The sequence below is a fragment of the Falco cherrug genome, chromosome 15, assembly GCF_023634085.1.
Source record: "Falco cherrug isolate bFalChe1 chromosome 15, bFalChe1.pri, whole genome shotgun sequence".
Lineage (NCBI taxonomy): Eukaryota > Metazoa > Chordata > Aves > Falconiformes > Falconidae > Falco > Falco cherrug.
Window position 1 is genome coordinate 4,060,273 of NC_073711.1, and position 131,020 is coordinate 4,191,292.

Sequence of the window (131,020 nt, forward strand, 5' to 3'; positions counted from 1 at the left end):
TTGGCCTTTTGAAATCAAACATATATATCTTTGATAATTGTCACCCTCTCCAGGAAGTTAAGAATTGCAGCTGGGACTTGAGTCAAATTATGACATTTTGAGTTACTGGCAAAGAATTTTCTTTTGGCTTCTGTAAATTTTGTAATCTGAAGTTTGAGGTTGTGTTCTTCTACAAACACTTCTCAGATTAGAAGGTTACATGCAGTACCCCAGTGACTATATGTATTCTTAACTGTGCCTGGAGTGACGAGTGAAAAACATTCTAAGAAGAATTTTTCTCTGCATCTTTTAAGTACATATTCTCCAGTGTGAATCATGAACAACTGCAGCCTTGCATTTTTATCGCATATTGTATTAGTGCTCTCCCTTTCACTCATCTTGGGCAGTGAAACTAGATTACTCATCTCCTATTTTATTAGCTGTCAGTTTCTCATTTTTGTGTTGTGCTGCAACTCTGCAAGTTTTGGAAAGCACTTATTCCAGGGGAGTGATATATCTTATATAACTTATGAGCTGAATATAAACTTCCTGAGATCATGGGGCTGTTGCTAAAGGGAATTTATGCAGCCATATACAGCAGAAGGTCATTACAGTTTTATACTTTTAAAATACTTCTGAGGTGGTATGTTTATTCAGTAGTGGCTTTTTTTGCATTTAAAAGCATCAGGAAAAATTTCTCCTTTTAACCAAAAAGGTGGTGAGTGTGATGCAGAGACATCGTGAGAAGCAGTGAGACTTAGGGTTACAATCTGGTTCCCACTGAACTCCATGGAAGAGGAATTTTCTGGAACAAGAGAGTATCTTTGCAGAAGAAAAGGATTTGCAGGATGTTACAAAATCGGTTTTATTTTCTCAAACTATGGGAGGTATAAGCTCAGTCAGGCATTGTTAGTAAATAAGATCTAGAGCACTTAGAAGAAGGATCCAATCACAAATTCAATTGGTCCATTAACTACATGTAATATTATTTACCTAAGTGGCCCTTCTGGACTATTTCGTAACTCAAGTTTATAATCTTTTTAAAAAAGATCAATATAACTGAGCACACAGCCTTTGAGCATGATGGAAGAGACAGGCCATTTTAGTAGTATGGTCCATGATTGCCAGACCTGAAGTCCAGATTAGAAATGCAAAATGAGGAAAATACTCTCCCTAAAATACTAAAAAGAAAAAATAGCATTGGAGAGAAGGATGGAGGGAAGCAGTGAAGTAAGATGTGTTGCAAGATATCAGTTCTTTTATTGGGCTGATACAACTAGAAAATACAGGCAGGCTTTCCAGTACATAAACCCTTCTGCAGATCTGAGAGAGAAGATGTAGTGACATTTAAAGCCACACACACGGTTTTGCCAACATGTGTCAGAGTGAATCTCCAGGAGGAGGGAACAACCAACCACTCTATTTGCAGCTTGGCAGATGGGGTGTTTTGTTGTCTGCTCTAATGTGTGATATGAGTTGGCTGCTCGTACTGAGTCCCATCAAGTGGGAAAGGTAGCTCTTGTCTGTTGATCTTGTGTTCAAGATCCAGTATTTGATTTGTTCCCCAGGTAGTCAGATGCTGTCTGTCATCAGCTGGGAGCGATGAGCTCTGGTATCTAAATTCAGTACCCCTACAAGTCTCCACTGCTTCCATTAAACAGGGAACTCAGCAATCAGGAGCAATGGTGCCTTTCCACCTCTTAATCAGCATCATGAAAAGTCAAATGATGATAAAAGCAAATAAAAGCCAGGAAGGTCCTATTTTATAATGGGCCTGGTGACTACATGGATGTAAACTGGCACTGGCTCCCACTCTTTCAGTTATACTCATCATACAGGTCATTCTGATACCCATGAGACAGTGGCATGTGGGAGTGTGTTGTGTGTGTGAAGTGGGAAATGAGGGATTGTTCAACTGCTAACAGATCCTAAAGAAATTTGTAGTGAAAACTCATGAAATTTTTAGTGGTAAAAGGCAGTGCTGTGCTGCTGAGTGACCTTTGCCTGCCTGTCTTAATTAACCACATCTCTAACTAATAGCTACAGATCAGTGCTGCTCCCCTGCCATTCTTTCTCCTTGCTCTCTCCTCACTGCTTCTTACATATCCCTTGGGCTGACCCCTTGCTTTTTCCCGTACTACCACACATTGCTCTAAACTTTGTGCAATTTTCGTGACATTTTCTCTCTACATTTTCTCTCTGACAAGAAACATTAGAAAGGAAAGCTGATTTTCATTCTTCCTGTTGTCTCTTCCCCCTTAGTGCGGAAGCAATCTCTGGTTCACATGGGCATCAGTGATGAACTGATCATTCCAGGGTGGGAACACACAAGGGCATTGTGGACAGCACAGTGTCTGTAGAGAGTGCCGACTGTAGATTTCATACAGATGGTGACATGTATAAAGCCACTTCTTAGTTTTCAGCAAAAGCCATTGTTTTCAGCCCTTGACTGAAGTAGTACCATTGTGACTGGACATGTCCATCCCAAGAGTCCAGTCCAAAAGCAGGCAGCAGGAGATCCCCACAAGCCCACCTGTGGCAGCTGTGATGCCATTTCACTCTTTAGATTGAAAAAAATAGCCTTGTTGATGTAGGAAATAGATACATCTGAACTGAGTGTTGGAAGATGCAGAGAAATTTTGGCAGGGATAGAAAAACCATTTTGTGTTATTGGACAAAGTAATGTGGCTGGAAACCTTCCTTTCCCAAGCCAGACAAGCTGTTTCTGCCAGGTACGGCTGCTTTTCAGGGGCCAAAGCTCTCATTTCTGTGCCAGGCAACATAGAAGTGGTGTCAGGCTGAAATGGCTTGAAGATTCGGACTAATAGTTCAGGGAGAAAACTGGCACCACTGGAGAGAGGTGACAGAGTCCAAGTGGAGTGGCAAGTTTCTTTGCCTTATATGGTGTAGTTTTTTATGTGATTCTCTTAATTTTTCTACACCTGTTTGTGCTGGAGGTATCACCGTGGCATTAATCACTCATTGGATATTGTCTGGAGCATCTGCAACCAGGCATAGACTGGAAAAAAATTTCCTTGCCCCAAATATTAACTCAAGTAGCAGAAAAATGCCTCTCTCTGAAAAGAATTCATATGGAAAATGCGCATTTTCAGGCTCTGCAAAGATTCCAAAATTTTAGTGGGACTGTGTTTCTATTTTCGCTACTTTCAAGTATGTCATCGTTTCTAGGCACCTATGAACTGCCTACCCCTTTTCTTACCTGGATTTCGTGAATATTTTTGTCATTTTTTAACTGTTAAGCAAGAGACATACTACTCTGGGACAAACACGTGGTCTAGGGTCTACCAACATTGTTTCTTTAACCAAAAGGTGCTGCCTCCAGGAGACTGGTGGTATTGGGAGACAACAGCTAGAGAGCAGTGATCCTTGGGCTCATTTGTTCCATCCACGTTTGACTGATGCTCTGTTAGGCAGTTTTGGAAGAGTAGGACATCAGGTTTGGAAGGTCCATCTGTAATTGTGCTGGATCTTTGGCTGAGGGGAGGCTCAACAGCTAAAGGTTTTGCTGAAATCCTCCGTGTAATCTGGGCAGACATATTTTTTTTATTTTTATAATGCAGGCTATCATTTCCAAATCCAGTTAGCAGTGTGCGTTTGTTAGGCTATGCAGATGATGGTGTGAGAAGAATTCAGGGCAAATTATTCTTTTTGTGAGTTTTTCCTGTTTAGTTTTATCACAGCTTCTTATGTTCCTGAAGTATTAACAAAATACTTTCTTGGACTGGGCTTGTACTGGGAGATGAGATCTCACTAAGAAGTTAAGATAGCTGAAGCTTTCTTTTCTTTCTACAAAATTGTTGGAAAGGGATCCAATTCTGGCATGATGTTTCATAACGTGGCATTTGTTATAACTCATTGCAAATGTTACTCACCATCTACAAAACATTCAATTAAACTGAAGAGCAGTGAAAAATATCCAGTTCCACTTCAGCAGCTGCCCTTGTCACCGTAATCCCTTGGGTTTTTTGGAGCCAACAGATTCCCCCTCAGAGACCTCCCCACAGTGGCTACTGTTCTCTGCCACCAGTCCCACCACTGGTGTTCCCTGCTCCTGTGAGCTGGACTGTCACATGATGACAAAATTTCCCTTCCTATTTGGGCTTATCCTTACTTCCCCAAAGATCTCTTTGGTCCTTACTTGCTGTCAGACCTGTTCTGCATCCTTTTCTGTCTTGTCAGTATTTCAGTGGGAATTGGCTGGACCCTGCAGGGATAACATTTTCAAAAACAAGATTCGAAAAATGACCTGTGATATTTAGTCCTAGTAGTTGGTTATACGTGTAGTCTACTAAAACTTCAAGCTCCTAAGAGATTGTTCCCTAGTTCTAAAAGCTTTAGTGTCCTAACATTTCAGTAGAAAATAAGCCAATGTATTTACAATGGCTTCTTTTTGGATCGTTTTGCCTCTTAACACCTTTGTGTGTGTCTTCAGGTTGAAGGATATGTGCAGAGAGCTGTAACTCTGGGAATGTAACAAACAAAAACTTCTCGTACTTGTAGGAAATCGGGATACTAAGAGAGCACATTTTTTGAGATGCCAAACTCGTTACAGATCTCTGGCTCCCCAGGAAACACGCAGATGTAACTTTGCTATATGCTACAACCACCCACCGTTTTGCAGTGTCAGCTGGGCTGGAGCTCAGATCCACCCACTCCTACCGCACCAGGCCCGTTACACTGGAGCTGAAGGCAAAATGCAAATCGGCTCTGCTGAACACAGTTGCCTTATGGTGTGCAGTGGGATGGTAAGAACAGAACCCATGGTGTCTCCCGGTTCGGCACCTGAACGATAAGATCCTCCTTCTCATTATCTCTTTCATCAAAACCTCATCTTTCCCCTGGATAGGGCACTAAAAGGGAACAAAACTCTGGCTAATTTGCTGCAGGAAACCATTAAGCTTTAGGCAAGGAGATGAAATGTCATCTAATTAGTTACAGCTGCTGGTGTCCCCTGGTTCTGATTTGGTGTGGTTTAGCGATGCTAAACGGAGGTAGATAAGCATAGCTCCTTTTTCCTTACGTGTGAATACCTGTCCAGCCCATGTTTCCTACGACTTCAGTCACCTGCTAGGTCCTCTGAGCCGTGGGAAGGAACAGTAATTCATTCAGTTTTCTACATTTGGTCCAGGGCAGGATTTACTTTGCATTTTTCTAGGCCATAAGCAACATCACTGTCTCTGGAGAGCAAGGGTGGTGGCTTTCTACATCAGCCGGTCTTTAGGTCCTATTTGTAAATGAGGTGAGTGAGAAAATATGATTAAAAACACGCAAGCTTTAAAAATAAAATTGTGACTTAGTCAAAGAGTAAACATCAGGGAAAAATAAAAACCTGCTTTAAGAGATGGAAGCAGAGAATAAGCAACAAAAACAATCAAAATAAATCTTATTATTGTAAATAGGAGGGTGTAAATCAGCAGCTCACATCGCTGACAGTTCAGAGATGCTGAGGACCTGGCTCAGCAGTGAAAAAGGAGGGAAGTTAAAAAAAAACATTGTGCGGGAAATAAAGCAAAGATGATAAATCCGCCTATTTGCACATATGATAGATTATCCATAAACAAGAAAATCATGCTTCTGACCAGATAAAAGAAATCAACGGCATAGTGTTTAAACCAGATTTTTAAATATAGTGAGTGTATGTCCTTCTGCATACCTCTCTGAGCAGTGGTGTAACCTTTATTTTTTCAGGTAGCCTTTTAATTTGGGGCTGCTCAGGATGTGTTACAGTCACGGTGTTGAGAGCAAAACAGTTTAAAAAGGGATCAGAAGCTTTTACCGTGATGGACCTTTGGAAATTTGTCCCCTGTGAGGAACAGATAGGGGTTGCTCATCTGTTTTGTCACTTACACGTGCTTCTTGTTCCCCCGTAGGTTGCCCGGTCACTATGAACAATGGCCCAGCTATACTACAAAAAGGTAAACTATTCACCGTACAGAGATCGGATCCCATTACAGATCGTGCGAGCGGAGGCAGAGCTCTCGGCAGAGGAGAAGGCCTACCTCAGCGCTGTGGAGAAGGGGGACTATGCCAGTGTGAAACATGCCTTGCAAGAGGCAGAGATCTACTACAACATCAACATTAACTGTATGGATCCTCTTGGTCGCAGTGCCCTTTTAATAGCCATAGAGAATGAAAATCTGGAGATCATGGAGTTGCTTTTGAACCACAGCGTGTATGTGGGAGATGCTCTGCTGTATGCAATACGGAAAGAAGTGGTGGGAGCTGTGGAGCTGCTGCTGAATTACAGGAAGCCAAGTGGTGAAAAACAGGTTAGTTGAGTGTTCCAGTTCAATTTTAAGCTATTATATTGCATTAGGAAAGTGGTACTGCACAGAGAGGTGCTGTGCAGGTGTCATAAAGTCCTTAATGTAGGTCCATTGCTATAAATGCCCAGAGTAGGTGTGGGCAGTTCTGTTTGGATGATAACTTTCCAGTCTGAGCAAACTTGTTCTGCCTGACTTAAATACTCAGCATTTTCAATTTCACTCTGTGTTCTTTTCAGTCTTGCAGTGTTTGTGAATATAGTGATTTATAGGTTGATTTATAGACACGCACTTTGCAATGGAATTTGGGGCTGTCTGAAATTATCCTACAGTCTGTAAATATGAACTATTGCTATGGTGTTGTACTGATATTAAGTGGAATAGCTTTTCATAAGTAAATCCTGAAAGCACACAAGCTTGTAAATAACTGTAAGCAAGCAAACAGTTTGCTAGGTTTCAGTACTTAGCCATAGTACAGACATATCACCTTGGTCTCTATCTCTAGAGAGCTCTAGTTCAGAAATGCTGAGACAGTACATAACGTTACAGCATGAGCTGAGCTGGTATATAGCTGAGCAGAGAAGAACTATGACTTGTAGGAAGGATCCTTAGCTACAAAGCCATCAGTAAGTTAAATTAAGAATCTTTGTGAAAAATCATGAAGTCTGAATTCTGTCACTTGGAAGTGTCAGATATCACACCACCTCTAATTTTTCCTTTTTTTGTTTTTTGTTTGTTTGGTTTTGCTTCTTTTCATCTGGAAGTACTACTGCCAATAACTAGAATAGTTTATATACATAACTGACCACTGACAATTTTTGCATGCTCACTGCTTAGAGGGGAACATTCAAGACTTGGGTAACCCTTATATATCAAGCCTTGTTTTGAAGTCTATTTGAACCCATCCTTCTGTGTGTGAAAGTAGAAAATTATTAATTCCAGTCAATCATAGAAGAAAATGTTTTCAATGGATAGGCTCCTTAGTACATAGTTTTTCCATAGTAATTGTATGTAGCCAGAGTAAACAATAAGGATCAACTCTGACAACATTCGAGAGTGCTCAGTTTAATACTTCGAAATGGCAGCATTCTGCATGCTGTAGCAATGTGATTCTAATGTGTGGTTTAAGCATTAGAAAGCTGAAGAATCTTTTGTCAGACCTAAACATTGAATTCTTATTATATAGGTTTTAGTCTGACAAAATGTAAGTAGCCAAATACATACCGTACATGGAGAATGAGTAATTTTTTTCTTGGTCTTCTAGAAAATTTGACCATCCTATAGACCAACAGGACAGAAAGTAGAATAGAAGAAAAGTTATTTTCAGTAGCATGGGGAACTGCCAGTAATTGTTGCAGGTTAATGACAAGTTTCTCCTTAAATGTCAGGGAAAACAAGAGATGGATTCATGTGGATTTCTCTAAGATCTCTTGAATACCAAGACTTCTGTCCACTTAAATTCACAGCCTAGCTGGCTTAACTGGACAGAGAGAGAGGTCCATGAAATAAGGTTGATTATTGCAGCTGAAATTCAGCTATAACATCTCCAGTTCAGTGATACATTTTATAGTAGGTCTGTTTCATTTTTCTTTAACTCTATGCCAGTGTGCAGCTATCCTTCTGTAGCTGGGTTTGTATCTGCTGCAAGGTTTACAACTTGAAGGAGAACATGTGTATGGGAGAAGACATGCAGTGCCAGTTTCAGCATTGTTTACAAGGTTTGTTACAAGACCAGATTTCATCAGTACGTTTTAGACTAGTACAGGCTTGATGCAAGAGACTGTACAAATCAGGATTAACTTCCCTGGCTGTGGTTCAGGCTCTTCTGTAGACTGCAGGAAGGGCAGTCGGTACAGGACTGCAGGACTGGACTTCCGTTTCAGCAGTTTCACTGATTGTTCGTGCAGTGATGGTAATTAACATTTATTTCATGTATAGTATCGTGATATAACAAACGGAAAGAAGTGCTCAGTTAAGCAAAACTGGGACAAAGTTGGTTAGCTTGTCAAATTACAAAGCTAATACAGGAAAGGTTTCTGAACACAAGTTCCTGATGCTAATTCCACAGCAGTATCACTATACATTCAGTAATGATCTTTGCTGGACCCTTGCTCAGAAAGTCCTTTGGGAATCCCATGCCTAATTACTTTCACAAAAGCAACTGATAAATCAGTTTAGCATAGCTTTGTCCTAATCAGCTACTTACGTGTTCTAAAACATGTAGAAAACTTGCTTTTTTGGTTGAGTAGTAAGAAAAATTCACACTTCATGGAACAGTTTCTGTCTGGCTGAGAAGCTGGTAAGATAGTGTCACAGCACATCTTATATAAAAGGTTTAGTATAATCTATTCATTAAATGTACACAAGGTTCAGTTTGCCCGAACAAACCTGTGTGAAGGCAGCTCCTTGACTTGTGTAGCAGCCTGTTTCCAATGAGGGGCTGTCTGTCTTTGCTGCAAAGGTGCAGAAGCATCATCTTCTGATTGTGCTCTCTTAAACGTTCAGTACATTGCCTTCTTTCATCTGGGTCTGGGGTCTGTGAAAACCTGTTGGTTGCCGTTTTCCTGCTGCCTGCCTCTGAGAGATTATTATTTGAGTCTATACCAAAGTCTTGTTTCTCTAACTGCCAGGCATGAAGAGCTGTTCCTATTTGCGTCTGTTCACGTCAGCTCAGTTAATTGTTGTGTTTGCATCTCAAAAGCAGCTGAGTAGCATCATTCAGCATAATCCATTTTATGGGCATGTATCTTCACTCATTCCCACAACCTTATCATCACACTACAATCCTGACCAAAAAAATTACAGTTAGGGGTTACTGTTAGCAAAAGATACAGCCAAAATAAAGTAGAAACCAATGGCCCCTTACAGACTTGACCTGCAAAGCAGTTTCACTCACCAGCCCACAGGGTCTCTAAAAGGTGATGTGGCCTGGGTCCTCCTTACCTGTCTCTGGAGAGCTGCCTAAGCGGGGGAGCTCTGCTTTTCCTCTGTATGATGACCTTTCCAGGGAATAGAAATAAAAAAAACTTTCAAATATAGGAAGTGACCTTTGTTGTATTCCTCATGTAAGAGAATCAAGGTCTCATTCATGATGTAAGAGACTCAGAGAAATGGATGAAGAGATGGGGCAGCAGAGACACTTGTGTCCTGTTATTAAGTGAACGTCGGCAGTCATTATTCTAAAAACTTTTGCTAGACTGCTGTTTAAGTGCCATTTATGGAAAATACCATGGCAATGGCAGGGGTAAGTCGTAGCCAGTAACTATTAACTATTAAGAACATGCTTCTCCTGCACTGCAGCCATGCGTGTAAGGGGTGTCTCGGGAGAGAAAGAAATTACTCTGTTTACGTGTGGAGTGTGTGAGATCCAGGAGTATGAACCACCTCTTTCTAAAGGCTGCTGCAAAGCACGTGATAGATGAGTGTGCTGAACAGTGATGTCTTCGAGTAGATGTATTTCCTTTTAGGTTTACCTCCAAGTGAGGTTCACAGGCTATTTTAAGAACTTAACATTTCTCCTGAAATCTGTTCTGCCTGGTCCTGACAACTTACAGCCACGGTTTTGTGTACTGCTCTGTGAGCCTCTTGATAAAGCTGGGGAGAAGACTTCACCAGTTACACCCAGAAAAAGTCGGTGGCTGGTAAAGTTACAGCTTTACTTGAAAGATGCTGTCACTTATGGGAGGTTTTGGGTTCAGTGAGAGAGTTGTCATGATGTGAGTGTCTTGTCTTTTCCACCATGGGAAGACCATAGAGATGTGCTGGTGTGCTTCACTCCCAGCAAAGAGTAAAGCCCAGGCTTTAAAGGAACCATTCTCTTCTTCAGATCAGAGTTAACCTCTCCTCAAATATGTCACACCGTGCTCTGAGGTATGTTCTCACGTTTCTTTTTACTGTCAGTGTGCAAGGGTGGTCCAGAGTGCAATGGAAGATGCCTGTGTGCAGAGCATGTGGTGCTGCAGGCGGTGACAGCCCTGCCTACCCACTGCAGCATAGTTAGGGGCTTTGCTGATCTCAGCAGGACATGGTTTGGACCTGGCACAGCATTAAGAGCGGAATTCTCAGGGAAATAAAGGAAAATTCAATTAAGTATCAAAAGAGCTTTTCTAGTTCTTCGATTTTTACAAGTTCACTTGTTATTTCCAAATGTTACATAAATTACATCAATTAATTCTACGAGCTTTTTTTTTTTAAAACCATAGTTTGCTTTGGCCAGTCACTTTCTATTGCTGATTGGTCACTTAAATCGTAGGATAGTTTCCCCAAATAGATGACAGATACTTGGAAAGCAAGCAGTCTGTCTATTCATGAATATTGGGAGGAACAACAAAAGAAACTAATATTTATGGAACCTGGAGGTTATGAAATGTTGGTTGCATAAGTAGTCAGTGATTGTGTATTCTCCAGGAAATAAAAGGGAGCCTAATCTGGTACTTCGATAGTTATTGTTTGGTTTTCAGGACAGTGGAGAGGCTGATCTTGTACTGCATAGTGGCCGAAGAGTAGTGTATGTGTACTGCAGACTGCTTGGCCTGGCAATCCATGCTCAGGTCTTCCACAAAATGAGTGTCATGTTCTTTAAATAAGATGACAAACCACTGAATAATCTTCAGAAAGGGTGGAGCTAGGTTAGAAATAGTAAAAATCAGCACACACAGATGCAGCGTTGACTTTGGCCCAGGTTTATTGAATTGGGTGGCTCTTTTTGGGGGTAGGAATGTTAAACTGCAAAGTTGTCTGTGCACAGGACATATGCAATACATACAATGGGACAACAAGACTTTTTGTACTATTCTATAGGTACATGTCAAAAATAGAGATCTGGGTGGTGTCCTGTGGGGCTGGAATTAACAGGGAACTTGTTACTTCTTTGATTTTTTTGATTCAGTACTAATGTAGGAGAAAGGGAATGTATATATGAAGCCTGTTAAACAAATTCTCTTTTCCAGAAAATCTTCTGTCTCCCAACCTATTTGAACTTTGAGTTTTGGTGCCTTTTTCCTGAAAGTTGTATCAGAAATTTTTTTACTACACAAATATCAATACAGTGGGTTATGTTTTCAGCCAGACTAGAGTCTGCACTTAAACTGCATCAGCAAAGAGCAGGAAACATATGTCTGAAAGTTCACATTTTCCTACATATTTGATTCGCTTTCAATTTATCATTAGTAGTAGTTGTATTTGCAGACATTCTGAAGCCCACTGAAATCAGTACTAATTTTCTCTTTGACTCCAGATGAGGTCTGCAGGGGTATTTTCTTAATAGACGCTTGTATGAATTCCGTGAAGTGGTCCCGGTTCTCCACTAAACATGCATCACAGCTCCCAGGGTAGTGCTCTCAGTTTGCACAGATCTTGCATCCTTTTTTGCCTTGCTGCAGTGGATGTGTTCGCAGTGCACCAGACACGGCCTGTGCTGACTGCTGAGCCCTCCTTCCATTCTTGAAGAAGGTATAATCAATCATCTGAATTACCACACGTTCGTGGTGTGGCCATAAGCACCTTTACGGGTAGCCGTTCTCCTCACAACAATCAGACCTGACATCAAATGTTTACATAAGGATGATACTAGCATGTCTCTGGTATCTGCCAAAATTAGCAATTTGCTCATGGCAGATGGCTCCAAATTAATCTGGTTCACAGATGGGACTACAAATGCAATTCTTCAATAATGAGAATATAAAGAAAAGGGATCTTAGTATTTATGACTGTGGTTCAGTTTGTTTCAATGGTCCAGAGGCCTTCTGAATCAATGAGATCTCAACAGATATCTATCCATATGCCTTCCAAAAGAAGGAACTTTACAGAAATAAACTCTAGAAAAATATGGTAGAAGAGGAAACTATAGAGAATAAAAGGCAAGTTTTCAGTCTTAGTTGCTAATTCTCAGATACCTGCTGGTGGAAAGTTGCTGTACTTGATAGTATTAGTGAACTTTAAATTTGACCTAAAAAATCCTCTTTCAGGTGAGCTGATGAGTGAAAATCTGCCTTAACTTGTGTAAGTGTCATAGATCAACAACCTAGAGACAATCTTTTGTGAACCAGAAATTTTATGTTGCATTAAACCATTTTATCCTTGCCCCAAACCAGTAATTTTCTTGATACAATGTGGTTTAGCTTAGCTTCTCTACTCACATAGGGTTCTTTGTCCTGTTGGCAGAGTCCAGTGCAAAGTTCAGTTCTCCCCACCAATAGCCCTTCCTTTCTGCAGACAGGCTGATACTTGCTGTACAAGCTCACTGCTAGCATCGTCAGCCCTGTGCTATCACTGACAGGACTTTTTAAGTCAAATGAAGCAGATCAGTTGTCAGATATCCCATGACATAAAAGCTAGATTCTTCAGGCAATTAGAGAAGAATTTTAGAAGCAGCTGATGTTCCTCATACCCTGGCTGAAGTGGTTACTGTGGATCTGTCTCACCTGCAGGCAAAGTGCACAGAGGTACCCTGCAGCAGGACCAGAGGATCTGGCATTTGTAGCTGTGAGGAATGTTATCCTATCTCCTTCAGTAAAAGGTTTATGTTTCCTTCAGAGGCGAAGGAGAGACTTGTGAACTTCCTGGCTAAAATTGCTAAGCGTTGCAGCACTAACCCCTAACCTATAAGCTGAGGATGGATGTGGGGAGATTGCTTACATACAGGCTGAACAAAGGAATCTTGCTTATGTCATGGTAATAGATAATTTGGGTGCATACATTGGTTTTTTCGGGAGCATCACAGACAAGGCCAGTACCAGCAAGCATGAAGCATTACAAAGGTATGAAGTACAACAAAGTGATCAAAGCCCAAAGTGCAAGCTGATTTGTGTAGCCCTTCAGCAGCGTTAACCATTGCATATCAGGAGTATTTGCATTCTTCCTTCAGTTTACAAAGTTCAGCTAATTCAGGAAGGTGTTGCTGAAACCTGGGCATCTGTATCAAGGAAGTCTGTAGGCATGGCCTGTTCTCACTGAGTTCTTACAGTGCTTTTAAGCACAGTAATGGAGAGAGTAGCAGGCTGATTGGTATGATTCAGTACAGATACTGTGCCCTTTGGTATGACTCAAACCAGCCATTTCCATGTTAATATGAGAAGTACACAGTGAAAAGGGAAGGCTGAACCTGGTTAGATACGCTGTGAGCAAGAGCAGATTCTGAAGAATAGAAGCAGTTGAGAAAAACTGGCCACAAGTTCTCAGCATGAAAATATTTGAAAGGCACAATAAGGAAGAAAGATTGTGTCTGAAAACAGAAAACTAGCTGTTACTGCTCCAAAGCCTAATGGCTCTGCTAGCATCCAAGCTTTTCATTATTTTTATTGATGCAGTAATAATTCACAGCTATAGTTAACATGCCTTTGACATTGGCGGCTGCCTTCGAAATGAATTCTATCTAATTAAACTAAACAACAGAGAAATCAAAGACCACTTCACTTAATGATTACATTTAACTCAGAATTTCTTGCTTTCCTCCCCACTGCCTTCCTCCCCAAATAATCTTATATCTATGAGAAGGAGGTATGAGGCAAAACAAAGAACCTGGGTGAGATATCGCGTAGACCTATTGAGTAGCACTGGGGCTGGGGCTTGCAGGCTGCGGTGCCAGCTACCCCACAGCTGACAGTGGCAAATAAGTCACTGGCTCCTTCTCCTGGGTCAACGTAAAATCTGTTACTAGTGCCTAGCAGAGCTAGTGGGGTCAGGCCAAGCACTGCATCACAGCGTTTAGAAACATTGTGCTTGTAATTTAACGTATAGACAGGTGGAGAAGTTGGCAATGCACTGTTATATGAAATGCTTCCCAGGGAATTATCTTTATTAATTTGTAGGAGTGATCTTAGCACTTGCCTGTGTTTGGCACAGTGTACAGTCTGTTTTCAGTCAGGAGTGATGGGTGCATGGGATTCAGCTGAGTGGACTGCCTGTAACAAACCTATTTGTAGGGGAAGAAAATCCTGTTTGTGTTCCTATGCAATTAAATTTTGGTCTCTTTGTAGATCTGTTGATTAAGGTGTTAAGAGTTGCAAAAACCCCGTATTTCATTACCTACCTGGCTTCCATGCATATGCCTGGTTTACTCGCCACCCTTTGCTCATAAGCCCCAATTACAGCACTAGCTGCTGCCTTACATCAGCCCCCTGACATCACACAACATGTTCTTGCCTCTGGTCTCTATGACCTCTGAAACTCATAAGGGGCTTTTTGACACAGCTGTCGAGATGCACTGATACAATTATGCAGGAAAGTCAGCCTAGTGCAACGGTTGCAACATTATTTTCCAAGGGAAGCTTCTTTGTGTGGGGACATGCACCATCCGTGCAGCATTCAAGGCCAGGCTGGATGGGGCTTTGGGCAGCCTGGTCCAGGGGAAGGTGTCCTGGCCCGTGGCAGGGGGGATGGAACTAGATGATCTTTAAGGTTCCTTCAAACCCAAACCATTCTTATGATTCTGTGATACCAAATGCAACAAATTACAGGCTCCTCTGAAACAAAGCTCTGGGATCTATAAAGAACTGCAGGGTGGTTTAGCAGGAGTCCCCTAGTCCTTTTCTGACTGTTGAATGAGAGCTGTGCTTGGGTTTGCAAAGTAGAATGGCACCTTTATGCCTTGTTTATCCCTGCGATGGGCAGTCTTGTGGTGACAAGGGGGGTGGATCAAAAAGGCATTGACTGAGAACAACATTCTCCCCACCTGTCTCCACATTGTTACAGCAAGGGAACACTGTAATCCAAGGTCTGTGCTCTATCATTGCCTTGGGAGAACAGGTTGGAAAACCTCTTCAAGCCCGCAAGAAGCTCAGGGTCACATGCAGCATTGGTACTTAATTCATGACAGTGAGAGAGGGCTCGTGTGCTCCACTTAAATACTCTTCAGGCAGACAGATGATGAGTTAGAACTGGTCTCTGAAGCATGAGGGGCATATCATTAGCTAGATGTTCTGAACTACCAAGCATTAGAAATAACAAAGGAAGTCAGTGCCTAAGTGGTAATAAAAATAACAACCACACAGATTCTACACTGATGTGAGACCATGCCACCTGTCTAGATTGTCATTTCTCTGCTTTCACAAACTGGGGTCTTTTTGGAAGCCACAGTGTCTTCTTGGTTAGTATAATAGCAATGTGAAAAGCACAGCTTAACAGTCAAAATGGGGAAAAAATGCAGCCTCCTGGTTTGTGAGCCTCAAGATTTGTTTTGTGCAACATCAGACAGTGCTGAACTAGCACCAGATGCAGTTACTTACTCCTCTCTTTGATGTTGTCTTATGTCCTAATCTCATTTTTTTTAAAAAAAAAAAGGAATGTGATTGAATAGGAACACAACCCCACCTCTCTCAAGCAAAAAGCCCTCCCTTTTCAAGCACTGTTAGCAACATATTACCTCATCGAAACTTAATGAAACATCTCTCATCCACGCACAGCAATATATTAGAGAAAAGAAAATAGGGACATTTTATGTACAAAGATGACATAAAAGGCTATAGATAGCATGATTATTAGCCTATATTAGCACATCTTGTCCTTGTTACCACTAAGAACAGAAAATACAGAGCTGAGAGAAAATGAATTAAAAAGCTGACCAACTCTTCCCTCCCTGAATAAATCCTGGACAATATTAGAAAAAGAGTAGCTATAATAAAACGAAGATTACCTTGAAGACAGAGCTTGTAAATTTCCACCTAACCATGGGCTGTCTTTGTTTCAGTATACTTGGGGTCAGGGGAAAGCTTATCCATAAAATGAAAAAATATTTAAGGTGCAGCAACATTCCAATGCCTTTATTGTAGTTAAGAAATGTACAGGGCTGGATTAAGTAAGCTTTTTAACAAAATTCATTGTGAAACTTAAAAACAACATTAGAAATTGGTAGGGTTTAGTCTTTATTCAAAACAGCTGCTCGTATCACAGAGTAACTCTTAAAATAGTAATGAAAGGTGAAAAAAATGAACAAAGAGCATTTTATGTTTCCAAATGGGGGAAAAATCCAGGTTCAGGCATACCAGAACTAGTCTAGTCTGCCTGTCCAGACTTTAGGAGACAATTTAATTTACTCTCATGTCAGCAATAGTAGGCTTACACCTGAGTTGGTATAAGATGATCTCAGGAAACAGATCTAGCAAGCAGCCAGGGGACCTCTGCATTTTAACAAGTCTTTGGGAGATCCATAACATGCCAAGCGCCAGGTTCGGATGTTATTTATACCACTTTTTTCTCTAGCAGCTTCGTTAACGTCTGGCTTTGGAAAGTCCCAAACTTTTGTCCCTTGTTTGTTTTAACTGGACAGGTGTCATTATTCAGCTAGCCCCAGGCAAACCTGAGTGTATGATAAAACCAAGATTCATTTGATCATTGGTCATATCATAGAGATAACGTGACATAACGTGTAAGTTGTGAGTACAATGAACTTCTCAACCATTCTTACACAGACGAGAAGTCATAACCAGGAGAGGGTGCAATTGCTTATGGCACAACACTGCTCTTACTGCTCTACACAACGGTAGGCACTCGCTAGCCGCTTGCTCCTCCTGCTGCGTTCAGTAGTTCTTAGCTCGAGCAAGACACAGGAATTCAGGACAAAGCAGACCTCAAGACTGCACTTCATTTAAATACAAGAGGTTCAAACACAAGCTAACTCTTTAATAGCGTTCCTCTGTGACTTGGAGAATGAAGTCCACACTGACTGCACTCACATCATCAAGTGCCTCATCTTATTTCTTTCACCCGCATCAGAAAGGGAGAGTGGCTTAGAGGAGAGAGTGCTGTATCTGGAATAAGTTGCCATAGGCCATTTAAATGCATATTTGCAAAATCCTTTCCTTCTGAAGGCTTCTCTCTGGATTCGTCTTTTTTAATCCCCAACAAAAGCGAAGTTATTATGTGGTATCAACCACAAATGGTGACATCTTTTGACAATCTTTCTGGCTGTGCCGCATTTCCTAAACACATGGCTGAACAGAACAAGCTCTGATGCAGTTCTGCCACTGTCAAATGCACTGGGTTTCAGTTCAGCTCTGAAAACTAATCCCTTGTGTCTACCTTCATTTTTTAAACACGTGGATAAAAAGTCAAATTGAAACTTGAAGAATCTTGAGCAGATACCTGTATTTTGCTTTTGTTTATTGGTTATAGAGAAAGAAGTTTGGTTATACGGGTATCACAAATTTTCCCCACACACACATTATTTCAGTAGTAATGCATTCTAGCAGCATTTGGCTTGCTACAAGGCACTAAAAAATACTAATTTTCTCTGTTTTGCAGTATCAGTCTGAGGGGCAGAGATTTTATTTGGCTTTACTGGCATGTAGGACACAGAGCAGATTTTAGACTAGAAGGAGCCTTTTCTTCTGGATATTCTGGGACAGCTGTATTGATTGAAATCACTGGCAGAGCTTACCCAAAAGTACATCTACAGCCACGTGTGCTTTATACCAGTTATGAACTTGTTCCTAACCAGTACAGAAGCCCTTAAAGTACGTTATTTTTTGTTACCAGTTTGTGTTGTTCATTATATTTCATTAACCAAATTATATCATTTCAGCCAGTGAATTGGTCTTTACAGAAGAACCCTCCTCCCTATTAATACAGATACTGTCATCACACTGATACGAGATGTCTCTTAAGGCATCTCTGATTAAGATATTCAGTTATTGAAGCCTGTACCACTGCATCACCTAAAATGAATGCTTGAATTTATAGAAGCTCGTAATGTTTTTCCAGAGTCTTAACGTAAGGAAACAAATGCTTATGGGGTTCTGTCAGTGAGGGAATTTGTTTGTGGGTTTAGGCAAGGGGCGGGATTCAATTGGTCATGCCAGTCACAATATGTGGGCTTTTTTCAAGACCCTTTTGCTGGTAACATGGCTGACCTGCAGTCTTAGCAACACTAACTCCGTCTCTCACGCTCTATTTATAGAGCTGCAGCTAGAAGTATCACAGGACTGTGATTCTGAACAAGATCACAGTCACTGCTAAAGCTCCTTCTGACCACTGAGCCTTGTGCTAAATTGATGTAGTACAAAATCTTCTCTTTAGAATGATAGAAATTGGCTGTGCCTGTTACCACACTTGTGGATGGCATGTGCACTTCCCCCATAGAGCTGCGCGCATATAAAGAAACTAGAAATAAGAAATACTTGCTCAGTAAGCTATCCAAGCTTCCATTTCTATGTGTTAGATTTTAAGTTTTTCAGGGAGGTTGCGCAAGGTTGTTTTGTTTAGTAAATCATTGTTTTGGCAATCAGAAAATCATTTATAACATACAATTGTATCAAAAAGTTATGCAAGCTGAAAATAATGCAGATTAATATATTTATGCCTGTCATGGTTATAGTTACAGTTTATTACCCTAGTACAGGTGAGATGCTAGTTTATGGAACGGAGATGCCTTGAAAATAGGGCAATTCCAGCTGTAACAGGTGAAAGTATTATTGGTTATTTTCAAGCAAAAGGAGTGGCATTCTCAATGCCAGACAGGATGTATATTTAGACTGCCTCCGACTCAAGCATCTTACAGTTAAGAGATTAACAAAACTAAGAAAGTAAAGAATTTTGTGGTTAGGCTTTTCTTTACTTTCTAGATATTCTCTTTTCAGTTCAGGTTTGAAGCACTATAGGGTTATCTGGGGAGACTGCAGCTCTGAGCACCAGGAAGAAGGAGACACCTGAACATGAAGGCAGACTAGTGTCTGGTAGGGTTGGCAGACCATAATCAGGAGGACTCTCAGTATAGAGGGGCAGAAAAGCATAAGACACAGAAACAGAAAACCACCCCCAAACAGAGCCAGACTTTTTCCTCAGAGTTCAAGATTTTGCACTTGATTGGCAAGTTCCTTTGCTGCAAAACAGCTTTTTTTTTTTTGTTTCAACCTAGTTGTCCTTTTTTTATATGCATAGATAGATGACAGATGCTATGGAAACACTATAGCTTGCTTAGAAATCTTCCAGTGTTTCAACCTGGATATTATTTTAACATGGTTTGTAAAAGGCAAAAGACGCATTCATATTGGTCTTTTTGTTTGGCTGAGGAATGTTCTTTTGAGCTGTATCTCCCATTTTTACTGCACTTTGATTCACATTGCTGAGCAGTCCCAGAGCGCTTGAGCTGGATGGCTTTCACCTGACACTAAACCACAGGACGTTCTCCAGGGGCACTCGGGTACCAGACTAGATTAAGGCAAATGTAAAACTCCTAAAAGAACTACAAGACTATCCGGTCTTTGGTGCCAGTTTTGGGGGTTTTTTTGCTCTGTTGTTCTGCTCCTCTTAGACTGTACTGCTCTTCCTATCCAGAGCTTCTTTCCAGCAGTGCACTATTTACTGGAAAATTTGTTTCTCCATTCAGAGGAGAGCTTAGCTTTACTGAACAGTGCTTTTATGTGAGCTAATCCTCCATTTTCTTCTCTAATGAATTAAGCTTGTTTCTCCCTCGACCCCCCCCTTTTTAAATAAAGGAGATTTTTCGCTCACTGCAGTATCGTTCAGAGAAGCAGCGGTACAGCAGTAAGCAGCCTAGCTTTATGAAGATTAAGTCTAGAAAGATGGTAATAAGCATTCAGTCACTTTTGTTAATGGTAGCGTTAATTTCTTAAGCGAGCATTACCAAGATGAAATACAGACAAGGCACATGCTTCTGTGCAAGTAGTGACACTAAGGTTCTGAAGGACTCAGCTTAACAGTTTGTGTCAGGTGATGAGGTTAATGGAAAAGAATTTGTTATTCAGGTCACTTAATGAAAATAACCTTGGAAGAGCTTAGCAGAGCCCTTGGGGTAGAATAATTTATTCCTCTTCTGCTTCCATCACTGTAAGTTAACCCAAGACATACAAGAAGCTGATCTAAACATGAGCTCAACCTGTCAGAGTAGTGCAGGAGGAACATCAGCAATTACAATGCATTGGTGTAATCTCTGCTGCCCCTCTAGTGATGACAGGTAGAACACAGCCTTCAGAGCAAAGGCTTGCTTTGCATAGCCCCATCTTTGAAACAAGACAGTTTATTAAGATGCAGGTTATCAAAACACTGTGCAAGACAAAAATATTTACCACAAGGCATAATTGTTAGCCAGTGCACGGTCTTTGGGTCAAGCAGGCATAGAAAACAGAGGGGCTGCATCAGCCATCATTCACACTATTCCTGCGCTGTGTTTTGGTGGTTTGGTTTGCTGCTCAGCTATAATCAGAAATAAGCTTCAGCTCCTGTGATTTGAGGCGTTACAGTGATCTGCTCCCAGACCCCAGGGAGCCTCTCTGTCTCTGCATCACCGTTGCCCTTCTTATCCCTTAATTAGAAGTGCTGCAAGCTGCCCAGGAAAAACATGCCTTCCACACAGCAGCTGCTCGAGTCCTAACAAAGTAGTGCTCCATTTTTGGAGTGAGGGCTTGTGATATGAGCTGGAAAAAAGGTTGAAAGATCACTTGACAGATAACCCCTGATTTGATCCCAAACCTTGGGACAACTGTTTTAAGAGCCCTAGATCCAGATTTAGAAAGCCTCAGGAGCAGAGAGGAGCATACATGAGTAGCGCTATCCCCACCTGTAACATAACTACCTTCTCGGCAAGTGCCCATTTCATATTCTGAGCAACATGAATACCTCATCCGTGTAAAACTGAAAATCCTTTTCACAGCCCTGGGTACAGTAACTTCCATGTAGAACAACAAGATTAAACTTGACAGTAATAGGAGTGATAGAGGAGGAAAGTGTTCTTCCTTTGAGGCAGAGGCTTTGAATACAGCAGCCAGTTACTGACTGAAAAAGAAGGGGAAGAAACATAAATGCAGTTATTCAAGCATCAGGGCTTAAAAAACAATGTTTCTGAGAGAGGGGAAAAAAAAAAAAAAGGAAAACTCGCACCTTTCTCTTGACATTTAACAAACTACTTGAACAAGCTAAGCAAAGGAAAAGAAAAAAGTCAAAGACCTTAAAAAGGGAGCTGCTTTCAGCTGTTTGTTACTAGAGGTCTGAAAATACATTTATCCAACCTCACTAAGAGACACCAAGCTCTCCACAACCCACAAGGAATCCTCATGGCCATTCCCTCTTCTTCCCCATGAGCATATTTATAGGCTCCCTCCTGGCTGCCTCTGTAGGGACCAGCCTTGTTAGCAAAGCCTCCTTGCACCTGTGTGTCTGTAGGCTGCCAGAGATTTAATTCCTCACGTGCTGCATCCAGGGTAACAGACTTGGATTATTCCTAAAAGTACCTCTAGCCACTCAGTGAGCTCAGCTCCAGTGAGTGACCCTGCATCTCAGTGAGGTGCTGACCTTTGGGGGAGTGTTGTGCATTGTGAGCAGGCTCTGTCCTGCTGCTGTGTTGTATAGAGGTTCATCAATCAACTACAGCCCAGGAGTCTTTAACTCTTCAGTGCTGTAGAGGCATTTAACTCCCCGGGGAACTCAGATTCAGTGGTTACAGGTTCACCTGTAACCAACCTTAGGTATATCCTGCAGAAGGATTTCTAACCAGTTACTTAGTGCTACTTTATCGCTGCTTTACTTTTGGATTTTTACAGACTGAGTAATGTTTCCTGTCATTAAGACTCTTTGACAATGGTTTCTCTGAAACGCCTTTGACATTTGCAAGGGGAAACAGGCCTACTGTTCACCAAAACCAGCAATCACCCCTTGAGCAGCAGGATGCCAACTGCCAGGGCAAGAGTGGTGGGCACATGAAGTACAGTATGCTTGAGTAATGATTAACACGCAACAAAGAGAGCTGCCTGTGCTGCAAATGGAAACACACTGCGTGCTTGGGAAGTAAGAGCATTTTGGTCTAATTTTGCACTCTGCATATAGTAATAAGACACAACAGGGTGTGCATTAAGCTCATCTTTTGAGAAGTGCAACAGTAGCTGAATAATGCACACCCCGTAGTGTCTTATTTGTAGTGGACTATGGCTCATTAATTTTACATTTAAATTTTTTCAAATCCATTTGAAAAAAAGCCACCACAAATCTATTCTGAGGGCAGTTATGTAATGTATCCTTCCACAAAAAAGTATTTTCAAATAAAAACAGTAGGGAAAAGGTGAGGAAGAGCTTTGCTCAGCTGCAGACCAGTGTTTGGTTTGGTTTGTGTAGGGCCTGCTACAAGCAGGTTCTTGGCCTGCTAATGCACGTATATAATACAAATAATGCTAGTTATGGAAATCTATTCAGTGCTTACTCTTTTCTAGACTTTCCTTTTTTTTTGTGTAATTACCTGGGCTTTTTGTCTTCCTTTTTTCCTACAAAAGTCCACATTTTGGTATATGAACCAATACCCATACCAGAACAGGTTCACATATAAAGCAATCAGATGGGAATGTGACTGACTTTTACACCAAACCAGGAACTGAATGGTCACAGGTTCCTGCTTGGGAGGCAGACAGGCATGATTTGGGGGAAGGTGGTTTTGCCAGAATAGCAGTGTGTGTGCCTGTGCGTGTATGCAATAGAATTTAAAAAACAGATGGTGTTAAAATACTTCTGTTTTGTTATGACATCACTTCAAAAGTATGGAGGAGGGACATCCGATTTCTGCTGTTCCACATGAAATATGACGGTGGTTTATCCTTTTATATAGGTTCCAACCTTGATGATGGACACTCAGTTTTCAGAATTCACTCCAGATATCACCCCAATAATGCTGGCGGCTCACACCAACAACTATGAAATCATCAAACTGCTTGTCCAAAGACGGGTAACAATTCCACGCCCACACCAGATCAGATGCAACTGTGTGGAATGTGTCTCCAGTTCAGAGGTGGACAGCCTGAGGCATTCCAGGTCAAGGCTGAACATCTATAAAGCCTTAGCCAGCCCTTCATTGATTGCCTTATCAAGTGAGGACCCCATCTTGACGGCCTTCCGACTGGGCTGGGAGCTGAAGGAGCTCAGCAAAGTGGAAAATGAGTTCAAGGCTGAATATGAAGAGCTTTCACAGCAGTGCAAACGTTTTGCTAAGGACCTTTTGGATCAAGCACGGAGTTCCCGAGAATTGGAGATCATTCTCAATCACAGAGATGATCAAAGTGAAGAGCTGGATCCCCAAAAATGTCATGATCTGGCAAAGCTAAAGGTAGCAATAAAGTATCACCAGAAAGAGGTAAGAATTATCTACATGTGAAAGTGTGTGAAGGCTTCATGTACTGGGTAAAATGATTCATTTCTCTAGTCTCCATGGGTTTATTCAGGGTTGCAAGCTGAGAGCCATTAGGGGTGAGTTTGGGTTGAGTGAAGAACCATGTACAAATATGTTAGTCACAAACCAGGAGATTCAGTGCATCTTGGTGACAGTGTGAATCCGATGACAATTGAGGGCAACAGGGCCAGGACTTGCAGCAGTGGGTTATGGCTTCTACAGCACTGACACTTCCTGTTTCAAAGATACTTAAATTCCATTTCATTGTAACCCATCCCCCTGCAAAGAACAACCTTCAGAGATTTCCAGGTTTGTTATCTCCAAAAGCTTTTGGCAGTAGCTGCTTTTATACAGCAACGAAAAGCTAGAAGGGGTTGCCTGGCTCATGAAGGTCTTGACTGCAGGAAATAATATAGACAATTCACTTCCTCCAGCCACCAAACACTTCCTAGCACCCATTCAACACTAGCTTATAAGGGCCAGAGAAACGACAGCAGCAAAAAAGAGCAGGAGAGATCAAGGGCACTCTCACTGTCCCAGGCCTCCATGTTACCAGCAATTTTGTTAGGTGAAAATGCTCTTGTGATGCAAGGAAGTGGATCATGTCATGCAAATACTTCTTCACACCTGAGACACCTCAGATTGATTCTTGTTCCTTGATTCAGCCATGTTTTAGGAACTCAGCAATTCCCAGAAGTTCAGACTCCTGCCCACAGCACCAGAAAGGAATGACATACTCCAGCTAAAGGGCACAGAGCCTTTCAGAAGCCCTGCAAATCCAGAGATTTATAAGTTGATTCAATAAAGGCCATGAACCCAAAGAGAATGCTGACAACAGTTTCATTAGTTGGCTCTGGATTTTCTTTCTCTTTCCAAATCTGGACAGAATTTATTAGATGATACATTACTGTTAGCCAGTGATGTTCCAGGTTATTTGAAGGAGGAATTTAGCTTGCGTGGTTGGGGAACTGAATTGTAATGTCTATTACATTCTTTTGTGTCCAGAGGGGACAGGAGTGGTGGAAAAGCCTGCCACATGACTCTTCACTGTCTTCCCCACATTTGATGCTTTGTTTTTTGCATTGACCCAGATGAGAACAGCCTGATATGATACATTCTGCCTCCCTTAGTGGCTGCTCATGTCATCCGAGGTACAATAGTCAAGAAGTGAAAGAGGCAGATTTTCCTTTCTTCCCGTTGATCTGTTACACCTCCTGAGTAGCAGCCCATTGATGCAACAAGCTGGAGCCGAAGCCTCAAGCTTTCTGGGTTCTAGCACGTGGTCACTTACTGCTATTGCTGGCCTGATAGCCACAGATGCTGCACCCACATACATCCTTCAGCAGCCAGGATACCACTGGCCCTGCTGTGTGTAGGTCACTGCTGACTTTGATGTCACAGTTCAGGCTCACTCTTCACATCCAAGCATAAATCTGTGGCTACCCTTATCTTGTGTTCACATTCAGAAACTGCAAGTCTGAAGGAGTTCACTATAGTTGAAATGCAGTGCTGAACAGTCCTGAAGCTGTTTTTATTTTAAAGTAACAAATTTTTAATCTTCGCTTGCTTGCCTGGCAGTTTTTTTCTCTTTTTTTTTTTTTTTTAGGCATATTTGACTTAATTCCAAGCATATGGATGAATTCCATGTTTTGTGACATACTCATGACAGTTCCAGCATAGAAGTGATAGCAAATATGGTCTGTGTTGCCAGCTGAAGTCAGAGCTGTTTCCAGGTAGAATACTGGTGGGCAGGGACAGAATGAATGAGTTTGGGAAACGCGCACTAGTGAACCTGCTCATCCTACCTGGTTATTCACAAATACCTGATGCATCCTGCAGGATGGTGTTTGTATGCCACAAATATTGCAGGGGTTTTCTTACCATGATAATTAGTCCAATACAAAACACCAAGCAAGATACAAATGTCATTGCTGGCGTCTGAAAAAAACGAGTAGGAACATTTGTCAGGGAAGCATAGAGAAATGCCTTTTAATCGTGATTGAAGAGTATCAGACTGAGAGAATTTTTGTGGGGACAGGAAGGGAATAGGAACAAGTTTGATTTCATGAAAGACAGTTCTGCAGAGAGAAACAGCAGACTTCTTAAAAGTAGATCATCTCACTCTGCTGAAGCTTTTTATGTCTTAACATTAAATAGGATTGGATTGGATGGAGAAGCTTTTTTTTAATCTTAATCTTAGACAAAGTTACAAGTCAAAACGCTGGTAGTCTAAGACAAAAATGCAAAGTGGACCTCAGTTATTTTCTGGGGCTGTAAATTATTGCCACAGTTGTTAGTTTTTTATATTCAGCATAAAGAATGCATAGTCTCACATTGATTTTTGACAAATTGCTAGAAAAATTGCTTGCAGCTTTTTTCTTTTTGAGTGAAATACACCTCAGAATTTCCCCCCAAATATGAAGTGATTCCATTTCAGCTTAATCTGGCAGATAGGTTCAACTTCAAGATTCTTTCCAGCAAAGTTATGAAGAGGGAATTGGTAGAGATCATTGCCTTTGGATGGAGGGGCAGTACTGTGTGTTTTGCGTAGGGAGTAGATCTTAAAGTTACTTTTTCTTTGCACCAGTGTAAGTGATCTGGGAATCCAAGAATACTCTTCACCAGACACGTTATTCAGTGTTCTTCTCTTGAAAGCATTTCAGATTAACCCACTGTGCCTTTTTTCTTTCCCCCATTGCACTCCTATACTGAAGAGTAGGTGCTGGTTTGTTCCAGGTACAGAAAGTAACAGCATTATTCAAATTCTTAGTGCGGGTTGGTGATCTCTGGCAGTGAACATACAGGACTGAAAAAAATCCTGATGGTAAAAGCTAGACATCTATGGGCAGTTTTCACTCCCAACTGGGCCCTTGGAGGAAAGCTTTTTAAAGCTAGTTAGGCTACTAAATATGCAGGTAAATAGGCAGTAAGTCTTTAAACAGAGTATAATCTGGTTAAGTGCCTAAATCCTGTCGGAGATTAGACACTTATCTTCCTGAGGCATTTTGAAATTCCACTGCTGAATTAGCAGCATCTTTTGGCACTTAGCTACTGGAGAAAAATCTGGTCTTGTACTTTAAGTTTTAACAAACAGTTATCAATCAGCCCTGCCACGGACACAAATCCTGTCCTCTGCACTGAATCCGGTAAACATAATCGTGATATACACAACTTCATCTTCTGATCTGGCCTGAGTGCCTCAGTCTTCACAGTGAGTAACTTGGACGAGGGCTGGATTTGCAAGGGGAGCCACTTCGGTTCAGTCCTACCTCCATAGGAATACCCGCCTCATCACACAGGCTCCACCTCGGTCTCTATCCCCAGGTCAATCCCACTGCCAGTGCATTTCTGCCTCATGATGCAGGTATGGGTTTTGTCTTTACAATGGTAGAAAAAAACTCACAATCTTTTTTTTTTTCCCCCAACAAAAAAGCCTGGGAGGTACAAGTTTTGATTACTCCAAATATTACATGTGTTAAGTATTTTATAAACTGACAAATGTATTGCTCATGAGGAAGAAGACCTTTGTCCTTTGGAGTAGGGCCAAAACAGTGGAGAAGAAATGTCATGCTTTTTGTGTTTGTTTTTAATAAACCCATATATCCTAGAAGGTAAATTACTGTTTACACAGAAGAAAAAATATCAGTTATACAGGAAAGATGAAAATGTGCTCTAAGGTAGCTTAGTAGTGTATTTTATGGTAGTAAATGTTAAAACCATGCTGTACAAATTGACAAGCTCCCTCTCCATCTCATCTTAAGTCTAGAATGGTTGTGTCTTCAGTTTCAAATTACAGAAGGGCACTGATCATTTCTTCAGAAGATAGGAAGGACTTAATAGTTGTGATCGCTGTTTGCATGGCAGTCACAAAATATTAGAAAAAAATGAGGACAGCTCTAATGCACTGTGAAACATGACAAATTTGATCCAGCAGACACGTCAGTTTTCTCAGTCCACATTTGAAAGAAATTATTTTTGTAGGATCACAGCAATTGGTGGTCTAAGAGACAAGTAGCCTTTTCATAAATGTTCTGTAGTATATGGCATTTGCCTTCGTATTATTACTTTTCAAAGTATGTTATTCATGATGAATTCTGGAAGGAGAAAGGTGCTGAAGACTTAATATTTTCATATTAATGAAATTTTTTCAGGCATGGCTCAGCTGTTGAAGATCAATCTTCACTATGCTGTTCTGGCACCAAATTAGCTCTGCATTTGTTAATTTGTTTGCATTTCTAAGAAAAGACGGGAAAAAGTCATCTCTTAGGATCTTGCCAGTCACATAAAGTACAGTTGTATGTACAGTGTACCATTGGTGTATTAGAGGATCAGAGCATAGGCAGAATGCAAATATAATCTTTATGTCCTTTAAGTTTTTTTTACGTTGTCAAAATAATGTAAAGCAACCATCGTGTGGCAGTGAGCCAGGTCTAAAAGGGCAGATTTCTGCTTGTATATACCATTCTGCTGAGCCACAAGAATAGCAGTATACAATCAGCCTGTCACTGCTTCCCTGCTCTCCATCACAGGTCATTCACAACTTCAAAACGAAGTGAAACATCACAGTAGTGGGTTTTTAGTGCTTTGCATTTTTCTGGTACTGGTAGCAAATGGCTGTGCAGGTTTAGTTTATATGTCTGTAAGAAACACACACAATGCAGGGCGCTCAGAAAAAAATGTATTTTACCTCTGACCATATTGCTTAGCGCTTTCACTGAATTAGATCAAAGGAGCGCATAAAATTGCCTCTCAGAAACCTTAACCTTTGACTCTCTTACTCACTGTACTCATAATCAATGACAGGAAAGGAGAGAAGTAGAATTGCTTGCTTTTCTAATTTAAAAACTGTGCTCTATGCTGTTTTCTCTTCAGGACGAAGCTTCAAAAGTTTTAGTTCTTTTTTTCCAAGACATTTACATTGACAAGTACCTCCTGAGGTACAGTACTGGAGTGAATGAATAATCATTCCTGCCATGCCACATATTTTTCAGCTGTGTCTTGACTCTTGTCAACTGTGTGGCTGCAGTTAGAAGTACAGCATCATTCTCCAGGGAGTATGCATAAACTTGGCAAATTTCTAAGGGCACCTCAGTAAGTGTATAAAAAGAGCTTTAAAAAATATCAGAGATGCATGAAAAATGAAGTGTAAGGTCTTCAAAAATCAAAGCTCATCTACTGAACCTTGTTTACCTGTTTTGAAAGCCATTCAGGTATCTTGATGGATAGCCACAGAGCTTTCTTTGCTTGCAGGCAGTGCTCAGTTATTCTCCCATGGTTTTGTCTGGTTTCTTGCCATACTGCCTGGAGGTATAATGATACAGGGCTGAATATTTGTGTTGTGCTCTTTAAAGGCACAATAAAAAGCTAGCTTCTGGGTGAGCCTGCACACCTCAGAAGATTAATAAACAGGCTTTTACTTTCAGGTTTCTAGAATGAAATCATACCATGTCATGAAAAGATCTTTGTTAGGACTAGATGGGGGAAGCAGAGCTGCTCTTTGTAGAAGCTTTTTTCCTTTCTAGTGATGTGGAACATCCATATTAGATGGTGAGGATGGTGTGGTTACACTATGTCCAGATCTGTTCTACACCACACACATGAATGTAAGTTTAGGGATTTCAAAAGCGCTGAATGCCCAGATACCATCTTTCATTTTCCAACAGCATTCATTCATTCATTGTATACAGCAAAGTTACCATATGATGTGTTGAACAGTGACCTATGCTAAATGAGGCTGTTTTTTTCTCAGACTCAATCCCAGCAGGCAGGTGACCATGTTACAAAATCTTCCATGCATGTAGTACTGAGTTGTTATCAACAGTCTCAGCAGCAGGACTCTGGGGTGGCAGCTGGGGAGACTTATCTGCATTTGCACCCTTAAAACAGTCTTTCCAGCTGATCACTGGTGGGGCAGCAGGGTGAGTGGTGCGTATCTTGGAGCCCCTACTCTTATGACTTTGTGCAGTTGCCAGATCTAGTTGTTCAGTTCTGGAAATTAGCATGGAAATTTAACCGCTACAGCTGCATTGTGTTACAAAAGTTAGGACAAGCAGCATTGAAGTGTAACCTCTCCAAACTTGGAAGAAGAAGAAATATTCAGAGAACTGATGGTTCATTGGCTTGACAAAGTGGACTTGAATGTTTATTTGAGGAGACAGTATTATTTGGCATGTTATTCACGTAACACCAAAATGTTCTAACTTGATGTAGGTTAGCCACATATTGCAGCTGTCACAGAACAGAACTGCAGAAGACTAGCTTTTGACAGCAAAATCATCTCTGACTAATCTTGCCATGCACAAATTTGAAGAAACAACATAAGATCGGTATGTCAGTCAAGGACAAGGAATCTGTTTGTGTTAGTGTAATGTATAGCAGGCAGTAAATGCCTGGATCATTTGTTAGGTCATTTTTGGTGCCTCATGCCTCTGACTTGAATGATCTCTTGGACAAAGACTGGAAATATGTTGAAAGTTAAAGGGATTGTCACTGTTTTAAGAACATTCAAGAATGATTTAGTGAGTTTGTCAGTTCCCTTAACTTTATGTATCCCATCAGTCTTCTTGCCAGTAAGAAAAGAGGCTTGGGAAGCCAAAGTTGAAGTGCAGGACATGACTGATTGACTTTCTACAGACAACAGAAACCGGAAAGGTGAAGTGACACCTTTTATATTGTATAAGCCCAGTGTTCAGTCTTACCCCATCTGAAGGACTTGAATGCCTTTCGGAGTCAGCATTACGTCAATAGTGAAGAGTGTATCATGTTATTTCATACTTCACTTGGAATGATACCCTAAAGTAATAAACTCTGTGGAACAAACAGTGACTGCTATGGATTCTCCCTTTTGGATACAGAAGTGGTCATTGTTATTTACCTGATTTCTGTGAATTTCAGCTTTACTTCTGTGGCTTAGTGAAGTGTTAGGATATTCTACAGAGAAAAGAACTGAGGCTGCACTCCCCTTATACCTCTCATGTATACATCAGATCCATCATCATCCAGATGAGCCATTTAGATGTCTCATGACTGAGAACACAGTTACCTCATAGTTCTTCCACTCCAAGAAAAGTGAGGTGGATGGATGGATTAATCATAACCCCCATACTGAGATCTTGTGCAGAATGGCATTTAAAAGCTGTGACTGCAGTTTTTCTGTTCTTATTCTTTCTCTACAAACCCCAGCTGGCTGAGTAAACATCCTTCAGCAAAGCATATATCCTCCTCACCCTACACAGGTGATGTTACTCAGAAGCAGAGGTAGCCTTTAGGGAGAAGTGTTTATAGTATGTGTGTCTGTTCTTTCCTGGATATTGGAGTAAATTTACTCATTCAAGAAAAGGTAAGGTAGAAAGAAAAAAGAAACCAAAATTAAATAGATTCAGCATAGATATTTCTCAGGTCAGAAAGGAAGCAAATGAAAAATATTTTTAGAACTTTTTATTAACACTAACAGGGTAAAGTAGGTATGTATTCAAAAATATCTGTGAATTACTTTTAAAATGCTCATATTTGCTTTACTTATCACTTATTTAATGTAAATGTTAGAAATCCACTAGGGAGAATAAACCCAGCCTTTCACTTAAAAGTCAATACCTTCTCCACTTAAGCTAAAGTCTGTGAGAGCTCCTCTTATTCATTTGCAAGATCTGTAACTCTTGAAGTGCTGCCTGCAAGAGGACTTGGGAAACTCTGCAAGATTTGTCTCTAAACAGTTTTTAGCCTGAGTGTTTTTTCAGTGCTTCTGTAGGGTGTGTCCAATAACCCCTGGTCAGCTCTTGGAAACAGTTAGTGTGTTGTTAATCAGCTGACTTTCTCAGGTATGTTGGTCATACTCAGCACTTGCTTGTACTGCAGCACTCTGCCTTTGGAAACCCAGTCTTATACCTACTTAATCTTTGTAACTGAACTGTATCCTGGAGTGTCTGCTGAAATACATCCCACAGGAATTTTTGTATCAACTGTAGTCTGCTGTCTGCTAAAATAAATGCTGAAAAGTTTTGCTTATGTCTGGACTCTTGCTCAGGGCCTGACCCAGGCGAACTGTGCTCTGGTGGGGTGTTTGCTCGCAGAGGATGGCCTCCAGAAGCACCGTTCAGCAGCTTGCCTTTATTCAGTGCAGAATTTATGCCAGCACTTAAATCCTGCTGACACAGGCCATAAATACAAACCTATAGCCAAACACATGTTTAAGCCCTCTGAGTAGGATTTAATTTCAAGCTTAAATACTTTCTTAATTGCTTCCTTCATGGGTAGGTACCCAGGATTTGCAAGCCCTCTACCTTTGCCCTAGAATATGTGGGACCTCTTTTATTTAAATATTTAAGCCAATCCAGCATGAATTTGTGAAAACTATGAATTTTGATGGAATTGTAGCATGCTTTTAGGCATTACTCAGGCTTTCCTTTTGCTAGCGTTCATATCACTGGTGAATTTCCAATTGCTACTGCTGACGCTGAGTTCATGTCTGCTACTATCAAGGGATGTCTTACGGATAGGAGACCTTTAGTTAAGACTCATATGCCATCATCACTTAAAATATTTTAAGAACAGATAAGACAAAATTCTGTGTGATTTGAAGCCATATATTCATCTGTAGAGGATCAGGAGTTTGTTTTATTCACCAGCAGAGGGACTGAGCGATTTGGATAGCACCTGGTTTCCTCGAAGGACTTTTCCAGCTCAGCTAGTGATCTTTTTGAATCAGGAATGACCGCAGTTGGGTTTTGCATCAGTGCTTCGCTGTTCGTAGTAATCGGCACGTGAGTAGCAGCTGTGGTTTTGATAGGATATTCATCCTGTATTTTCCTGAGAAAAAACTATTATCTTTTGGGAGTGCCTGATGAGGGATGTTGAGTTGTAAGTCCTTTCTCACTGAGTTATGCGGCCTTCCAGAAGGCCTTATTTCTTCCTTTTTTTCCTGTTGCAGAAAGTACTTAATTAACAGGATGAACAACCATTAGGTGTTTACCCTCTGCAGCTCACACTTCAGCAGCAGAATGTAAATAACTTCGCAGTCATTAACAAGGTTGAACTTTAAAAAGAAGTATGCTACAAAAGAGGATTTTCTTATTCATCTCACTGTTTGCAACACTGCAAACTTGAGGAGGCTGGTATTCTTATGTAGCATATCTGGTCTCGTAGGGCTTACTGGCTCTCCGCAGCAGACATCAAATTAGGCCACAGATAGTTTCTCTCTTCAGTCATAGGCTCATTTAGAAATGTAGCTCTTTGAGTATTGCCCACTGGAATTTCCTTTAAGAGCAATCAAACCGATACAACAACCGCATTTCCGTTCCTCCTCAGAAGATCCTGTCCTTGGTACCAAATGGAGGGAGAGTGGTTTGTCTGTGTCACTGGGAGTGTGTTGGGCTACTTGGTTCTTAGCAGGAGCATCTGCAGGAAGAAAATGGATTTTAAAAGTTCATTTCTTTGCGTGCCATTTCATGTTCCTGAAGCCAAAGTTAAGAGAAAAGAGGATCACTTCATTGCAGAGTGTGACCCATGTGCCTGTTGACGTTGTGCCAAGTGTTAAAGTATGTTTGGACCATTGGACGGTGTATATTAAGCTTTGTGAGTTAAGACATTAAGATTTGGCATTGATTGATAAACGCTAGCCTGTGGTAGGACTGACACTGTAGGAGTTTCCTGCATCTTCATAGAAGGAAAGAAATTCTAGCCAATTCATTCTGAAAATTCAAGTGTGGGAGACTGCTCTCCCCAGTCCATCTGCAGTTGTGTTGATGTGGGGGGGTGGGTACTTCTGTGCCTGGGTAGGTCACCCCTGCTATCGCTCCTGGATGAAGAGGGGAGTAGACCTGCTGCTCCCAGTCCTGCCTGGCCACACTGTACTTGCCAGAACTGGGGGGAGACGTGTGTCTTCAGAGATATCTCCCTTCAGCCTGCCAGAGAGAGGGTGCAAAGCAGTACCTCCACAGGATGGGACCGGGCTTTCTTCTGAGTGGAGAATGGCATTTATCCTTTTTGTGATAGAATTGGATTCATGGGAAATCTACATTCTTTACAGATGTAGCTGAAATATATACTTACGCTACTATATCAGACACTGCAGTTGTCCGATTGTCACACAGACTGCAAAATCTAGCTCGGGTCACGTGAAAATCTTCCTTCCCAAAGCCAAAATATCTTTAATTGTAGAGGGCAGCAGTATATAATAATACCCCCAAACACAGTAGCCTTGCAGGTATTCAGCTGCGATGTTTTAGATGCAGTGGGGTACAGTGCTGCTGGTGAGATCTAACCTATTGAAATGAGTGTCAGGCTGGGGAACTAAAGTTAATTTCATGGCTCCCGTGCCACGTTTGGCTCTCAGTGGTAACCTCCTTGGGAGCTGATGTAGCTGACTGATAGAAGAACTCAGTCCTGCTTATTAACACAGGGCTCTGCAGTTACAAATTAGTGTTTATTCATCTATGAAGAGCGTTCACTATCACTATCCACAGCAAGAGTACAGAAAAGAACTCCAACAAACTCCAAACAGAAGAGCCTGTTGGCAGCCATCACAATAATCAGAATAAATGCCGAGAGATACTGTGCTCAGCCCCTGTGATGTCTATCAGGGAGCTATTTCAGTTGCTCCCTGAGGCATTCACATCTCAGCCCATCTGTGTCTGATCCTAAATTACTTATGACTGTGAGAGATAAGGGATTTCCCCATAGATAAGGGGAGGTGGGGTGGAACATAATTTCTGTGTTTGATATTTATATTAATGGCACAGCATGCAGAAAGCATTTAATTCCTGAGAAGTAGAATTTAAGTGACATAAAAGTATCAGTAAAGATTAGATATTAAGAAAAAGACACTCCATCCAGCAGCTGCTTTTTTCCCTTAAAAATTTTCCCCTTGGTAGAGGAGCAGGTGACAATGAGTATGATGAACACTGAAAATGAAATTCTCTAATAGCACAATCCAGCTGCAAGCCAAATGTTACACAAAGACCCTGGCAAGACTGAAAGAAGAAAGAAAGAACATAAAAGACTTTGTATTGCAGTAGTCTCTACCCTCAGAGTGCTTCCCAACCATGACTGAAGTTGCTAATCTCACTTCTTGGAAAGGCAAAGATGCAAAGATACTTATCCCCATTTTCAGAAGCCAAGAGACTGAGCATCTTGTCTACTGGTAGGTAACACAGTGGCATTATCCTCACCAGAAGGTACTCTGAGTTGCATCTTATCTCCTAGTCATTATGTGAACTGTATCCTCAGCTAGGGACAGGTTCTGCTCAACAGGTGATGGAGAAGGAGCTTGCTCTTTGGATTACCTCCCCCAGAAACGCATCTACAAGCTTTGCATACAGGAAGGGGCAATCCTGGACAATGTTATGCTAGCACTACCACAGGCTTCATAGCACTGAATGTTTAGTTCAAGCATTAGCTGAATTGAGTATAAATGACACTTTTTGGAAGCATTTCTTCTCATTAATGCAGCTGTCAGAACATTCTCCATTATGTCTGTGGGATGATGTCTTGTGCTGTCAATTGTAATAGAGATTGGAGGCTCCTATAGTGTCGCAGTCCTCAAAAAAAAGCTCAATACTATGCTTGTTATGTATTGGAGAAATACATTGTTTGCAAGTCATATGCTCATCTTAACCACATAGAGAGCTTCTGGTACCGTATGTCTGCCTCTGATTCTAGATCATCTACAAAAGTGGGACAATACGCAGTTTTTTAAATTATCGCAATCTGTCCTTTTTATTGTGCAGAAACTTTTAACTGATCCAAATCCTGTCACATACAGTGTGTTCATATGACATGGTAAAAGATTATGATATATACATGCGCTATTTCTGTCCATGGCAAATGAAAGGCTTTGCAAAAGGTGAAAAAAACATAGTTGAGACTCTACTGTCCTTTGGGACCCTACTGTCATGGTTTCAGCTGGGATAGAGTTAATTTTCTTCTCAGTAGTTGGTGCCGTGCTGTGTTTTGGATTCGGTGTGAGAATAATGTCGATAGCACACGGATGTTTTTAGTTGTTGTTAGGTAATTTTATACCAAGTCAAGGGCTTTTCAGTTTCTCAGACCCCGCCAGCCAGAAGGCTGGAGGGGCACAAGAAATTGGGAAGGGGACACGGCCAGGGACAGCTGGCCCGACGTAGCCAAAGGGATATTCCATACTATGGGATGTCATGTTGAGTGTGTAAACTGGGGGAGCTGGCCAGGGCCGGGCGATCGCTGCTCAGGGACTGGCTAGGCATCGGTCAGCAGGTGGTGAGCAATTGTATCGTGCATCACTTGTTTGTTTTTTTCCTTTTGGATTTTATTCCTCTCTCTCCCTCTCATTCCTTTTTATTACAGTTGTTATCGTATTTTACTTCAATTATTAAATGGTTCTTCTTAACTCACGAGTTTTACCTTTTCTCAGTTCTCCTCCCCATCCCACTGGGGGGAAGGGGAGTGAGCGTGCAGCTGCCTGGTACGTGATTGCCAGGTGGGGTTAAATCGCAACATCTACCTGGGTGGAAATTGAGCTTGTGCTCAGGAAGGGCCTTGGCATAAGCAGTGTTGGAGAAGCCGACTTGCTTTTCCAGATCTCAGTTCTGTCTATTTGCAAAGTAGAAATAAGATCATTTCCTTAACCTTCTGAAGAAATTTGAAATTATGGATGATAACAAAAGTGCCACGGTATTATTACAGTTTCAGGCTACTTTGCACCTAAAAGGGCTGAGCTTTTTCATGTTTTTTGTGTTTTATGTGCATTGATTTAGCAGTATGTATCCTAGACAATCTTCAATGAGTTGAGCATTCAATGGCTTAGTCTCATCAATTAATTTGATGGTTTAGTTTAGGTAACAACACCTAGAAGCAAAGCTGAGGCCAGCATTCACAGGACTACTTAGGGAAATAGCTGATTTCTGATTCTTTCAAGTTAACACAAAGTTACTGAAAAGCAATTGGTTCTTTAGGCAGCACATCAAGGGCTTATTAGTTGACTTCTTCAGTATAATTCAAAATTGCAGTGTTTCGGCACACTGGAAATCTTGTTTTTCAGCCAGCTGTAGTCCTTGCACTACTTGAGATCTAAACTGCAGTATTTACTGATTTTAAATCTGTGATTAGTAAGTTGGACTACTACAAGTCAGTAAAAGCCTACATTCTAAAGCGCTTAGCCTTACCTTTAACAAAGACAGCATTTGATGTTTGTGACATTAGGGAGTTTCTTTCTGTGGTATGCTTAAATTTCCCTTAGGCCATTTTCAGTGAGGTTGGGATGGGCTTGATTGGAAAATTTAATGGCTTTTTCCCATTTCCATTCCCTTTTGCCAAGCTTGTCTTTAAAGTTGCTCTTTCATGATGTGTGAATTTCTCTCCATTTGAAGAACTAACATCAGATACAACACAGAAAGCAGATTTTAGAAATGAGCTATTAGGCAGAGAAGAGGCACTTTTAAGATGCTTGCAAGTTGCACAGCAACCAGCGGAACATACAGTCATTTGATTTCTCAAATGACTCTGACTTTGACTCAAGGGGAAAATGGTTTTATTCTCCCCGTAGAGGTTTCTATCATGTATGATAAAGAGAAAATGTGTTTATATATTTTCCCCCTTAAAAAAAAAAAAGTTGCACCTCATCTCAGAGAAAAAGCAGCATCTATTACCATGTAAATTACCACAGAACACATCTAGTCACAGCTCCCGTTTGTGATCTTAAGTGAGAAAATATAGAGGGTAACCTTCTGTTTCTTCTAGCTTTCAGACATAACATGCTGACCCTTCTGAAATCATAGATTAAAACCCAACCAACCAAAGGACAATCGAGGCTTGATGTTTCTTCAGTTTCTGTAGAATTTTTTCTTTCATCACTGTCCCCAGACATAATTTTACAATAACGTTTTCTGATCATTACAGGCAACAGGTCTTTCCTTTTTCTGGAGATAATCACTGTATCAACTACTGTCCAGTTTCTGCTGCATGCATGTGTAGGTTGATTCCAAATCACATGTGTTTCTGATCTTCTTTTCAGATGCCCTCTGGAGCACAGCGTCACTTGTATGCTAGATGCAGTAGTCGTGTTTATTATAGTAATAACACATAAACATCCAGGTTTGTAAATGCCAGATATCTCCTCTTCGACATCCTATTTTCTATACCAGTTTTGTTCAGTCCATATATTTGAACTACCCAATTCAAAAAATGGTCTGATTCTGATATTAACAGCTTGTTATAGCATATAAAATATCACAATATCTAAAAATACCTACAGAAATTGCTTCATCAGTCTGAGCAACTAATTTCTCTTTTTGCTTGACCTTGATTTAGTAATTTTGAACAGGGCAGCGATAGAGCTCTGCTTGCGTAGAGCGCTCTGAGAACTGCACATAAAAAGTCCTCCCAATACTGGGCAGTTTTGGCAGGGAACAAATATTTAAAGTTATGGGGGTGTGCTAAAGCTGTTATTAATAAATTGTCTCTTTCACACCTAATCTGATCTCCTGGTGACTAAGACCTGCAGGAAGTCCTAGGTATCTTTAGATGTGATGAGGAGAGCCTTGTAACAGTCTCATAAATGCACATGTGAGGGCTGATTTAGTATTAGCTTAGGCCACGTCTACACTGAGTGCAGTTGTCTGCATAGGGGCTTCTGCCAGGGTTGAAAAATCATACCAATTTGGGGTGGCAAAACAGAAGCTGGTCCCTTTGCTATCATGGTGTAGTCTTTCCAAGAGCTGGTTTAAATTACAGTGGTGAAAGAGTGCTTTGCCTGATCACATCTTCCCTAAGGGGGAGGAAGACTGTGGTCGCACTACATCCCTCCCAGAGATCCCTTTTAAATATAGATGAGCCCGGTGTAATAAACAGTAGTCATCTTCAAGTTACTCACCACTTTGAGTCACCTTTATAAGAGGTCTCTTCTTGATAAATGCTGCTAGTACTACTGTGTCCATTGGAAGTGTGATTCTTTCTGATATGCTCTGTCCTATCATAGACCTAGTTATATTGCTACGGGAGTATGTTTATCAGCAACGGTATCCATGCTAAGACAGTTTTTCTGGTTTAATTACAGAGAACTAAGTGTAATAAGCATCCTCAGAACAGTGGTTGAGATTTTCTTTTGAACTTACAGAGCCCAGTGAGAAATCTGAATTTAGTAGAAGTACAACTTCATTAAGATGGATAACAAATCAAATACATAAAGAAAAACACAGTTGTCTTGGTCTTGCAGATATCTCTAATTAGCTATGGGTCTGAAAAGTTTTGAAAACCATGGGGCTGAAATAGCATGGCCTGAGTTTGGAATTCCAAAGGCTGTTAGGTATTAGAACAGTCTGAAGTATTTGCAACCTGAGCATGTCTGGTGTGGAGTCACTGAGGTGCAATAGATCACCAACATAATGCTTTTTTTTACAGAGTGTAAATAAACTTTCAAGTGTCACTTTTGGTACTATGATCAAAGATTTCGCCTCTGCTTAATCTCTTATATTTTCCAACTGCTTTCTTCCTTAATAGTGAGGCATGTTTACAAATGTGCTGTCCTGCTTCCCAACAGATGTCACCTGGCTGAACTTTACATTACTGCGTGCTGTCTCATGCCCAGCCCAGCCCACACGCACATATGCTGGCCTCCTTGCACAAAACCACGTGCAGCACCCCACACACTTCTAGAGACATTCTCTCTCCCTTTCCCTCTCTCTCACACACTCTCTCTCAGAGCTTTACACCTTTTCCCTCCTGTCTCATCTTCCAGTCACTTCTTAAAGATGCTGACAGTGATTTGTTTGAGGTGGTTGAAACCTGAAACGTTCTGAAAAGAAACATGCCGAAAGAGAAACACATGGGAAGAGAAAAAGCTTGTAGTAATTTTCGTTGTATCACTTTTGCACAAGGCTTCATGTGTGGTGAGTGACTGATCTACATAAGGGTGCTTCAGATAAATAAATCCTCACTGAAGATATCTTAAATCCTATGTAGAAAAATAAGAGTGAAATATTCCTCCTTTCTTCCCTCCGTCTTCAAAATGTGAGGGTCCATGTGGACTCTTAACACATATGTGAGGGGGAGTGCACATGAAGTACCAGTCAGTAATAATCTTTTTTTTTTTCCCTCCTCAGTTTGTTGCTCAGCCAAACTGCCAGCAGCTACTAGCAACACTTTGGTATGACGGTTTTCCAGGATGGAGGCGGAAACACTGGGCAGTAAAACTCTTGACCTGTGTCACCATCGGACTGCTATTTCCTGTGCTATCCGTGGCATATCTGATTGCACCGAAGAGCAGGCTGGGACTGTTCATTAAAAAGCCATTTATAAAGTTTATCTGCCACACCGGCTCTTACCTAACCTTCCTCTTCATGCTCCTGCTGGCGTCACAGCACATCGTCAGGACTGACCTTCACATGCAGGGACCACCTCCCACCATCGTGGAGTGGATGATCCTGCCCTGGGTTCTAGGTAAATCGAAAACACAAAAATGCCTGAGCCACAGTCACCTGACTCGCACCCATGGCAACTGTGTGGAGACTCAGTCCTGATCTCAGCATCAGCAGCATGTAAAGAGATTTGGCAGCCAGCTTCAGTAACTGCACGAAACAGCTGGGCTCCTTCTGGAACAACAGATCTGTTGGCCTAGGGTTCTTCTGCTGTTCACATTGCCATCTGACATGCCTTTAGACATGACCCTGAGTAAACCGCAGCAGGCACAGCTCTCTCCCTGCTTCCCCCATGCAAGGAACGGGTTAGGAATTAGCTTCTGGGTCACGCTAGTAACAAATAGTGTCACTTCTCCTGCTGGCTTAGTTCTGCTGGCTGGTACGTGGCAGAAGGCAGCACTGAGAGCCTGTCTCTGCTTTTGCCTTCACACTGATCTGCTCCCAGAGCCAGCAGGCAGGTACCAAACCTGTATATTCCTGGCTCCCAGACTCCCAAATAGCCTACAGGAAGGCAAGAAAGAGAAGATAAGTCTTACCCTGCCATATGCCCCTGTTCTGATAAACACTGACCAAACCAGTATCGAGCAATCTTATATAAGCAGCAGGAGAAGAGAGTATTTATCATCAGAAGCTTAAACATGAGGCTCTTGTTCCCGTCTGGCTTGGGCAACCACAACTGTGAAGAAAAGGAGGTGTCCGTGTTCCTGAGGGCAGGGTGTATCGGTGAGCTGGTAAGATGGGATGGGAGAAAGCGGGTAGAGCCGCTGAGGGAGAAGAGCAGAGAAGCATAGCTGGATTTAGTTTTGTTGGCAGAGGAGTATTTACCCTTTCAAACGGCTCCAACACAACAGCAAGTGAAAACGTGGGGACTCCATTAGAAACACGATCTCTCCTCTAATTAAGCTGCCACCTCCCTTGCTGTGCCATTAACATGTAGCACTGCTGTGAGCGGTGGTTTCCACACCTTTATAGCTCCTGTCCACCTCTCTCCGCACAGCCCAGGGCAGTTCAGTGCAAAACCCAGGAGGTCAGGTAACAGTGAATGCGACTGTCCAGTACACATCAGTGGCCTGGAAAGCCACGCTGATGCTTTCTGAGGACACCTCTCACAAACTTCCATCTCTGGAGCTCTCCATACAGCTCCCCAACCCTCCTCATGGGTCCACCTCCACTTTCCTGTGTCTGCTGGCTCTTCTCTCCTCGTAACACTGGGCGCCAGCTCCTCGTTTCTGTGGTGGCTCTGGGATCAGGCTGGTTCTGTGCTAAGCAAAACTAGCTGTTCCCTGTGCCAAACCTAAAACTGCTGATGGAAAACAAGGAAAGAAAGTAAGAGTTGCATACATGTTCACAAACCACTTTTGATCATGACCCAGGGCACTTTGCTCCTTGTGTAGCTCTACCACAACTTACAAATGGTAACTGAACCCTCATTTTCTTATTGAACTGATTTATGGCATTGAATTGCATATGTTGGTAGAAGCTTCAGAATAAGCTGAGAAGGTTAAATGTCTTTTCTGAGCTTAGGTGATCTCTTCACTTTATCCTTAACTTCATGGTTAAAATTGAGGGAAATGGTAGGCAAATCAGCAAAATTGATTTGCAGATGAAAGAAGAATAATCCATTAAAAAAACCCTTTCAAAATCACCTCTTACAGCTGTCTGCTCTTCTTTTTGAGTTCCTTTGTTTCAGATAAATAGGAATATTGTGGGACTGTTTATTAAATGGAGAAATTAGAACAGTTTCATGAGATTAAAGGTTATTATTTAAGAAATATTTTCCACTATAAAAGGAGAGAGAGAACAGGCACACACAGCATTGCTGTAACTATAGTAACCAGCAATGATAACTCACTATAAATACAGCGTACGAGTTCTTCAGCAGGCTCCTCTCCATTGATTTATTTTATTTTATTTTTTTGTGTGCATGCAAAGATTTGGAGACAGCTGTAATAAAATTACCTTTTTGGCCTTGACATAGTGCTTGCCTGACCATTGACCTGCTGCTGGCAGCTGAAGGGCTAAGATTGATATTTGGATGTTTGCAGCAGTTCATTTCAAACATTATCTGCTCTTCAGATTGAACTTTCACATCCTACGACTTGAGTTGCAAGTGGCATTTCAGTGACCACTGCAGTGTCCTGTGGTTAGGGATGGCTAGCCATTTGGGTAACTGTGTTGGTAGTGCACCTGGAGGGGTATTTTGTTGGGGTTTTCTCTTTTCACACATTTCAGGTCTTCATTAAAGGATAATGTTGTAAACTGGGTAATTCAAACTATGTGGGGGCTCAGAAGCATGTAGGTGACGAAGGAGCCCAGCTGCCACTTTTTAATGGGACTTAGCCTCTCAAAAATGCTTCAGCAATTGTACAGTAAAGGACATATAAGTTACTTAAAATTAGAGTTGTATGCCAGGTGAGTTTTGCAGTCTGGTAATGAACTTCAGAAGCTGCCCCTCACCTCTCTGGCTGCAAGGAGGTATAGTGAAGTTTAGCAAGTGCCAAAAATTATTACCAGAAGGCATTTCAGAGTTGAGATGATGGGCTCTGGCCGTAGCCTCAGGAACAAATATTCACCTCACAAAACCCATAGCCGTATTTGATGGTAGGTGAGTCATTGCAGAGATGCGATGCCAGGCCGCAGTGCCCTTTTTCGTGCTGAGTCTTACCTTTTTTTCACAGATAGTCCCTATGGGCTTTTTGTGCAGTAAGATGCATAAATACAGTGACTGAGCATGGAGAATGAATTAACTTCTTCCTTCTTTGGCGTGATATTTCCAGGTCAGGGAGGAAATGTGCTGGCATGCAGAAGCTGGTACTGGTGTTGCATGTTCTGCAGAGAAAGTCAGGAAAAATCAGTATTTTCCAACTGAGCAATTAATTACTTCTAGTTTCTATGAGAGCAGAAAATCTATTCGAAACTATACCAAATACAGTTGCTTAAATAATTAATTCATGTATAACAAATTTCATCTGAGCCAGTCCACTCATACTAGTAATAATTAACATATGTTTCAAGCAGTCTCCTTGTGTGTGTATCTGAAGCCCTGGATAGGAAACCAAGGTCTTTTTCATCTCTCTCTAGACTATATTCCCCACAGAATTGTAAAATTTCTCATAATCAGCAGTATTATACTTGTAGAAGACAGGAGGGATGAGACTTTTTTCTAAACTGTTAATTTAAAAATGTCTTTTATTACATCAGATATACACAGTGCTTTAATGGCAAGTTATACTTCATCATGACAACAAACTCTCTTTCCACAGGTTTTATCTGGGGAGAAATCAAGGAAATGTGGGATGGTGGATTCAATGAGTATGTACATGACTGGTGGAATCTGATGGATTTTGCAATGAACTCCCTCTATCTTGCAACCATCTCCCTTAAAATTGTTGCCTACGTCAAGGTACAGTAACTTGGGAGTGAGAATTTGTAACTTGCTTGTGAGAACTGTAGTACGCAGGGTAGAAATTGTCAAAATCAAAATAACAGATGGAAAAGAGTAGCTGCTTTTTAAGCAGTCCAGGTTTTAATATCACCTGGAAAGCTTATTAATTTGTTTGGAGGATGATCATCCTTCTGATCCTGACTCTTTAATGAAGTAGATTGTTTGGGCACTGGGTAGAAGTTTCCTCACTTGTCCATTTTGTAGCTACTCAGTGGCTAAAGATACATTTTGTTTTCCACACTGACACTGGACCTCTTTCAACAATGCTAGACATAGTGAAAACACAATTTTAAAATGAAATTGTAAAGAAAAAACAAGAATAGGTTATCTGAAAACATCTACAGCCAAGATCTATGGTCTGTAGTCCTACAGATATGCAGATTACTAATCAGAAGTTTGTGAAAAACCTAAGAAAAGCAAGCCTGCTGGAGGAGGCTTCCATCTGATACAAAGGAGTCAATGTATTCTTTTTAATACATAGTTTTAAACCACAGGGAAGGAAATGACAAAGGAGTATAAAGGAGCATGCTGGAGCTTTAACACCGTGTAGGTTCTTCACTGTCATGTTCCATTTGTGGCGAGAATGAACATCAGAGCTCATCCTCAAAAGCACCTTCCACATTTATAGACTTCCGATGCTCCAAGTCAGCTTATGCATATGTTTTGAAGCCAGAGGATAGCCTGAAGCACTTTCCTTCTGTCTCTTTTTCAAAGACTCAGACAAGACACAAGTGGCCTCCTGCAAACCTCCTTATGCAATGGCTCTCTGACTTCACTTGGAGCCGTGTGCTTGGCCTGATTCTTTTCTTGGTATGAATCAGCAGTAGCTTCACTGCAGTTAGTGTAATTACACAAGTGTAAATCAAGTAACTGGAGTCTGCTCCTCGGCCGCTTACGCGCTTTCTAGTTTTGCTGTGCTACTGTCTTGGTCTTGCCCTGCTAAAAGAGTACTAGTTCTTTTAACCCAGCCTCTAATAACCAGGACAAGTGCTTCCCCAAAGCAACCTGGTTTTGTCCTGCCCAAGCATGTATGCAGGCAGAGAGGAAAAGAGGAGAAAATTTCACAAAGCTCATTGACTCCAAAATGGCAAGGCTTTTATAAATAACTCCTTAGCAAGCAGTCCTGCTATGGGGCCTTTTTAAAATCCAGAAGGCTGCATAGTGGTGACTTAGTTTTTCAAACGGAAAAGCTTTGAGATAGTTGCTGCTCCCTGAAGAGGTAGCTCTGTAACAGCATCAAAGCAGGAAAAGATTACATCTTTTTTCTCCCAGCATTCAGAACCAGTGAATTCAGAAACCAGAAGCAATTCATTACAGACTTGAAAGGTTGGTCTTTAAATGAGAGCAATACAGAAAAAGGCTGGAACTTGTAAGATTCATGAACAACTCTTAAAATGTTAACAATCTCGCTCTTTCTCTTTCTCACACACAAATGACTAGAAGAGCTGTGCATCCACAGAAATTTACTGTCACATACTGGGCTTTAAACTCAGCCAAACCACGCATATGAAGGAAGTACAGCTTTGTTTATATACTCTGTAAGAACTACAGAAATGTACAGGCTAACTACAAAGACCTATATGCCAGCACACGAAAGAATGCTTACAGGAATATGTCTCTTTGAGTACAGATCAGACAGACTTGGATTAAACGTGGCTGATCTAAGGTCTGCTCCTGACGGGGACCAATGTCAGACAATTCTGAAAGGTGCATAAAATCTTATATAGGAGTAGTTCTGAATCAGCATGCTCACAGAAGTTCCCTTCTGACCTGTGTCACTCAGAGGTTGCAGTGTGCTCTGAAACTTGAGGATTTGTAATGTTGATAATGGCTTCAAAACCTTTTGCAACATGACTTGTAAAGGTTTTTTTTTTTATTTATAGAACAGCCTCGAGCTGGAATAGGCTGGGATATATGCCAATATACCATATTCTAACACTTCTTAGAACTTCAAAGGATTACATGGACATTTAGCTTTCTGCCAAATATCAAAAAAATAAATTGCATACTGACACTAATGTTTTCCATCCTTGTTTTTACGTGGAGGCTTTTTTTTTTCTTGATTTGACTGGTTCTAAGACCTGGCCCTAATATTGTCCAATACCAGTGAAATCTTCAGGGTAATTGTAGGGTAAAAATACTTTCTTAATCAGTTTTAATTTGCTGCATTGAATTACCACATAATGAGGAAGGCTAAATGTGACTGCCTGCGATAACTTAGTTGTACTGTTCTGTATACATCTCTGCTGTGTTTCATCTTCTGATGCCTAACCCAAACAACTCCAACCTTCCCCGATACCCAGCTTCATCAGATACCTCTGAACTCTTCTGTTTCTCTATTGCCTATGATGCTAGGCTGCTCCACAGACACTAGTTTTCCAAGCAAGGACATACCATCCATTTATAAAGGGCCAAAATATGCCCCTAACAAGTTGTTTTACAAGTAGATGTGAGATGAAGACTTTTTCATGTACGTTCACATGCGGTCTGTGCTAAACCCTAGCAGAACACCCCTGGGCTGCTGTGTCCAGTCAGCGTGCAGATGTGAATTGCGAGCAACCGTGAGGCTTTCTGATCGCAACCGTCCGCCCCCACTGCTGGATACTGGCAAAAAGTTAACGTCTGCTTGTTTGTAAACATTTTAAGACCTATCTTCAAATCAAGTTAACAGGCTCTGGCCATGATGTTCATGTAATAAAGAACAGTTTGGAAATGTCAGAAGCAATCAGAGGTCATGCTGAAATGCCTTTGTATCATGTCTCAACTCCTTCATACAGAGGAACAGTTTGAAATATCAACTTGCTTTTAGCTGTGTCCTTGAAAAAATTGTGAGCTCGTGTATTGGGCCTTCAGATTTAAATAGAAAGTCCCTGCAAACTCATCCGTCAGTATGATACTGATACTGTTTCCTTTTAAAAGGTATAAAAATTATTTTAGGAGTTCTAAACACGCTGGCTACGCTATTAGCTGTATTATTCTAAGTACATTTTTGCCTTTTTATACACGTTAAATGAGCAGAGACAAATGTTAAAAGGACAATTATTCCTTGATGTTAAAATGTCTTTGGCTCCGTTGTACTGTGCCTGTGTAGTTAAGCCAGAGTAGTTACATTTATGCGACCAGCTCTTTTGTGCTACCTATTTGCATCTGGCTGCATGTTGCTCAGAAAATGTTTCTGCTTTTACAGTTACATTGTGAACCAAGTTAAGGTTATAATTGATGCACTCAAATGTATCCAGTGTTTCAGCTGTGATTATGACCTCTGCTTTAGCAACTCTCCTAAAATTGCCGTGACAAATTAGCTAATAAGAAAATTAATATGAAGAAAGCATTTTGGTTCTGGGCTGTTGACACTTTGAGATTACTAGGGAAAGAAAGCATCCACTTCTTATGCTTAATAGTTCATTGCTTTCCTTCTTCCCTCCCTCACATTCTTCCTGGAATGTGCAGTGTTTTGAATGCGCAGTTGATATTTAGGAGGAATAAGAAAAAAAGAAGTAATCGGAAATTTCCAACCTGAACCTGCTTAAAAGGGTTCGTTCAGGCAGTCTGAGCCCCTTTAAATATTGAAAGAGAAGGAGATTGTGAAGCCACGGACCTGAAGAACCCACCGACAGTGAACTCAAAAATCAAAAGGCCTGTTTTCTAAATATAGGCTAAGAAGAGCCAAAATATCAGAAGCCTCTAAAGAAAAGCTAGTCCCACAGCTATCCATATCGGGGGTCATGATTTAGTAGGGAGAGTTCATGAGAAGGCATTATTAAACCTGAGTCTCTACCCTGATCAAGTCAGCTTAAATCCTGAATCCCGAATGTTAGTCTGACAGTAGCTGAGATTTAGAAGTACTTCTTGTGTCGCCAGCACCTGGTTAGTATTTACATGTGAAGCATTAGTATTAGTAGGTGTGACTTTTTGAGTAATCTCAGAGTAATTACAACATAATTTACTTTTATACCCTTGTCATTTCTTTCAGTACAACGGTTCTCGTCCGAGGGAGGAATGGGAAATGTGGCACCCGACTCTCATTGCAGAAGCCCTCTTTGCAATATCCAACATTTTAAGTTCCCTGCGTCTCATATCCCTGTTTACAGCAAATTCACACCTGGGACCCTTGCAGATTTCTCTGGGACGCATGCTGCTAGACATCCTTAAATTCCTTTTTATCTACTGTCTGGTGCTTCTGGCTTTTGCCAATGGACTGAACCAGCTTTATTTTTATTATGAGACCAGTGCCTCGGAGGAACCCAACAACTGCAAGGGGATCCGATGTGAGAAACAGAACAATGCCTTCTCCACGTAAGACATCCTTTCCTTTCTGTTTTTAAGGTTGACTTCCACTGTCCCCTGTCTTACCTGCCTTTGCAAGTTTTCTGTCACTGCACTGAAAGCGCCTTTATTTATTCATTTGCAAATATCAGGTGAGCTCGTTGACTATGCAGGAAATGTGTGAGTTAACTGGGGCAGACATTCTGCTGAGCTTTGCTGTCAGAAAGACTTTTAGTTAGGTCTGGCAGCGGGAGACAATTGTTTTAGTTCTGGACCAAGGAGGCTCCCTACATGATCCTGCAACTTAAATTTTATTATGGCTACATGCAATTACAGTACATTTGAGAAAGCAAATATCCTTTTGCCGTAATTGTTTTGTCTGATTCTGGAGAGAGGAGGGGAAGCCAAACAAAATGTAGGAAACTGGATAAACCTATGAAAAAAAGGTATTAATAAATAATGTGATACAGCAACAACAACAATCTCATGTAGGACATTTTTATGCATACATGATGTTGCAGACTTCTCTGATTTTTTTTCATCCGGGTGAAGCTAAAATCCCAGCAAAACACTTTTTGGTGGAAATGCTGTTACTTTACTGAGATGTTGGCATGGCAATTGCTGTGATGACAGCTGGCAGGGCTGAAAGAGATAGCACATGCTGAAAAATAACATGAATTGTCTTTCTGATGTATTTGTTTTAATTACTAATAGTGGAAATAATTATAATAATCAGCCCCCCCCGATTGTTCTTGCTGCTTGCACAGTACTTAAAACACAATGGGAAGAGAAATAAATAAAGCACGGTCTAGAAAAAGGCCTACGCCCTGCAAACAAGCAAAACAAAACTGTTGTCCACCACTTTATGCTAAATTAAATAAAACTTGTCATAATGCCCAATAATTCCCCACCCTTCCTCAGCTGAAGGCTTGAGGTTAAGAAGGGATCTGTGACGTATTTGCAGCGTTATCAAAAGCAGATGATGGCTGAGGCCACATGACTGGGTTGGAAGAGTCTCTAGCATTGTCCTTTGGGCTTCCTCCCTAAAAGAAGTGGCCAGCCTTAGCAGAGCAGCATGACCTGTTAGACCAGACGAGCTGCTGTTTTCCAGGACGGGGCAGGAACACCATAGGTTTGATTAATTTTCTCATGAAACCTGTCTGTATCTGGAGGAAGTGAATGGAACTGCACTGTGCTAATAAAAAACAGAATTATAGACTTCAGTCTTTTTTCTATTTTTAATTGTTTCGCCTGCCCCAGAAACGTGTTGTGCTGCCCTTGCAAAGGAATTAAATAACAAACACTATTTCTTGATCTATGTCCATATTGATGCAGCAGCCAGAGGGAGAAATGTCTGGCAAGCACAATGTTTCTTAAGTGGCAGCTTCTAGCTCACAAAACGGCCAAACCCACGAAGTTCGGGACTAGAGCCTGCCTTTCCCTGGAGCTAGGTGAACAGATGTGTTCAGTTCTGCATGCTGGTTTGGACCTGTCTCCATTGTAAACCAGTTGTTTTATGGATTTCACTGTCGGCAGGTTAGTGGAAAAAACAACAGCAGGATTTGACTAAAGAAAAAGAGTGTTGGGTCAGGAGGAAGAAAAAAAAAGATCCTCAGGTCTGTAAGAACATGTAATATCTTGGGAACTAGAAATGATACCACTTAAGAAACGCCACTTAACAGAAAGTGTGCAGAACCGCTTAAATACAGACCACAATTTCTCCCACCCTAACATTCAGTTTAAACCCCCTGCCAAGGAGAATGTAGCACAGAAAGGAAATTGAGGGGGCTCAGCCTTTATGGCAGAGGTTTGTTTAAAACAAAATCGCAGTGGGAGGGTATCCATTAGGACTGAGGTCTCCTGGCAGGGGATGGAATGCTCTGCAGTTACTTTTTGTTTGAGACTTGCTTAAGAAATTTATTTAACATGTTCTTAAAAGTTTAAATAGTCGTTATTAACACCCCCAGTACAAGCTGACATTTGGCCCTCGAGCAGATGCACAGCATGGGTGACTGGCTAAGTGCGAGCAACCTGCAAAACAGAAAATTATGTTGTTGGGCTAAGGAGAGCAAACATGGCTGGAGTGAATTCAAGTCAGAGCTGGTGTAACCTCCAAGTTTGCTCATAGTTCATCCCTAATGAAAGAATAAATGTAAAAAGCTTTCAGTCAATACCCTCTGATTTCTACCAGCATTTCTAGGCAGTCACACAATAGGATCTAATTTTATAAGGGAAGGAAAAGCAGGATGCCACTTGTGTTTGTACAGCTTGTTTAAAATGTGACACCTATTTACTGGTGCATTGTTTCCTATTACTCCCAAAGGATGGGTTTAATATTTTCTTGGTGAGGAAATTTTCTGCTTCGCAAACACAGATCATGGAAAAGTAATATTCTGTTGTGACAGCAAGGAGGTGAAGTCATGAATAATTTAAGGTTTTATGCTTTGGCCTCACCATCCCTTAGAAAGCAAAGTGTCTACTGCTCAGGCAGACAATTTGGAAATATGTTTATTGCTGTGATTCTGACAACCGAAGAAGAGGGAGAGGAAGAGGAGGAAGGGGTTGAGGAAGTCACACCTGACTGCCTGCTGTGTCATCCTCGCTGGAGGGTCATGCTGGTTGCTGGGGCCATTTCTCCAGGGACTGCAGGAGGTCGGGAGGGTTCCTGTGGCAGAAGGCAGCACCTGCTGTCTCTAAGTCCCTGGAGAGTGGTGGAGCTTTGAGATGATTCTCCTATTTGCTTAAGATCCAAAATATACTCGGCAGGAGGGGATAGTCGATAGTCTCTCACTCACAATTTCCAAATTTTTTTTTTTCTAAAGCTGCTTCTCTGAAGCAGTGTGAGACTCACCTGAAACACACTGAGAAGAGACTGTGGTTCTGATCTGTCATTAAACACCAAGAAAAGAGTAACCAAGCCTTAGGTCTGTGCAAAGTTGCAGAACCCAGTTGCTGTCTTTTTCAAGAGGAACTACGTGTCCATGTGTGGATATGTTTGCCTTAGTATGGGCCCAAATTACATTCCTGGTGAATACTGTGAATTCAGAGCATGCACTGATTGCTGCTAAGACTGATTTCAGTTTTGTGACAGGAACCTCTGTCTCCCTGAGCCTACAGCCTAATCAGTACTTCTGCTGCTAATAGTTAAAGTAAGTTAAAAGATAGCTAGCACCCCATCATTTTTGATAGATAAATTTTTAGCATTCTTTGGTTAATCCTTACTTTACCACCTCACTTATTTAATAAATCTAACAAAGAGCTTGAGTTCTGGGAGAAAGGATTTTTGCTTTGAAAAGTCTTTATAATTTTGGCCAATGAAAAACTTAAGATATGTCCAGAAAATATAAAGAAACTAAATCCCCATATAAAGCACGAGGGTGCAAGTGGAACACATGCCCAGAGAAGCTGGGAGAACAGATTCCTGGTATGTCAAATAAAGTATCTGAATTATTTGTGTTGATTTTTCTAGTAGTAGTATTTGAAAATACCTACTAACCTCAGGCCAAAATGGAAACTCTTAAACAGGCATATAAATGTCATTTTTTGATGATATAAATGCCATATTTTGGAAAGCCAAACTAAAGATGCCCAAATAGAGCAATTATTTAGATTGCTGATTATGTATTTGACGTGATTGCGAAAGGTCAGTTGTCTGTGGCTGAAGCAAATAGAGACCTGGGATGATCTCATCAGCTGTAAAGCACAGTGAGGTCAGGTCTAGTTCATCTATGGAAGGAAGATTTCAAAAGAAGAAAACCTCTTGAGCTGGATTAATGTGATGACTCTCTTCCATCTGAGTCATTACTGATCAATTGTTGCAGCATGCTACCGAGGGCACTGCGCTGTGGTGCGTGGGAGCTGCTGCACAAGCAAGCCGGAGCGACCAGCATTTTGGGCCACATGCAGGGCCTGGTGCGCTTGCAGCTGAAGTAATTGCAAGCTCTCAGCCTGCTTTAGAGCAAAAAGGTGCAAGTGGGCATGCTTACTCACATTTCCTACCTTGTGGTGCCTTGTTGTGCACTGTGCGCTGGTTAACTGCCATGGTCATGCTGTACTTGTTCCCTCAACATTTACTCTGCAGACATGTTAACGATGCAGTCACTGATTAGACAGGTGAGTTTGTATCTATAGGTAAGAACAATATCCCAGCACGGCAATTTAATTAGAGAGAATATATTGTGGCTGTTCTTTGCATGTGTGTAGAGCCAACTTTGGGTTCCTTCAGGGCAGTTGGGCTCATTGCATCTCACAAGGATGTAGACAGGGCTCTCAGGTGGGTAGCAAATGTTGATGTGACACAGCTGTCACATGCATTGGCCCATGGGTCACTGTGGTTGGAGTGCAGACTGCCTCCCAGGGAGGATAAATGGCTGCACTGAGCAGCCGCTCTGTGGTGTCCCAGGCTCCCTTGTGTCTAGCTGTTCCCCACCTGCATTGTTTTCCATTCCCCAGAGTCAAGTAGCCAAGTAAATATCTGGTTTTATTTGCAGACTTTTCGAGACCCTCCAGTCACTCTTCTGGTCTGTGTTCGGTCTGCTGAATCTCTACGTCACCAACGTGAAAGCCAGACATGAATTCACGGAATTTGTTGGGGCCACTATGTTTGGGACCTACAATGTCATCTCCCTTGTTGTGCTGCTGAACATGCTCATAGCCATGATGAACAACTCCTACCAGCTCATTGCTGTAAGTTACCTCATTCTCTCTCTTTTTGCTTTTGTTGTTCTCCGTGTGCCTCATCTGTTTGGCTTCTAGCAAGTGTGTATCTTCTGGGATGCTTGGAGACGGCTGCCCCCAGTTTTTGACAGCATATAGTTGGGATTTCTGCTCGGTAGCCTGAATCATGCTAGCGGAGGAGGTTTTGCTCTGTTTGTAATGCTTCTTAGCTGGAAAAGGCTTCTCTGCTGTGATCTGCCCTTGTCTTCTCCTGTAGAGTAACCTCACTGATCACCTTATCCTTAGCAGCTGATACACTTTGTAGCAGAGAGGGTATATAAAGGGAAACCCTCCCACTGCTTCCTGATGTTTGGTTTTAACTTGGGGTGGTGGGTGGTGTATTTTTTTTCTTTCTCTCTTCTGTTACTGTTTTTCTGTTGTTGTTTGAAAACTTGGTGTCAGGAGCCCGGTCCTGTAATTTCTTATTCCAGTCTTCCCACTGAAAATTAATCATTTCCATCTATAGCACCAGCCAGTCCCATGGCAGCTGACTCTGTAGACCCATAGTCTCATATTCCTGGGTAACCTCAGTGAGTGCAGCACGGATCTGAGCTGAGGCAGCGCAGGGCTGCCACTTGGCTCTAGAGACAGTTTCAAGCTTAACTTTATCTTCCTCTGAATGTTCAGAACTGGTGTCTCCGCTGTAATCTCATTCTGTGTACCTAAAAGCCAATGTGTACACTGAGGATTAAATTTGTCAATAGATTGAAAACTAAAGCAGCATTTTAAGGCTCTTCAGGTAAGCTACACAGAAACGGTATGGAAGGAAGATAAATAGTGTGTGCACAGTGCTTAAGGTAAACCAGTGGGCACTTACTTTCCACACCTGACACCTACACATGATAGGTTCAGAGATAGTGAGGTGATGGAGTGTTACCTCATCCGTGAACAGTTACAGGAGTTAGGAAAGTCATTAGTGTCCTCAGCTGGTCACTCAGAAGTACAGGCAGAGTAGAGACATCTCTGCTTTGGGTGACTCTTGCATTTACTTTAGAAGACAGAAGACAAAACAAGAGGGAGAAGAAGAATGAGCACCAGCTCTCCTACTATTTCCATTCACAACTTCCTGGACAAATCTCTGGGGAAGTACATGGGTGAGATCCTTTCCTGGCTAAAGCACACAGAGGAGGATAGCATCGGGTTTTCTGCTTGAACAGGTTCCACAACTGCTGTTGATCATCTGCTGATTCAAGTGGCTCCTGAATTTAGTTATCTAGTCAAACTGAGCACAGACCCAGTCAAATCGGTGATGCTTTTGGACACCTGATCTTTATCATGTTAAAAAGTATGAGAAAAACTGGACCATTGACCTTCCAAATGAGCTGAAAAGCAGCTTGTCACAAAGGCATCACTGCTTTATCAGTCTGTTTCAATGCTTTAAGTGCTTTCTCTTTGTTCGGTGCTACTCCTCACATTCCAGGGAGACTGGAATGAGGGACAGAAAACAAAGATACTCTCCTTGGCCATTTTCTCCCATTCCCCTTCCTTTATTGTCATCACACAGGCTTGTCACTGACACAAAGCCCAAACCTAAGATTGGCGTAAGAATAGCAGTATTTGCTATTCACTGGGATGCAAACCACTCATCATTCTTTTCCCTGAATAATTTGAGTGATGCAATGACACATTACAAACAATCTCACATGACTTAGAGAGACCCATCATAACAATTAACTGAAGTGAATGGTCCAGAGCGGACTGTTACATCAATGTTTTTGTGTATGGAGCCGTTGGGAACAGTGAATTGCTCCATCAGGAAGTGGGCTTGGGAGAGACCCGAGGGTGAAGGACTGAACTCACCAGATAACCGAGGCATAACATGCAGTTCAGCGTGAGCCCCCTACTCAGAATGACAGTGAAAATGCTACAGGACACTTCTTTGTCACTTAAGCTGTCATATTGCAATTGCTGCTGAGAGCAGTGACATTTCTTGGGAAGGCAAGAGGCAGTCACTTCCAGCCTCTTCTTGAGCAGTGCATGCAGCTTGGTTTTGGAAGCCAGTATTTCTGCATGCTCACAGCATTCTCCCGGGGACAAGTTTTCTTCATGTGTCTTCTAAGGGCAAACATAAATTAATCTCTTCCCTGAAGAAAACAATTAATTAATAAGTGTTGAGCTTTACATCTGTGGGTCATTTGTTAACCTCCTGTAATCAGGTCTACCCCTTTCTGAATCACAGTAGACTGATTGCTAGACTGGGCATTTCTTCCTCCTGGTATTTATATCACATCGAATACCCATGGAATGACAGCATTCCAGGGAGGGAGGAGGGGAAAGCAGCCCTTGGAGCTGGGTGGAGGTCTTCCTTCTTAAATACATCAGTAGAAAATCTTGTGCCGTGTGCAGGACTCTGCAGAGAAATAAAATGAGCTAGATAGCAGGGATGAGAGTGCATCTCTGCTAGTTGATTTCCCTGCAGTAGAATGGTTAGGACATCTTAATTAATTCCACTTGTTAATGAGCCAGTGGCACTGCAGCATTGTAAACAGTCTCTCTCCCCTACTTTCTTCCAGGGACAAATATGTTAATACTTTTGTAGCAGTTACTCTTCAGGTTAGCTTTTCCCCCGTTGTCTCATACATACATGAATTTCTGCTGAGAGGTTAGAGAAAGGAGAATCTTAGCTGCTCCTTCGTTGCTCTTCGTTGTGCCTCCCCAGTATGGGGGTTAGGGCTGGGAAAGTTAATTAAGCGCTGTCTGCACACAGCATGAAACCGCAGGGTGTCTGTGGAAGACAGAGCAAGGCAAGCAAAGAGTAAAACCTCCACAAGGCTTTGAGTGATTTCTGATTCAGAAGGAAGAATTTTTCTGCCATAATGTTGTTGGGGTTTTTACTAAGCTATTTCAGACTTGAATGAATATATTTTTCTAGGGGTACCCTGAAGCAGTTTCAATATTGGGCTTTTTCATACAGCCCATTTTTCTCTTTTGCCAAACCATTGTCAAGAGCTGGTTGGTTTCACTGACAAAGCAAACAAAATCCAAATGCACACCAGAATTTCCATACACTTTGCGCTGTTTCAATATGTGAAGATCAGAATGTTCTATACAAGCAGCACAGAATGCAACTGGATGTTACGCGCTGCCAGGTCTCTCATTTCAATACCTTCCCAGACGTGACAGAAATGCCATCACCTGATGAATAGAAGAGGAATACGTCATGATGACAAGAGGAAGGACAATGCAACTTATCTGAGAGTAGCCAGGTGGCTCCATCATTCGTAAAATGACAGAAAGTAACGGAGTGGGTAATGAGGACACTTTATGTGATAGGCTATTTCTCATAGGATTGCCACTTGGCTGCATCTGAAGTTACACAATCCTTCTGCTAGTTTGTAATTTTTTTCAAAACAATGTAATAGTGGATGTTACAGGGGGTCCTGGGGTGCAGGTGCGTTTTGGCCTTTCTGGTGCCCTAGGTGCAGGTTTATTTTGCAGGGAATTAGCCATCTATGCATATTTTCTGAAAGCATGTTCCTTATGGACACATCCATGATATTCTGGGAAGCCATGCAGGAATTAGTCACTGGAACTGTACCAACAGTTCTGACTCCGCAGCCGAAGGAACAATGGGAATCAAGATCGATGGAAGAACGGCAACTAAGACCCATCTTCAGGAGCAAAACCATAGGGCTGTGAACTCGTAATCGGAGTTCCAGGTGAGTTAGAGCAATAAGTGGTGCACAACAGCACTGCAGCACTAGGCATCCCACTGACAGGTTAAGGAGAGAGCTTTCAGATGTTTTAGGAAAGTACAATGATGCTTAATATACCTTAGGGACAGCGTCACACCAAAGTAGGTCTGAGAAAAATCACCTCTTAACTGCTGTGCATGAAAGGGATGGTGTTACAGCTTCAAGTGTGTAATATGTGGTGTAGGTGTGATGCTGGAATAATGACTTCATCCTAGCGGTATGTATTAAGTTATGAAGTTGTTTTGTATATTGTATTTTGTATCCTGCTGTTGGTTTGTGTGTGTCTGTTATTTCAAGCTGATTCATCTGGACAGCTGTTACTGCAGAGGACAGCTGCATGCTTAATTTTGTTAAGCCTATGTCTGGAGCAGAGCATATGACCGAATCGAAACGTAGTTGTCAGTGTTCAGATTGGGAAATATGGGCACTGGACACCAAACTAGGGGTGCAGTTTGAAATGATGGAATGAAATAGCGTGGATTAGCATGTGTTCTGGAGGACAGGAGTGAAAATGATAAATATTTTGCATAGCAAAACAAAAGCTGTACAGTAAATAGAAACGGTGTGTGCAGCTAAGAAGAAGTGATCACTTTCAGGAAATCTTGATTCGAAGTGTAGGGATGTTGTACATGGAACTTGCTCAATTTTTGCAGAGTAAAGAGCTTAAAAATTAAAGCACAGGGGAATGTAAAGATTTTTCAGCTCCCTATTACATTGTTTCCAAGATAACTTTGGATTTCCCCAGGAAGTCATGTCAAAATTTTCTTGGTCTACAAAACACAAGAATTCTTCTAGTTTTCTGCGCCAATTGAACTCCCGCAGCACCGTGACAGTAATTGTTACCCAGTTTAATTCACAACAGCAGTAGAAATTCTCTTCCCCACTCTGATCTATGATCCTCAGGACTGTCAAAAAAATGTGCCTCCTCTGCTTTCATGACCTGCATAGTTCTTGGTGGTTTTGCTAAGGAAGAATTTTATGAATCAATAAACTTAGTTCAAGATACAGAGCTGGACAGTCCCCACCTGTGGCAGGTTTTGGGGTAGGAGATTGTCCCCCATATAACCCAGATAGAGTTAAGGCCAGCTCCAAAGCCTGGACTGAAATCGAAGCTGTTGTAAAGCATCAGGAAACATTTATGTCACAAACCCCATTTCAGAACCATTAATTCGAATTTCTTAGGAGTAATTAAGATATGTTTGTTTTTTAACTCCGTCATACTGCAGGAAATGAAATTATGCTCTTGCTGTACTCTTGTTGCCAATATGAGCTGGAATTAATGTCTCTTGAAGCTTTTTATGGTGTAACAAAACAACTAGGCTCTAGAAAGGGGCTTAAATGCCTCTTTTTTTTTTGTTTGCTGGCTGTTTGGCCCGTGGTTTTATGGCCCTCAGGGGCTCCAGCTGACCAACACACACATCCTGCTGGTCACTGTCCATGTGCAGACCCTGTGTTCTAGGTGCAAGTAATACCCTCAAGTCTTTTTTTTTTTTGTTCTACAGTGCAACTGTAATTCCCCAGATTTCAATTACTGCACTCCCAAAACTCATCTGTGTCATCAGTAACATTTAATTGAAATGGCAAATTCTCCTGAACTTACTTGGTGCCTTTTGTGACATTTGGGCAGGCAGATTGCTGTTCCATTTCCCCACAGAGTGCAATACGTGTGAAGAAATGCTGGACCCCTGCTCTCTAGTTCCCTCCTGAGTAGTGTAGCACATCTCTGGAGGAGTGGGATTGATTCCCAAGGCTGGGCGCTCTCCCTGAAGCTTGTGGCTGGATGTGGGGGCCTCCCAGCAGATTTTTATTTGAAAGTGAAGGGAAATACGTTGCAGCAGTTGCGTGCTGTGATGCTAGCATACAGCGAGAGGCCTGCGAAATTAGCCCTGGAGCCTCACTCTAGACTGGCAGGCAGCTTAATTGCTTTTTGTTAGCAAGCTGAAGTATTCATTTGAAGGTGTAGAACTGTTTGTCTTTTTGCTGGCTTTGGCCTAATTACATATAACCCATGGACTTGAATCAAGTTGTTAATATTCATCTGGTGTTCGCAGAGCCTCTAAATGGAAGCACTGGATGTGCTCTGACTTCACATGCTGCATCTTTCTTCTGTTGTTAGACAAAGCTAATTCTCCATCCTAGGGCCCAATCCTGCAAATCCTCTTCATATGAGCATTATCAGCAGGATCAGAAGGTTAATCCCTTCTGTTGTTTTTGATCTTTGAAAACCCAGATATTTATCTGACCCTGTGTACCACCATGGCAAAAGCACTCCGGGGCTTATTTAGAGGAGCAGAAACATTACATTTAAGTAAAAAAGAAGATGAGCTTGCAATCTGTAGATGACCCCTGGCTGATTTGAGATGTTACAGGGAATTTGCTGGCACTGATACGGGTGGGTTGTGTTTTCTTTGGTGTAGTTAACACACCAGTGCCCCACATGACAGGTCAATAATTCTCTGCCCATTACGTGCGAAGCAGCACAGCAAGTTTTGCTCTTGCTACATGATAGAAGTTGAAGTATCCAGATGGAACCACATAGGTTGCAGCCCCCTGCATTATCCCATCTTTTATTTAGGCCTGACAAACTCAGTCAGCATTATCTTGTGCTTTTGGATCAAGGGGACTTTTGTTAAAAAGACAGAAGAGGAAAAGTGAAAGATAAAGGGAAAATGTCACTGGGGAAAAAGCAGTGGAAAACTGAAAGGGATGTATCTGGGAAGAGCTTTCACCTGGTACTGAGCAATGGAAACAGCTATATTAAGCATCCTCTGAAATGTGACTTTTTAGATGCCAGTTCTTCACAGACTTCCTTTTCAACACGCTGCAATCTAGCAAATAAGTGGATGCTGATTATATAGGTGAAATAGGATACGTACATCTCCATCCAATTAAACAGGAAGATCTCTAATAAGCTGGATGCTGTGGCTCCTTGTCTGCATTTCTGTGCTCTGGTCCAGTCCCCCGCAGCTCCCCAGCTGCAGACCCTGCTTTCAGAATCTGGGGAGGAAAGAGGGGCTTCACCTCCTGAACCAGTGCTGTCTGCACGCTCGGGATTCACTTAGAGGCTGGAGTGATCTCATCCATTTATAAGGGTTCCCTTTCTTTTGGCTCAAGGATATATTTAAATGATTGGGATGTTTAGCTAGGATTTTTCATTTTTGAGCAATTTTTGGCAGCTAAGCTCATGCACTGCACTTAAGTGACTGCGCAACTTCCAGGGGTGTCGGGCACCTGCTTCTCCCACTGGTGCCGTGACCTTTACAGGCTCAATAAAAGACATAGTCCATCTCCACTCCTTTGCTGAGAAAAGGCAGTTTATGACTGGTCATAAAAGAGCAAAATACTAAAGCATTTGGTACCTGAATATACATACATGGTTTCATTACTTAACTATGGAAGTTTGGGAATAATAATTTTATTCTTTTGTTTACTTCAGGAAGGGATATAAAGGCTGTGTATATATGAGCATTAAAAGGTTGTAAAGCATAAGGAGGTACAGTGAGGCTTAGAGCTCTGATTCAGGGAAAATCCAGCAACACATGAAGCCAGCTCCCAGCATCAGACCAGTCATGAATCCACTGTGTTACTATCTTTCTGGTCAGCTCCATGTGAGCAGATATTCTGGTAAACATTTTTGTAGCAGAAGAGTCAGTGGCAAAGACCGTCAAATGTGCCTTGTGACATTCCTAATCAGGGCTCAGATCTAAAAGTTACAAATGGCCCTAAATAACACGCTAACTAAACTGTTAGAACTTTAAATACCTTTGTTGCAGCTGACATCAGATTTCCTAGCTGAAATCACATCCTTATAATGTACAGACTGGACCCTGGGATCTGAAATTCACATGTGGATCCAAACTGGGATTGTTTTCTTCTTGGGGCTAATTTCTTTTGGCGGGGGGGGGGGGGGGGGGGGGGGGGGGGGAACCAAAACAAAACCAAGAAATAAAGAAAGAGGGGTATAGAGAAGTACTGGATTCTCCCTCATGTCTGATTCCCACCAGTCCAGCAATAAATTTCAAGACATTTCTTCTTCCTTGGAAGAGTCAAATCCCAGGCTGACTGGCTATGCAGAAAAAGATCAGAGATAATATTCTGGAAATCGTGCAAGCAGAAATGAGGCAAAGTTCTTTTTTTTTTTTTTTTGCCGCGGTACTAATAGAGTCATCAACATTCAAGCACTTTGAGCTAGACATACCTTTTCAGCCCACCATTCTGCTACAGGCATGTGTGAATTACTTGATTTTGACCTGGCTGGAGGTAGTTAACATTATCAGCATAGATGCACCTTATCTCTCTGACTTTCAGCATGAAAAGAGGCTCTTATCAGGCAGTGATAAAGGGGAGAGAATGGATGGCAGGAAGAACAAAGCCTTAGTGATATCTTTCTTATTGTTTCTTCCTGCTGAGACTTTTTTAGAGAACTATTTGTCTGCCTGACCTTCCTACTGCTCTGATTTATTTGACTATTAAAATAAAAACTGAACTTTGCTGGGAATATGACTGTAGGAAAAAAAAAGGTGTCAGTTCAAATAATTTAACTGCACTAAAACCAGCACAATCCACAGTTTGCTGTGTTTTCTCAAATATAATATTCCCTGGCCTTCTCATTAGCTATCGTTGTTTCCATCCAGTATGCTGGTGGGAGATGGAAGGTAATTGATACATACATACAACCTAAATACGTTGTGGAACGTAGTGCATTGCAAGCTGTAATAAAAATTTTAATTATGAATATATTCTGCACATGCGAGATATAAATAGCAGCGATGGCAGAGATGCTAAAGCATGCATTTTCCAAGTACAAACTGATTCCCCAGAGCTGGGAAAATCAGCCAGCTCACGGTGTGCAGGTCCACTCTGGGGAAGCAATGGCCAGTGGAACAGCTCATGCAATGGGCCTGTTGCGGTGTCACTCGGGCGGGAGAGCTCTGCTCTTCACCTGACCTTCTGTATTCACAAGCCAGTGGTTTTCTTTGCCATTACAACCAGTGACCTACCCCATTTCCATAATTCCCAAGCCTCTTTGCCTATGCTTACAGGAGGGAGTCCTTTATTCATCTTATAAATGCAGTCGCTGTGCTGTGTGTTGTTGACACTGAACTGGCCATTCCCTTGATGTGTTTGAAGTGATGGACCTCGGGCACGGCAAAATTAAGGAAGCTTTTCCTGACTTCCTCTGTTACAGTGAGTCCTTTTATGGGCTCTACCATGACTGGGATCTTCATCCAGCTTTCAAGTTTTTAAGGCTCACAATCCCATTGATGGCTTATCTGAAGTGTCTGCTATGTAAAAATTCATATTTTGAGTTTTTTCTCCCTTGTGCTGTTCAATTTCCTCACTTCAGGGCCTCGCTGCCTTCTGCCTTTTACCAGATAAGGATAGCTCTTTTCCAAAATCAAGTCTTTACCTGTATCCTGGCCCAAGAATTTAATTTTCTTGTATCCCAGTGCTGGTATTAATTTATGGGTATTTCTTCAGGACCTGCCTACGCTTCACGAATGCCCTTCTCCTTTTGGGTGCCAGAGCCAGAACGCCCTGCGCCCCCGGCTGAGCTGCTGCCCGGGGAGCCGCGCTCCCTTCCCGTGCCGCGTGCCCTGCCCTTGCCCGTTCTCCTGCAACGTGCTCGTGCACGGGGTTTGCTTTGCGGCTCTCCAGGCATGTTTTCCCTCACTCTGGGTGCTCCTGCACTTCGTATGTGGTGGTTTGCATCTGCCGTGGGCTTGGTGTCCCCAGAGCGTTGCCACATGCTCCTCTTCAAAGCTGTGTGTTGCCGTGGGGCCACCCCAGCTTCCCTGGCGTGAACGTCTGGTCAGGACTCGGTCTGCTCTGCCCACTGCAGCGTGGGATTCTGCTCCAGCCAGTACTTTCATCTCTTCTCTGGCTGTCTCATTCCCTAACTGTTCTAATTGCTTTTTCTAATGCTAGATTGTCCTCCTTTAGTAATTTTTCTTGTATTATTTTTGAAATTGATCCTATTAAGTTCTTATCCTTCAGTATGTCATCCCCAGCTTTGAAAGCAAAGTCATTTGTTGTCAGCTGCAGCTGAATTACCTATGCATTAATTGCCTTTGTAGGTCCCTGATTTTTCTCATAGACTTTTTTTTTTTTCTTTCTATGACATATTTTTCTTTGAAAAATATCAATCATCATTTACCTCAAATAGCCTGCTTGGATTTTTGCTGCTTGCTTCTCTGAGCTTGTCATTAAACCCCCAAGCTCTGCTGATGTTATTACCAGTTTGCCCAACACCTATTACAAAATCAACAGCTTTGGAAGTGCGCAAGAGTTGTCTGTGTCAGGTTCTGTAAAGATTAACTTTCTCCCAGCCCTCCTTCTACAATGCTTTCTGTTCAGGACACACAAGGGTATGTATTTTGTTATGCTAGCCTGCTTGAAAGCCATCACCGATATATTTTCTGTGCTGTTTCCTGCTCTGGGTTTAGCAAAGAGCAAGAAAGAGGCACGTGAGAGAGAAATATACTAAATAGAGTTTAATGATTTCTCCTACAGTTTGCAGCGCAGCTAATTACACAGCAAAAAAGCACTTTTGAAGTTCCTGTGCCTCTTAAGGCAACGAGCCTCCCTTACTCGATATGCTGCAAACAAGGGATGTCAGCAAGCACCTTTTAAAGGTGAATACTGCATCTCCTGCTTCCGTCCTAGAGGAAGGTACTACAGCTTGGGCACTTCCTAATCTTGGGGGGCTGCTGCTGGCACCTCCTGGGACAGCAGCAGAAAGCAGTCCCACTACTGATGCAGAAATCACGCTGGCTTCTGCCAGCCTTCTTGGCACAACTGGAAAGCTTCTGGTGACTCCTTCGGAGGCACTCAGCCACAGCCAGCCAGCCTGGTCCTGAGGGCATTGTCACAGCCATCTGTATCTGCGGCTGACAGGCAGCAGCCTGATTTCCAGCTTAGCCCACTGACTGTTGTATAATAAAGCACAAGAAAGGCACACGCAGCCCTTCCTGTGCCGGCTGGAAAGATGCGAGGTGTCGTGACACACCATCCTTCCCAAGGGGGCGCGGGGAGGATTTGCATCCCAGGAACGGACTGAGGGGAAGGGGCAGAAGCCCTTGTGCACCTACCTCTGTGTAGCGGAGAGGAGCTTAAGTAACTGATTATCTTGTGATTGTTTACCAGTGGAAAGGTGGAGATGCCAGAGTGCCTGGCTGCCCAGTTACGTCATCTCAGCGTTAGGTTTCAGCTGCGTGTTAGTGCCACGGCTGTACACCTGCCTAATCCAGAGCCAACCGAAGAGTGCGGGGAGCTGCCGTGCTCCATTCCAGCTGAGCTAAAGGAAACTCAGGACTATCCCAGTGCTTTCAGGGATGCTAATTCAAGAGTCCACGAGATGGTGGCCAATTTGCCACAGGCTTCCCACAGGGCAGCCCTGTACTTCACCTCCTGGGTGCCAAGTTAAAAGGAACAGTGTTTTCCTCCCTCAGCTTTTCAGCCGCAAGGGAGCTGAAATACTAAACCCATGAAGAGGCTGAGGAATCCAGTGGCTGCGGCAGTGGTGGCCACCTCGCGCAGAGAACTGGAACAGTCCTCCCTTGCTGGGTCTGTGCTGGCTGGGTCAGCACCAGCTGAGAAGCTGGCGGTTACTTGGCAAAGTAGGATCGAAACCATATGGCTCAGCAAGGAGATGGTGATGGAAATCTTTATAGAAAACATTTCACAAAATATAAACAACAGATTTTCTACACAGAGATGAAGATGGAGATTAATGCTTGAATTATCCTGGATAATTAGTGTAGCAGGTAATTATTTAAAATCTGGCACATCTGTGAATACATCACTTTGACTGAATTAGAAAATCCTCACACTGCTACAGTAAGATGGCTTCAGCAATCCCACGGGGAAATCTTTATGGGAGATTAATTCTCACTTCAAATGGCAGAGATTTGCAAGAGGATTATGTGGCCGGTATGACACATTCGCATTGTGATAGTGATACAGGTTTTTTTTCTCACAGAGAAGCCGAGCGCTTGTTTCTTTGAGTTCATGTGTTCTTTGAGCTTGAGGACTCAGCCCTCTTAAGAAGTAGTGTTTTATAGCTGAAATGAGGAGCAGCGCTTGAAAGAAAATGGTGACAGGAACAAGGGCAAGAGCAAAAGAAGCTCAGAGAGAGGACAGTGAAATCCAACCTTGGATTTAAATTCCTAAAACAACGATGTCACACTTGCCAAGCTAGTGGGTATGTTTCTTTAGCTTATTATAAATGTTACCAAAAACACGTCATTTAAGAACATTGCATGAGACAGCACGGGTCTGTGAGCATCCTGTCCTCGCTGCGCAGTGCGTCTGCCCAAAGCCCCTCGCCACGGCGGAGCGCCGCACGGCACATCTTGCACCGCTGAGCTCCCCTTGGTGCATGCGTGCCCTCTGCCAGCGCTCCCCGTGCAGGGGCAGAGCACCTGCGCTTCCTTCTGGCCTCTCCCTTCCGAAACCCACCTCCCCTGAAGCCTGCCAGGGTTACGTCCTTGCTGGCCGTCCCTGGGAGCGGGCTCCCACACACCGTCTGCGTGCGGACTCTGGCTGTACTGCTGCTCAGGAGCTTGCTCTGAGGGTTCACCTAGGTGCAGTCTTTGCAACAGCTTTGATGCAAAGCAGGCTCAGACTCGGGCAGTTCTCAAAAATGTGGATCTTGCCCGGTTGCCTGCAGTTACTGGGGAGAGGCACAAAAAGCCTGGAGCACGTCTGGTGGTCCACTGGGCTGCGCTCACAGCCCACGCACTGACTGATGCGCTGGCTGTAGCTCCGGAGGGCCTCAGGTTTGAATTGGGTATCGAACGATGGCCGAAGCATGGTCCTCTTGGTACTCGACAGAGGGTGGAGAGCTACGGAAGCTGTTGTTTTGTGTGGAGATTTCACTGCTTACAGCACTAAAGAGAGCTCTAACCAAGAAAACGGTGGTTTCCTGGCACGCAAAGACATCCTCAGTAAAATTGAAATGTCTCTCTGCTATATATTTCCAACACAAAACTGCTGCCAGGAGCTCTCATCTGATTTACTCAGGTTCTCAAAACATCAAGGTGAGTAACTGAGACAGCCTGAGTTTGTAAACCCTGGGGGATTCACAGCAGCAGCAAAGGGGGAGAAGGAGCAAGAGGGGATACTTTGAGCTTTGTGCAGAGGGTCTGTCTTTTAAGAGAGGTTATATTGCACTTGTTGACTGAGACTGCACAGGAAGAAATACAGGTGGGGGCTGAGGCCAGCATCCACCAGCCTCAGCCACAGGCACATTCAGATCAACAGGGATTTGTTCAGACCAGCCACAACACTTCCCAATGGGAAGCTCCCACTAAGTTTCACAGCGCTGCCCAGCATCTGCATTCAAGTCCTGGCCAAGCCCATGCGGTCCCCTCAGGCTACGTTAAATGAAAGAACAGAAAGAAAACACTCTGTGAAGAAAAACTCTTTTAGCCCTTTTCTTCCTTCCTTCCTTTCCCAGAAACTAATTTGCAATCCCCAAACTACAGTTTTGCCTTATCCTCTACAAACAGCATCCACCATCACTGCTCAACGGCCTCTGCCCAGGACATGCCCTTTCTATAACGTGCTGAAGGGAACGGCTGCCGAGTCGCTGCACCTGATCCCACCCCGCCACCAGCCCTGGACCTTTCTAGAAGGGAAGGGTGGATTTATAACTTTCTCCTTTCTGACTTCTCAATAGGACATTTACACCTACTTCTGTGTTAACAAAGAACATAAAATATGTCTATGTCTATCCAAAGGGACAGTCTTTGCACTCTCCTTCAGCTACTTACCTACCTACCTACCTACTTGCCCTAAACTCTCCAGCTGCCCCAGATAGTGCTATCAGTGTTGCCAGGTGTCCGTAGTTCCTGCACACCCTGAGAAAGGCTTACTCACAGCAGGGCTGAGTAGCTCGGTGCTGGTGTCAGGCAGCTATTCCCCTGCAGAATGCTTTAGGTGCTTGAACCAGCGCTGCCCCTCCTGTCCGCAGCCTTTCAAGATGCTGCCACCGCTGGGTTTTCCCTGGTAGCGGGTGCATCCAGGTGGAGCGCAGAAAGCTGCCGCTCGGGCCCCTTCTCTGCAAGCCAGGTTTGATCTCCTGCCTCCCCTGCAGGCAGGGTGCCCTCCCCAGAGACACTGTGGCTGTTAAAAATTCAACCCCTTGGCTCGCCTGGCGTGTGGTGCTGGGCATCCTTCTGCTGACGACTGTTCCAGCTGAAGTTGCCCGGACCAGGAAACTTCCAGGTAGAATGATGGGCATGAGCAAGCCATTGGGACTGAGCAGGGAGCAGCCAGCCCTGCTTCTGGAAGAGGCTGGGACAGCTCTGCCTTTAACTCTGGGCAGTCATTAGGCAGGAGTCGTCCTGTGGGCTGGTTGTGGAGCTCGGAGCACTAACCCCGGGTCTGGGAAGGAGGAACAGCTTGCCCTGCTCCCCTCGAGCTCTGCTGAGCGTGCTGCAGCCTGCAGGTAGACAAATGAAGAAAAACTGAGCAGGACTTTTTTTTTTTCCTCTTTTTTTTTTCCTCTTTATTTTTATTATTTTTTTTTTGGTGGCAATTATTCCTACTGCTGCAAACTACGTTTTTACTACCTAGAACTTCATTTCCACCAGCATCGGATTCTAATACTTCACAGTGGTGCTGCAATTTTCCGGCTTACAGGGTCTGATAATGTATGAGGTAAAAAGAAGGCATGGCAGGCTGCTTCTCTGGTCTACCCATGGCGTGAAACCAGCCCTTTCGGTAAGATGGCAGGGGATAATAGTATTCTGGGCTGATTCAGACCATCTGCAGAGACTAATGTGCTCCTGGGCCGCTGAGGGAGTCATTTTAAATTGAGAGCTGTGCATAATTTGAATACGCTACTAAAATGGAGTTCAGCTGCCCCTCACGGTCAAAATGCAAGCATATTTTACCCATGTCAGAGTACTGGAGCGTAGCCAGAAGCCAGTGTAGTAATTTTTTGGGCATGATGTTCAGCCATATTTTATTAAATTCCCTGTCCTACACTTTACTGCTTGTTTCTGAGAGCTGCTGCCCTGCAGCCCAGCATCCCTCACTCAAGAGGGCTGCTAGTTCCAACCTGGCTGAGATCTCCTCAGAAACTTAAAGGCCCGCGTTGTCCTTTTCTCCTGCCTGGTGCTGTTACTTAGCCTAGATCATCACGGCTTTGGCTTAATCTCATGTCAGATACTGTTAACGTAAATGCTGAACAGCCAAAATGTCATGCACCATACTCTGCAGTGATAACAATACACAGATTTACCACTTAAATTCAGTGTACTGTTGTAAGCTGTGTTCAGCACTGCTTGGCTTGAAGGCTTCAAACTATTTCTTCTCTGTCTAATGTCAGAATTTCTGCAGAACATGCAAAACAGCGGCATCTTTTAACTTAAAACTAGTGCAAACCAGCATGACATCCATTTTGAAAGCTGCAGTCTGTCGCTGAACGGAGGCTGTAGGTAGATCTCTCTGCCCTGATGCTGAAGGGAATATGCAGTCTGTTACTGGGCAGATCAGCCTGTTGGCTCCACAGATTACACTGCAAATAACTTGATTTGGAGATCACCGTTTTGCAGTCTGTAAGATCAGTGTCTTGCATAGACTCAGTATTCATGTCCTGATGACTGGAGGGACTGTATGCTTATCTGTGCAGCTGTAAAATGATGCTACTGATTTTCTACCTTTACGTTGTTGGGATGAAAAACACTAGAGCACAGCAAGCTAGCATGGTGATAATATAAATGAAACAAAACCAAAACCACCACAAAACCTGTGCAGTAAGATGTCTTCTGTTTTGTGTAAGGATAATGCAGAGGCAAGATTTAAAATGTGTCACTTTCATCAAGAGCTGACTTAATGGATGCTATAAAAACGAAACAAATCAAAAAAAATTACAGAAGATCTTATTCCAGGGAGGAATGTGAGAATTCGTTGGATTTGGACATGAGAAACAACAGTTTGTGATAATAAAAGTGCTAGAAAAAGCAAAATAAGAAATGTGTTTTCTTGCTTATTGTATTGGCAATTAACAAGCACAACCTCTAAAGGACAAAGTTGGGCTTTAGCTTGTGAAATTCATTTTGCTGAATGTTGCTGTCATCTCATTTCTCAGTGGTTGGTATTTTTGCACTCTAGCCACGTTTCACATTGATTTTTTTAAGTACACCCCCAGCGAGGGAGATGGAAGAAGCGATACTGCTTTGCCTGCAGCTGGAGAAATCCTTTATTGCTCACGTGTCACCTCCTCAGCTGTGGACATTTGCTCCAGGAAAGCTTGCCTGAAGCTACTGATAGTCTCTTTCCTTCTGTCACAGGACCATGCGGATATTGAGTGGAAGTTTGCACGGACGAAGCTCTGGATGAGTTACTTTGATGAAGGCGCCACCCTGCCCCCTCCTTTTAACATCGTCCCGAGTCCCAAGTCAGTCTGGTACCTTTGCAAGTGGATTCACAATCAGCTGTGCCCAGGCAACGACTCCGACAATGAACAGAAGAGGCATGAGAACCTCAAAACATTCACAGTAAGGAGCTGCGTGATTTTATACTTCATTTTTCGAGGGTGCTCATGCATGTTCAGGATTGCATGGGCCACCACGCTGCTGGTGTGGAGGAAGGTTGCTGGATCGTAATGTGCTAAGAGCCTTCGGAAGCTCTAAAGACAGGACTGAACAGGTAACATATCTGTGCCTTTCTCTTTCCAGGAACGGCACGCTGACAACCTGATTCAGAATCAACATTACCAGGTACGCTTTTGAGCACATAAAGTTATTACTTGCTGGTTTTTCTTCCTGCTCATTTTCTAATACTTCCATTCTTGCTTGCTTCTAGAATGTATTTTGATAAGTATAGGTCCGCTAAGAAGATTTTGCTTATCGTGAATTAAAACATTTCCTAAATAATTACTGAACCGTTTCCCAATGGCTCAGTAAATCACTCCTAGCCTTTCACCCCCTCTGAAGTAGTGGAAAACTTGCCAGGTATCAGTCTGGCTGCTGAAGTCAAAGTGACATCCCCAGTGCCATCGGGGGACCAGGCTGACACACTGTCCCGATTAGAACTGTTCCTGCAGCATTTGTACGCGCTCCCGAGTTGTTCCTCTCCTGCTCTTTTTGTAAGGCATCCCTAACTCAGACTGGTTGGGATTTTCCTTTGGGCAGCTCAGGAAGGAGGAATGGTCCCTTTGTGAATCTCGCTGGTTTTGTTTGTTCTCCGCCTGCCTGACATCAAGTGCTCATTAAAGCCAACCTACAAAAGGATGAAACGGTATTAAAACCAGCAGCTTCAGTACTTGAATTCAGTGTGATGTATTATGCCAGCGTGCTGGAAGGAAAAAAAACTTTCCAGAATGTTAGGTGGTACGTCAGGCTATGCTGTCAAAAGCCATTAGTAATTTGTCTTACTTAAGACACCTCCTGCTTTTTGAAGAGTATTTTTATCTGAAGTTGATGTTTAACATAATTAATCGCCTTTGACAACAGACATTCGGTACTACCTGACTTCACAGCACGGCTTACGGGCACCAACAGTGGGATCTCTTAAAAAACCTCCCAGGAAAACCTTGGTGCGGAGCCCATCTTCATGCTTGGTGCTGCTCAGGCTCGTTATCCCTTCTTATGAGAAGGGGGGGAATGAAGGGAAGGTTTGGAGTATTTTCTGTATGTGGAGCTCAACCTCCGTGTATGTTGGCTGGCACAGATAAACGGACAAGCTCAAAGTACCAGTTTGCATCTGTAAAGCCAGCACGGAGGTGCACGAACACAGAGGACGGATCTCATCCTGCCCCAAAGCTGTACCGTAACAACAGCCCAGGTACCGCAGAGGAACGAGAGCCCTCGGAGGAGGCCCTGGGGGTGTGACTTGGTCCTTCCAGCGCTGTCCACAGACACGGCAGCAGCCTTGAAGGAGTTTCTAACCTGCCGTTAGGGAACACCCAGGCAGCTGGCAGATGTGGTTTAACATGAATGTGTGTTGCCCCGTGGGGTCCTGGCTGTTCTTCAGGTTATTTGTTGTCAGCGTACCCTCCCTGGCTTTCACATACCTGATAAACAACTTTCAAATGGCGAGTTTAGCCTGTCAGGATACACAGCATATACACATGAGAACGGTAACCTGAAAAACTCTCAGCAGCTGAGGTTAAATGGCTTGAGGACAGTTAAGAACATCAAGAAATTTTTCTCAGCGACTTTTACATATACAAAACGAGTACAAAATACCTGCTCACTGTAGTTAACAACTGAGCATTCGAGAAGGAAGGTGTATTACCCTTTCCAAAGGTCTGTTCTGTTTAAAAGAAAGTGTTTTGGTCTGAATGGTAAGTGATTTTCTTTTTAGACAGCAGCGTCGGGACAGCCACTGTCGGTCAGAACTCGGTGAAATGCCGTTAAGAACAGAGTCTGCTCTGAGGCAGCAGCTGAGTCACTCGTATTATTTCCTATTCCAGGAAGTGATAAGAAATCTTGTAAAAAGATATGTCGCGGCAATGATAAGAACTTCCAAAACCAATGAAGGTTTAACAGAAGAAAATTTCAAGGTAATTTATTATTCCTTAATAATAATTTATTATATTAATACAAGAAGTCATTTGCAGACTTCACACTGACTGTGAAGATGATTTGTAACCTGCTGTGGAAATCGGGCTATTACTGGAGCTGAGAATATATAGGATGTGCGCGGGGTGGGGGGGGCGTTGAGCAGAGAATATTATTGTCTTCTCATATGATTGCCTCCCAGCTTTTAATATACAACATGTTACATAGACAGAAGCACTGGAAAACGGTAGGAATGAAGTATCTGATTTGAGTCAACGTCACATTCCTACTCCTAACCCAGAGAGAGACAAGGAACGAGTCTGGGTTAGTGCACACAGGGAACACTTGCCAATGAAGTTAAAGTTGGGGCTATCAGCTAAACAGGGTTCCTGCCCTATTTCTACATTTCAGCAGTGTTGCCCCTCTTCTCTAACTGCCTTATTTGACTTTTTTGGGGGGGAGGGTGGGCAGAGGGGGTTGGCCAAAAGGGCTGGTTGTGAAGCCTTTGGAGAGAAAGATCTCGCGAGGTCTCCCATTCCCAGGATTACCAATATGTGTTGTGTGTGTGTGTCACTGAATAATGAAGGTGGGGTATTCCTGTAAGTGCGACTTCGTGTCACAGGTAAAGCCGCTGAGCATAACTCGTTTCTCCTCTTGCCCTAGGAATTAAAACAGGACATCTCAAGTTTTCGCTATGAAGTTCTTGACCTCTTAGGAAACAGGAAGCCCCAGAGGAGAAGTTACTCTACCAGCAGCACAGAGGTGTCCCAAAAGGATGAAACAAATGAGGATGGTGCTGGGGAAAAATCCAAAGCCAAGAGCGTGTCTTTCAGTGTAGCCAACAAAAAAAAGGACTTCAACGTATCTGCTCTAATTAAAACTATGTCTGGGATCGATATGGTGGAAGAGAAGCCCAAAAGCAATGGGATCAGTAAGCGCTCCTTTGTCCGAAACGGGAACAGAGTTCAGAGACTTTCCAGCTCCAAGAAGGAGTCCTTCAAGAGACTGGGCCTGCTTTTCTCCAAGATGAACGGACACGTACCAGAACCAAACTCAGAACCCATGTACACTATTTCAGACGGAATTATTCAGCCACACTACATGTGGAAAGACATTAAATATTCTCAGATTGATAAAGAGAAAGAAGAGAATTGTTCCAAAAGTGAAATTAACCTCAGTGAGGTGGACTACAGTGGGAACACAAGACTTACAGGACAGAGCAAGGAGTGCCCTGTGGTTTGTACCAGCTCCCTTCACTGTGCTTCCAGTATTTGTTCCTCTAATTCCAAACTTATAGACTCATCAGAGGATGTGTTTGATTCATGGGGACAGGCCTGTGACTTGTTTATAAACCAGTGGAAAGACGGGCAGGATGATCACGTTACAACTCGGCTATAAGTAAAGCTATCTTAACACTCGCTGGAAAACTTAGCCAATTATTTGTAATTGTTTGCTGTCATCCAATCCAGCATTACTATTTCCTTTCTGTCCACAGCTGAAAAAAAAGTGTAAAACTACTCATGTTAGCCTATTTTATAGCCTTCCACACCTTTTTTAATTTACTTTTTTTTTTTTTTTTTACACTCACAAATACTAAAGGTTTCACCATTTATAAGGTCACTGTACCCCACAGCAGTCCCTTCAGATGCAGTCTTAGTCTTCGCCCCACACAGACTTCAGACGCACTGGTGGCCCAGTAAAGGATTTCTCCAGCGCTGTCAGCATCGTCCCACCACTGCTGGGTCATCGCTGCTGCTGTCCAACATGATCGGCTCCGCGTCCTGCTCGATTTTCCTCGCCAACACAACCAGCTGGTGAGCAGTGGCTTAGCAGAAGGCCGAGAATCATATTTAAAATGGTTTTAGAAATGGTTTCAAAACAAAACTGGCTTTTTGTTTTCTTTAAGCAATATGACCTCTGATTCTTTCAGTTGTGTGTGTTTTTTCAGGTGGTTTATTATATGAATATTGTAAATCGTTACTGAATAAGAGACCCATTTGATCATCCAGCTAGAACATGTTAGATTTGCTTATTTAACTAATTCCCATAAGAAATTCCCTCTGTAGTGAGCAGCTTGACCTTCCAGTTAGGCTGATGGTGGAACCCAGCACCCAGCCTTGCTCCCAACTTCTGCACAGACGAATTGACCCCAGACAAGCTGTGGCTGCTTCGAACACAAACCTCAGTCTGGTTTTCACATTTCTAATGAGCTGAACCAACCCCCGGCCCTCAAGCTGTATCTGGATTTTTTGTAAAAATTCCTATCTTAATTCCACTGCTGCATTTGCTTTTTGCTGCCTCTCTGATGGCTGTCAGGCTTTCGGAAGCAAACCATCCTCCTGGTGTATGGCAAGTGCTAAGAGACAGCATCTTCCCTGCGCCGGTGAGCAGCATTTCTGAAAAGAAACCGAAGCAAGAGCAGCTCGGGCTGCACCTGGCAGCCTGGAAGGTCTCTGCAGTTCCTTTTCTAAGGTGCAACAAAAAGCAGTGGGGCAGTAAATATTCTCTTTGATTTCCCCGGCTGTGGTAGTGTCTGGACAGGGCCTAGCACTGTCACTGCTTTTGTCCGGAGAAGACAACCCCATCAAGGGCAAAATGGTTGAATTTTTTAATAGTGATTTTTTGGGGTTTGTTGGGGTTTTTTGTGTTTTTTTTTTTTTAAACAATGTGATACTTGAACTTTCTTCTGCAGTGTTGCTAAGAAACACAGATGATTGGCACGTACTTACCACCACTTCAGAGCTGTTATTAGTCAGCCGCTTTCTTGGAAGAAGCAAGTCCTGATCGGGAGCTCAGGAACGGCCTTGCGGTACGACAGAGCCTCGTTACTGCTTGTGCGGTCACCCTCACGGCCCTGCTCCCCAGGGAGGTGACGTGAGCGCGTATCCCAAGGGTGGGTGCCAAAAATCACCTCTTCTGTGAACTGCATTTGTAAAAGCATGATGCTGGAAAACCTACACCTACCGTTGGCACTGGTCAGATGTTACCAGCCAGGGGTGCGAGCGGTGCGCAGGGTCGGGAGAGGGATTTCTCCCTGCAGCAGTCCCCCGCAGAAGAGATGCTGGGATGCCTGCCGCTGGATACTCTGCCTGCGTTTTAAACCTGGCTCCCTCCTCTTGGTTAAGAACCTTGTTAGGTTCTCCCTTGGGCACCTACACAGCATTACCTGAAAGTCTGCAGCAGGGAGAGGAACGTGAAGGATGCCCCCAGCTCCTGGAGCGGAGCTGCAGGTACCAAGCCCGGCCTCCCGGCGAGGGCTCAGTACCGACCTCGAGGCGGAGACTGTGGCTCCAGGCCAGCTCTGGTGTCAAAAGAAAGCAGCAGCAGGAGCAGAGACTCAAAAATGTTTCTGTGCTCCTTGCTTACAAACACCACCAGTCTTGTTACCGGCACGCAGTATAAAGCCTCAAAGATTTAAGCGTCGAGGTGTGTTAGTTAAGGCGGAGTGAAAAGCATTTTTGTATCAACAGATTTTAGGCTTTCATGCTAATTGCAGGGTTAGAGTTGTCTTTGACAACTGCATCTCCTCTTGCTTTACAAAAGGCTGAGCTGACTGACATTGGTGTTACACAAGGAGACTTGCAAAACACGAGGGTCAGCAGCAGCGCGCCGGTCACTCATGAAGAAATCCAGCACCCCGGTCTTTTAGGAGGCAAATCCGTCAGTACGTGAGAGCTGCAGTCAGAACCAGCTGAAAGCAATTCTCAAAGCGGCTCAACAATAAAAGCCCTACAGTTTAATAAACTAAACTGAGCACATTTCTGGAAAAAGAAACATTAGCAAGAGCTACTACAGGGGGGAAGAAGGAAAGGGGAGAAGGAAAGGGTTTGAGTAATTTTCTGCCTCACCTAACCACACCGCAGCTTACAAACTCTACTTGACATGGGGCCAGCAGACCTTTATGGTATTTCCTGCGTAACAAGAATTAAAACAATGCCGGTATGGTTATGCAGATTACATCAACCGCGGCTGGGGCTGGGACAGAAGCAGGGTTTGTATCCCTGGCCAGCAGAAAGGCTTTTAGGCAAGCACACTGCTGCTGGTGATGATTATATCGTGTCCTCCAAACGCAGCACTGCATTAACGGGTACAAATAACAAAAAGGAACGCAATTAACTCTGCAGTGGTGCCTCCCAAAAATGTAAAAGTGACACCGGGCAGCGCAAATCTATTCTGTGCAAACGGCGTGAGTCACGTTCCCCTGCTGCGTCCTGAAAGGGCAGGGGTAGGAGCTGCCACACTTGAATGGCATGAGGGATAATGCAGCCTGCAAAAAAAATCTCTCACTAACGTGATGTTAAAGGCAAGAGGTACGTCACAGGGCTGCTTGGCTGGGGCTCCCCTGGGGTTTGTTTCATGACTCAGATACCTCCTAGCTCCCAGCTAGGAGCCAGTCTGAGCTGACTTTGGAATTTAACACAAATATTTGATTTGGCTGCGATTAATACATGTGTCCAGGAGTTTACAAAACTGTCAAATTCGTCCCCCAAAAGGCAAAGTTCTGTTTGGTGGCATCTATGCATCCCCTTTGGTGTAGCAATAGACTTTACAGCAGCTGGTGAATTATAATTACTCTAAAACAGAAGCTTCAGGGGAGGGAAATTAAAATACCTTGTGAAAAACACATTTGCTAAGCAAACCCTGGGGTGTTTTTTTAATTCACTTGTAGTCCCAGTATTTGGGATTTCACTAGCATTTTTCCATTTTCAACTGCTTCAAAAGGAAATGTGTTTTAGTGAAAGTTACTCTTTCCTTCAGAGGACTCGGTGCGCTACCCCTGTGCTGTCTGTGCAGGCGATCAGGGCCGGAGCTGGTGGGGCACTTGGAGCTTCTCCTGTCAGGAGTTAAACTTTTCTTTGGCCTCAGTTCAAGATGCACAGCTGTGCTCTAACTGGTATAGCCTGGCCTTTATCCTGTGGACTTCAATAATAAACCTTATGCATATGCAAGGAATTTGGAATTAGGAACAACAGAGATCTCAACCATTTGCCCTTTCTTTAGGTTTGTAGCTCTTGAAGTTGCTTCATTTCCCACCTCCCATCCCCGGTGTCATTTTCACCTGGCTTTTTTAAGCAGCACACCTACAAATGATCACCAATTAAAAAGTTAATAACATCCAGGGCTAAGAATCTCAAGTAGAGCTAGGAGGTGTTTGTACTCAGGTCAGAGATTAAATCAATTGTTTCAGAAACAAGAAATTAACTGACATATCTCTGCAGATTATTTGGATAACTGTACATTATTCACTTGCTGGTATATATGTAAATACTCAAGTATTTGTACATGTGGTCCCTCCCGAGGAAGCATGCACAGCGGGCAGAGCACAGGGTTAGAGGCCAGGACTCCCGAGGTCCAGTCCCAGCTCTGCCCCTGCCTCACCTGTGACCTTGGGCAAGTCACTCAGCCTCTCTAATGCCCCAGTTTCCCCATCTGTAAAATAGGGATAATAATATTTACCTACCTCGCAGGGGGGGTTAGTTCATTATTTATAAGCACTTTCAGATCTTCAAATTAAAGGCGCTATATACATAAGTAGTTAATATTCGTAGCAGTAGTATGTACTTTTATTTTCTTACAACTAATTCAGGTTAGGATTTAACTGTATGTCCGTTACGATAGTTTTCCACATAGAAAACTAGCATGGTTTCCCATGACGGGAATTTAGGGGCCTTCTGCAGTAGACAGAGAGCAGGAGCAGCATACCCTGGAAGCCTAAACTCTTCAACACCCTTGCTTTCGTGATTTATGTTTCACCCTTAATGTCACCTTTACTGTATTTGTGTTTCATCCTTTTTTCTGATGGTACATGTAACATAATTTTTAGCAGAAACAGCCACTGTAAATATTAAGAGTATTTAAATAAATATATTCATGTATAAATACCTTACCTTTTAAAGAGGTTAAAATTGGTTGATGCAACAGATTTCTAAGCACGGGGAGGTTCCGCAGGCAGCCCAGCACCGATGCACACGCACACAGCAGGATACTGGAGTAGGGCTCTAGGAAAATTTCCCCATGTCATCACCTCCTCCGTTGTCACTTTCCCGCCCATCACCGGCGAGGGCAGCAAGTGACACAGGTGACAAAGTGTCACAGGAGGGTGCACAGCACGCTGGGTAGGGGGCTGGAGCAAAACTGCCCTGCTACCTGTTTTGCCCCGAGGAGCAGGGTAAGGCAGCTCCCGGACACGCACCTCGGGCAGCGGCGCGTTCCCAGCGTGACGGTCCTGGAGAAACCTTTCCTGGGCAGCGGAGTGTCCCTGCCGGGGAGCTCCTTGCCCAGCCCTCTCTGTAGGTGGAATTTGTTTTTCATTAGCGCTTACTCAGGATAAAGGTCTTTAGTTTGAGTGACGGGAGCTGTAAGTTGACTTGCCCAGGAAGGGCACAATGAGCACTCTGAGCTCCCTTCCAGGAACACGAGCAGTTGCAGGGTGTTTGCACTGGGTATTTGGACAGTTACTAACAGCATAAGCAAGGATCTGACTTACTGCTGGGTTTTGTAGCGGTTAGAAAACTCCATGAGCACCTGCTGCTCTCACACCATTACGTGTATGTCCCACTTCCCTTGGGACTTCTCAGCTTTGCTTTGCTATTTCTGCTTTCCTTTTCAAAAGGCCAATATCCCAAAGACAAGCAAGTTTCCAATCAACCAGGACAAGTTTCAGTTTTGGTTTAACTTCTGCAAGTTCTCCTTTAAGCAGGTAACTTGTCCTGCAGTGTGCTAACACTGTCCCACAGACACATCCATGAGAAAGATCCGTGCAGCTTCAAAGGCGGATTTCCAAAAAACCAGGATCACCCTCCCACCTCCGCTGCAATTCCACAGTCAAACAAAACGGCAAAAAACAGCCAAAACCATCCAAACCGCTAGGGCTGCCTCGAATTAATGAAAGTTGTTACTTAACTTAAAACCCTCTGGAGCTGTTTTTTGCGGGGGGCGGCGCTGTAAGGACCTCAGCCTCACACGAGGGACTCGCCAGGCCATCGGCACGGTGGCCACGGTGGCCCCGGCCAGGCAGACGGCACAGCTGGTTGCAGCCTGCCCAGGTGTGCTGGGAGCACTGGTGACTCTCATTCACATCATGGTAAGATTAAATGGAATCAGTGAGACCACAGTGAATAATAAATCAGCTCACTGGAGGAGCATCTAAAATAAACTGTTACTAAAATAATCCACAGATTTCAGCGAATGTGCAACGTGAAAGCTAACAACTATAAAGTCAGTCTCTTGCTGGTTTATTTATTTTTTTGGAGGAGGAGGTGGGGAGCTCTCTGTGCTAGCCATGTTACCATATTTTCTAAACATTTCTAGTTTGATTCTATTTCATTTCCACACTACTTCTTTCCCCATTTCAGGCCATTACACTTTTACAAACAAATAATTTATATACTATACACCTAACTGCCTCCACTCGGAACAACTACTGCTCTGGAGTAAATTCATGACCAAGACCGACTGTTTGAAAAAGAGAACAATGCTTTATCTAAAAAAGTATATTTAAAAGGCAGAAGTGTTTGATCCTTATCTTCCGAATGTTTGACAGTATTTTATCCTTCAGGGAAACACTTTTACCTGCGCTGGTTTTTTAAGGTGTGCAAAACAAAACAACCGTAACAGCAATAGAGACCCCCTCGCCCAGCTCCAACCACCCACAATTTTAAAAGCCAAACGGATCTTGCGGTTCTTTCTTTACATCCCGACCCTTCTCAACCAGTGGCTCACCAGCTACGGAAAACAGTGTGGCCCATTCCTCCTGGCTAGCACGTCCTCCTTTAGCACGGATTATTTTGTTTATTTGGGGGATTTTTTCCCCCCTCCTCTCCCATTTAAAGCATTTCCATATCAGCAGTAACCCCTAAGCCAGAAGAAACGATGCGCTTAGGACAAAACGTGATCAACCAAGGCGCTGGCCTTTTAGCACATTAGCTAACAGAACACTGTGATACCTTTACCCAACAGAGCGAAATGCCTTTTGACTATAAATAGTTGTTTTTGAGCAAGGGGGCACTTTTTGGTCTAGCTATTTTTTGGGTATTGTACAGTCTTATTTAAAAAACTACTGAATGTGTTTTTAAGGCGGGTCTGGGAACTAGAGGGCTAGGGTTCTTTGGGAAGCAAAGGATAGTAGCAGATGCTTAAGTACTCTATTTTCTATATGGCAAGCCCCAGAGACCCGGGCTCACTCTGCAAGCAGTTTTTTTAAGCGATCGAGTTTTAATATCAAATTAAATCTTCATTTAAAAAAAGCTATCACAGAAACAGCTTCACACCTGAGCATATTTTCAAATGCCATTTTACTTCATGGGATAAAAAAAGGTGAGGCTTTTTTTTCCTCCTCCTCTACTTCAGTTTTGGTCAAAAACTTGATGGCCTTTTCCAGGCAAAAGAGCTTTTAGATGTTTTAAGAATTTTGCATATGTGAAGACAGAGTGGGGACCTCAGCATTTGCCAGTTGGGTAGTAACAGCCACCCCTAGAGAAAGGGGGGGAAAGAAAAGGGGAAGAGCAAAAAGCAAAAACAAACGCTTAGTTTTATGTACTTTTCTACTTGCATCTCCTCTGTCCGTAGTGCAGACTCCATGTCATACCCTCGTATAACATGTAAAAATGAAATTATGTACATAATAAATAAAATTATTTATTTTATGTGTATTTTTAGCTTAACTATAAACTGAAAAAATAAAAAGCATTTAATTTTTTTCCCAAAAATGTAAGCCTATTGAAATTCAAGGTGTTTCTACCTTTTCAGATGTAACATTTCCAGCTGCCTATTGATAATAAATATTTATGAACAGCAACAAATCTGATGTTTTATAGTTTTTTAAAATCATGTTCAGCACAGACTTCTCAAGGGCTGTCAGTGGTCAGAGGAGCACTTAAGGGCTCCGATTCTACAGAGACTTACATTGGTCTTTACATAAAAAAGCCATGGTCCGGTCCTGCGTACCCACAGTGACGCCGACCGCCCAAATTTAAGCAGAGGTTCATGAGCAAGGGCTGAACACCACCCGGCTGCAAAAAAAAAACCACCCCAAAACATTCATTATAGCCTGTCTACAACAGAAAATAGCAAACCACTGGAAGTGTTGGTAAATAAAATGCGCTGCATGAATGCAATTACTCCTCTACAAAGAAGTCTAAGTAAGTGTAATACCATTTTAATTTGCTCCCCAAAGATATCCTTAGACCAGCGGAGCTACATCAGCCGCACTGGAATATAGCAATATAGCTAATGGTGTAAAAGAGTCATTAAGCAACAACATATAACTGTATTAACATAATTTGCTCATGTAAAGCTGTCCTCCAAGCAAATCGCATTAAAAGTACTGCAGGCGTGCAGATACATTTCAACAGGTTTCCATTAAGTACCAGAGGCTCTTGGTCAAGCCTCCAGTAAAACAAGAGTTTCCTCAAGTTAAACAACAATATCCCTTCCCTTGAAATGCAGGAGATCCTCGCAGCACAAGGGGTTCAACACAGACACCCACAGAAACACACACAGTCCACGCCAAAAGCTGTAGCAAAGCCCAGGGCCACCGTGATCCACAGCTACAGAATTGTAAAAGACCCACATACAGACAGGCAGCGACCTTTGGTTTTGTTTTAATAGAAAAGGACGTTTCAAAGTTGGATGTGCACATTCCCACGCAGGTCAGAAAGCCCAGAAGTTCAAAGTCAAGGCACTCCGAGTCCCCAGTTCTGCTTCTTATTCTAGAAACAGGAACCAAACTGCACCTCCAAATTGCTTCCATCCCCCCAGCGGCACCTGCAGAGGCGGATGGGCTGCAGCAGAAAGTACCGGATTGGCCCAGGGAGGGAGGCGGCAGGTAGTGGAAGAAGTTTTGCAGTGTATTTTATCTCCTTTTACTTGTGCTTCCTGACAAGTAACACAAATCACGCATTCACCTGATCACCACAAACATTAAAACAAACGTTTTTTGCTTTCAACTATGACAAGTATTAAAAAAGGTACTGATTTAAAGAGTCAGAAACCAAAGTTTTCGATTGGATTGGAAAATGCAAACAGGCAGAGTAGGGAACAGGAAAAATACATAAAGGAGAGGATAAAGGGAGTTAGATGGGCCACTAATTTCATCATTCGAGGATATTTCACTTCCTCTTAAAAGCCAGTTTTCTCTAACACAACGAAACCAAGCAGTCGTCACAGCTATGAGGACAGAACGACGCTTTATCTTGGGGTAGCCCCCAGCACCCTGAAGCTGGCAGCAAAACGGTCACCTGCTCCAGGGAAGGCAAGACTCAGCATCTGGAATAAAAGTATTGCCATAAACTGAGCCTAACGCCTAAGAACACCCTGCCAGGACTCAGGCACGTGCTCCTGTCACTGCAGACTGCCCCACTTGCAGAGATGACTGAACAGCAGTAGCTGCCTGCGTACATGCTCTTAGCCTGTGGCTCGCACCTGCTGAACTCTCACACTTGCCACAACTCAGCTGACTGGGAAATCTGGGAAGCAGCAACGACTTGATCACACGTAGGAGCTTCTAGATACAGGCCTGCCCTGCAACATTTAAACTCTGATCTTATTTCAAAGCTATAAAGTCCTGGTCCAAAGGTTTTATCTTCCTCTCTTATAAAAAAAGCAGTTACTTAGAAGTCTGGGTCTGGATTTATATGTTGAATATCTTCCACATATAATGCAGTCTCTGACAGTGTAATTTTATAAAAGAGAAAGGCATCCAGCAGCACTGCAGAGAGAACTGGAAGCTGAGTGAGCAAAACTGAGCTAGAAAAACAACTTGCCGTAGGAAGGGGTTCGGTGTTCTTATGTGGCCAAGGGGCAAGCAGAGCACAGGAGCGATAGCCAGCGATAGCCCAGCAGGCTAATGCTGCTGGCAGGCGGAATCGGCGCGCGTTTTCTCTACAGTATTTATAATAATTATCTTCAACAACAGATGGATTTTACAATTCAAAAGACTTCAGAATCATGCCTCTGGCGAGCAGCAGTAACGCAGTGGATGTTAATGCACGCAGAGTAGAGCAGGACTAGCAGTACGCCGGCCACGGAGGAGGGCTGCATGGTGCGGGACTGGGGAGGGGGCGCAGGGCACACGCCGGGAGGGTGACACTCGCCACCTGACTGCAACAGGGCACAGGCTGGGCACAGAGTTTGGAGAACAGAGGTGCACTCTGGTGCCTGGCAGCCTGCAGGGAAACGCAGGCAGACCGAAACCCGCTCCTTCTGAGGGCAGAAAGATTTGCAGCAGCTTAGAAAAGACCGACATACTTTAAAACACCAGCAGCTCGCACCCAAGCACACAAGAACTACGGCTGATCACTGCTGCTTTCATCCTGCAGTTTCAGAAGAGAAGAGGTTTGACTCTGTGGCTGTTCGGAAGGGCTCCGAGCTCCGAAGCGCTCCCATCTCACGGAGCACTCGGTGGTGCTGCCAGCTCGTGCATTCTTCCCGCACAGCCTTCAGGTGTTAATTTGAGCCCCTGCCTTTCATATATAAAAAACACGGTGTGGAAAAGGAGGTGGCAAGCATGGCTAGCGCAGACTTGGCTGCATGACTCTTCTGTTTTCCCTTTTAAAGGCTGAATGGCCATCCATAAAAAAAGAAGAAAAATTAAAGCCATATTTCAGGATCAAATTCTTGCTTTAAAAATTCATTATTATGCAACATACTTCAAAAAACCCTAAAGAAAGGGGGTGGGGGGTGGGGGAGGAGGGAAATCAATCTGGAGAAAAATAATTGTTCCCAATAGAAATCAATACTCATGGATTTTTCTGCGCTTCTGTTTAAAGATAAAATATGCTTATGGCTGCAAGCTATATCCTGCTACCCCTGTTCACAGCAGATCTGCGATTCTGCCGGGCAGGAAAGACCCAGAGCATTGCTCTGGTACCAAATTGTAACAGAGCAATCATCAACGCTGTGCAAAGGTAAACAAGTCTGGATGATCACCTGGCTGACACTGGCTTCCCCACGAAAAAAATAATAAAAAAAATAAAAGACCCTGAGCCCACACCTTGGCACCCACAGACCACACATACACACACTCCCCCCAACAAAAAAACCCCTCTCCAACAAACCCCCGGAATTCTGAGTAATTTTGATGTGAATTATCTCATAGCTTCTGAGAAGGCAACTGTTCTGTAGCAATTAGCCACTAGAACACTTAAGCACAAAACTAGGAATATTCATTAGTAGAGGGATCCTGCAGCCAGAGCTAGTAACCTCTGGATGAGGAAATGGCTGAGGTATGGCGCAGGGCAGCCGTGGTGTAGGCAGAGCTGGGGGGGGTGGCAGCACCCGTAGAGTTACTATAGTGCAACTCAACTCTGGAAAGCAGAATTGGAAGTAAGAGACTCCAGCATTGCTGTCCACGAAACAGCTGCGTTTCCCAGCCTGCGGAGAGCGTTCCCAGGCAGCAGCAGGAACGCTCCGACCGCGTCCCACGGCCCCTGCCTGCCAGTCCCAAAGGTTCACTCTATGCCTAACCAGTCCTGGCAAAAGTACACCTATCAAGTCACAGACGTACCTCAGGACATCAAAACCGTAAGTGAACCGGCCACATATTACATATGTTATTATATCAATTAATGTAATTTTCATGTATCTCAAAGTGGCCAACGTGGCCACAATAGCCATGGCTAATACTGAATGATCCAGCTACTAGAAGGGTAAGCAAAACCATGCAAAACACTTCACTCGGTACCCAAATTATCAGTCAGTGTTTCTAATTAAAAAAAAAAAAAAAAAAAATACTTTAGGAGTCAAACTAATACCAGAAGATAAACCCCCAACACTTCGCTATGATAACCATTTGTGCAGAAAAAAGCGCAAGGCCGTCTCAGTGACAGCAGAAGAAAAGAGGCATTATTCATAGCTAAAGGCTGAAAGTGGAAGATACTCACTTCTGTGCTTGACAGCAACCGTTTAGTATATGACTGATGGCACTCGTGACTGAGACGGAAACACTTTATGACTCCATCATGGAGACCGTACTTGGGAGTCTGTTCCATTTTAAAGTTCATAAAAGAAGTCACATGCTTTACTAGTTCCTTCAGAGATTAGTCCAGTGGATACTTTTTCAGAGAAAGGATGCAAATAATCCTGTGGTACCTTCTCCCTTTCTAGACAAAGGTCTGTGCAAGTTGAGTGCTCCTCTAGAGGCAGAAATACAAAGGCCAAGGTCCTACCCACCACCAATTACATTGTAAAATAATTTTGCTTGCCTGTCTTTTTATTGTTTTAAAACCAGCAAAGCAGCTTATAATAAAATTAGTTTGTCAGGGGTCATTCTCATCATGCTTTAACTTTTCACCTGGCTCTTCCATCTTGAAAAGCCGTGATTAAATTGCCAAGTTATATGTACAGCACTTAAAAGATTTAAGGAGACAAACCAAAAGCCAAGCTTGCAACCCTCCCAACACAGGATTATATTAACATCTTCTCTTAAGGAAGGAAAAAAAGTCTCAAGAGTTTTAAGGAAATAAAAGTGCTGCGCCAATTTAAGATAAACCTATAAGGAGTCATGTATTCCTACTATGTTTTTCCTTTCATGGTTACTTAAAAGGGATACCAAAGGAAGCACACATTTTCCCCTCCCAAATCTGCAGTCAATCCCACTTTCACCAGCACTTAAGTGATGAACAAAGAAAAAAAGTAAAAAAAAATAAATCACTAAACAGTAGCATGGGCCCATAGACTTGATCTCAGCTTTGGGAAATGGCACTGTCTGAAGCTACTGACTTCACCTCCTTATCTAAAGCAGGCTGGTGGCATTTCGAGGACTCAAAGTCCCTACAAGATCTGGCAGCCATGGCTTTCAGAATCCAGCTCAGAGACCGAAACACTGAAGTCACATGAAAGACAAAATTACTTGTTAAATAAGTGTCCTTGTTGGTTCTTGGGACCTCCAGCACTGAGCCCCCATAACACAAAACACTGCTGCTGTGTATTTAGGTTAAGAAGTGCTGCGCATTTGTACAGCTTTCCCCCCACATCACCCACCCCCCGAGATTTTCACACACCACATTTTCATAACTTACTGGTAAAGCAGGAAAAGCAGCGCTGTCTTCTCGTTCAATTTCATAGAAAGTTATCGTTTCTTCGGGTCCCTGAGGCTCCTCTCCATTCCCTGGGACAAACCCATACTGACACTCCTTATTCACACACTGCAGCTGGCGGCGGCTACGGCTGTAGGAGCTTTAGAAACACGAGAGGAGGTCAAGAATCACCACCAGCTGCAGTCCCACCTTGCTTTCATTGCTCAGTTTGAACTCAGCTCTTTTTGGAGAGGCCCAATAAATCTGCTGCTTCATGCTGTGCCACTGACAGCCGACTCAGCCCTCCGCACACCACCATCCTCCCCAACTCGTTTAGAGCAAGGTTTCGTAAAGAGGTTTGTAGTCACTTACCAGGACCTGCAGGAGAAATTCTCATAGCATCTCTTTCCTGGACTGGGGTAGAATGCTATTTGAGGGCCAACCATGTTGTGCCTGTTTATAAATCGGGCAGATCCCCTAAGTTTAAAGGGCAAAAGGTGCAATTACCAGGAAGTGCCTCTCAGATGGAACTCACTGTAGTTTTACCTATTCAATAGCACAAAGTCTCTCCTGACTAGTCTGCAGCAAGAATGAACAGAAAACAAGCAGTGATCTCAAGACAGGTTTTCAAGGCTTCGTACCTTGGCATCCCAAATCCACGGTTACGTCTTTGAGGAGGATTCTGAGGACGGTAGGGTTTGTGAGGTGCCACGCAGCGAACAGGGGATTGCCTCTCACTACTGCCAAAAATTGCTTCCCCTCCATGCTCCCTACCAAAGAAGGCAGAAATAGCTGAAGCTGTTGTACATGACGCAGTGGCAACTCCTACCCAGAGGACTTCTGCTCCAGTCTGAGTGCTACACGTAGGGACAAGGCTGAATAACCAAGTTTTCTTTTACTGCCTTAACCAATAACTCAACTCAGGAGAAAAATTAACTGTAGGAAACAGGGGGAGAAAGGAGCTTCTGTCTTCTGAAAAGAACTTTCTAGCAAAACACTTGGCTTTGATGGCTAGAGATGACAAGGAGAAAACACAAAGCACAGACTTTTTCCCATGCAAGTTCCCATTGCAATTGCCATGCCAATTCAGGGACAGCTGTCCCCTTCAAAACATGAAGGCAAGAAGTCAGCACTGAAGTTACAACTAAGTCATTTTAAGCCAAAGCAAGTGACGTGTTTTTTTTTTTTAAAAAAAGACTTTTAATATTTCTCTTTGAGACGTAGGAAAAAAATGGGGAGTGAAGATGTAACCAAAACCAGAAGACACCCAAGTCCACAGCTGCAGTGTGCGCACTCTACCTGGCCTCCCTGCAGAAAGGGGAGATACTGTGACTGGCTGAACTGCTGTTTGTGGGGGAATTGCTGTTGTGGCACTGGCTCGAGTGGAGGCAGCAGAACTGGAGGAGAAGCCTGTAGCTGGAGCAGTATAAACACCTGTGGAGGTTGAGATTGCTGCAGAGTTCACCACCACCTGGAAGAGAGTCACAGTAGTCAGACTGCCTCTACAAAGTAGTAAATGTGTTAAGTGTCTTTGATGGTTTTCAGGGCCTCCGGCACTGAGCCGGCATAACCCACACTTGTGCCCTTGTTTGTTACCCCAGGACAGGGCCGTGCCACCACAATGTCCCCCGGGCTGCGGCAGGGCCCAACCTGCACCTGCTTCTTGTTGATTTTGCATGTGCAGTGCACATTTCTATCAAGGACAGAGCCTGTGCAGACAGGCATTTGAAAGAATTGCAGTTCGCACGCAGACTATTCAATGTTTTCTTCCTAACCTTATCAACAAAAGCACAGCCAGAGCTTTCCACTGCACTTCATTCTCATGCTGAAAGCTCTCGCTACTTTCTCACAGAAGGCTGGAGCAGCTTTATCCCGCACAAGTACCCTTCTTCAGTCCAGCCCGCTGATGACTAATTGTCAGGAATGTAACCTGCCAGTGACAAATGACCACTCCTTTTCATGTGTTCAATGCTTTTATTTTGTGCTATCAGTGCAAATTAAACACCAAGACTACCACCATTTGTGCAACAGCTTTCAAAAAACAAGTCTCACAAACATACAGCAATGTACAACAGATGAAAACAGTATTCTTACACTTTCAAGAGTCACGAAACTACACAGAATGAAAAGGAACAGAAGAAATACAGCCATTACACATACGTGACCACTAGTGGCAAAGAGGTTTTGTTTTGTGACATCCGAAAATCCAACCCATTTCAAAAGTTTTCACCCTCTAACGACCCTGTGCCCAATTTTTATCCATAGTTGTAATGACAACCTATTTCAGTGCTTCAACAAGAACCATGCGTCCAAGTGTTATAGTGCAACCCCTCAGAGGTACATGATGCCACATTCCTTTAGTTATAGCATATATATTTTTACACCCTTTACGTAGTCAAATTCAAACTGTGTTCCTTGCACTATAGTCTGTGTATACTCTTTTCTTATGCTTTCCTACATAACTGACTAGAACAACATCCTGCCACATCATTGCTAGCATAATCTTAAAGAGAAACATGTCATTTGAATGCAGTTTAATCAACTGACCCAGCTCACTGAGACAGGTTAACCTTTATGAAACAGTATTAACACATAGTTGACAAACAAAACACAAGAGGAATCAAGGCCAAGAAGCGATCGTATAGCTTCCATATTTACATTCCTGGAGACACATCATGATGTGAAGGGTTAGGGGAGGCAACATAGCTGACTTGGTGCAGCGGTCCAGAATTTACGACATTAGCGATTTGTGGAGCATTTCCATATGGTGGATTTACTGGATGCCAGGTACTAATATAGCGATAGGCAGGCACTAAAGAATCAAACCCAGGAGGAGACTGCTGACTGAAGGGGTCCGACACGATGGGGTAATATACTGGCCCATAGGAGAGGGGTGGAGGCTCTGCATTTTGAAAGTTACCTTAAAAAAAAAAACACACACACACACCAAATTTTACCATATCTATGGCCTTTCAATGCAGACCTTCATTACCATAAACACATCATTATTTTGGTGGCCAAAAGGGAAAGTTCATTTAGATGACAGTTTTATGCCCGTATCTGTCCCTCCTAATGGAGAGGTCAAAATCATTTTGGGTCTTAAGTTAGACTAGAAGACAACTTGCTCATCTTCTCACTAAAATGTTTAAGAATTACTTAGCAACATACTGCTTTTTCAAGTGGCAGCTTTTTCAAACGGGACTCAAGTAGAGCGCTAGTGTATTCTTCCATTTGATCTCTGGCGATATGACACTGATCTATGCCAAAGAACCGCCCCAGCTCAACAGGCTGAAGCATCATCAGAGCTATAAGCTGCCATGCCTCCAAGCAATAGTTACGTTATGATGCTCTCCAATACTGACTGTTTGCTGTGTTCCATAGATTTTAATGAACTAGGCATCTGACTTTTGACATCTTTTTCCTCATTTAATACAATCCTCCTATTCACTGCCAGGCACACCTACAAGCTTGTTACAAAGCTGTTAGGTGAAACTAAGTTTTGCTGTAAACTTTACACACAGTAAGAGATGCGGCTAGCAGGACGGGACGGCTACTCAGGAGGTAACAGCTCAGCATGCCGAGCCTAAACCCGAGGTTTGCAACATACTCCTTTTAAAAATTCCCATGGAGCTGAAGTACCGATGCTCAGTGCTTGACAAAACTCAGCTGTCTCCTTTACTTCAAATACAAGCATTCTGTTTTGATACCATGACTATCTGCTTATGAGCAAAGATATTCCTTCACGGTTTTAAAAAAAAAAATAATCTCCCAAGTTAGAGTACCTAGCACAGGCCTAGGAAGGATTCACTTCTTCCTTTGTATGGCTTTAGAAAGCCCTTGACACATGGGTGGCTACACCAGTGACTCTGACATACTTTAAGTAGTACCACAAATGGCAGAGGAGCTTGTGATAACCCCTTACAAGGTTTATTCTCTGTCCTCCCAACCTCACACTTCCTACAGGACAGCAAATCTGCAGGCAAGTAGCTCCTACGGAGCAGTCACACCCTGAAAACCTACTCCCTCACTTCTCATTAGTTGTGTACATGGTCCTATACCCAAATACTAACCATTTGCAGGTGCTTCTAAGGGAACCTGGTGGAATTCAGGTCGCCCAGCATCCGTGTAGAGCTGAGGGACTGACTGATCTAGGACAGGAGCTGGCTCAGCATACGCTGGATAAACTTCTACAGGTGATGGTGGCAGCACAGGCTGTATGTACATCATGGAAGGCCAACAGCTCTGATGGTAATACTTTAAGAAAAGGAAAAAAAAACATACAACGTCACACATACAACCACATAATCTCCAGCCCTCCTCCAAATGACTAGTAGTTTCAGATCTAAAGTAAGGAAGAAGTGCTTTTTTCCATTCCTAGCCCCTTAAGATACTGCACACACCAAAAAAAACCAATACAGCCTACCAGAAAAGATACTTTAACACTTGCAGCAATAGCCACCTTGGTTCCACACTGCTGTCATGTCGGAAATCTTTACAGAGAAAGAAATTCTCAACTATTGACTGTCATACTCAAAGAGATTTTTCCTATTTCTTCAGCTGAAGAAGCTGACATTACTTCTTTTACTTCCCTGAGCAGCAGCACTGACACTGCATATGACTGCTTGTGCAGAGAATACTCTTCAGCAGAGCAAGAGCTCCCAGAACACAGAGAAATGGTGCTAACCAGTCTGAACACAGCTGTACAAGTCCTAGAAGACTCAAACCACACATCACTAAAAGGTCTTTGATGTCGTGTGTAAGTACACAAATTTTCTTAAGAATGGCTCAGGTTCTTCCCCTTATCTTCATGGAAAGAACAATATTTATCCACAATCCTGTGCAAAACCAAAAGCAAAACCAAGAAACCCACCACCACAACCCAAAGTAAAACAGCTAAAAATCATACTAGCATGCTTCACATTTTGAGTTAGAACTTTACTTCCCGAGCTGACTTTAATCTTCACCAAGCAAGCCTATACATATTAATAGTCAAGTGCACAGGATGCACATTTATCACACTTGGAAGTCTTAAATACATCAGTACATTTGGCAAGAAAACCAGCAATTTCTACAAGCAATTTACTATACTCATTTTAAAAGCACTTACTTGCAATCCCAGATTAAAATAATACCGCAAGACCTTTGTATCTGAAATTAAAGGACATGATATTAGAATAGAAGACTATGAACAGAGAAGCAAAAGAGATTTACACCCATTAAGAGCATTTTATTTTCAGTTACTCCATGAATAACAGTATTTTAGCACTACTTTAAAGTTTCGAGGATAAAGAATATATCTTGAACATAAATAGTTGTTAAAACTAGTTTATCTTTTTAAGTTAATCCAGTTAGATATTTGTGTAATAGAGCATTCGTCTGACCAACTTAATAAACTTCAACAATTACATTAGCTTTAATTTTGGTTTATTCATCTTGATTACTCAAGTGATAATTGTCAGTGTTGTTACAAGCCTCTACTCTCTAAGCAACTAGGACGTAAGCAATTCTGGCTTCCTACTAAGGCTGGGGTTTTAGAGGAAAAAGATTTTTTCAAATAAAAATTTGATTATGAGCCCCTAAATTAAGTTGACCTCTACATGCACTCCCTCCCTTCCTCACTACAGAAATGAGAAAGGGTTTGGAAGCACGCAGACAGGCAGAGGGGCAGACTTCTTATACACCAGTGACAATTCACCCACACATCATATGCACACACTGCATACATACTGCAAACCACCGTTCTGGGCTGGTATGAGGGACAAGAGGCCAGCTCCACAGAGACTCCAGCTTCACACTGCCCGTTGTTAAGTCTGACTCCACCACTGTCCCCACCTTCACAGCTTTGCTGAGCAATGACCACAGAGACGTGCCAATGGGGAGAACACACACGGCAATCCTAAGACCTCCTGACCTAGTTTTGGGAGTCCCCCCAAATCGTTGTATCGAGTCAGAAAACAGGGGTAGGGGGAAGTATACAAGGAATATGTTCCTTCCTTCTCCCTCCTCACAAGGGTAGTCAGTTCCTTGCTTTCTTGCAAGTAGTCTTTTACTTCTGTCTTCCACGTACCAAATAATTTGCCCCCAGGCAAATACATGATAGGCTGAGAAGCAATCCCAGATGTGTGGAAGAACTTTAAAAGCTCTCTCCAAGAACAACAGTGTTTTGAACTTAGAAATGTGTTTCCAAATGTCCAAAAACAGCAAAGCAGTTTTAAACCTTTAAAGTTGATTGTTGAAAGGTAAAAACAGAGACAATGCATGTTTTAAGGCTATAATGCAGTTCTGGAACTGTGCATGAGAAAAATTGATGATTGCTGCTCAGATTCCAATACAGATTTGTTTTGAAGGCTTGGGAAGAGCAAGTCACCTGTTCCACAACAGCAGTGGGTTTGCATGTGTGTGCATGCACACAGGCTTTGCTTTAGTGCTGCTGGAGCTGACAGGGAAAGCTGGGAAATGACACAAAAGGAGCAAGCCACTAAGGACTTCAACTTAGCAATGCCTCCAGAGTTACCACACACACCATACAGACCAGGGCCTTGGCTCCACATTGCTTCCCTGTCCACCCCCCTACACACACACTTTCCCAGCCCTGCTCTTTTTCAGTGTCTCGTATCATATTTTGCTACAGACAGGCACAGCATCAAAAGTGCAGCCCCCAGTCTTGAAATACACAAGGATTCGTTCCTCTGCTGCTGTTGCCAATTCTCAACACTCTCACTGTTCAGCATATTTGATCAGGGCAAAAATCCACGCAGCTATTTTAGGAAGCGCACACAGATCTTTCCTTACATCTAACAGCTGTAAGCTCGCTCCTCAAAGTGCTGGGTGATTTGGCTGTGACATTGACCACAGTCAGTAGAAATATTAAAAATAACCCAAAGGCTCACATAAATGCTAACTTTTTAGTATCTAGCTGAAACCGCATCTACATTTGGAACCTTTTTTTTTTTTTAAATCAGATTTTGTTCTTCAATTGTTTATGCAAGTCTATGCAAAACAAGTGTAAGAGCTGAATGAAACAGCTGCTTCATAGCAGCGATAACAGTACAAAGGAAGAGCTGGGAGGCTGAAGTGACGAACTGATACTGGAAATACTGACATCTGTGGAATGCTGGAACAGAAGCCAGTACAGTAGGAGACAGTTTTTGTTTATATTCCTCTAAGATGTCTAGAAGTCAGCTCAATCTTCAGTAAAACATGACTACCTTATGAAGCAATAGCTAAGCCAAAAAATAGTAAACTACCCTGACGTGAAAACATAAAGACCACGTGAACTACTGATAAAAATCTCATCTCACAATGCATCAGAACAAAAATAATGATAAAATTTTTACTGTGCTGATGGGAAGCTCTGGTCAATCCTGACCACTACTGCAGGCTCCGGAACACAGCAATATCAAGTGGCCTTTTTTCAACAGCTCCTTCAAATGCAAGGGAGCAGGCAAGGGTAGAATAAACACTTCACAAGTCCCAAGCTCCGTCAAAGAAAGATCCAAGAGACTCTGAAAACTGCAACAGATACAAATGTACCAAGTAACAGTAAGGCACGTAGCAGGTTCTCCTCCTTCATGCTGTTGACAAGCCACGCTCCCAATCTATACCAGGCCGGCAAGTATCTTGAGCCAAGTGCACAGAACTCTAGGTCAAGTATACCTCATACTTTACCCTGCACTACTCCAAAGCTTCTGGATTTCTTAACTTAAAGGCCATTTAGATTATACTACAGCAGTGTGACAATACAAACGGTACATGCAATTCCTTATTAGCTACCAACATTAAATACTTAAAAAAAATTTCTGGAGTCTATGCCAAGAAGGACATGGCCAATATTATGTGGAGTGACTCAGCTGAAGAGCTACATGCAGGGTCTGAAGAGGTTATTAATCCATATCCACTCCAGATTCTTGTCAGTACACTTAACACCCAATTCTCCCAAGTGCTGAAAGCCTCAGTTAAGGGCATTCAACTAAAGCTGAAAACCATTAACTCTGATGTGTGCATAGTATCATCTAAAGTGATAATACTGCAGCAGGAAAGTGGAAAACAGAATATTTAAGATAAACAAAACCAGGAAGCAAGAGCATTTGCAAGAGAGCACAGTTACTGCAGAGCACATTAGCAGCATCTGTGAAAGCAGCAGAGCTTTGAGCAGCCATGCCATAGGGTTTTGGAAACTGCCTTTTTCCAGATCAACTTCCGGTAGGACAAGCATGTTACATGGTAAATTCAACTGAAAGAATCCATACCATTTCAGCCCAAAGCTGTTCTGCACCTCCAGATGTAGCTAGCTGAACTGTAGATACCAAAAGTTGCTGTTTATCTTACCAAAAATTAGACCTCCAGGACTAGCACACTGAGGACTCTCCCACACAGGGACCACAGAGCTACTTTAGATGGCAATAGATTGAATCAAGCATGAAAACAACTTGCACTACTAAAATATTTTAAGTATTTTATTAGAATAAAAGCCAAAAGCTTTACATTCTGATGCAATAGAAGCTCCTACTGCCATATACCTGAAATAAAGTATACAAGGATGGGGTTTTCTGGGGGGGGCAAGGCGGGGAGGAGATCAACTCGGTTATCGTGAAACCACTTTTCAAATAGCACAAAAGGGAACACCTGGGATTTCACAGACTCTACATATATGCAGTTGGATCTTCCCCTCGCTCACCCCAAAATAAAAAGCTATACTCTACGCCAACAGGGAACATGGGAGATTCAGAAATTTGAACTAAAGGCTGTAAGTCTGACAAAATCATGTCATTTGCTGTGTCTACACACAGCTATTACAGTAAGCCAGCTACGATGCACAGACTTGCAATATATCCAGTGTATGGGAGTATATTTAAAAAGGCTGCGTACTTAAAACCAGTGTGCAGAGATAGACCCACTACTTGAACAATAAAAACGTAAACAGCCTGCCAGTTTTGCACTGCTGCTCTTCAAAGTAGGCTACAGCTTTACCTCTAGCTTGGCCTCACTACTGCCAAAAACAGCTTCCCCCCATGCTCCCTGCCAGAGAACACAGCAATAGCTGAAGTTGTTGTACATGATGCAGTGGCAACACAGGTAACCACAAATGAACTCACTCCTACCCAGAGGACTTCTGCTCCAGTCTGAGTGCTACACATAGGGACAAGCTGCATCTTGCCATCAAGAGGACAAGGAGGCTGAATAACTAAGTTTTCTTTTTCAGCCCTTCTAAGTTCTTAACCCTTAGTGCAGTTTGAACCAATATGCTGCCAAAAGACTGAGCAAGGGGATGTGCAGAGTGGAGCATTTTCTACAACTGTCCAAAACTACGCACAACCAGCCACCCTTATCAGCTAAGGCGAGACAGTGCACCACAGAACAGTTTTATCTGCCTCTTAGGATGTGTGCAGTGATGCAATGGTGGCACGCTTGGGCCTCACAGCATTCCCCACCTAGTGAAAAACAAATTATGTAGCGTAACAGCAAGCAGTACTGTTACTCCTGTAGATAAGAGGCACTTCATGAAAAGGACAGCAGACAGCTTGATCTTCGGGTTATTAAACAAATCTCTGAATTACAAACTCAGTTTATGCTTTGTGAACCATAAACATGACAGAATGAGGGGATAAATTAATAACAAAAAAAATAATCAAATATGAATATGCCTGTTGTACTGCTTAGCAAGCTTGGCTGTCTGATGCAACCTTGCATGGTATGCCCATACTTTTAAATTCTAAGAGCAAGGTGACTGAAGACTACCACTTTCAAAATGAAGTCCATGTTAAACTGATAAAACTGAAAGCCATTTCTGAGCTCTTTGCTAGTGGGTTCTATGTTTGTCGCTTAATAGCTGAAATATACCTTAAACACTGTTAAAATTAATGACAGTATATGAAAATGCTATGCCCCTGCAGATGGCCCTACACTTTATCCCCGGTTTGTGATACCACAGAACAACATCTTGGAGCCATACAGGAAAGCCACACAATGTACCGCTGAACTGTGCAACAGCACCATTTTATGAATACAAAGATTTGCGTGTATTTCAATCAGCTACCGGAAAAATGCTCCACCAAGAACAAGCATGACATAGACCAAGCACCCTCTGCCTTGGTATTCATTTCTTTGGGACACTGTCTAAAGCTGCAGTAATCCCATTTTTGAGTCAGATACGAACTTGCTATTCAGAACTGGGAATTAAAAACATTTTTAGTGTAAGCATCCATATTATTTCTCACTCCCTGCAAGCTGCAAAGAGCCCTTTTTTCTCACTATAGGTATTCTGTTAAGTTTCCATGGAGAACACAAATCAGAAGTGTGCCGAAGAGCAACAGCAGTGGTAAAAGCACAAAATACCATCATTACCTCGAGGCAGATCACTGCCACTGGGATCACAAGAATAAGGTGGAAGAATGGCACCAGCTTCTCCCACCTCACTAACTGGAGGAAGAGGAGCTGAATAAACTGGGAACGGCACCGAAGAAACTGCTACAATCAGAAGGAAACTAAAGTCAAGTCAAATTTGCAATGGCATGTCAAATGAGCAAGATGCTGAATTACACAATTAAGCACGCACTTATTATCTTACTGCCCCTAAATTCAAGCTTTAACAAAGTTCTCTTTAGTAATCACTTTAGAAGATGTCCAGAAGAAACCTTAAAACCAGATGGGAAGGTTCTAATTGCACAAGCCTTAACCATATGTCTATCTGCAAGCTTCATAACGCAGTTCAGATAGATGTCTTTTTCAATCGCTTCTTCATACTAGAAGGCAGGCCAGACTCTCCTTACATAACTGTCTGTCCTAGAACAACAGGGAACAGACTAATCACTTCAGGTAACCAGAAGTGTGACAAAAACCCCACAAATATAGGGGAAGGTTCAAGATATTCAAGGATAAAAATAATTTGGACAGACTACTGTTAAATATTCATTAGGTGGCCCACAACTCTAACACACCAGCAGGTTATTTGTAATGGCATCAGCGAGTAGACAGCTAGAGAACTCTGCTGACTAAACTCTCATGCAGAATGGGAAGAAACAAAACAAGGAAAAAAATAACGCAAAGGGAGACTGAATTGATCAGAATTGACGGGCGATAGTTTTTTGGATGCTAAATGAAGTATTAAAGAAAACATGAAAAGTCCTCTCTATAATAAGGGAAAAAAATTTTCTTAACATTTCACAAGAACAAAGTAGATACAGGTAAGTGCACCACTTGACAAATCACAATTTTGATCTCCTTGCACAGAAATAACTAAGCGCAGAACCTAAGGGCCACAAAAATGCATCAGACATTTGTGTGGATCCTGAACCATTGCAGCCAGTTAGTCTTTTGGAGGGGACAGTAAAGTCTCAGGACCAGTATCTCAACTCAAGAGGAAATTTTTAACTGTAGGAAGTAGAGGGTGAAGGGAGCTTCTGCCTTCTGAAAAGAACTTTTTAGCAGAATACTTGGCGTTGATGGCTAAAGACGACAAGGAGAGAACACAAAGCACAGAACTCTGATTCCCATGCAAATTCAGGGGCAGCTGTCCCCTTCAAAACATGAAGGCAAGAAGTCAGCACTGAAGTTACAACTAAGTCATTTTAAGCCAAAGCAAGTGACGTGTTTTTTTTTTTTTAAAAAAAGACTTTTAATATTTCTCTTTGAGACGTAGGAAAAAAATGGGGAGTGAAGATGTAACCAAAACCAGAAGACACCCAAGTCCACAGCTGCAGTGTGCGCACTCTACCTGGCCTCCCTGCAGAAAGGGGAGATACTGTGACTGGCTGAACTGCTGTTTGTGGGGGAATTGCTGTTGTGGCACTGGCTGGAGTGGAGGCAGCAGAACTGGAGGAGAAGCCTGTAGCTGGAGCAGTATAAACACCTGTGGAGGTTGAGATTGCTGCAGAGTTCACCATCACCTGGAAGAGAGTCACAGTAGTCAGACTGCCTCCAAAATTGGTTTTGACAACACCTACGGAAATACCACATAGTTCAACAAATCTCATGTCACAAATGCATTTTGGAAGTCCTAGCTGTAACAGCAGCTAACTAGCCACATTCTCTAAAAATTGGCTGGAAAATACCAGTTTAGAGTTGTGGACATCTGCAAGGCATCTTCTCACCCTTCTGCTTTGCTTAGATTTATAGGGAATCGTATTCTTTGCTACAAGATGCTGTAAGGGGCAGGTAGAGAGACCCCACAAACTGACACTAAGCAGGCCGAGCGGCCATCCCCCCGTGGGTTTACCACAAAGTACTAGATACTACCTTCTGGTGATAGCTGTAGGAAGCCACTCCATTCTGAGGCGACGCAGAAACAGTCCCTTCATCCTGAAGGGATTCCAAAGCAAAACATGAACCATTTAAAAGGCAAAGTAGTCACAAGGCACACATGCCACACCCCTAATTTTTTTTATTTATGAACTAAACACACACACAGAGGATTGTTTGTAACTCAAGTAAAAGCAGTTTTATTCCAACATGCACAGGACTGGCTTTCATACCCACTGCAGACCACTAGGTAACTAAAGATTTAGTTTCAGATTACAAAAAGACAATACTCCAAAGTCAGTTCTATCAGAGGTGAGACCTCTCTAATCCCACAGTGGAGGAAGAATAAGACTAACTGGAATAGGACTTGAAGGGTAAAAACAAGTGCTTTATGGAGCAGCAAGAGTAGTAAACAGCACTCATACACACTTTCCCTTTGCAGGGAGGAAGCTGGAAAATCATTAATATAGCTAGTACAATTTAGACTGTACTTGCAGACTCAGATAAAACCCTTACCATTCAGGGAGGAAAAGGGGGGATGAATATATAAATGAAACTATCATTCCTTTCTTCCAAAAGAAGTCTCTGACCTCCTATGTTAAGCATGCATCCAAGGACAGTTTCTATGAAGAATGCCACACACTTCAAGGGTTCCTAATCTGAACAGACAGCAACTAAAGCTTACCAAGTTTGCTGTAGATTCTGCTGAACTAAATACTGCTGCAGTTTCACAGTCAGGATCTGGAGAGTACAGGCAAAATTAATAAAAAAACCCCCAACCAAACAAGTAGAATTCTAATCCTTCAGAAACTTATAAAAAGGTCATAATGAGTGCATTACATTCACTGAGTGTTCTCGCAGTAAAGACTAAAGTTTTACTTACCTGGAGGTGCATAGATATATTCCTCATGAAATTTCCCTACAAGGGAGAGACCAGGAAACGGATTCAGAAAAAAACCAAACAAACCACAAACAAAAAAGCCTAAAGCTGAAGTTACCACCACTACATTTCAGTGCATGCATTAATGTGCTGTTTTCAGTATCATCTTGTTTTGTGCAGAAGAGGTACTGTATCTTGAGTGTTTCTCTCATTTTGTTATTCCACCAAGTATCAATGTTGCCATTTCCAAATTTACAGCATGCATTTTTTTAAGGAGCAACTTGGTTTTTTACAGATCTACACAATCACAAGGGTGATGACGTAGCAAGTTAAACAGAAGTAACACATTTCTATCAGACAACAAAGAAAAACAACGTGCTTACACACATATTCAAACTTGCACTAAACAGGTATTAAGGAGATGTAAGGAACCTACTTTGACAATCAAAAGCATATGGAGGATCTTCTAAACTTGTCTTTTCTTTTCACCCACTAATCCTTTAAGAACTCACCATTTTCGGTTGTTTCCTCTTCCTCCTCTGAGGAATTCAGGGTCTGCTTGTTAGGTGGAGCAGAGCTTGGGCTTCTTCCTGCTAACCAAAATCCTGGTCGACCATGAACAACAGGAGCAGGGCTACCTTCGCTCTAAAAAGCAAAGTCAAAAGTGTATATTTAGAAATAGTTTAAACTCTTTCCATACTCTACATACAGACACGCACAGTAGAAACAGGCTGGCAGACCAATCTTGCTGCAACCAAAACTTAATAGAATTACCACGTGTGTCCATTCCTATGTGCCTCGACTGTGGCAACACAGTTGTGGACACACTTCACCTTTTGCTCTGCCTAGCATGCTTAAAGTAATTTTTGAAGACCTGCTACTGTACTATGCCATACAGTCAAGCTGCTCCCTCCCAAAACTTAGCCAGCTTTATCTCAAGCTCAAACAAAGCTTTAAAGGAAGGAGCAGACCCCAGACAACAGCTAAGACTGCTATCCCCAAAATGCTCCTGTGTTCCTCATCCTGGAGCACTCCCACTGCATCACCAGCCAATCAGTTCACCCAAATACTTTAATTATCATGAAAAAACCTGTTATCTTTAGTCACAACTAGTGAAACCCATGGGCAGCTGCTGGCACAGACACCACTGCCTGCACTAACTTCACCCACACATGCAAGCCTGACTCTTTTGGAAAGCAGCACCCATCAAGGTTTCCCATAGGACTCTTAACACTTCACATGCCCTTTGTCTTTGCACTGAAGTCAGTCCTTGGCTGCACCACAATTTAAAATATAGAGTTCTCTGAAGCAGGACTATAGGATTGAGATGCTTGAGTAAAAGAAGTTGATTCACTCTTTAGTGATGGCTAAGGTGAGACTCAAAATTCTCCTCAGAAGACATGGTGAGTATGAGATCGATAAAGTGCTCAGAGAGGCTTGTAAGATTTCCAAGGTTGAAGCAGAGGTGGTCAGAAGATTCTCCCACCAGGCCTCTAGTAGGATGGCAGAGTTTTCTGCGAGATGCATCTTTCCCCAGGAAATGTTATATTCCTTTACTAAACAAGACAAGGAACAGACAGAGAAAAGGCTTTGGCATTGACAATAACAAAGTCACTGAATGAAAATGAAAAAATACTCATTAGGAGCTGCAGGTGTATAGTTTAGCAATGGGGAGGAGGAAAAGCTAGTAAACTACATTGGTTTCATGTCAGGAAAAAAAATTGCAGGACAATCTGTCCTTACTTCTTTACACTCTTGGGAGGAAAATCAGAGCAAAGATTACAGAGCTAGCAAAAGGACAAATTAAAAAATGGCTGCTGCTGAAACAGCCCTGAGCAGGTTCCCCCTCTCATTTAAATATAACATTTGTTAAAGTTAACTGCCTCAACACAGTAAAAAGAAATTCACACCTACGAGGGTTTTCTTTAAAAAAAATAAAGATCTGCTTTCCCATTGAGAAACCTAGGTATCGATTGACTTTTTTGTAGTATTCCCAGCTTTGTACTAGGCTTAGAATACAAATAAAAGGAAAATATTTATTACTTATTACTTTTTTATTTTATTAAGAACACACTGTGCCACGAACTACAACCCAACACAAAAACTGTTTTAAGAGAAGTATACATTTGGAATTTTCTCCTGTTTCTGTAGCAGAAGAAACTGCTTCAGGAACAACATGCTAGCCCAAAACGTCACAAGTATAAATTCATAGCAACAATCCAGGCTATCACTATACAATAGTTTCTGAATCTAGTTAAATAAATGATAAATTACAGTGTGGCAAACAAGTGAAAAGCTTTCTCCCACAGTATTTAGCGCTAGACAAACATCCACAGTAGGAAAGGATATTTTTTGTTTTCAAACTGCAACAGAAAGAAGGAATGTTACCCTACTTTCATGAAAATATACTAAAGCAAAAGCAAGTGCTGTGGTGAGAGGAGGGACAAAAAAAGGGGAACATTTAGAAAAACTGAAGTTTTAAGCAGGTTTTACTGGACCTAGACTCATTTGAGCCTTCCCTTCTCAAAAACACATTCACTGCTAGAAAGCAACAAGCTGCTGTGTATTTAGGTTAAGAAGTGCTGCACATTTGTACAGCTTTCCCCCCACATCACCCACCCCCCGAGATTTTCACACACCACATTTTCATAACTTACTGGTAAAGCAGGAAAAGCAGCGCTGTCTTCTCGTTCAATTTCATAGAAAGTTATCGTTTCTTCGGGTCCCTGAGGCTCCTCTCCATTCCCTGGGACAAACCCATACTGACACTCCTTATTCACACACTGCAGCTGGCGGCGGCTACGGCTGTAGGAGCTTTAGAAACACGAGAGGAGGTCAAGAATCACCACCAGCTGCAGTCCCACCTTGCTTTCATTGCTCAGTTTGAACTCAGTTCTTTTTGGAGAGGCCCAATAAATCTGCTGCTTCATGCTGTGCCACTGACAGCCGACTCAGCCCTCCGCACACCACCATCCTCCCCAACTCGTTTAGAGCAAGGTTTCGTAAAGAGGTTTGTAGTCACTTACCAGGACCTGCAGGAGAAATTCTCATAGCATCTCTTTCCTGGACTGGGGTAGAATGCTATTTGAGGGCCAACCATGTTGTGCCTGTTTATAAATCGGGCAGATCCCCTAAGTTTAAAGGGCAAAAGGTGCAATTACCAGGAAGTGCCTCTCAGATGGAACTCACTGTAGTTTTACCTATTCAATAGCACAAAGTCTCTCCTGACTAGTCTGCAGCAAGAATGAACAGAAAACAAGCAGTGATCTCAAGACAGGTTTTCAAGGCTTCGTACCTTGGCATCCCAAATCCACGGTTATGTCTTTGAGGAGGATTCTGAGGATGGTAGGGTTCGTAAGGCACCATGTTTCCACCACCCTGTGAGCAGTGAACTGGAGGAGAGCGCCCCGAAGAAACATGGTGCTGGAGCCGGGGTGGAAGAACTGGCTGACCCCTACTATAAGTCACAGTCATAAAGACTTCCTTTCCACGAACTTTCTTAAGCATTCTCTTCCGTGTTTTCATATCCATTTCTGTAGTTTCAGTTGAGGACAGAAAAGATAGATTTACACCTTAAAAGCTGACTCCAGAGCTACGTTCTCCTTACCATTTGAGAAGAGTCAGTATTTGGACACACAGAAAAGAATGAGGCAATGACCTATCCCAGGACAAGTACATTTTAAGTATGTAAATTTCAGACCCTTATTTTGAAGGCCCAAGTGGGCATTCTAAATTACAAGCAGAATACAAGCATCTCACATGGGAACACCTTCCCAACTTCAGCTGATCAAACCAGTACTCTGTGTTAAAAACTATTTATGAAGGCTGCATTTATTTATTTTAAAAATATTCCCTAAATTAAACAAATACAATCCGTATTTAATTGGCTGGGGAAGCCCTAACGTGTCCATGCATCTCTGCTAAGGCCAAATCATACAAGGTTTTTGGTTCACAGACCCAGTCTCTATGCATGGTTCTTGGGTGCCAACTTTCTTTTTGACAATTTTGAGCAATACCAGATTTGCAATGTATTTTCAATGGATTTGCTCTTTTGCAAGGGCAAATTCATCCCTCTGAAGAATCACTTGACATCAAATCCCTGCAGCGACCAAGTTTTATATCACAGGCTGAATTAAGTCACTTCCAATATCCAGACTGCTACTGTTAAAACTGTCATGAGTGTCCCCCCCACTACGCCCAGCTCCAAAGGAAGGAATGTTTGTGGAAACCTTGTACAAACCTATTCCTGAGAAGTATCCACCTGTTATTTTCTGATAGGTTCCTCCTTTTCGGCTGGGAACCATATTCCAAGCAAAGACGGGCGCCACCTGTGTCACTGGTTTTAAGTTTGTGAAAGGGATTGTATGCCTACATGAAGAACACTGATGTTAGCAGCGCCACAAGGATACACTAAACATAACTGCACAACAACATAAGCTAAAGCAACACTAAAAAGAAAATAGAAAACCCCACAAACTTAAGAGTGTAGGGAGCTTGTGGAAATAAAAAAAATATTTGTTTCTCTGACACCAAGCACACATTCCTGTTAGTTGTTTATTAATAAAGCTAGATTTAGTCTCAACACTATTGACTTCCTGGTTCATTCTTCCCTGCATTTGTATGCCTTCAGCAGTACACCTGAAAGCATTTTAACAACATAGAATTTCTGCAGTATGTCATCAAGCTGAATTCTAGGTTTGGAGGAGAGCAAATGCTTTGAACAGCAAGGTGGAGAAAGTAATTAGACTCACCAGAACTACCAATTACTTAGTTGTTTGGGTACAACATAAAAACTCTATAGAGAAACCAACAGCAGAGGGTAATGTGATATCCATGAATTAAGCCCAAACTGCAAAGATAACTTTCACATTCCAGAGAAGAAAGAGCAGCAAGATTTCACAGAAAGCATTACAATAATGGGTTTGGTCATTAGAAATCCAAGAGGAAAAATCTCCTGCAACATTCTATTTGAAGAGCAACAACCAAGTAGGAAGCAAAGCCTCACTTTAAAAGCCTAGGTTCTTTTTTCTTTCTGAAGTATCTTAATCCTATTTTAAGCATCTGTGAATATACAAACTCAAACAGAAAGTTCAAACATGAAGTCATCACCAAACTGCTTACTTTTCTGCCAGCTCCTCAACGAATACAGTCAATGTGTTGCCATCCTGTCCAACTTCCTGGATGTGAGCATTGTAGTACTTACCTCCTGGCTCCAGACGTACCTGGAGAGAGAGCAAGGGAAGCTCTAAAAAAGCCAAAGTGTATCACCAGCGCATTCAAAATACTGTCTACAAACCACTAACAACAAAGGCTGCTCCTATGGCACCGAGTTGGCCCCGGAATCTCAAATAAGACTTCAAAATAACAAGCAAAATAAAAAGCACTGTACTAACTTCAGGGAAGAAGGGCCCGGGGGGGTGGGGGAAGTCACTCTTGTGAGTGACTGAGAGCTAAGAAGATACCTGCTTTCTAACTTATTTTTATATACTGTGCCAAGCAGGTAAGTACCAAGGAAGACTGCTATTTAAGAACTTGAGGAGAACAGAAGATAAAACAGGAAATTGGGAAGTAAAGCTCTGCTCAGCCAGAAATAAGTCAGAGTGAATCATCAGCACTACCTCAAACAGCAATAAAAAAAAAAAAGCCCTCACTACATACAACATTGGAATACAAACAAAGCTGCCCTTCCTTTCAGCATCCTGACCAGATCATGTTATTCCTCCCTTTTTAGCTCTTACCTTTCTATTTTATAAAAATATTTGCTACGTTACTGTTAAGCAGAAGACTGTCCAGACTTGTTGCTGACCCCCACTGAAAATCTAATAGAAAACTACCTCAAATGCATACCCTCTGCATTTTGAGCTCTTGGTCTGGAAGTTCCACACTCACAGAACATATGTCACTGGTTCACAATGTCTTTCCAAGCAGCTTTTCCTTCATGCTACCCAATGCTTAAAGGTAGATTTTAGAAATAAATTAAATTAAAAAGAAAGTCAGATTAATAGCTACAAGAGAATGAGAAAAGCCTTGGAAAAATCTATGAAGTCAGATGATTTTATGGCTTACCACACTCCATTTGAAACAGTTTTAATAGTTTCACAACTGAGTCTCCTTTGAGTACTAACCTGACACTTGTCTCCTAAATAGTACTGTCTCCCAGCAAACACCATGTAGTCAGCTTTTTGAAGCTCTAAAAATAAATGAATAAATAAATAAAAAGGAAAAAGCCTTTGAACTACTGTTCTTTCTTCAAGTATCCTACAAGTACTTCATGACAACATCCAACTACAAATTATAGGCCAACTGAGTTACGCATTTTCTATGCATCAAACATTCCCCATAATAATGGCAAAGTAACTGTAGATGTTCCTGTAACAGACCATAACCAGGCTAAGTCACAGGAGATCAATAACATCCAGATAATGCAGTTACAGCACTACTGCTTCAATACTACAATGTCCTTTGTGATAGTAGCAAGTTAATCCTGCATGTAATACCAATCCTGGTATTAAGAATGTTGGACATGACTTGTCTTGCCAGAGTACTGGTGGCACTTGGCAAAACCGAGATGTTATCCAGGAAAAACTAACATTGCCTAAAGTCTCCTGGCTGCTAGATTTCAGTAGGCTTTTCTCTCCATTCCTTGCCTGGATTCTCTGTATGTCAGTACTCTACATAGATAATTAGTTACTATACACTGTTCCAAGAATTTTAATGACCCTCATTACTGCTTATGCAGTTGTAAAATGCTGGTGTTCTTTAGTATGCAAAGCACTTTGGGTCAGATATCAAACACCACTTTAGAACTTTTCTTTCTTGGTAACTTCTTGCTTTACAGATCAGCCATAGTGTATGCCAAGAAGCAGCAACCTATCCCAAGCCACAGAGACCATGAAATCTCTCCAGAATGTTCAAGCCCAGGAGAGCTGGGAAGCAAGAAAAAACTCATCTCATTTGACAGATCTCAATGCTAAATTTGAGATCTCAATTATTATACAAATCTGAAGCCAAAATCGTGCTTTAAAAAGCATTAGTCCTTGCACATATGCTGCAACAAAACACTCTCAAATCTGAATGATGTCCAAGACAACAGAATGGTAACACAGAGCTCTGTACTCTGCTTTGAGTTCGTATTACCTATACTATAGTCATTAAGTAGCAGAGGTCAATTTTTTAGCAAACTTCTCACCATTATACAGTGTCAGAAGCAGTGTATCTCGTACTCTGAAATAAAGCCAAGAAGCCAGCTACTAGCAAGATGTATGAGCTACAAGTATCTGCTGGTATCCATTATCCTTCACGCATTTCAGCTGTGACAGAACAGGTGACATAGACCTCAGATTCATAAATTGAACATTGAGCCTTGTACAGAAAGAGTGGTTTGTTTTCCCCTTTTTAAAGATACCTTTTCTGCTGTCCAGCCAAACATCAAACTCCACATTTCGATAGATCTCAGGGTCCAGTGCCTTTAGCACTTTATAAGGAACAGGCATCTTTGATGGATTTTCTGGAGGCTAAAAACAAAAGTCAAAATCGAGCATTAACAAGTGCATTTAACGTGTTCAGCACAGTCTCTATCCTTGCCAGCATCTGTGGACCATTTTAAGATGTACACACACTATTTTCCAGAAACTTTCACTTCAGCTATATTTGCCTAAAAACTAAAGCTCAAGAATATCAAAACATGTTTAGGCATTCAGAAGCTGAGCAGGCTTTGGAAAGGTTAGAAACACACTGGCTCCAGAGTAACATTTGGGATGTTCTTTACTCAAAAAGAATCAAAGGAAGCTAACCAGACCAACGAAGCCCCAGCTTCAAAAGTTGATGGGAATTTTAGTCATTATATCTGAAACCAGGTTTCTAAAGTTTCTAAAAGTATTTCAAAGTGATTTATACTGTGTTCAAAACAAAACTGACTGATTCAAACCATTTCTGGGAAAAACAAACAGTGGACCAGGAAACATCTGCTAAGCTTCATCTTTGAGGAGGTGGGAAAAAAAATTAGCTAGAGAAGAACAAGAGGATCTCAGAAAGGAAAAAGCCTTATCCGATTTAATAGAAACTCATGGGCAATACCAAAAGGCAAGCAGATGGAAGAAATAAGACACCCACTTTACAGAAACTGATTTTTAAAGGAAGTGGAAAAGAGGGTTTTAGCCCTAACAAGGGTAACATCATAGAACAACAAAAAGCCACCATAAGGAATTCTTCCCTAACTGACAAACCTTTTCTTCTTCAATGCCTTGTTTGAACTTATCTTCCTGTGGATTGTCAGTATCATTGCCTTCCCAGTCGTCCACTCTAAGTAATTGAAAATAAGGTTACAAAAGATACAATGCATAATTTCTAGCTAGGATTAAAATCAACCAACTGTTCGTAAGATCTGAAAAGGCACCATGGTGCCATCAAGTGGCAATTTTTTTCTTAAACACTGGCTGTGGCCACGATGCAGCACAGGACAACCCTTTTCCTAGTTTCAAGAACATGATGACCTTTACCTGTTCCAACACCCACCCCTAATGAGGGCTACTGCTTGCATTAAGGAAAGGATGAAGATGATCCCACTGGCTGATTAAACTCTTGCACTGTCAAGTACAACAAGACACCCTGTTCTAAGTCCTGTGAAACCAATGTCATCTGCAAAAGCATTTTGTAATGGTCAGAGGCATTCCTCAAGCCTTTCAGCCTTTCTAGTAACTGGGACAACATGGGATATGAGGGTTTCTGGAGGTACGTTCTGCCTGTTCCTCTTATCCCCAGTGATCCGGGCTTGAATAATGCCACCATTTAATTGTCTGCTTGAGGTCAGATTCCTTTAAAAAGGACAAACAAGAAAATAAAGCAGAGCTCATTTTTTCAATGCACTTGCCTCTGCAGAGCTATAAAGGCTTAGAAAAGTAGTAACAGTTTCTCACTAAAAAAGATATTCTGATTATATAAGTAACAATTTTATTTACAAGCAAGCTGTCATTTTATAGAATAACATGCAACTACAACATAGCCAGCAGCAGAGAATGTTCAATTACATGACACTTCCCAGCTCAAGGGAAAGCACACTCTTCTGCAATATACTTCAACTTTGTTTGTATGATGAGATAGGAAAAAAGAGATAATATCGCACAAACATTCAAAGAACCTTAGAAAAGTTGCCCTTTGCAAGGTTTTTAATTATTTTTGCTTCCCTTTTTAGCACATGCCCTTCCCAAAATACTACCTCTTTTCTGATGGATTTCGGGATACTTTTTCATGAAGACAATCAAAGTTTGAATCCTCATTTCCTACAGAGCCACTGTTTCTGTTCTTCTTGGATCCACTTCGAAACACCTCCACTGCAGACCTCAATTCTTCCTCATCCATGCCAAACACATCTTTGTATAGGATCTCATATAATACAGCTAAACAAATCAACACAAAGCTCAAACCAAATTAAGATAATACCAGATCCATAAGAACTGCTGCAGTTTTCAAGGTAAGCATTTTTTCAGATATTAACTACTGTTAACAAGGCCCTAGCTGTATTAAATTCAGTTAAGGAGAGGATCACAGAATGATTCAGGTGGGAAGAAGAGACTTCTGGAAGTCATTTAGTTCAGTACATCTCTTAACAGCTAGATTTATGTGTGTATATTATTATACAATAAATGAGCTACCTTCTCTCCTCCCCGCCCCTGAAAACCAAAACGAACATTGCCTATAAACATATGAAAATACGTATTTCTCTTCCATAGAAAAATGATTTCAAGTTTACCCTGGCAAATAGCAGCATTTTCCTGGAATTGTTTTGTGTACACAGAGTCATAATGGCCATTGCCGGAACAACACAGTAAAATCTGGGAAAATAATAAAAAAAGGCTTTAAGGCTGTAACGATGTAAAACCTTTCTACTTGATACCCTAGCTCAAGACTACATTAGTCTTCCATTCTAGAGTTGACACCAAATCATCAAGAAAACAATAAATATTCTCAACATAAATATGAAAAATCTGTAGAACCACCTTTAAACTGCATCTTAGGTAAAGTCTCTAAATAAGTTTGTCTGCTATACAAAGAAAAACTATCAATTCGTACACCATGCTGTATTAAACATGAAATAATAGTCTGTTTCCAGCTTACCTCTGAAACCACAAGTTAAAATAAATACAAGCCATCGAATGCAGTACTCCTGAGATACACTGTCCGAGTATCAAAGGCACATCACCTTCCCTACCTGAGGGACTAGAAGAGCATCTACTTCTCTAACCCTCAATAAAGCCTTGCTTTTAATAAGCAATATCATGCTGCCTTTTGAAAAGATGCATGCTTTTTGCAGCATATGCATTGACACACCAAGTAAACATATTACCATCGAACCGCATCTTGGCATGTGACCACAGCCAACCGTAACTGGCTGACGCCCTTAGGCAGCTGTCAGCACACTGCCAGCAAAGATGCTTCCAGTGAGGCAGAAGGAACTGGGATGCCAGGGCTCTTAATTCAGCATGTGCTATGCCTTCTGCCAACACAAGCTCTCATCTCACGATGAGAATGAGCAACACCAGAAAGAGCTGCTGCCTGTACAGCAGTCTAATAACAGACAGCTGCCAACAGTTAATGAGACCTCTGGTGGTAAAGCCTTTGAGGACAAGCACACATTTAGAGCCCACTGCCTGATCTTTAAAGTTAATTCATTTTGGAATTAGATTAAGCTATGCAGGAAACTACATGGAAAAAGAAAGAAGCACATATAAACAAAGACAGTAATACCAACCAACAGAGAAGCAAGCTGCAGTAGCACAGATTTCAGAGCAGACTAGCCATTATGGCAAATATAATAGCCCATACTGAAATCCACACTGCAGCAACTTCACTGGCATCATGCCTGAGCCAGCCACATAATTGTGTGGGCACATCTACACGACTGCAGAAAAAACCAAGAGGGATCAGAGAGGAGGTAATACAGAGTACTTCTTATGTTCCTTCTTTTTGCCCCCAGCAGTAATTCTTTTGTAGATAAGCTGTACCATTAACTCCCATTCTTAACTGGGCTCCATCTGTATGTCATAGAAATGAATCTGTTTGTTAGATTAATCCATTCCCATTAACCTCCCCTTTTCAGGAAGAAAAGCTGCACACCTCATCTGACTTCAGAAAGAGAGGCAGCGGGGGTGGGGGGAGAACATATTCTCTAGTATGATAAATGTATCTTGTTCTGCTCTTCAACTCAACCCAGATACTTCATTCTACCCTGTCATGTCAGATCAGTCAAATGCCCACTGGGAATTTACCCAAATATTTATTTATTTTTTTTACCCAAAAGAGGTTTCAGAAACATAAAAGAATATTCCGGAATTGTGATGTCACCTCTTCCTGCCAAAATTAAGTATCTTTCGAATAATGAGCTGAAGTGCAGAAAAGATTAGCAGGAGAACAGCAGACAATCCATCCCTCAGATGGGAAGCAATGCTACTACAACTGAGTTAACTATTGTGCAAACATGGTGTTTTTTCCATGAGCTGAAGTCAGTTTTGGGGTTTTGTTCAGCTATGCAAGAGCACTGGAGTTACAAGATCTCAATTCCAGTTTACAACTAATTGGGACTGGAGGTATTCAGGGGTAGGAAATTGCCTTACTTCTCACCTTGTCTTCAAACCCATTGTCTGTAGCATAAGTGGGTGGCTTTGCAGGGTACCGGTACAGAATAAAGTCTCGCCTAGGTAAGCAGAAGCAAAACATGACTTAAAAGAGCATACTTTTAGTAGAACCAGGTTACGAAGAAGTTTGTAGGGAGCTGTTTAGAGAATCTGCTGTTGAAAAATCAACTAAAATACTTTTCCTGATAAATTAACGCTATCATACAGCAATAGCTAGATGAGCTACTACCACCCATCTTGGGGGGGGGGGGGGGGGGCGGGGGCGGGAAATTACCTGGGAAAACCCATTATATTTAGTCATAGATTAGGTCAAGTACTTATGCTTACGGCAGGGTGCTCAGACACTGTGGCAATTAAGTCCCAGAGATTTAGTCATCTGCAAAAGGATTAGAGCCTCCGGACAGGAAACTAGTAACTTTTGCAAAACTTCAGTTTGTTCCTTCAGTACTTGAACAGAAAGAGCCTGCAAAGGGAGTGTTCTTCCTTCTACCACTGGAAAGCCAGACCACTTGTTACAGGACAGCAGCACCTGTGCAGACTTGTTACCTTTGAAATAAATATCAGGGTTTACACACAAAGTAGGGTAAGTACCCCTAACTACTGGAGTTCTCAGGAACACCTACATGAGTTTTAGTCAGGCTTATAACTACCACACAGTGTTCCTACTACACACAGTTCCTTGTTTTTTCCTGTTTTCCATCCTTCAGCCACTAGAAGGAAACGTTTGACTTCACAGTTTAACATTAGCAAAAAGATAACAAATAAACATCACTGGAAACTGACGCTTCTCTTCATTCACACTATAAGAACAAGGGCTGCGATGGCACCCATTTACATATTAGCTCAAGTAACTTCATTAGGGTAGCATTTGTCACCATGTTTAGCGCATTAATATCTCAACAAAAAATAAAAGGTTTTGAGGCCAGAATCCAAATACCATTAAGTCCAAAACACTGTGAAACTTAAAACCAACACAACACTTACTTGTACATCACTGATAAAGCCTTCATTTCCAGATGGCCAGCAGTTTCCTATGCAAGATTATGAGATTATGACATAGCAGAGCTGTCTTCAACACAGAGAATTGTGTTCTAGCTGTCTGTAGCAGTAACTTTAGTAGAATACTTTTCTAGTACTTCAGCTTTGTTAGAACAAATGATCAATGCATTGAGAGTTGAGATACTAGGATTTTGGGGTGGGTGGTGGCGGAATCTGCAACATGGGATGGCCATGATTACCAAAGAAGATGGAGCTAGTTCTGGCAGTGACTCTTACAAAATACCCTTTTTTTTAAAATTTAAAAACATTAAATGTGTTTCAGAGACTGCTGCGTTCACCATACTTATTGGTTAAAGTCTAAAGAAATGGGAGTTTGAACTCCAGTATTTGAATCTGGGGGTAAAGAAGCAAAGGATTGCAAAGCCTGGTAAACATTTGATGTAAGCAACACTCCACATACACCACTTTTCCCTTCTTAAGAATTGCAATTATGAATAAGGCCCACAAGAGGCCTCAGCTTTACTGTCCAGTGTACACAGATTGCTCCTTTGCACCAGCACAAACTCCCCACTAAAACTGATATTGTTTATACATATGAATATTCAATACAACCCCCATAGTATCACCAATTCAAATAAGACCCCAGGATTGAGGTCTATCTGAAAAAAAAAACAAAACACACACTAACAAACCCTAAACCTAAACCACCACATTTTAAACCATCACCTAATTACTTGCCTGTTCTAGTCTCCTGAACTTGTAATCTCTTTGCCAAGTATTAGATCAGTCTTACCTTTGGATCTCCCAGTCGCTCAAGGTATTTCTCAAATGCTCCTTCCACATACTTTCAACAAAACAAATACAAAAACTTAGCCAGTTGTAAAGCAAAGTTAAATGTTGGGGAGGTGGGGTGAGTGAGGCATGACAGGGTGCACAGACACCAGATTTGGGACTAGTCTGCCAATTCCTATCATTTTTGGGTTCTGAAGGGCTATGGTCTGATTAGGGGTATGACTTCAGCTGTTGTCTGCCTTAGAGCATGGGAATGATTTGGGGTACCAATGTGGACATACCAAGGTATCTTAAAAAAATTAAGAGCATGAGTCTGAGTAATACTCCAAGTAATTGATCTCCCACCTAGATTAGATTAAGCACTTAACTGCAATTACAGGGGGAGAAAAACAAAACAGACACCAAAAAACACTCAAAATCACCCCAACAGCACAGAGAACCACACTGCACACACACCCCTGCACGAACTGTCTCATGCAAAACCAACCAAACAAAAAAAACCCCAAAACCTCATAACTCTATGCAACAATTAAAAACACTCTAGTGTCTTCTATCATCTTTTGATGCTTATTTCTTACTCCAAAATACCACATATTTCCTACCTACTAAATTCCGTGATGGTTGCTCCACAGAGAAAACACTACATAAATAATTGTCACCCTACTGGTTACTCCAGCATTAGTAACTCACCCAATTTCAGGAACTTCAGATGCACAGTCAAATAAAACTTGCACGACTGCAACTCAAATAAGGTAAGCAAGCTATCACCGTGCCATTTCTCTGGTCTTACATGCATCAAGCCTAGCAAAGCATGGCATGTTTTCAGTGCATATGTTTTTGAGGGTATGTTTACGGCTAAACCACTCGCCTCCTCCCACATTACTTCCTAACTACACGTGCAAAACTGCCTAACACACACACTACTTACAGACTGAAACTTGTGCTGGTGTTGCCTCATAAACAAAACACAAGCTTTCCTGACTTCCACGTGGTAAATTTGAGATGAAAACACCTGAAAAAAAAAAAGGTTGTGAAACAATTAAGGAGAAAACTGCAGAGTTTAGTTTATGCTTAACACGACGCTTGTTTTACTCTCGAGGGGTACCCCCGCCACAAAGCGCCTCAGAGTAGCAGGAGAGGAGACGCCGCCCCACAGGCGCCCGGGGGAAGAGGCTGAGGGGAGCGCGGGCGGCCCGGGCGCCTGCCGGCCCCACACACCTCCCCACCCGCCACACCTCCCCTCGGGCACCCAGAGGAGCCTCCCGCAGCACCCACTGCCCGCCCCGGGCCGCGCCAGCCCCGCCGGGGGCCTGAGGCGCCCCGGCTCCCCCCGGGACCGCTACCGGCGCCCGCCCCGCCGCCCAACCTGCTCGGAAACGGCTCGGAAAAGTGAAGAGGTGTCCCTGGCCGTCATCTTGCGGTACAGCCCCAGGCTGCCCAGGTACTCGTCCATGGCCACCTCGCTGAAGGACTTCTGCCCGAAGTACTTCTTCCAGCCCTTCTGCATCTTCCCCGAGCGGCTGCGGCTGAAGCGGCGACGGCGGAGGCGGGAGACGGGGGCTCCGCGCGGGGCTGCGCGGCGCGTGGCAGCTGGGCGCGCGGCGGCTGCTAATGAGGGGCCACGCCCCGGGCGCTCACCTGCGCCAGGGCCCCCGCTGCCCTCGGCCGGCCGGTGCGCGCCGCTCGGGGGGCCGCCCGCAGCCACCTCGGGGTGCCCGCCGGGAGCCCCCGCACCGCCCCGCGCCCCGGCTGTGGGGGCTGCCCGCGCCGCGCCGGAGCGCAGTCAGCCCCGGCAGGCGTCGCCCCCCTCCGGGCCTGCCTCGGGCAGCCAGGGGAGCCGTGGCTCATTAACCCCTTCCAGCTCCCTTGCGGGAGGTGCCGTGTCTGCCAGTAGCTGCGGAAAACCCCAACGGTTACTCAGAATTGGCTGTGGCGTTCCTGCGTGCCCTCGGACTGGAGGTGAGCTGCTAGCGGCACTCCCGAAGTAACGGCTCTGTAACATTTCTTACGGAAGTGAAAAATCTCGGTGGATCCTAACTCATCCACTATCTCAGGGATCAGCAAAAGTCACTTTTGCACAACTGTGCAGCATGACTTATTCCATGTATAGCCCTTATGCCTGGTTTGATGGGGAGAATGTCCCCATGTACGTATAACCTGCTAGTAAAAACTGCACGTGGACATCAGATGCACCAATTTGGGAGTTTTCATTGTTTTAAGCAATAGCAATTAAAAAACCCAAATGGTGTACTTGCAGGAAGGGCAGGAACACCAACTATACACATACAGACTCTACATAGTCCGAAGTATAACGGAACAAATAGCCTGCATGAATGTTTTTGAGTCTAAACTTCCTTTGTTTTTAAAAATATTTACTGAAACAAATTGATGTTTGTTTGACATCAACAGTTGACAATTCCAACACTTTAAATAGGGAGCTCCAATCAGCATCAAATCGGACGCCCTGTGCTTCACAGAAGTCCCAGCTAAGTAATGTGGCTTGATTGTATTGTCAACCCCATTCCTCTCCTATAGGTCATGTTTTACTTTGGGAGTAAATCACCCAAAACTACGAGAGTCGGTGGACCATCTGGCAGCAGGTTTGCAGCTCTTGCCTTTTTCCACCCAGATTCACCACGTGCCCCTTTCCCTCTAAAGAGGCTTAAATCTCTCACTTCTAAAATTCTCTTTTTGGTGCTTCTGTTAAGCACACGGAATGAGAGCTGAAGGCATTTGCTTATTTGCAGAACATAACAGGAACATCAGCAAGGACAACTTATTTCCACTAGTACTAGGCAAATACGGTCAAGAAACCACTACATGTATGTCATGCTTATTAAGTAATTTAGCTTCTCCTCCTCACTGGAATTACCAACTCAGTGCAGATTTTGTGATGTAAATATCTCTCTATCCCAGAAACTAGACAGTTCATACTCCCTGCCTTGTGGGCACTGTGCTCTTTTAAGCATAAAGCTGGATGACTTTAAACTGGCACTAAATAGGAAACCATTTTATGTCAGTTAATATTAACAGGCATTTTCTTTTGCCCCAGTTGGTGGACTCTTAAGTATGGAAGGCCTTTCTAGGAGAGGAGAAAGGTTTTATTCTGACATCTTTATTCCTCTGTATTGTTTATTGAAATCCAACAACTTTATCCAAGAACAAAGCAAACTTTTCTGGCTGTCCAGGAGGAAAAGGTTTCAAAGTTGACAAGTCCATTGACTGTAGTGTCTCCACAAGAGTGCTGTAAAAACAGATCAAAACCAATAATTAAAAAAAAAAAAAAATCCATCCCAAAGGGAAATCTTTTCTTCACACAGTTTTCTTTCTATTCATACATAAATAATCCTTTAGCACAGAAACAGTATTAAAAGACACATACTGAAAGGAAGAAGAGATCCCACAAACCAGTGGGCCCAGACCATCACTGGCAGGCAGCATTGCTGAGAACACACTTCGATCGATACCGCAGCTTTCACAGACAACCTCAGCTCTTAGCTTTTTAATCTGTGGTTGCCATGTTGGGAGACTGAACAAGATCTGAGGATCTTCATCATAAACTGTATCAGGAAATTAATCCTATTTGAACACATGGCATAGTTCTCCACTTAACACTCTGCCAGAAAGAACAGCTAAATCAATCTGTTAGCTTGCTATTATCAGGCTGCAAATAAGGCTCAAATGCTAGGCACTGTTCAACAAAAGGAAATAAAAATTCCTTCATCTCTGAAGCTGTCAGAAGTACTGAGATAATGAGAAACTTGTCCAATATAAATGAATGAGAGGCCTAGTCTTTTCAGAAGGCTCTTCTGAAACATACAAAACCCTATTTGCAAGGCAAAGGAAAAGATGCAGACTAAATAATGGGAGTTGGATTTCCTCTGCCTTCAATTTAGAGGTCATCTGTTACTTACAGAGTGCAATCAATCATAAAAACAGTAAGATACAGTCAAAACATGAGAGCAAATGAAACTAACAGGAGCCAGGATGAACAAAAACAGAAGGAGCTGGGTTTTTTTTGTTGTTATTTTTTCAGGTTTGTTGATTTCATTTTTGGCATTTTTTCCCCCCTGAAGTGACAGGCAGTAGATTTGTGAAACTCCTTGTCAGAGGATGTGGTGCATTCAAGAAGTATGGTTAAAAAGGCAGCCTGAATAAGTATTTCTGAACACTTATATATTCATGTATGAATGTACCAAATAAGTACATAAGACAGAGGTATTGAAAGTTATGAACCAGACAGCATCTGATTTAGGAATCCCCCTGAATCAAAGTACTTATGAGCATCAGAGGGAAAGTAATACAGAGAAGTACCATGTGTTCTTCCCCTGTTTCTGTTTCAGCTGGGCATCTGCATATGGCCACTGCAAATAGGATACTGAGGTACGTGGACTCCTGATCCATATCAGTAAGGCCATTTGTATGTTTTGTTCTAAATACTCCAGATACTTTCAATTTTTATTACGTCAGCGCATCTACAGAGTCAGCTTCAGTGCCTTCCACAAGGAAAGTTCACACAGCAAAATAATGAAACAGAGCTCTAAGCCTACAGGAAGCAATTTATTCCTTATGGCTCATGGTTATAAACTGATAGTTCAGGTTGTATTATTTTTAGACTTCAAAAAATAATCCAACAACTAGTGAGGAAAAGCAGAGAAAGAGAGAAGCTGTTAGGTGCCTCTATGATGCCACCTGACTGTTCAGAATTCAGCCACTTCTATTTGGTTTAAATTGCTCTTCTTTCAATCCGAATACATGTGTCCTCAAAAACAAAAATAAAAAAAAAATCATTAAAAGGAGTCATGGTAAAAAGGCTTAATAAGTTTGGTAAATTAGCTCCTAATGTTATCTATCCATAAATTAGCTCCTAATGTTAATCTAGCCACTGTGGGAAATCTACTTTGCAAACAAATGGTCGTTACAAAGAAAAATGTACATTTCCTTGTTACAGTCTCAATACTGTAGTAACAGAACGATGGTCCTGAACACGGCTTGTTCAGTCAGGACAGCCGCAGCACCCGCATACCTGCAATTACAGCAGAAGACGTGCCCATCTCTGTGGAGCTGTTTTGCCAGTTCAAGCTGATGGTTGTTCATCAGCTTTTCGTTTATTACTACTACGAGTGGTTTTTCTTTTCCTAGAGCCTCCAGACAGCTACCTGCACCTACAGGAAAAACGGAAAACACCCTGAGTTTTTGTCCTGAAAGAGGAAGTTATCATTGCGCTTGCTCTTGAAACACGGGAGGCTCCTGAAGGTGAGCACTTAACCACTCACCTATAGCTGCGGACCTGAACATTCACTGCCAGCCCACCCCCGAGCTAGAGAGAAACAGACTTCAGGCAACCGACCGCCGCTCCTGCTCCCAGGGAACGGGCTCGGCCGACAGACGGGCTCTACCTGCGTGGCTGACGACCAGGTCGGCCCTCCCCAGGTCCTCAGCCAGCGACTCCTTGTAGCGGAAGGCTTCCACTGCCAGGGCCGTGCCGCTCAGCGCCGGCGGCAGCGCGCCGCGCCCGACCTGCAGCACCAGCTTCTCGTAGCCGCGGCTCTGCAGCACCTGCGGCGGAGGGAGGGCGGCTGTCGGCGTGTCCCCAGGCCGGGCACCGGCGCGCCGGGCCCTGCTCCCGGGCACCCCGGCCCGGCGGCCGCCGCCACCCTCCGCCGCTTCGCGCCACGGACCGTCCCTCCCGCTCCGCCGCCGCTTCGCGCCGCTCACCCGGGCCCCGTCCCGGCCCCCGCCCCGTACCCCGCCTCAGGCAGCCCCGTACCCCGCCTCAGGCAGCCCCGGCACCCCCGCAGTCACTAACGGGATCCGGGAGGGCGGCGCAGCTCCCACCGCGCAGGCGCCCGGTTGAGGCGCTGCGGGCAGGCCGTGAAGGGGAGGCCCGGGACAGCCGGGCGCTCCGCCGCCTCACCTGCAGGGCCGCCGGGGAGCAGATGGTGGCGATCAGGTCGTCGAAGCTGGTAGTGCCCACCGTGACGAAAACGCACTTCATGGCCGGCCGGCGCCCGCGCGGGCCGATCTGCGGGCGGGGAGCCGCCAGAGGGCGCCGCGCGCCGCCCGCGCGCTGCAGCGCTCCTCAAAATGGCTGCCGGCCTGAGGGGGCGGTTCGGCGCGTGGCGGGGGGGACACGCCCCCTTCACCTCATGGCTCCCGGGGCGCGCTCGTCAGCGGCGTTCAGCGACCTTTGACTGGTAGCCACGGGTGTCTTACTTTTTTAGACTTTCGGGGGTGGGGTGTGGGGGGAGTAACCCAAATTATTCAGAAAGCTTTTCCTTTCACGTTATTGTAGCACTTGGGGCACAGATCACTGTAACCGACAGCCCAAGTGGGGCCTGGTGTGGGGGGGGTTCACAGGCGGCCGTTGCCACAGCTGCCTTCGTAACTGACTAGGGCTAGGGTTGGGATTGCTCGGCCTGGCCCAGCCCTCTCATGGCACTTACTGTGTAGGTAATACCTATCACAAAAGGATGGTAGAAAAGCAGTTAGGCATGCTTTGGAGGCGAGACTGGTGCCTGGGACAGTGGTGACAGGGCAGATGGGTGGGCTGCCAGCCTTTGGGTGAAGGAAGGCAGGAGGAGATGCATACATTTCTCTCAGTGGGTGAGGTTGGGTCACTTTGCCGTGTGGATATCCTTCCGCTGATACCACAGGGATTAGCGAATATCGGAGACAGAAGGAAAAGAGGCAAATTCAGTTTGAACTCTGCTGTTGTGTGCTTTGTTTAGGTACTTTAATTCTGGCTATGTATGTGCGCTCTGTCAACTCCCCCCCAAAATCCTGGAAATGCTGCAATCTGACAACAGGAACTGTTGGCTCTTAGTTGATCCCAGAAAGTCAGACATAAAAATTATTTGGCATAAATAGATGAACCTGCCACAGGAGCTGAGATTGCAACTCCAGGAAAACCCCGAAAGAGACTGAAATCAAGGCTAGGAGTTGTACCCTCCTGGTTTCTTTTTGTCACTTTGCCACTGACCAGTGTTAGCACCTTGGGGAGGTGTTTATTTTTAGTTTCTCTACCTCTAAGGCAGTGTTTAGCATTTTAGCTCCTCTAAAGCTTTCTGTGGAGGTGATTATATTAATGTGCAGAGTAAAAATCTTCACTGTAGTAAATATTAAAGATATTGAAAAGGGTTTTTTTGTCTACCCTGGGCCTTTTGAAAGATACATTCTCAGTATCATTGAATACAGCTATGTTTCCTTTCCTCCCTATTGCCCTTTCTCTTAAGTATACATCTTTCTGATGCTGTTTCAGGCTGATCTTACTATCTCCTTTCGGGGACTGAGGAAAAGTACTCCCTTTAGCAAAGACATGTCAGCTCCCTGTGGAATGTGATCCGAAGAGCCAAGGGATAGTAAATCGGGCAGGAGCTGAGGCTGGAGATGAAAAATAAAAATGCTGTTCAGTGCTAAGCCATGTTAAATCAATTGCAAAGATGAAGTCACCAGTAAATCTATTATTTCAGGTACATTTCCCCTTTGTGGTGAAAACTGGGGTGGGGGGTAGAGGTGGGGATAACATTTCCATTTCCAAAAATATCCAAATATTAAATCTGTTAACACAGTCTTTTCCACTGAAGGCTAACAATAACCCCTTAGCAGTTGAACAAAGTGAACTGTTTGCTTTCTTAATTGCAAGTGCAACACAATGTACAATTCTACAAAAAGAAACTATTCAAGTTAGACACCTAAATCTATCTATTCCCTGAATTAAATTTAATAGATGAGGTCATATCTGTATAAGCTATTGGGTGTTCCAAGCAAGATGCAGAAAAGATGTAGCTATCTTGAGGATAAGTCTGATTGCCATGTTAATGGCTCATTCACAATGCTCATTAGCCCCCTGTTGCTTTCATTTAGCATAATGAGCCACATTGAAATGTATTTATTTTTTGATTAAAGCAAGTAGTGCTGACAGCAGACATGGCAAGGGGGAGGGTGGCACTTGGGAAACATGCTGTAGAGCAAAGCAGTATCAGAGTCCTGGGTGCACAGGGCCTTAGTGGCCCTGACCAGCCTTCACCCAACTCTCACCGCTCTCCCTCAGGACAAAGAAGCCAGGAGCCGAGGGTGACACACAATGCAAGCCAGGCAAAGACCTCACTGACCGGGCACAACCTGACCACACTAGAGAAAAACAAGCAGCACAGTGGCAGCAACAAATTCATCAGGCAAAGGCAAGGTAACAAGCCGTTTCCAAGGTCAGTCCAGGCAACCCAAACAGCAATTCAGGAGCAGAACTAGCAGCAAGGACACCTACAACTCACTTCTGTTCTCCCAGTGTAAGAAGGACATGGACCTGCTTGAGCAGGTCTAGAGCGGGGGCCACAAAGATGATCTGGGGCTGGAGCAGCTCCGCTGTAAGGACAGACTGAGAGAATTTGGGTTTTTTAGGCTAGAGAAGAGAAGACTTCAGGGAGACCTCATAGCAGTCTTCCGGGGGAGTGTACAGAAAAGATAGGGAAGAACTCTTTATCAGGGAGCATTGTGACAGGACAAGGGGTAATGCTTTTAAACTGAAAGAGGGTGGATTTAAATCAGATATGAGGAAGAAGCTCTTTACTGTGAGGGTGGTGAGATGCTGGAACAGGTTGCCCAGAGAACTTGTGCATGGCCCATCCCTGGAAGCATTCAAGGCCAGGTTGGATGGGGCTTTGAACAACCCAGTCTAGTGGAAGGTGTTCCTACCCATAGAATTAGATGATCTTTAAGGTCCCTTCCAACCCAAACCACTTTATGATTCTGTACTATGATTCTAAAGACCAAGTTTAAAAATTAAATCCTCATCAGAGAGTGTGGTTGGAAGCCCCAGCTGAGGCTGGTCCAGGCAATTAAGACCTGCAGTCAAGGCCCTGACAACTGATGGATAGGAAGTGAGACTTTGGGATTAAAGGAAGGATGCTAAATTATTCAGGTGTCAGTGATGAGGGTCAGCACATGTGTAAATCTTTGTGAGAAAAGGTAAGGACAGGATAATAAAATTATTGTAGATTTATTTTTTTTCTAATGAGGAGGATAGAATTTAAATGTATTGCAGTGTTTTCCTGTTTATATCATTATTTTATATTAGGTTAATTACAGGAGTTTAGGAAATTACTGTTCATTTGTACTAAAGCAGTGTAACTCACTGCATGCATGCTCTTACTCTGCCAAAACTGAAAAATAAACTAAGTCCACACATTCATTCTGCAGTTAGAAAAGGTTTACAGTGGTTGCCATTGTACCTCAGCTTTGACCTTGCTTTCAGCTATCCACTTGTAACTTATAGTTCCTATAATGTAAGGCACTCTCAAGAAAATATTCCATGCATGAGCAGCAACTTGTTCATACCTCACTGCTTGCTGCCTCAAATTTCAGCAGAGTAAAATGTGTATTTAGAAAAATGAATAGAGTTTGAATAATATTAGTCTTCATAACCCTCAAGTGAGAGAGAAACTGAAGTACAGTCTGCATAGTATTGTGAAATAAATTCCTATATCTAGGTTTGCTCTTATGATTAATGTTTGCGTACAGTAAAACTTCTTATTCTTCCAGTCAATGGGTGCCTATTTGGTGGTATTTTCTAAGCTCTGCTCAGTGATTCTTGTCAGTGCTTTAGGGTATTCACAAGTTAAATTAAACATTGGGCATTTTAGGAGAATGACACGTTAGGTAACAATAAACCCATGCAGCTCAAGAAAAAAAAAAAAAGATTTGGTGACCCCTTCTTACTCTTAAGAAGAGGTTTGGACTAATTTCTGTGTGATCAAAGGACTGCTCAAAGGGAGAAAAGCATACTGCTCTTCCAAAGTTTAGGAGGCCTGATTGCAACAAGAGCATGGTACTTCAAGTTTCAGGGACAGCTGACCATACTTAGCAGTTTGCAAAAACAGACCTAATTTTACTAGCGTGTCAAATGGAATCTTTCAGTTTTCTTAATTAAAAATGTCCAGGAGTGAGTGAGCACCTGTCAACAGGGAGCTCTTACACTGAATCTCTTTTAATAGTCCTTGTGGAAGGTGTTTATGGAGAGAGAGTTTTGTTGGAAATAAGGGTTACAACAGCTATTCTTAAAATACAGTATGTTCAGGATCATGGCCCATCAGGTTTTGCATTTTATTCTTTTGCTTTTTATTATGAGTGCTGAATTTCACTTCTACAGGATCCTGTTTTGCTCATTTGCTTTCTAGAATGAAGAGAATTCAGAAATCACTGGAATGATTTCTGAGTATGGAGCAGGTCTGTGTGATTCCAGCTTGCTATTTTCCATGTGGCACTGAAAGTCAGTGTCCTCTGCAGCTTGTACTTCACCAGTAACATTGCAGTGACTTAAATTTGTATTGGAGTTTTCACTGGAGGGTACATTCCACTTGCACATTGAATTAGGCTTGTTAGGATGATTTTAAACTAAAAAGAGGGAAAGCTATCCATTCTAGGACTCAATCTCATTCGAATTTGTACCTGCTATTTTAATTAGAAGTTGTGTAAAGCATAAGTGGAATTTTGTCCACGAGTGCTTATGCTGTGGTCCATGAGAACTACAGATCATTTCAGAATGAGATGCTTGGAGCTGATCCCTTGCAGTTTTGAGGCAGTTAAAGATCATGTAATCCAGACTTGGTGCTAGGTCTTGTTTCTGGCCATTTGTTCCTTCCTGTGCTCTGCATTTCTACAGGTACTCATACAACGTCACAGTGATCCAACTCAGAGAACTGATCTGACAGGAAAGTGATCTGTTTGCAGTTAGATCAGTTTCCTGAGTTGCACAAGCAGCACTAGTAGCACAAGGAAGGATGCTTAAGTGTGGCATCTTGGACTGAGATTGATTTCAATGCTGGAGAATGGCACCTACATCTACCCCTTCACTGCCATTAGTAGCTGCAGTCACATGCTCTGAGCCCGGTGGCTCAGGGTGTTGAGTGCCCATTGCCTTTGGGGCAAACCTTGTGTGAACCTGTACCTGCTTGGGCTGGAGAGTCTCTCTTTTCAGTGCCAAATGTTTCTGTCCAAGTGATATGTGTGGGATATTGATAGAGATATTCAAGAAATATGGGCTCAATCTGACATAATGTAGTCCAAGACCCCAGGGAGAGGCTAGGAAAGGGCTAAAATGGAAGATACGTTCCTGTGAGAGCTTGCTCCCATCTGTGCTTTTTATGGCATAATTTATATTATGATATTTTCTTCCCATGACAACATCTGGGCAAGAAACTGAAGATGGCATGAGTGAAAGCTATTTTTTTGTTAAGTGAGAAAAGATGCATGCCTCCTCCTTTCTCCTTAGCCTTTATTTGAAATGTTTCTCGATGTGCCTTCAAAGCACTGTTGCTTTGTATTCAGCTCAGTTTCCCACACTTTGCCCTGAAAGCTCCATAATTATGTTTTTCAGGAGTAAGAAAATACATGTGAATAAACTGGTCGGTTCACATCTTGGTTTCTGAAAATTACATACTGCCCTCAGTTTGCTCTTGAAGTCTAAAGACTAACTCACAACTGTTGTGATAAAACTCGACCACTCCTGAAATGCATGGGCTGCAGACAACGTATCAAATAATCATTTAAAAATAGACACCAACAGAAAGGCAGATAAACCTCCAAGATTTTCTTTGAAAGGCAAAACAAGCTGATGACTAGCTAGTTAAAAATGCAACCCTGTCTTTCTTTTACCTTGTATTTTGTGCACAGATTGATTCTTCATTTGGCTTGTGATATAATGGTGCAGTGGATGACATGAGGCACAAGAGAGCAATTAGACTTCTCCACACTAAATTTACATTATGTTTCATTATTTTTTACATGTTATGAATGTGCAAAATGAGTACAGATAGTCTTACTCCTATTTCTAGTTGGCATTATATAAATTTGAACTGAAAAATGTTCGCTTCCTTTTCCTCTCATTTAGACGTAGTGCTGTACCTGTGAGGGATGATATTGTTGTTACCGTAGGGAACTGTGAAAATTAGATGGAGAATATTTTGGGGAATGATTCCTTCTTATTAGTATGATTCAGAGATGCTTCATCTGGGAAAATAACAGAGGAACATTTGTCAGCCAAATTTAAATAGTATACTTTGAAATATTCCATCACAACATTTCTACATCCTTTGAATTGTCTCTTTGTTGGCTTGTTATTTGGCAGTGGGGATATTGTCAGATATCTTACAGATACACAAAGGATTAAACTGCCTGGAGACAGTCAAGGGGATCACTTCTTCCTCAGGGCTGGCTAGCAGAAGACAGGCGCTGAAGCAGCACGGAGGAACTGTGTCCACTGACTAAATATTTCACATTTGAAGTCAGAGGAGAGGCTGTGGCTTAGCTGGAATGAGTGTCCATGGCCTAACAACTTACGTTTTTTTCTGAATTTTGCAATATTTGATGGCATGGCTTGAAGCCCCAGGTTCTGGAATTACACAATTATGATTGTTAAGGCCTTATTCTTCTGAAGGGGAGACCAAGGAAACAACTGAACCTTAAGGCCCTAAAGACTAACACAGAAATAATATGTATTACATATCTGTAACAATGTATCTTTTTATTATTCCTGTTTTGCTTTGTATTTACACAATGTCATGATTTTTTGAGACCTGACTTCTGGAAGCTCAGAGCTTAGTGGTTTATGAAAGTAACGTGCTGCTGGTCTTTGCCGTGCCCATGAAGCAGCAAGTCATCTCTGCGCTGGGATATAGCACATCCTGTGTTTCAATCCTTGTTACAAGGAGTGTGGCTCAACTGATTTGTACCAGCTGTTGAACTGGATCTTTAGTGATGCTTGATGCCTCTGCTAGGTTTCTATCAAGGGTAAAATGCTTGCATTGAAGAACCAGAAAATGGGCTTCGTATCAAATAAAATTTCTCAAAGCTGGTAATTTCCATTAGGTGTTGGGGATATTTGGGAGATTGTAAAGGAAATAATCTGAAGAATGATTGCAAAACAGACCGGTATGCAGACATAGGATGGAGTCTGAAGTCTGTCACAAGGAACATTATTCTGGCTGTGAAGGCTCGATATGGTGATGTCTCCTGGCAACTTGTCCCTTCAGCTCCCCAGGGAACCTCTGCCTGTGACAGCCTGGCACTACTTGCTGTCTGTAGAAAGCCTATGCCACTATTCCTGCCTACTAGCCACCAGCAAACACCTCCACAGCAATCCACTGTGTGAATGGCCTGTGATTTCATATTCCTGCGTAATCCCTCTGACAGCCAACCCTATTAAAAATTCATTTCCATCCAGGCAAATCAGACTCCCTGAAATCAATTGAGCTTTGTTCTCTGAAGGCAGCTTGTGCTGGTGCACATGTAATCAAATCCTGAGGTACCTTGCATGCATTTTTACGAGCACTGAGATAGACTTCATGTTTCAATTATTCTTTTTGATGTGCATTTTTGAAGGAAATTAGAATATTATGCTCAAGTAAACCAACTGGTTTAGATCTTTCAAAAGAAGTTCCAAGTGAGCAAGCAGAGTTCCTGCCTTTTCTCAGCCAGTACTGACTATGCAAGTACACACAAATATCTCTCTTTGCCATGCAGCATAAAAATAGGTAAGGAGTTGACCTATGAACTCAGTCTAAATTTCACCTCTGTCCATTTGCCTATTATTTTCCAATAGCTGGCTCTTGGCAGCAGTATTTTTGGTAGGCATTTTGAATTGCTCTTCAGAAGTCTTCGGGGACACCTAAATCAGTCCACTGATTAAGTAAATGGATTTTAGAAGTATGTAGACCTGCAATTAATGAAAAGCTACTCTAATTCTACCTGAAAAGAAAACAGAAGAGCATGGGTGTTGGGCAAACACAATAAGTGGTGTTCATAGCAGCAGAGGACTGCCCAAATACACTGCATTGAGGAGATCAAAAGGCATCGAGCGTGCAGGCTCCTTTTAGATCAGTCTTTTCAGCATAGTATTAGCATCTCTACAGTTGCAATGCCTCTTTTTTTCGTCCCAAGCTGGCTCTCAAACCCAAAGTGAAATAGTGAAAGCATAAGAGTTTAACTTCCCAGCTGATCAGCGGAGACAGCCAACACAGATCTGCACGATACCTGAAAGATCGAATGTTTCACACACTGAGCTTGCCTGTTTCCAGCAGGTTTTCAGAGGAACTGTACCCTCTGCATCGTTCCCAAGCCTTTGCAACAGCAGGAGGGGTGCTAATAGCAGTGATAGTCATGATTCATTTGTCTTTCCTTTTTGTTTATACTAATAAGAGGATAGTCAGCTTATTATTTATAACCAGTCTAATTTCCATTAGACATTAGGGATCAAAGTAGCCACTAGATACTTGCCAAAACCACTGAGCTCAAATTGGAGATTCTTTAACAGCTCTGTCTGGGCCACCATTTTTTTTTGTTTGCATGTTTATATAGCAATGAATCATACTGTGAAGATCAATACCAGAAATATCTTTGTTTGCATGCATTTCCTGTTTATGGCCGCCTTTTTACTGCCAAAAATGCTAGAAATATTTTATGCAGAGGCAGACCAGAAATTTAATATTATGCAGTGATTTTCACAAAGATAGAAGATAAAAAATTGTGGCTTTTATTTTTTCATGTCCTAATGATATATGCAGAGACATTTAAGAGAGGTATATAGTCATATTTACAACTGGAAAACTGTTTTGAGAGTGTGTTCCTATGCACTTTACAAATACATGCTCTTATTTAGGTTATCAACATAAAATAGTGAATCTTCTTTTAAGATTTCTTGCATCATAATTCCAGGACAACATTCAGCTGTTTAAAATAAATAATCTTGCTAGAACTCACTCAGAAAGACTAGACCAGATTCATCCCAGGTGTAATTTAACTAACTTAGGTCTAAAACAGAACTCAGTGTTACATTTGGGAGAGTCATTACTGCTGCATGCACTAATGTCAAAACAAGACTGTTTTACATTATCTTGTCCCTAGAGAAAACTTTGCTGAACTCACGATTGTCCTGTTTGCTTCACCCTGTAGCATACTTGTGCATGGCCACCTGTACTTCCATGTACAGTAACACTGCCTTTCCCTTTCCCTGATGAAACCAAGAGATGTGCAGATACTGTGATGTGACTGTTCATTTAAATAAGGTTTTGTGTTCCAGTGTTTCCTGTTAGTGGCACACTACAAAGCACTGTTCTTGTCACGGTGCCATACTAAAATGGTGATTCATGGTTAAGTCAGTCCAAATGAAGGGTCTCGTTTTGGTTTGTCTGATTTTTAAGTGTATCACAGATTAGGCTGACAGCTGAGGGTAGACCGAGATCTTTAATCAATCCAAAAGTGAGGTGAAACGTACTTGGCAGATGTACAGACAGGTCAGCTTTCCTTTGCCTTCCTTAGGAGATGGAACCGTGAAGGCTAAGAAGATTCTTCATGCTTCACAGCATGGTCCATTTCTAATCCTCTTGGTGTAATAGCTCTGAGCTTTCAGTGGTGATAGGGGCAGCTGGCCATCAGAAATTGGGCTGAGGACACTTGCAGGCTGCTTGGCAGCCATTGTATAGAACAGCTACCAGGTTGCTATCAGGCAGTGTTGAACTTGACCTAATGTCTTTGCCATGAAGCAAATAATGTTCCTTTTCTGTCTCTTATCAAAGGGATATAATTGGCTGGCAGCACCCACAGTTGATACAATGACACTTCTGGCATAAGTAGTAAAATAAGTTAATTTTTCTGGATGTAATGAGCTTTGATATTGAAGTGATTCATGTCTAAGATCAAAAGGAAGCATCTTCTGAAGCAGACGCGGTCCTATTTCCCTCCAGCGCCTTAACTTTCTGTTACAGTAGGCAATATCATTCCCTTTGGTTTTTATTTTGTGAGGCAATGACTTGGTGAGGATTCAAGTGAAATCTTCATTGATTCTGAGACTGGTATTACAGAAGGTGCTGCTGGGATATATTGCAGGTCCCTTACTGTTTTCTGTTTATGAACAACCTACCCCAAGGTGCTAATTAGCTAGGAGAACTGCATATACACAGAGTACTGTTTTGTTCGTCCATAAAAATACATTTGTGGCTGAGGCAAATTTAACTGCTTGGCTTAACTGTGAGCATCCTGCATTTCTGAAATCAGCAAGGTAATAGCAAAAATTTGTGAGACTGGTATTTTTCATCTAAAAACTAATTACAAATATTTGGTTAATTCTTAATAACACCTACCCTCATTAATGATATGTTACATGCAATAAACCCATTTAAATATTTTTATTCATTTTCCACAAAGTCTGGCGATGTATTGCTTGTACTGAATAAGATCTGTCTTTGGTGGTTGGTACCTCTGTTCTATGATTGTAATCAGCTATATTCTTGGCCTATGTACTGTGAAGGCTGGAAGAAATTATATCTCTTACTTTGACATACAGGTATGATTTGTGCCGTGCCAAGTGTTTCTTTTCTGACTTGAGTTCAAGGATGCCTGAACAAGGAACATGAAGCAAAGCACGGCTGGCTGTAATCTGTTGCTTCTGAGGCTAGGCAATGCAAATGTCGCTGATCTTCAATGTTCTTTGGGGCATTTTATTTTTCTTAGAGGAAGAAGGTTCACATCAGACTTCTTAGATGGATGAAGTCTTGAGGATACTTGTGGGTACTACATAATAATGATACATCAGTTTGAAACTGAACCCTGTGCTTCAGAAGTGGCTGCAATAGGAGGAATCAGCATGATCTCCATGGGTTTATGTTACAAAAATGAACACCAATTACAGTGCCTTTTTTCCACTGGGAGTTACCCCATCATTTTGTCTAATTATGGTACAAATCCCACAATGGCGAAAACCCTTCTTCTGTAAAGAACTAATTCCCTCTAGAAATGCTAAAAATCTTAAAGAACTCTAATTATAATACATTTTGCAATAGATAAAGAGAGCCAGAGAAAGACTGTGCCAGCCACTTACCACAGGAAAAAAAAACAAACCACAACAAACAACAGAAAAAGATGAAGGACTATCCTGGCAGACAAAGAGGGAATGTGAAGTAGTTTGTATAAACTCCTCTCATCCTTCATCTAGGCTCAAACCAAATATAATGACTCATGTATGCTTAAAAGCATTACTGTCAGTTGAGAGTTGATAGATTTATTGACATGTACTGAAGGAGTAATGTTGGACCAGAGAGACTTGGGAAGAAAATGTCTGAAAAGAAGTTCTACTATACTCCTAAGTTTTGAGACACTCCAAACTAGTGTGGGTACCCAGACTACTCAGGCATGCAGTTAGTTTTGTGTATTGTAGTTTCTGTTACCAGGCTTGTTATATCATTAAATGGGTTGCCTGTGATTGAAAAGGGGAAAACCTGTGATTTCCTCACTCCCAGTTCTATTTTTCAGACCAAGTTCCAACAACAGATTTGATTAGATTTCTGCAAACCTGAGTTAGTTCATTAAGCTGCAAAGCTCTACTGAGGGTTGCTCAAAGGAATGCTGAATGGCAAAAAGGTCAGCAGAGAAGAGCTGCAAGGCTTCTTCAGCACAACAGAGGGTGGTTGTGGAAGAGGATGACAAAGAATAGGCTACAGTCACTCAAAGATGAGGTTACCACATGTACACATACCACTAGGCATTAGTTTGTTGTGCCTGATGTTCTGTTACGAGTTTTAAACCTGCAGTGTTTAATAACGAGGCAGTGTTTAACACTGAAATTGCCTAAAGCACGTCTTCCCCAGCTGTCTAGTAAAACTTGAGTCCAAACTCTTATTTTCATTCAATGGAATGATCTGGCATACTTTATAACACTGAATGAAAGATCTTTCAGGCTCACTCACCAGAAAGAATAAACAGCCTTCCCAAGAGGAAGGCTGCATATTACATTTATTTACAGATTGGTCTACTAAAAAACCCAAAAGCAAATGATGATTACTGCTGGAAGATGATAGTTTGGGAAGTGAAAATCTGGTATAGCTGGATCTAATCACCTGAGAGACAGACAACAGCCCTTACTGCTTCCTGGCCATGGAGATGTTTGTTTGCCGTGTTTGTCTTCCCCTGAAAGAAACAATTGAAATAATTTATACACCCACAAAAATAATATCTCCAGAAAACAGACGAAACAGCAGGAGACAGCTACAGTCACACATCTACCCATAACAGACCTTCCCTTGCCTTGCATGCCTATTGTACAGATTATTATTCTCCATGTCATGGATACTTGTGTGCCTGCATAAACTGGACAGTCATACTCTCTCCACTGCTCTTGAGGTATAATTCCCATAATCTCCAGTTTCCTCAGCAGAAGAAAAAAAGAGGCAATGATGCTGAACTAATCAGTATTCGTAAAATGTAAAGACTTATTTGAGCCTTTAAGTGGCAGGAGTGATACCAAATTCTGTAGTGTTGACTACAGGTATTATGTCTGAATTGTGACTTGGTCATGGATGTGGAAGGCAGCTTTTCAGAGAAGGGCCTTCAAGATGTCATCTGGTCCATCCCACTACCTCAAAGCATAATAAACTCTTCCTAATCTCTTTGTTATTGCTGTTGTACAGCATGAGCACTGAAGACACAGAATTTCCACTAAAGCAGTATCCATTTGGAGGTGTTTTAAGAATTCTAAGCTAGACAAAATTCACTGGAAAAGTAGAAAATAGAGCAAAATCTCACCTGGGCTAACTGTATATTCAGTCTGTCAGCATATTTTTCCCAAATTGCTGTGCAGCAAATTATTACTCAGCCTCATGCCAGCTAAGCTGGTGCCAACCAGTCTGAGTGTGGAGGTAAGGACAGCAGAGCAATGTGTCTGGCAGTGAATTGTTGGATGGTTACAAGTGAAAGTCAAACAAAGGAAAAGCAGCCTCAGAATCCTGATGCCAGTGTTTTCTTTCTTCCCAAGTGGTCTGCCGATGTGCATATGGAGAATGTGGCTGTGCTGTAGTTCGTTGGTTAACTGTCCCTTTCAGTGTTGGTTATGCTCTATAACAATCAACAGCTTTCAAATTCAGCACATTAGCCAAAACCAGGTGCATTCAGAATGCTTTGCTCTTTCCTCACTCTGTTTTGTTAGATGCAGTCAACACATCACATTTCTTCCCCACTAGATGCCACCATGAAGTAAATGCAAACTGCTGTGGTGTTATCACCTGACTCCACATCCTGAGAGTCAGTGCTGAAAGAGCTGTTCAGAGCTTTTCGAAGCTGTGGAAGCATAAAAAAGTTGTGAACAACAGCAAATTCACATCAGTTTCATTCTGCTGTGACAAGCTGTAAGATTTACCAGTGAGTCTATTGCAACAACCTCACACTGGCCCATATGTAAACTTCCTGGGGTGTTACGGGCTAGTCATGCCACAGCTATTTGGACAGGTTCCTAGTAAGCTAAAGATTATGGGGTAACATTATAACATTGTTACACATTTGCTGCACATTAACTACTATAAACATGGATTAGTTTAAGTTAGGATTGCTAAGGCATAGGGAGTGAAGGAGAGATCTTCCTTGTAAATTTTGCTTCATCAGATGGCATCCAGGTTTGTGTCTTTCCAGGTGATAATACAGGCTTACAGAGCCTTAAAAAAATCCACCCTCAGCTGCTCTGTGCACCACAGCACTGGAAACACCCGCTTGTGAGTTCTGGGCCAAAGACAGGATTCTGATGTGGGAAGATGTTTAAGGGATGTTGGAAAAATAGTGGAAAGGTGCTGGAGGATGCCAAAGCCTGTGATACACTCAGATCCAGTTCATGGGTCTGTGTTGTCCTGTGAAGAGTGCCCCAATTCAGCACAAGCTTGCCCACACAGTGCAAAGGGTAGCTCAAGCCCAGTTTGCTTCTGAATCTCCCCCGCATTTTGAGGAAGAGCTTGTCTGCCTAATGCTTGCTGGCATGTGTGGGATACATAGAAGTATCCCAGGTAAGTGCTACTTGATCCTTCAGTATTGCTGGTAGGTATGTATTTTTTCATAAACTTACATGACTAAACGTCAGCCAGTAGCTATTGTGCAAGTGTTTCAGGACTTAAAGAGGAACTGGTTTTAGCACAGCAGCCCAGATCAAATAGATCAATTTCTTGCTTGCAGAGGACAGATTTCAAGTATCAAAGAATGTTGCTGAGCTCTCATTTGACTTGCAGGTGCCTGTTGTTGTATCTTAATCGACTGCTATTAAATGGGACTGTAA

General features: G+C 42.6%; 2 protein-coding genes and 2 long non-coding RNA genes across 4 annotated transcripts; 2 read left to right on the plus strand and 2 right to left on the minus strand.

The window, feature by feature from the left end:
- Positions 1 to 5,880: 5,880 nt before the first annotated feature.
- TRPC5 (transient receptor potential cation channel subfamily C member 5) lies at positions 5,881 to 72,645 on the plus strand. Its single transcript, XM_005434438.3, has 10 exons — positions 5,881 to 6,269; positions 22,807 to 23,328; positions 39,435 to 39,771; positions 43,013 to 43,152; positions 47,168 to 47,490; positions 51,951 to 52,146; positions 68,174 to 68,380; positions 68,561 to 68,602; positions 70,300 to 70,389; positions 71,051 to 72,645. The coding sequence occupies exons 1-10, from the start codon at positions 5,892 to 5,894 to the stop codon at positions 71,783 to 71,785; spliced, it is 2,970 nt and encodes a 989-aa protein (XP_005434495.1). The 5' UTR covers positions 5,881 to 5,891; the 3' UTR covers positions 71,786 to 72,645.
- Positions 72,646 to 73,567: 922 nt separating this feature from the next.
- Positions 73,568 to 79,164, minus strand: LOC114014529 (uncharacterized). Its single transcript, XR_003558060.2, has 3 exons — positions 76,535 to 79,164; positions 76,276 to 76,386; positions 73,568 to 75,817 (listed from the first exon to the last, which is right to left on the minus strand). It is a non-coding gene; the product is annotated as an uncharacterized LOC114014529 (long non-coding RNA).
- Positions 79,165 to 86,371: 7,207 nt separating this feature from the next.
- Positions 86,372 to 117,127, minus strand: ALG13 (ALG13 UDP-N-acetylglucosaminyltransferase subunit). Its single transcript, XM_055727681.1, has 28 exons — positions 116,858 to 117,127; positions 116,340 to 116,499; positions 115,967 to 116,105; positions 114,076 to 114,184; positions 112,307 to 112,723; positions 111,869 to 111,952; positions 110,942 to 110,992; positions 110,134 to 110,180; positions 109,136 to 109,208; positions 107,268 to 107,349; positions 106,734 to 106,914; positions 105,745 to 105,820; positions 104,925 to 105,033; positions 103,645 to 103,709; positions 102,641 to 102,741; positions 101,760 to 101,887; positions 100,815 to 101,052; positions 100,546 to 100,650; positions 100,177 to 100,333; positions 98,032 to 98,164; positions 97,523 to 97,558; positions 97,325 to 97,380; positions 96,637 to 96,699; positions 96,116 to 96,287; positions 94,747 to 94,869; positions 89,510 to 89,550; positions 88,473 to 88,656; positions 86,372 to 87,322 (listed from the first exon to the last, which is right to left on the minus strand). The coding sequence occupies exons 1-28, from the start codon at positions 116,936 to 116,938 to the stop codon at positions 87,057 to 87,059; spliced, it is 3,477 nt and encodes a 1,158-aa protein (XP_055583656.1). The 5' UTR covers positions 116,939 to 117,127; the 3' UTR covers positions 86,372 to 87,056.
- Positions 117,128 to 118,043: 916 nt separating this feature from the next.
- LOC114014528 (uncharacterized) lies at positions 118,044 to 127,121 on the plus strand. Its single transcript, XR_008735246.1, has 2 exons — positions 118,044 to 118,412; positions 118,994 to 127,121. It is a non-coding gene; the product is annotated as an uncharacterized LOC114014528 (long non-coding RNA).
- The last annotated feature ends 3,899 nt before the right edge of the window (positions 127,122 to 131,020 follow it).

Bases quoted from the DNA above. Each gene is read 5' to 3' on its own strand.
- TRPC5 (XM_005434438.3), top strand. From the start codon at position 5,892: ATGGCCCAGCTATACTACAAAAAGGTAAACTATTCACCGTACAGAGAT. The intron at 43,153-47,167 runs GTACAGTAACTT...CATTTCTTTCAG, and splicing joins AAATTGTTGCCTACGTCAAG to TACAACGGTTCTCGTCCGAG. The intron at 68,603-70,299 runs GTACGCTTTTGA...TTCCTATTCCAG, and splicing joins TTCAGAATCAACATTACCAG to GAAGTGATAAGAAATCTTGT.
- ALG13 (XM_055727681.1), bottom strand. From the start codon at position 116,938: ATGAAGTGCGTTTTCGTCACGGTGGGCACTACCAGCTTCGACGACCTG. The intron at 116,500-116,857 runs GTGAGGCGGCGG...CCTCCGCCGCAG, and splicing joins GCTCCCCGGCGGCCCTGCAG to GTGCTGCAGAGCCGCGGCTA. The intron at 98,165-100,176 runs GTAAGTTATGAA...TTTGCTTTTTAG, and splicing joins CTGCTTTTCCTGCTTTACCA to AGCGAAGGTAGCCCTGCTCC.